Here is a 139550-nt window from a genome sequence, read left to right on the forward strand (position 1 = left end):
GAGAGAGAGAGAGAGAGGAGGATGGAGGGAAGGACAGAGAGAGAGGAGGATGGAGGGAAGGAGAGAGAGAGAGAGAGGAGGATGGAGGGAAGGAGAGAGAGAGAGAGGAGGATGGAGGGTAGGAGAGAGAGAGAGAGGAGGATTGGAGAGAGAGAGAGGAGGATGGAGGGTAGGAGAGAGAGAGAGAGGAGGATGGAGGGAGGGAAGGAGAGAGAGAGAGGAGGATGAGGGAAGGAGAGAGAGAGAAGGATAGAGGGAAGGAGAGAGAGAAGGATGGAGGGAAGGAGAGAGAGAGAGAACGAGAAGAGGTCCGGGAAAGGCAATGAGCAAGTGAAAGAAAAATAAACAGAAAATAATCCCATGATATGGAGAGGAAGAGGATGATATGGGGATAGGGAGAGGAAGATATGGGGATAGGGAGATGAGGATAAAAAGAGAAAGGTAAACCCACCAGAGGGAGGAGAGAAATGGAGAGAGTGATGAAAGGATGCAGGAAGGGAGGAGAGAAATGGAGAGAGTGATGAAAGGATGCCGGAAGGGAGGAGAGAAATGGAGAGAGGGATGAAAGGATGCCGGAAGTGAGGAGAGAAATGGAGAGAGGGATGAAAGGATGCCGGAAGTGAGGAGAGAAATGGAGAGAGGGATGAAAGGATGCCGGAAGGGAGGAGAGAAATGGAGAGAGGGATGAAAGGATGCCGGAAGGGAGGAGAGAAATGGAGAGAGGGATGAAAGGATGCCGGAAGGGAGGAGAGAAATGGAGAGAGGGATGAAAGGATGCCGGAAGGGAGGAGAGAAATGGAGAGAGGGATGAAAGGATGCCGGAAGGGAGGAGAGAAATGGAGAGAGTGATGAAAGGATGCAGGAAGGGAGGAGAGAAATGGAGAGAGTGATGAAAGGATGCCGGAAGGGAGGAGAGAAATGGAGAGAGTGATGAAAGGATGCCGGAAGGGAGGAGAGAAATGGAGAGAGTGATGAAAGGATGCAGGAAGGGAGGAGAGAAATACATTCACATGGGTTATAGTGGGAAGCAGTAGAAGAGTTAGTGCAGAAACAAGCATTGAATTGTTGTGCATTTCTGTAGATCGCTGTTAGTGGTCACAGTAGGTTGATTGATTGAAAAGTTCAACCAGAAGCAGACCCAAGATTAGATTGAGAATGTGTGCGCCACAATCTAAAGTACGTAAGTACGCACATCACAACAGTATGGCCGTGTCTGAAATCTGTCTTGCCCACAAATTACTAAAAACGACATACTGTACACTACCAATACAACATACACTAAATGACCAAAAGTATGTGGACACCTGCTCGTCCAACTTCTCGATCCAAAATCATGGGCGTTAATATGGAGTTGGTCCCCCCCTTCGCTGCTATAACAGCCTCCACTCTTCTGGGAAGGCTTTCCACTAGATGTTGGAACATTGCTGCTATAACAGCCTCCACTCTTCTGGGAAGGCTTTCCACTAGATGTTGGAACATTGCTGCTATAACAGCCTCCACTCTTCTGGGAAGGCTTTCCACTAGATGTTGGAACATTGCTGCTATAACAGCCTCCACTCTTCTGGGAAGGCTTTCCACTAGATGTTGGAACATTGCTGCTATAACAGCCTCCACTCTTCTGGGAAGGCTTTCCACTAGATGTTGGAACATTGCTGCTATAACAGCCTCCACTCTTCTGGGAAGGCTTTCCACTAGATGATGGAACATTGCTGCAGGGGTACTTGCTTCCATTCAGCCACAAGAGCATTAGTGAGGTCGGGCACTGATGCTGTTCACTGATGTTGGGCGATTAGGCCTGGCTCGCAGTCGGCGTTCCAATTCATCCCAAAGGTGTTCGATGGGGTTGAGGTCAGGGCTCTGTGCAGGCCAGTCAAGTTCTTCCACACCGATCTCTACAAACCATTTCTACAAGGACCTTGCTTTGTGCACGGGGGAAATTGTCATGCTGAAACAGGAAAGGGCCTTCCTCAAACTTACCACAAAGTTGGAAGCTCAGAATCATCTAGAATGTCATCGTTTGTTGTAGCGTTAAGATTTCCCTTCACTGGAACTAAGGGGCCCGAACCATGAAAAACAGCCCCAGACCATTATTTTTCCTCCACCCAACTTTATAGTTGGCACTATGCATTGGGGCAGGTGGCGCTCTCCTGGCATCGCCAAACCCAGATTTGTCCGTCGGACTGCTATGGTGGTGAAGCGTGATTCATCACTCCAGAGAACGCGTTTCAACTGCTTTTGATTCCAACGGCAGCGAGCTTTACTCCAGCCGACGCTTGGCATTGTGTATGGTGATCTTAGGCTTGTGTGCGGCTGCTCGGCCATGGAAACCCATTTCACGAAGCTCCCGACGAACAGTTCTTGTGCTGACGTTGCTTCCAGAGGCAGTTTGGAACTCGGGAGATTTCATCTGCATTGCTTGCTGTTGGGGGTTTTAGGCTGGGTTTCAGTACAGCACTTTGTGACATTGGCTGATGTAAGAAGGGCTTTATAAATACATTTGATTGATTGATTTTGCAAATGAGGACGGACGATTTTTTCACGCTTCAGCACTCGTCTGTCCCGTTCTGTTGGTGCTGATAGACGTTTCCACTTCACAATAAAAGCACTTACAATTGACCGGGGCAGCTCTAGCAGGGTGGCATCCTATGGACAGTGCCACAATGAAAGTCACTGAGCTCTTCAGTAAGGCCAGTCTACTGTCAGTGTTTGTCTATGGAGATTGCATGGCGGTGTGCTCAATTTTATACACCTGTCAGCAACAGGAGTGGCTGAAATTGCCAAATCCACTAATTTGAAAGTGTGTCCACATACTTTTGTATATACAGTGTACTCCTTAGAGAGTACTGTTTAGTAAAAACATATGCAGTAAGCAACAAATATCAACATACTACTCATTCATACGGAGAAGATGTCATATAATGCACAATCACGCTTGTTCCCCTCCATTCGTTCATTTTCGTAGAGCTTCTCCTATTCTGATTATCAGCTGCTGTCAAACACTTGTGGGTGTTTTCCTCAATAGTGTGCAGTAAATTCTACTACATGAAAATCCAAAGTGAGTATCGACCTGTCTAGACTTTTTCCAGGGTCAGTAGAAAGGCCTATTTAGTGTCCTGTGTTTTCATAACTGTGACCTTAATTGCCTACCGCCTGTAAGCTGTTAGTGTCTTAACGACTGTTCCACAGGTGCATGTTCATTAATTGTTCATGGTTCATTGAACAACCATGGGTAACCAGTGTTTAAACACTTTACAAATTAAGTTACTTGGATTTTTACAAATTATCTTTGAAAGACAGGGTCCTGTAAAAGGGACGTTTCTTTTTTGTTTGTTGCGAGTTTACATTTTAATGTGTCTACCGTGTCCACATTGTGTCCGGATTCCCCTTTTTCCTGCGCTATATTCAAATGCCAGTATGCGTTCTACAAACGGTGGAATTGGCTAAATATGATAATAACACAACAACTGATGGCAATAGCTAACTAGCCAGCTACCCTCTGTAGCTAACTAGCCAGCTACCCTCTGTAGCTAACTAGCCAGCTACCCTCTGTAGCTAACTAGCCAGCTACCCTCTGTAGCTAACTAGCCAGCTGCCCTCTGTAGCTAACTAGCCAGCTGCCCTCTGTAGCTAACTAGCCAGCTACCCTCTGTAGCTAACTAGCCAGCTAACCTCTGTAGCTAACTAGCCAGCTACCCTCTGTAGCTAACTAGCCAGCTACCCTCTGTAGCTAACTAGCCAGCTACCCTCTGTAGCTAACTAGCCAGCTAACCTCTGTAGCTAACTAGCCAGCTATCCTCTGTAGCTAACTAGCCAGCTAACCTCTGTAGCTAGCCAGCAAGCAAAGCTAAAGGGATTGCAAACAGGTTACCATAACTCTAACCAAACCCACATTTATTTTCTAAATATTAGATAGCTGGTTAGCATTTATGAGGCCAGCAAACATGTTCCTTACACGTTTGGAACATTCCTCTTAACGTTATAATGGAAAAAAGGTGCCTCTCGCTTCCAAAGTGCTAATGATGTTGCCCACTGTACGTGCTTTCGGTAGCCTGAATGGCGTCCAAGACTAAGGATTAATCCGCATTAATGCGACCAGATCTGTACACAATCAGACCACAATGCAACATTTGTGCTTCTAGACCAGTCTTTATAATGTGATCTTCGTATTCTGATAGCATTACCCAAAAATCTAACTATTTAGAACGCAATTATGGGTATTTGGGACACGGCCGTAGTCTGAAAGCGGCCGACCTCTTTGTCCTCTCTGACTGGCTGCAGGGAGTGCAGGTCTAAGTTCCCACCAGGGGCCAATGGCAAGGCCCAGCTGGCGCTCTTGTTGCGCGTGTGTCCTCCTCCATGGCGGGGGCTGGCCCCCTTGGACCTGGTGCCCGGGGAGAGGAGCTGAGGGTGGGCCTGGCGATTGGGGGAAGACGGGGTGGAGGTTAGGACCATGCTCTTCAGGGCAGACACCTCCGCCTGAAGGACATCAATCTGGGAAGAGACAAGAAGACGGGGTGTGGTTATAGACAGTAGTTATAGATTGTACCCAAACCGACACACACACACACACACACACACACGACAGCAGGGGAACACCACAGGGTCAGACGTAGCGCAGCGTCCCTGGAGCAGGTAAAAGTGCCTTGTTCAAGGGCACAAAAGCAGCAGATATTGATACCTGCAACTCTTTGGCTGCCGGGCTCATTCACGCCACATTTTTTCATCAACCCCAGATTGTTATAGGTTTTCCTGCATTAATCAGGTACAGGTAGGACTGTGTGGCTCTATTGGTTAGAGCTCGGCATGGTTGTGGGTTCAATTCCCGGAGGGATCACAGACTAACCTTGCCCTGAGCCTCCTTCAGCTGCTTCTCTGCTGCGGCTTGTTTCACGTTGGCTTCCCGCACCATCTTGTGAGCTTCCTGGAGGACAGGAAGACAACTGTGTGTTACAACAACCATGCAGGGGCCACACTTTCTCAATGTCAAGATGTACTGATACCATCACAAGAGCACACCCAGGACAGATCGGTGTGTTGCAGGCTGTAGGACTCATTCCTGCCTCCGTCAGACTAGCCTCGATTCCAGGCTCCAGGGAGTACTAACCTAGACTAGATCTAATCTAGACCAAGACTAACCTCAAATAGACTGGCAGTGAGCTCTTCCAGCTCCTGCTCCAGCTGATCTCTGACCTGCGACAGACGCTCACACTCCTTATCCTTCAGCTTCAGCTCCTGGGAGAGGTGGAGGAGAGGGGCGAGGTGGAGGAGAGGGGCGAGGTGGAGGAGAGGGGCGAGGTGGAGGAGAGGGGCGAGGTGGAGGAGAGGGGCGAGGTGGAGGAGAGGGGCGAGGTGGAGGAGAGGGGCGAGGAGGTGGAGGAGAGGGGCGAGGAGGTGGAGGAGAGGAGACGGGCGAGGTAGAGAAGAGGGGAGAGGTGGAGGAGAGGGGCGAGGTGGAGGAGAGGAGAAGAGAAGAGGGGAGAGGTGGAGGAGAGGGGCGAGGTAGAAGAGAGGGGTGGAGGAGAGGGGCGAGGTGGAGGAGAGGGGCGAGGTGGAGGGGAACTAGGTAAGTATGCAGTAGCATAGCATATGGCTGAACCTATTGGGATGACTGCATGGTCACACCCTTTTCCAGGTCACACATTGTTATGGAGTCAAGCAACTGTCATACAGTAGAGATGTGTGTGTGTGTGTGAGTGAGATCGGGGTGTGTGTGTGTGTGATCGGGGTGTGTGTGAGATCGGGGTGTGTGTGTGTGAGATCGGGGTGTGTGTGTGTGTGTGTGTGTGAGAGATCGGGGTGTGTGTGTGTGAGATCGGGGTGTGTGTGTGTGAGATCGGGGTGTGTGTGTGTGAGATCGGGGTGTGTGTGTGTGAGATCGGGGTGTGTGTGTGTGAGATCGGGGTGTGTGTGTGTGAGATCGGGGTGTGTGTGTGTGAGATCGGGGTGTGTGTGTGTGAGATCGGGGTGTGTGTGTGTGAGATCAGGGTGTGTGTGTGTGCCAGCCTGTATTACCGGTCCCTACCTTCTGTGCAGCATCCAGTTGTTCCCGTAGGATCTCTGATCCCTTCTCTCTGATCTCCAGGGAAGAGCTCCGGAGGCGGGACACGTTGTCCTCATGCTCCCCGCCCAGGGCAACCTCCAGCTGGGTAGCACCCTCCAGCCTGCTGCCCTCCCGGCTCTGGGCCTGGGCAACAGCTCCCTCCTGGGGCCTGGTGAAACCTGGGTCAGCCGGCCCACCGCCGTCAACCCGGGGGCTCGGACCGGGCTCCAGGTCTACCAACCTTTACAAAACATAAAAATACCTGATATTTAAATAACATAGTTACATTTGTTTATAGTTAGGCCTACTATATAGTTAGAAACCTAGACTGTAGAGCAGACTATTCAGCAGCCGAGCGAGTGAAACAGCACCTCTCTGTCTTTCTATGTGTTGACCATGTATCTGATGCTGTCTGGACAGTGAAACAGCACCTCTCTGTCTCAGTATGTGTAGACCATGTATCTGCTGCTGTCTGGCCAAATAGAGTATAGAATGTCAAACTCTTATTGGCCACACAGAATACATGGGGTTCGTATAGTAAGACAGCGGGTGCTGTTTCACTCGCTCCAATGCTTTGTCCGGTGGGATTGTTTCAGCCACTTGCATATTGAAGGAAAGTTGATGGGTGCACAAATCGACTCTAAGTTTCTCTCTGCCATCAAGAGGGGGCCAACCGAATATCGATTAGGGCCCCCAAAAGGCCCTGAATCAGTTGCCCAACCATGGCAGGATCTCCAGTTACCCACATCAGAAAAGGGAGATACCTCGTCAGTTGTCCAACTGAATGAAATGTCTTCTGCATTTAACCCAAACCAATCTGAATCAGAGAGGTGAGGGGAGCTGCCTTAATCGACATCCACGTCTTTGGCGCCCGGTGGAACAGTGGGTTAACTGCCTTGCTCAGGGCCCGGGGAACAGTGGGTTAACTGCCTTGCTCAGGGCCCGGGGAACAGTGGGTTAACTGCCTTGCTCAGGGCCCGGGGAACAGTGGGTTAACTGCCTTGCTCAGGGGGCAGAACGACAGATTTTTACTTTTGTCAGCTCGGGGATTCGATCCGGCAACCTTTCGGTTACTGTCCCAAAACTCTAACCACCAGGCTACTATGGGCCTCTCTACTTGCTCTCCTCCCCCATCTGATGATTACCATTACCTCCTGTGCTTGCAGTAAAAAATAAAATAAAAATTAACATTTACATGTATCTATGCCTCAAGGGCCCTCTACGGGCTTGGGCCCCAGGGCTTCAGCCCCTTGCATTTATCTGGCCCTGTCAAAAACAATAACATTACAAACATCAACACGTCATTAAGAATCATCACAGCATGTGAGGCTGAACTGGCCTACACAACTTTTTTCACAACTTTCGCTAATGCCATGATGGCAGTCTGACAGCACAACATTTCATCGGATTTCCCTTCCCAGCTCCCCGCACTTACCCTCTCACCACCCGGCTGGATGATTCACCACGTACCGCCGCCGTGACGGCATCTACTCCCTGTTCCCAAGAATTCCATCAATTCTTAGTGTCCAATGTTTACTTGCTGTCGATATCATTCAGAAAGACGAAATGCAATAGTTTCAAAACAATGTTAGTCTACTATTAAATAAATGTTCACGACAACGCTATGAACTACAATTAATGTTTCATCGAGTTATCAAACGATATAAAGTTAAGCGAATGTTATTTTTTTTTGTTACTGACGTTTTGACTCGCTTTCAACGATGTTTGCGATGCGCTGTAATCTATGTTCATTCCAATAGAGAAAATAACGAATTGTGTCGTCGTCCATAGGTCACATGATGACACATCTTCCCATCCCAACCCCCCCCCCCCCCCAAAAAAAAATCTAGTTTAAGGAAACAGAACAAATAAGCTACCTACTTCACACTACAGCCACGAGGTGTTGCAATTCAACAACGAAAAGCATACAGTATCTAGTGTCAATAGAATAGATATAGACTACACATGTCTAGTGTCAATAGAATAGATATAGACTACACATGTCTAGTGTCAATACAATACAGTTGATATAGACAAACATGTCTAGTGTAGAATCAATATTATAGAGTAGAAACAATATTATAGAGTAGAATCATAGAATAGATCAGAATCATAGAATATAGAGAATAGAATCAGAGTAGAATCCATTTTAAAAGAGTAGAATCATAGAATAGAGTAGAATCATAGAGTAGAATCATAGAGTAGAATATATAGTTGATATAGAATAGTGGATACAAATCATAATCTATATTATCTCTACTGTCCATTGATGATGATACTGCAAATGGACTGTGCGGTTTATTGGTGGGAGACACATCCTGCTATTGGCCTAGATATTTCTGGTTTGATTGTTGTTGTTGTTTAACTAAAGGGGCACAGGGCCTCAGTGGAAAAAGCCTGCATTAGTGGACTGACTATCACATGCTATGAAAAAGGACCAAAACACCTTATTACACATTATCAGACAGAATATTGATATTCACAGTATATCTGTGAATTAATGTCGTACAAATTAAGATTTGTTATGACCACCCTAAAAAATATCTTCATGCTTGGAACCAACTTCCACCTGTCAGTATCAAATCAATACGATTTATCGGTCTCTTACCTTCCAACCTCACACCTCTCCTCTTTAGTCTCCTCTCGGTAGGAGGGATATTTATCTCTCCCTCTCCGTTGTGTATGCTCCAGAACACTGGGTTTTCCATAGAACGTAGCGTTGGAGTACACCTGGACACCAGACCCAGCTGAGACTAGTACTTCATACCCAGGGTTGCAGGCAGAGGCAGGCGGAGACGAGGACAGCTGGACACTGTGGAGACCCTCAAAAGCATCCATGTTCCAGACAGAGCCACTAATCCAACTGCAGTTTACCGTAACTTCAGTTACTGTGAAGGTTCTGGCTTTCGTGAGATCATAATTAAGGCCCTTAATAAGGGGTGAGTTCTTCCACCTTTTTCAATCTTGTTTTTCTTTCCTTGTGTGTATGGTGATGTAGGAAGAACCTTCACTTCAGCAGGCATAAACACTTTCCAACTTGTTTACCTGAAGTCTACCTGGGAAAAATACATATTCTTTACTAGAATAGAATATGATAATGCAGGTTAGAATTTTTTTTTAAATACTTAGGTGGACTTTCAACCTGCCGTATTATAATGAGGCACTACTTTTAAAATAAACCGAGCCGTCTGCTCCACTCCCGCTGGAGACCTCCCCATAAGCTTTAGCAGGTACCCCTCTCCTTGGCCAGCACTAGCCGACTAAACTCATCTCCACGATTTGCTACTCGACTGGAGCTCCGATGTGTCGCATAAAATGACGTTTTTATTAACCAAACTACCGATTTTCAGCATCCACAAAGAATGGCACGCAATTACACAGAACAATGTCGCGTGTTATTATGGGCTATTGTTCGGGTGCTTTAATCGTGTTGTGACGTCAGAGCTCCAGTCCGCCCATGGACTTCGGTTAATCCAGCAGAAAAATGAAAGTGTTATTTTTTTTCTCCCTCATACAGATACACATGAACGGGTTCGACAAAAATAATAGCCTACTTGTTTTTACGTTTTGTACGCCTATTTGTTTAGATGTATTCATTGAGGACAAGTTTACACATTGATAGGCTGTACAGACGCTTTTGCAAAAGTTAAACGTTGCTGGCGTATGGGTGTAGCAACTCACCACGTGTGGATCAAACTTGATAGCTGATAGATCAATTTATGGTCTAATATTGAACACAATCATCTTAGTGACCCATATGTCATTGACCGAAAGTTGCAGAAGGCAGAAACAAAACAGCACAGTCCGAAGTTCAACCTCTAGTTCGTGTTGTTGTTCTCTTGATCCACCGCAAACGGGTTAATTACTAACACCTTCGCTCCCGGTGGCCTGCGATGCACATTACTACCGCCAGGTGGCCACCGACAGGTTTGACCCATAGAGAATGATAAAGGACTCTAGCGGTCAAAAAGTCATTTTAACAATGGGCGGCGCCATTTAGGGCTTCCACCGTACTTCTGCCATTTAAAGTAGTCAAAGTAGTCAGCTGGATGGGGATTCCTATGGGTTGTAGCCTCAATGGCGCGGCCCATGCTGTCACAGGCACTATAAGGGCACAGATATAAAAGACGAGTCCTCTATCTATCTCTATGGTTTGACCGGCTTTTTGAGTTTTCTGTGCTTATTAAGATGTATCCTATTGAAGAATTCCAGAGGAACCTGCTGAGGGGAAAGCGGCTCTTAATAATGTCTGGAACAGAGCGAATGGAATGGCATCAAACCAATGTGTTAGATGTATTTAATACTGTTCAACTTATTCCGTTCCAACCATTAGCACGAGTATGTCCTCCCCATGCCACCAACCTCCTGTGGTATGTGATATTATTGAGGTAATAAATTGGGCCGTGGGTTTTTGGTTGGGCGAGGGGTATGGTGCAGATCGGCTCCCACTCACATTTTGGCAGTAAAAAATTGTGTTGTAACTTTGAACTTTTATTTGTTTCAATGTGTGTTGTACACAGATTTGTTGAGATTAGCTCAGTACCAGGCCTTACAATGCAGCTTTGTTGCAGAAACAGCTTAACACATCAAGTGACCGGAGGTCTACAAGTCCTTCGTCCTCTCCTTCCCTCTCCCACATCCGTCTCTCCAACATTCAGACTGGCAACGTACTTTCCCTTATCGCACAGTGAGTATATCATATACAATCTATCTGATCAAGCCATCTAGTTATCTGATGGACACAATGGGATATAGATAAAGGATGTTACTGATATCGCTGTAATGTATGTGATGCCCAGTGAGTGTATTGTAAATATGATAATACAATCAATCTGATTCACTCTGTAGTTAACGTAAAGATTGAATAGAGTGAAGATTTAAATAAAGTAATATAAATATTCTGAATATGTTTCTCGACTGAGTTGGACAGCTTGATTTTTTTATTTTTTTAGTCTCAATTGATTAATTGTGGATATCTCTGTATCACAGTAGTTTGGTGAGGAGAACACCGTCGTTCTAATGAACTGGAGCAGAATCAGACATCAAACACGTGGTTTCCATGGTTTCCAGGTGGTTCATGCCATTCCATTTGCTCCGTTCCGGTTACTATTAAGAGCCGTTCAAAGTTTATAGATGACTATGTTAATTACCAACATCTTACTTCCTCTCTCTCTCTCTCCATCTTCTGCTGAACTTTACCCCCACTAGCACCATGTCTTCAGATAGTGGATCCATGAGCTAATATCTATAAGAATTGTCTCTCTGGATAGTTTGTTATCAAGTAGATATGTGATCGATATGTGTCACTATCAGTGTTTTGGAAAGTTGACTTGTAAAGCAAACAGAGAAAGTGACAGTAGTTGACCATTTTGATATGCCAAGGGCAGCTTTCTCTGTGCCAGCCAGCCAACCAGCCAGCCAACCAGCCAGCCAGCCAGCCAGCCAGCCAACCAGCCAGCCAGCCAGCCAACCAGCCAGCCAACCAGCCAGCCAGCCAACCAGCCAACCAGCCAGCCAACCAGCCAGCCAACCAGACAGTAGTTGACCATTTTGATACACCAAGGGCAGATTTCTCTGTTCCAGCCAGCCAGCCAGCCAACCAGCCAGCCAGTAGTTGACTTTTTTGATACACCAAGGGCAGATTTCTCTGTGCCAACCATTCAGCTAGTCATCCATCCATCCAGCTCTCCATCCATCCATCCATCCATCCATCCATCCATCCATCCATCCATCCAGCTCTCCATCCGTCCATCCATCCATCCATCCATCCAGCTCTCCATCCGTCCATCCATCCATCCAGCCAGCCACCTCTCCATCCATCCACCTATCCATCCATCCATCCACCTCTCCATCCAGCTCTCCATCCATCCAGCCAGCCTGGCCAGGGAAGGGTAGTGATGACGGTGACGTACTCGCGGAGGGTTGCTGACGCGGGGCTAGGGACCTTCTCCCATCTGCTCCTCCGATGGAAGGGGAGCATCTACAAGCTGCTGTGGAGAGAACTGATCATCTTCACCACACTGTACTACTCCTTCAGCATCATATACAGGTAACCTCACAACTTCACAGGTAACCCTGTAATTTACACAGGTAACCTCATTATATATAGGTAACCTCACAACTTCACAGGTAACCCTGTAATTTACACAGGGAACCTCATCATATACAGGTAACCCCGTAATTTACAGGTAACCTCATCATATACAGGTAACCTCGTTATATACAGGTAACCTCGTCATATACAGGTAACCTCGTCATATACAGGTAACCTCGTCATATACAGGTAACCTCATCATATACAGGTAACCTCATCATATACAGGTAACCTCGTCATATACAGGTAACCTCGTCATATACAGGTAACCTCGTCATATACAGGTAACCTCGTCATATACAGGTAACCTCGTCATATACAGGTAACCTCATCATATACAGGTAACCTCATCATATACAGGTAACCCCGTAATTTACAGGTAACCTCGTCATATACAGGTAACCTCATCATATACAGGTAACCTCGTCATATACAGGTAATCTCGTCATATACAGGTAATCTCGTCATATACAGGTAATCTCGTCATATACAGGTAATCTCATCATATACAGGTAACCTCGTCATATACAGGTAACCTCGTCATATACAGGTAACCTCGTCATATACAGGTAACCTCGTCATATACAGGTAACCTCGTCATATACAGGTAAACTCGTCATATACAGGTAACCTCGTCATATACAGGTAACCTCGTCATATACAGGTAACCTCATCATATACAGGTAACCTCATCATATACAGGTAACCTCATCATATACAGGTAACCTCATCATATACAGGTAACCTCATCATATACAGGTAACCCCGTCATTTACACAGGTAACCCCGTCATTTACACAGGTAACCCTGTCCCTTCAAATCAAAGATCACAGCAACTTTGTACAATCAAATGCCAGGGAATAGTTGTGGGAATATTAGGCCCCATTCTCTTTTTTTGCAATTGGTGTCACTCCCCCCCTATCATGTTCAATCATACAGGAGCTTAGTTAACTTTGTGACAGACCTGTTCTCTCTAGGTTTGTGTTGAATGAGGGTCAGAAGAGGCTGTTTGAGAAGCTGGCCATCTACTGTGACCGGTACGCAGAACTCATCCCTGTGTCCTTCGTATTGGGTGAGAATACTGTTCTGTTATGCTCTGTTATGCTGTGTTATGTTCTGCTCTGTTCTGTTATGCTCTGTTATGTTATGCTCTGCTCAGTTGTATTTTATGCTGTCTAACCGATTTGTGCACAGCAGGGTTTTGTGCACAGCAGGGTTGGGATCAACTCCATTTCTGAAATTCCAATTGTCCTCATTGCTTACAATTGGATTGGAATTTATTTTTACTACCTGAATTAAAGTGGATTTGACTCTTTCAAACACTGGTGCTCAGTAATCATTTAGCCACTCACTCTCAGGCCACAAGTCAATACTTCTCAAGCACAAACAACCCCCTTTTGACAGACGTCATCAACAATTCTGAACTTCCTCTCTACAAAAACTTTAGCAGGTTACAAATAAGCCAAGTGCGGTAGTCTAATAGGTTACAAATAAACAGAGTGCGGTAGTGTAATAAGGGGGAGAAATGGGAAGTATTGAACTACAGAAATTCAGCTGGTTACTACTGATGTGGGTGGTGCGGTGGAGATGATGAGTATGAAGTAGAAACATGGTGACATTTCCCTTTCAATGTCATTAATAACATATTTTTTTGTCGTCTCCATGTGTGTTTGTCTCCCGCAGGTTTTTATGTGACCCTGGTGGTGTCTCGGTGGTGGGGTCAGTTTGAGAGTGTTCCCTGGCCGGACCGGTTGGGTGCGCTGGTGGGCGCTCACGTCCGTGGTACCGATGAGATCGCCAGGCTGACCCGCCGCACCCTGATGCGGTACGCCAACCTGTCCGGCGTGCTCATCTACCGATCGGTCAGCACGGCAGTCTACAAGAGGTTCCCCACTATGAAGCACTTGGTGCAGGCAGGTACGACCTACGACCTCAAAGCCTATGACCCCTAACCCTTACCCTCGTTGACTTCTAGGGTACGACACCAAACCTAGCCATAACCCTTAACCTAGTTGACCCCTAGAGGTTCCCCACCATGAACCACCTGGTGCAGGTACAGCCAGGTACGCTGTGATGTCTGCACCCTAGAGTTAAAACTCACAGCTCAACAGACTCTACAGGGCAGAATAAAATAGCACATCTCACCTGCAGCCTGTATTCTCAGTGCCACCCCAAACAGATACTACAGCTAGTGCTAAACTAGCTTGCTTGTAATCTAGAACATTACATTTACACTTTAGTTTAACTCTTTTAAAAATATGTTATATAACCAGGTACATTGGCTGAGAACACGTTCTCATTTATGGCAACAACCTGGGGAATAGTTACAGGGAGATAAATGTAAGCTGGGGATGATTAGGCGACCATGATTGTATGAAGGACAGCTTGGGAATTTAGCCAGGACACCATGGTACAATAAGTGACATGGGATCTTTAGTGACCACAGAGAGCCCGGACACCATGGTACAATAAGTGACATGGGATCTTTAGTGACCACAGAGAGTCAGGACACCATGGTACAATAAGTGACATGGGATCTTTAGTGACCACAGAGAGTCAGGACACCATGGTACAATAAGTGACATGGGATCTTTAGTGACCACAGAGAGTCAGGACACCATGGTACAATAAGTGACATGGGATCTTTAGTGACCACAGAGAGTCAGGACACCATGGTACAATAAGTGACATGGGATCTTTAGTGACCACAGAGAGTCAGGACACCATGGTACAATAAGTGACATGAGATCTTTAGTGACCACAGAGAGTCAGGACACACATTTTAACGTCCCATCCCAAAGACAGCACCCTACACAGGGCAATGTCCCCAAAAACTTGCCCTGGGGTATTATTTTAGACCAGAGGAAAGAGTGCCTCCTACTGGCCCTCCAACACCACTTCCTGCAGCATCTGGTCTCCCATCCAGGGACAGACCAGGACCAACCCTGCTTATCTTCAGAGGCAAGCCAGCAATGGGATGCAGGGTGGTATGATGCTAGTGAGGAAATAACAATAAATAATAATAGTGTAAGAGGGGAGTTCCTTGATGCTGTAGCCAGCTGTTATTATAAGGCCATAATATTGGTTATCACAGTAAATGCCAGTATCCCCCACCCAGATCAAGCTTAGTCCTGGACAAAAACACTGTCAATTTAAGAATGACAACTAGAAGTAGGTTAAATCTGGGTCTTGGAAACCGGCTCTTACAGAAGGTTTGAAGCTCCTCCTAATTCCTACCCTTCGTGTGTGTGTGTGTCTCTCTCAGGCCTGATGACAGCAGAGGAACATAGGCAGTTGGAGGAGTTGCCCTCACCTCATAACAAGTTCTGGGTTCCTTGTATGTGGTTTGTTAACCTGGCACTGAGGGCCCGCACCGAGGGACGCATCAACAATGATGTGGCGCTGTCAGCCATTCTCAATGTGAGTTTCTCTCTCGGTGTGTCTGTGTGTGTCTATGTGTGTGTGTGTCTATGTGTGTGTGTCTATGTGTGTCTGTATATGTGTGTGTGTGTGTGTGCCTGTATGTGTGTGTGCCTGTATGTGTGTGTGCCTGTATGTGTGTGTGCCTGTATGTATGTGTGTGTGTGTCTGTGTGTCTGTGTGTGTCTGTGTCTGTGTGTGTGTGTGTCTGTGTGTGTCTGTGTGTGTCTGTGTCTGTGTGTGTGTGTGTGTGTGTGTGTGTGTCTGTGTGTCTGTGTGTCTGTGTATGTTTATCAGATTGTTCCATCTTATCTCCTCTGCAGGAATTAAACACATTGCGGACACAGTGTATGAAGCTATACAGTTATGATTGGATCAGCCTACCCCTTGTGTACACCCAGGTTCTGTTATCTACATGTAGTAATGGTAGTAGTGGTAGTGGTAGTAGTAGTGGTGGTAGGAGTAGTAGCAGTAGTAACAACTAATAGTTGTTGTAGTAGTAGAACTAACACTAAAATAGTAAACATCGATCTTGATCCCACAAATTCTGTGTTAATGAAATCATGTGTCTGTTATTGTCAGTCATGATGAGGAACTAACTACAGGAACCTGGATTGTAAGTACTTCCTCTCTGTTAGGTGGTGACAGTGGCGGTCTACAGTTTCTTCCTGGCGTGTCTGATTGGTCGACAGTTCTTAGACCCCGCCCAGGGCTACGCTGGTCATGACATCGACTTCTACCTGCCTGTCTTCACCCTGCTACAGTTCTTCTTCTACGTGGGCTGGCTCAAGGTGGGGAGGGAGGGAGGGAGGGAGAAGTGGGTTGATGGAGGGATGGTTCACTGATTGATAAACAATCACACATACACACAGTTCTTTTCACAATATAACATAATTACTTCATGATGTATAAAATGCACATTTTATGTTCTGCTTCATTGTGATGTGCCATTTTTGTGGACAGGTGGCAGAACAACTGATAAACCCGTTTGGGGAAGACGACGATGACTTTGAAACCAACTATCTGGTTGATCGTAATCTACAGGTTTGGCTGCCTACATTATAAAAATCAATTCTTCTGCTCTATCATTTCAGTTTCTCTCTCCGTTCATTACAATGCATTACAGTAGTCTGTATAACTATAGTAGTCTGTATAACTATAGTAGTCTGTATAATTACAGTAGTCTGTATAATTACAGTAGTCTGTATAATTACAGTAGTCTGTATGAAATGTGGGATGGATCTCTGTCTGTAAGAAGAGAGCTGTATTCTCTTTCATTTACAGTGGGGCAAAAAAGTATTTAGTCAGCCATCAATTGTGCAAGTTCTCCCACTTAAAAAGATGAGAGAGGCCTGTAATTTTCATCATAGGTACACTTCAACTATGACAGACAAAATGAGAAAAAAAAAACAGAAAATCACATTATAGGATTTTTTATGAATTTATTTTCAAATTATGGTGGAGAATAAGTATTTGGTCACCTACAAACAAGCAAGATTTCTGACTCTCACAGACCTGTAACTTCTTCTTTAAGAGGCTCCTCTGTCTTCCACTCGTTACCTGTATTAATGCCACCTGTTTGAACTTGTTATCAGTATAAAAGACACCTGTCCACAACCTCAAACAGTCACACTCCAAACTCCACTATGGCCAAGACCAAAGAGCTGTCAAAGGACACCAGAAACAAAATTGTAGACCTGCACCAGGCTGGGAAGACTGAATCATATGGTCAGATGAAACCAAAATATAACTTTTTGGTAAAAACTCAACTCGTCGTGTTTGGAGGACAAAGAATGCTGAGTTGCATCCAAAGAACACCATACCTACTGTGAAGCATGGGGGTGGAAACATCATGCTTTGGGGCTGTTTTTCTGCAAAGGGACCAGGACGACTGATCCGTGTAAAGGAAAGAATGAATGGGGCCATGTATCGGGAGATTTTGAGTGAAAACCTCCTTCCATCAGCAAGGGCATTGAAGATGAAATGTGGCTGGGTCTTTCAGCATGACAATGATCCCAAACACACCGCCCGGGCAACGAAGGAGTGGCTTCGTAAGAAGCATTTCAAGGTCCTGGAGTGGCCTTACCAGTCTCCAGATCTCAAACCCATAGAAAATCTTTGGAGGGAGTTGAAAGTCCATGTTGCCCAGCAACAGCCCCAAAACATCACTGCTCTAGAGGAGATCTGCATGGAGGAATGGGCCAAAATACCAGCAACAGTGTGTGAAAACCTTGTGAAGACTTACAGAAAACGTTTCACCTCTGTCATTGCCAACAAAGGGTATATAACAAAGTATTGAGATACACTTTTGTTATTGACCAAATACTTATTTTCCACCATAATTTGCAAATAAATTCATTAAAAATCCTACAATGTGATTTTCTGGATTTTTTTTCTTCTCATTTTGTCTGTCATAGTTGAAGTGTACCTATGATGAAAATTACAGGCCTCTCTCATCTCTTTAAGTGGGAGAACTTTCACAATTGGTGGCTGACTAAATACTTTTTTGCCCCACTGTATATAGAAAGCAATCTGACAGAAACTCCCTTCATATGTAACTTCAGTAAGTTAAGAATCACAAGTTACTAAACCCGTTCTCAGGGATACTAGAGATATCTTCAGTCTCCACAGATTTTGTTTTTTTGCCCCCTAATGAGTTCACTGCAGTTACATGTGCTGGTGTCACTCAAGCAGATCACATTATAGATTGAGGACCTCTATGTAGTTGAATGTGATTGCTTTTATTAATAATAACAATAATACAAAATTAGTTTTGTAAATGTTTTGCTTAGACCAGTCCAGGATTGAGACTTGGGTTGTGTTCATTAGGGCAGAACCGAAAACAACAGGAAAGAACCCAGTCCTAGTAGTCCCTCCCTGTTTCAGACTGTTTTCTTCCGTTTGATGCCAAATGAATCACAATCTTGTTCTATCCCTCTCAGGTGTCCCTGCTGTCTGTGGATGAGATGTACGACACTATCCCATTGGTAGAGAAGGATAAGTACTGGAACGAATCAGAGCCCCAGCCTCCATACACTGCAGCCAGCGCGGAGCATCGCAAACCATCCTTCATGGGCTCTGCTCTGGACATCAGGTACCTTTACACACAGATACACACAGATACAGACACACAGATACAGACACACACAGATACAGACAGACACACACACACACACACAGAGAGATACAGACAGACACAGATACAGACAGACACACACCTATTGGACCCGTTTCCCAGACCCCAATTAAGCCAATTCCTAAACTAAAAAAAGCAATTTTGTTTCAAAGGAAATTCTTGCAGGAATAGACCTAATCTTTGTCATAACAAGCTTAATAAGATATACGCATATAAAATGGCAAGTAACTTCGTTTTCTGTTTTTGTATTTTTTGTATATATTTATTTTTAAAAACAAATGTGTTATTAACCCCTCCTCCTCTTCGGAGGACAAATATAATACAATTATTTATTTTTTTATCCATAAAGAATGTTTTTTTAATGAATCAGTATATTTTAGTTTAACCACAACATTTGTTGTAATATTTGTTCTATATTTTCTGGAGGATAAAACTGAAATTGTAACGAGCTTTGTATGGCTTGTTAAGAAAGGCCGATATTATTATTATTTTTTACCCCCTTTCTCCCCAATTTCATGGTATCCAATTGTTAGTAGTTACTATCTTGTCTCATCGCTACAACTCCCGTACGGGCTCAGGAGAGACGAAGGTCGAAAGCCATGCGTTCTCCGAAATACAACCCAACCAAGCCGCACTGCCTCTTAACACAGCGCTCCTCCAACCCGGAAGCCAGCCGCACCAATGTGTCGGAGGAAACACCGTGCACCTGGTCACCTTGGTTAGCGTGCACTGCGCAACGGCCCGCCACAGGAGTCACTGGTGCGTGATGAGACAAGGATATCCCTACCGGCTAGACCCTCCCTAACGACGCTAGGCCAATTCTGCGTCGCCCTACGGACCGGCTGCGACAGAGCCTGTACAACACCTACCTCTGCAACATCTATCAGAGGTCAGAATATAGAAATTGTAGAGGAATATAAATATCTGGGTTTCCTTTTGGACAATAAGCTTCAGTGGAGTAAATGTACAGACCTGATCTACAGAAAGAGCCAACAGAGACTGTACTTTCTCAAAACGTTGGGATCTTTTAATATAGACTGTACTATACTGACTCTGTTTTACAAATCCTTTATTGAGAGTATTTTAACTTTTTGTATTGTTTGTTGGTTTGGCAATGCCACTGTCAGCCAGAGAAACATGCCGAGAAGGATTATTACCACAGCAAGAAAGGTAATTGGAGTCAAACAGACAGGCCTGGATGAGATCTTTAAGGTCAAGGCCCTCCGTAAGGCTCACAAAATAATTTTAGACCCAAGCCACCCCCTGTACTTGGACTTTGAATTACTCCCCTCTGGGCGCAGGAATAGGGCACCGCTCAGCAGGAAAAACAGAGCGAGACAATCATTTGTGCCAGGTGTGATATCCCTCCTAAACAGCTCGGGCGAATGTTCCCATTGACTCCGTAAGGCCAGCAGGCTAGACTTTTCTTATTTTTTCTTATTTCTTACTATTATTATTATTTTTATTGGTGTCATGTTATGATAGTTGTGTTGTCAATCTCGTTTTTGTATTTAAACGCCACTTTAAATGTGACACTGCAACAAAATTTCCCCAATGGGGACAATAAAATCAGTAAGTAAGTAAGTAAGTGGGCGAGAACCCAGAGTCTCTTGTGGCACAGCTAGCGCTGCGATGCAGTGCCCTAGACCACTGCGCCACCCGGGAGGCTAAAAGGCAATACTTTAAACAAAATTTCATTTTCAATTTAGTCGGAATTGAGAAGTTGTAATCTGTTTCAAAGCAAAAAGGCCATTTTGGAACAAAGAGACAAAGAGTCTTTCTTGACAAAAAAACTGGAGAACCATTTTGGGTTTCAGTATAACTAATGTATGAGTGAAGCTTTTAGGGAAAGGTTTAAAGCTTTAATATTTAATCATTTTAAACCCCCAAACTCATCTTCATTATATAAATAGGTTAATTTTGTGTGGCTTAGCATTCCAAATAAAATTAAGAATATGATTTAAAAAAAACAAGTAATCAGGAGTAGGCAGTGATAGGACCAAAGAGTTAATCAATGTAATTTTAATAGCTGCCATTGCAATGGCCATAATAAATAGATATGGAGACAACGGACAGCCTTGTTTTACTCCTCTTAAAAGCTCAATACATTCTGAGAAGTAACCATTGTTTACTATTTTACATCTGGGGTTGCTGTACATAACTTTAACCCATTGTATTAGAGATTCACCAAAATTAAAGTAATCCAGGCATTTATTTATTTATATATCAACTCTAGTCATACTTTATCAAACACCTTTTCAAAATCTGCTATGAAGACTAGGCCTGGTATCTTCGATGTTTTCATAATGTTAAAATGTTTCAAGTAAAACCTGTCTGATCAGGATTAAAAATATCTGGTTAAACCTTTTTTGTTCTATGTGCTATGCATTTTTCCAGAATTATCACATCACAACATTGAAGTGTTAGAGGCCTCCAGTTTTTTTTAATGGACTGGATCTTTATACTTACCACCTGGGTCCTGTTTTAGTAGCAATGAAATCAGACCTTCTTGTTGAGTACCTGAAAGTCTACTATTTGTATAAGAGTAATTAAAACATGCTAGTAATGGATCTTTGAGTAGATAAAAAAAGGTCTGATATCCCTCTACTGGTATACCATAAAAGCCCTGGTGTTTTTCCAGACTGAAAAGATTTGATTGCCTCAAATAGTTCCTCTTCTGTAAGCCTTCACACAGGTCTTTCTGTACATTTGTTAATTGTATTTTATTATTGTATTGTTATTATTAAGGAAGAAATCCTTACAGTTAACATCATTCAATGGAAATGGAGGAGACTGAAAAGAAAACATGCTTAAAATATTTTCCTTCCTTTTTCAAAAATATCATTTGGTGAACGAGTTTCTATAAAAAAAAATTGGTAGAATTTCTATGTTGAAGATTCAAGAAAATCTTGGTGCATTTTTCACAATTTTCCATCCAATTCGCTATATGTTTTGTAATACATTACACTTGATGGTTCTTGAATAAGTACCTCCATTTCTTTTTGGTTTTTCCTCTGACCTATTTGGTGCCTCCTATAATACAGTTTCCGTTACCATCTACCTGCTCTGTTACTTCCTCTATTTCCTTCATTAGTCTCATCTCTTTTGACCTAAACTGGTTTTGTTTTAATGATGAGTATTGTATTGTATTGTATTGAATGGCCTCTAAAAGTACATTTAAAAGTGTCCCATTCAATTAAGGGATCTGCTGTACCTATGTTGTGCAAAAAAAAAAGAGTCAATTATGAATTATTTTGTCTTAGAACAAATTGTCATCCAATAGGCTTTGATTACATTTCCAATATCCCCGCCCATGTGGAAATTCTGTAAGTTATATTGAGGTCATTTAGATGGTGGTCCGATCGCACTCGATCTCCTATTAATACTTTTTAAAACTTTTGATGCCAGTGTAGCCGATGTGAAATTGCTAGCTAGTTAGCGGTGGTGCGCGCCAGTGGCGTTTCAATCGGTGACATCACTCGCTCTGAGACCTTGAAGTAGTGGTTCCGGCTTTTGTGGAGCGATGGGTAACGATGCTTCGAGGGTGACTGTTGTCTGTGTGCAGAGCGTCCCTGGTTCTCGCCCAAGCCGGGGCGAGGGGACGGACGTAAAGTCTATACTGTTACACCAGCAAGAACGAGACTAGGAAGTAATCAAGACGGCTAGCTTGATTAAGCCTCCTCCATGTATATCTCACTAGGTCAGGATATTAAACCTCCTCCATGTATATCTCACTAGGTCAGGATATTAAACCTCCATGTATATCTCACTAGGTAAGGATATTAAACCTCCTCCATGTATATCTCACGAGGTCAGGATATTAAACCTCCTCCATGTATATCTCACTAGGTCAGGATATTAAACCTCCTCCATGTATATCTCACTAGGTCAGGATATTAAACCTCCTCCATGTATATCTCACGAGGTCAGGATATTAAACCTCCTCCATGTATATCTCACGAGGTCAGGATATTAAACCTCCTCCATGTATATCTCACTAGGTCAGGATATTAAACCTCCTCCATGTATATCTCACGAGGTCAGGATATTAAACCTCCTCCATGTATATCTCACGAGGTCAGGATATTAAACCTCCTCCATGTATATCTCACGAGGTCAGGATATTAAACCTCCTCCATGTATATCTCACTAGGTCAGGATATTAAACCTCCTCCATGTATATCTCACTAGGTCAGGATATTAAACCTCCATGTATATCTCACTAGGTCAGGATATTAAACCTCCTCCATGTATATCTCACTAGGTCAGGATATTAAACCTCCATGTATATCTCACTAGGTAAGGATATTAAACCTCCTCCATGTATATCTCACGAGGTCAGGATATTAAACCTCCTCCATGTATATCTCACTAGGTCAGGATATTAAACCTCCTCCATGTATATCTCACGAGGTCAGGATATTAAACCTCCTCCATGTATATCTCACGAGGTCAGGATATTAAACCTCCTCCATGTATATCTCACTAGGTCAGGATATTAAACCTCCTCCATGTATATCTCACTAGGTCAGGATATTAAACCTCCATGTATATCTCACTAGGTCAGGATATTAAACCTCCTCCATGTATATCTCACTAGGTCAGGGTATTAAACCTCCTCCATGTATATCTCACTAGGTCAGGATATTAAACCTCCTCCATGTATATCTCACTAGGTCAGGATATTAAACCTCCTCCATGTATATCTCACTAGGTCAGGATATTAAACCTCCTCCATGTATATCTCACTAGGTCAGGATATTAAACCTCCATGTATATCTCACTAGGTCAGGATATTAAACCTCCTCCATGTATATCTCGCTAGGTCAGGATATTAAACCTCCTCCATGTATATCTCGCTAGGTCAGGGTATTAAACCTCCATGTATATCTCGCTAGGTCAGGATATTAAACCTCCTCCATGTATATCTCGCTAGGTCAGGATATTAAACCTCCTCCATGTATATCTCACTAGGTCAGGATATTAAACCTCCATGTATATCTCACTAGGTCAGGATATTAAACCTCCTCCATATATATCTCACTAGGTCAGGATATTAAACCTCCATGTATATCTCACTAGGTCAGGATATTAAACCTCCTCCATGTATATCTCACGAGGTCAGGATATTAAACCTCCTCCATGTATATCTCACTAGGTCAGGATATTAAACCTCCTCCATGTATATCTCACTAGGTCAGGATATTAAACCTCCTCCATGTATATCTCACGAGGTCAGGATATTAAACCTCCTCCATGTATATCTCACTAGGTCAGGATATTAAACCTCCTCCATGTATATCTCACGAGGTCAGGATATTAAACCTCCTCCATGTATATCTCACGAGGTCAGGATATTAAACCTCCTCCATGTATATCTCACTAGGTCAGGATATTAAACCTCCTCCATGTATATCTCACGAGGTCAGGATATTAAACCTCCTCCATGTATATCTCACGAGGTCAGGATATTAAACCTCCTCCATGTATATCTCACTAGGTCAGGATATTAAACCTCCTCCATGTATATCTCACGAGGTCAGGATATTAAACCTCCTCCATGTATATCTCACGAGGTCAGGATATTAAACCTCCTCCATGTATATCTCACTAGGTCAGGATATTAAACCTCCTCCATGTATATCTCACTAGGTCAGGATATTAAACCTCCTCCATGTATATCTCACTAGGTCAGGATATTAAACCTCCTCCATGTATATCTCACTAGGTCAGGATATTAAACCTCCTCCATGTATATCTCACTAGGTCAGGATATTAAACCTCCTCCATGTATATCTCACTAGGTCAGGATATTAAACCTCCTCCATGTATATCTCACTAGGTCAGGATATTAAACCTCCTCCATGTATATCTCACTAGGTCAGGATATTAAACCTCCTCCATGTATATCTCACTAGGTCAGGATATTAAACCTCCTCCATGTATATCTCACTAGGTCAGGATATTAAACCTCCTCCATGTATATCTCACTAGGTCAGGATATTAAACCTCCTCCATGTATATCTCACTAGGTCAGGATATTAAACCTCCTCCATGTATATCTCACTAGGTCAGGATATTAAACCTCCTCCATGTATATCTCACGAGGTCAGGATATTAAACCTCCTCCATGTATATCTCACTAGGTCAGGATATTAAACCTCCTCCATATATATCTCACTAGGTCAGGATATTAAACCTCCATGTATATCTCACTAGGTAAGGATATTAAACCTCCTCCATGTATATCTCACGAGGTCAGGATATTAAACCTCCTCCATGTATATCTCACTAGGTCAGGATATTAAACCTCCTCCATGTATATCTCACTAGGTCAGGATATTAAACCTCCTCCATGTATATCTCACTAGGTCAGGATATTAAACCTCCTCCATGTATATCTCACTAGGTCAGGATATTAAACCTCCTCCATGTATATCTCACTAGGTCAGGATATTAAACCTCCTCCATGTATATCTCACGAGGTCAGGATATTAAACCTCCTCCATGTATATCTCACTAGGTCAGGATATTAAACCTCCTCCATGTATATCTCACTAGGTCAGGATATTAAACCTCCTCCATGTATATCTCACTAGGTCAGGATATTAAACCTCCTCCATGTATATCTCACTAGGTCAGGATACTAAACCTCCTCCATGTATATCTCACTAGGTCAGGATATTAAACCTCCTCCATGTATATCTCACGAGGTCAGGATATTAAACCTCCTCCATGTATATCTCACTAGGTCAGGATATTAAACCTCCTCCATGTATATCTCACGAGGTCAGGATATTAAACCTCCTCCATGTATATCTCACGAGGTCAGGATATTAAACCTCCTCCATGTATATCTCACTAGGTCAGGATATTAAACCTCCTCCATGTATATCTCACTAGGTCAGGATATTAAACCTCCATGTATATCTCACTAGGTAAGGATATTAAACCTCCTCCATGTATATCTCACGAGGTCAGGATATTAAACCTCCTCCATGTATATCTCACTAGGTCAGGATATTAAACCTCCTCCATGTATATCTCACTAGGTCAGGATATTAAACCTCCTCCATGTATATCTCACGAGGTCAGGATATTAAACCTCCTCCATGTATATCTCACGAGGTCAGGATATTAAACCTCCTCCATGTATATCTCACTAGGTCAGGATATTAAACCTCCTCCATGTATATCTCACGAGGTCAGGATATTAAACCTCCTCCATGTATATCTCACGAGGTCAGGATATTAAACCTCCTCCATGTATATCTCACGAGGTCAGGATATTAAACCTCCTCCATGTATATCTCACTAGGTCAGGATATTAAACCTCCTCCATGTATATCTCACTAGGTCAGGATATTAAACCTCCATGTATATCTCACTAGGTCAGGATATTAAACCTCCTCCATGTATATCTCACTAGGTCAGGATATTAAACCTCCATGTATATCTCACTAGGTAAGGATATTAAACCTCCTCCATGTATATCTCACGAGGTCAGGATATTAAACCTCCTCCATGTATATCTCACTAGGTCAGGATATTAAACCTCCTCCATGTATATCTCACGAGGTCAGGATATTAAACCTCCTCCATGTATATCTCACGAGGTCAGGATATTAAACCTCCTCCATGTATATCTCACTAGGTCAGGATATTAAACCTCCTCCATGTATATCTCACTAGGTCAGGATATTAAACCTCCATGTATATCTCACTAGGTCAGGATATTAAACCTCCTCCATGTATATCTCACTAGGTCAGGGTATTAAACCTCCTCCATGTATATCTCACTAGGTCAGGATATTAAACCTCCTCCATGTATATCTCACTAGGTCAGGATATTAAACCTCCTCCATGTATATCTCACTAGGTCAGGATATTAAACCTCCTCCATGTATATCTCACTAGGTCAGGATATTAAACCTCCATGTATATCTCACTAGGTCAGGATATTAAACCTCCTCCATGTATATCTCGCTAGGTCAGGATATTAAACCTCCTCCATGTATATCTCGCTAGGTCAGGGTATTAAACCTCCATGTATATCTCGCTAGGTCAGGATATTAAACCTCCTCCATGTATATCTCGCTAGGTCAGGATATTAAACCTCCTCCATGTATATCTCACTAGGTCAGGATATTAAACCTCCATGTATATCTCACTAGGTCAGGATATTAAACCTCCTCCATATATATCTCACTAGGTCAGGATATTAAACCTCCATGTATATCTCACTAGGTCAGGATATTAAACCTCCTCCATGTATATCTCACGAGGTCAGGATATTAAACCTCCTCCATGTATATCTCACTAGGTCAGGATATTAAACCTCCTCCATGTATATCTCACTAGGTCAGGATATTAAACCTCCTCCATGTATATCTCACGAGGTCAGGATATTAAACCTCCTCCATGTATATCTCACTAGGTCAGGATATTAAACCTCCTCCATGTATATCTCACGAGGTCAGGATATTAAACCTCCTCCATGTATATCTCACGAGGTCAGGATATTAAACCTCCTCCATGTATATCTCACTAGGTCAGGATATTAAACCTCCTCCATGTATATCTCACGAGGTCAGGATATTAAACCTCCTCCATGTATATCTCACGAGGTCAGGATATTAAACCTCCTCCATGTATATCTCACTAGGTCAGGATATTAAACCTCCTCCATGTATATCTCACTAGGTCAGGATATTAAACCTCCATGTATATCTCACGAGGTCAGGATATTAAACCTCCTCCATGTATATCTCACGAGGTCAGGATATTAAACCTCCTCCATGTATATCTCACTAGGTCAGGATATTAAACCTCCTCCATGTATATCTCACTAGGTCAGGATATTAAACCTCCTCCATGTATATCTCACTAGGTCAGGATATTAAACCTCCTCCATGTATATCTCACTAGGTCAGGATATTAAACCTCCTCCATGTATATCTCACTAGGTCAGGATATTAAACCTCCTCCATGTATATCTCACTAGGTCAGGATATTAAACCTCCTCCATGTATATCTCACTAGGTCAGGATATTAAACCTCCATGTATATCTCACTAGGTCAGGATATTAAACCTCCTCCATGTATATCTCACTAGGTCAGGGTATTAAACCTCCTCCATGTATATCTCACTAGGTCAGGATATTAAACCTCCATGTATATCTCACTAGGTCAGGATATTAAACCTCCTCCATGTATATCTCACTAGGTCAGGATATTAAACCTCCTCCATGTATATCTCACTAGGTCAGGATATTAAACCTCCATGTATATCTCACTAGGTCAGGATATTAAACCTCCTCCATGTATATCTCACTAGGTCAGGATATTAAACCTCCTCCATGTATATCTCGCTAGGTCAGGATATTAAACCTCCTCCATGTATATCTCGCTAGGTCAGGGTATTAAACCTCCATGTATATCTCGCTAGGTCAGGATATTAAACCTCCTCCATGTATATCTCGCTAGGTCAGGATATTAAACCTCCTCCATGTATATCTCACTAGGTCAGGATATTAAACCTCCATGTATATCTCGCTAGGTCAGGATATTAAACCTCCATGTATATCTCGCTAGGTCAGGATATTAAACCTCCTCCATGTATATCTCACTAGGTCAGGATATTAAACCTCCTCCATGTATATCTCGCTAGGTCAGGATATTAAACCTCCATGTATATCTCGCTAGGTCAGGATATTAAACCTCCTCCATGTATATCTCACTAGGTCAGGATATTAAACCTCCTCCATGTATATCTCGCTAGGTCAGGATATTAAACCTCCATGTATATCTCGCTAGGTCAGGATATTAAACCTCCATGTATATCTCGCTAGGTCAGGATATTAAACCTCCTCCATGTATATCTCACTAGGTCAGGATATTAAACCTCCTCCATGTATATCTCGCTAGGTCAGGATATTAAACCTCCATGTATATCTCGCTAGGTCAGGATATTAAACCTCCTCCATGTATATCTCACTAGGTCAGGATATTAAACCTCCTCCATGTATATCTCGCTAGGTCAGGATATTAAACCTCCATGTATATCTCGCTAGGTCAGGATATTAAACCTCCTCCATGTATATCTCACTAGGTCAGGATATTAAACCTCCTCCATGTATATCTCACTAGGTCAGGATATTAAACCTCCTCCATGTATATCTCACTAGGTCAGGATATTAAACCTCCTCCATGTATATCTCACTAGGTCAGGATATTAAACCTCCTCCATGTATATCTCACTAGGTCAGGATATTAAACCTCCTCCATGTATATCTCACTAGGTCAGGATATTAAACCTCCATGTATATCTCACTAGGTCAGGATATTAAACCTCCTCCATGTATATCTCACTAGGTCAGGGTATTAAACCTCCATGTATATCTCACTAGGTCAGGATATTAAACCTCCATGTATCTCACTAGGTCAGGATATTAAACCTCCTCCATGTATATCTCACTAGGTCAGGGTATTAAACCTCCTCCATGTATATCTCACTAGGTCAGGGTATTAAACCTCCATGTATATCTCACTAGGTCAGGATATTAAACCTCCTCCATGTATATCTCACGAGGTCAGGGTTTTTCAGACTAATGCATCCATGATCTTCATGATTTCCTTAAGTGCTTGAGGGTGATAGTTTGTAGTGTGATTTCCTTTACGATCCATTTGCTATACTTATTTCCCCACTTGGGTATAATTATACCCACGTTTCAACTATACTTCCCTGTTACGAATCCCTTTTGGCCCGACAGTCTAGGGGGGATGGTAGTGAGACCCGTAACATAACTCATGTAAATTATAATTGTGACAAAGTAAGTGTGAACGAAATAACCACGACAACAGAAATAATACCGTCAAACTCAGGGTTTATTTAGAAACACACGGTAATGGGGGGAGCAGGAAAAAGGGGCTGAGCTGGACCCAAGGAAAGAAACAATAAATATGCAAAAACACCCCTAAGCTAGACTAGCCTACTTTAACAACAGCTAACTAACTAACCAAAAATACAGTGGGTGGTCCGCCCAGTTCTAACTAGTGTGTTTAACAAAGTTCACCTACGGGTAGTGTATGCCCATGGGCGACTTGTCTTGGTTTCCCCCTTTTCCCACCAGCAACAAACAAACACCATAACCAAAACAATACTCACAGGAGATGAAAGTGATTTGGAGGTGCTCAAACAAAAGAGAGGTTATGACGCAGAGAGCGAGTGAAGAACCGAGATCTACAAACATGGCATTAACAAAGAGATTGAGCTACTGAAATCTATAAAGACCAGCGATCTACCCACATGGCATTACAAAGAGATTGAGCTACTGAAATCTATAAAGACCAGCGATCTACCCACATGGCATTACAAAGATTGAGCTCATGAGCAAACAAATGATGGGGTTTTTAAACCATGGGGAAGGAACTGTGATAGGGTAGGAAGGAGGAGGAGGTGTGTCTTCTGATTGATGGGTTGATTGTTGACTGATTGGGGAGTGATGATTTTCACCTGTGAGGGGAGAAGGAGAGAAAAGAAACACACACAGGATACACACAGACACAGGATACCTGTATCCGTAACATTCCCACAACCAATGTTTGTAAACTTACCATTAAAAAGCACCACGATGATTAAGTGTCCATATAGCTGTACCATAATGTACACTGTTAAGCATACTGTAGCTGCAACTTGGTAAACCTCCAATTGTCCTAATATTCCACCCACTGAAACCTCCCCCCATATCTAGGTCTGTTGTCATTAAGACTATCAGAACGTTCTTCCTGACTCATGACACACCTTTGCGTCCCAAGGCAAAGCCTTGGCTGCCAATTGGCGTTGGCCAGAGGGAAACGTGTGCAGTCCCATGATAACAGAAATATCTATGAGGGTGCTTAACTTCTTAGCCCCCTTTTTCAATTTTCGCCTAAATGACATACCCAAATCGGCCCTGAAGCAGGGATATGCATATTCTTGGTACCATTTGAAAGGAAACACTTTGAAGTTTGTGGAAATGTGAATTGAATGTAGGAGAATATAACACAATAGATCGGGTAGAAGAAAATACAAAGAAAAAACCAACCAGTCTTTTTTTCTACCACCATCTTTGAAATGGAAGAGGAAGGTCATAGTTATAGCGTTCACTCTGGTTGTACTTCTCCTAGTGTCCACAAGATGGCAGCAGTGTATGTGCAAAGTTTCCGATAGATAACTTGAAGTATGACTGAACTGCAAGACTTTTATTGTGAAGTACCCAGGTACATTTTGGGCAAATCGTGAAGGAGACATTTGCATTCATATTTCATTTTTCTGTAAGAATATCGTCAAATCTGTATACTTGGACTTTGATTTAGCTTTTCCAGTATTAGTAGCCATATTATAAGATCAGCATTTGCAAAACAACCAGTTTTCATAACTTCATAACTCTGAATATCCTTTTATTTTTGGGCAAAAATTATAAGGCATGCTGTCGTACAAGGTTAGTAGTTACATTTTACGTCATATTCATGATTTCCAGATACTCCCGTAAAGCCCAGCCCATTGGCTATCTAGCTAGCTTTGTTTGACCACGATTGGTGCTTATTTGACAGATACAGTCGTTCAAGTGATGGCCGCACGCGTCATCGGCGTGCCATGAAGGTTTCGCTCTCTGACCAAATATGGTGTCCTATAGGATATACTACACCCCTAATGAAATAATGAAGTCTTGTTACCTTCTAGGATCTCTGAGGAATAGATTTGAAAGTGATTTGACTCGTTGAAACAACGTTCAGGGTGAGATTTTCACAGATTCCTTTCTTTGCAAATTGAACGAGTGGAAATACAAATTCGATATAGACCTTTTTAAGGATATGAAAAATTATTTTATCTAACAAAATGACACTTCATGTTATCTCTGGGACCCTTTGGATGATAAATCAGAGCAAGATTTCAGATTGTTAGTTCACATTTCACCTTCAGAGGTGAATTTATCAAACCTATCGCATTGAAAAAAAAAGTGTTTTGCTGTTAGGAGCTCTCCTCAAACAATAGCATGGCATTTTTTCGCAGTAATAGCTACTGTAAATTGGACAAGAATTGAAGCTTTCAGCCGATATAAGACACTTATATGTACCAACATTTTTCTCTAAAATCTGGGATCGTAACACAAAACGCTGCAAGATTTACATCTGTCCTGTTAACAGAGAAATGACCGATAGACAGGTCGTGAGGTGATCTCCTTAAACAGAGATATGACCGATAGACAGGTCGTGAGATGATCTCCTTAAACAGAGATATGACCAATAGAAAGGTTGTGAGGTGATCTCCTTAAACAGAGATATGACCGATAGACAGGTCGTGAGGTGATCTCCTCCAACAGAATGCTCTGTTCACTGTCAAACCTGGCCTGCCCTGAGACTGTACATAGACCTGTGATATACCATACCTTAACCTTGCTTTGGTTTTAAAGAGAACTAACCAAATAACATGGAAAACAGTCAGAAAAAAATCATAGATCATAATTATAGAAATAATAACAGCACAATCTTATAAATGCTCGTATTTTGAAACTCGTTGTAACTTAGTTTGTATTAGTATTTATTATGGATCCCCATTAGTTCCTGTCAAAGCAGCAGCTACTCTTCCTGGGGTTTATTATGGATACCCATTAGTTCCTGTCAAGGCAGCAGCTACTCTTCCTGGGGTTTATTATGGATCCCCATTAGTTCCTGTCAAAGCAGCAGCTACTCTTCCTGGGGTTTATTATGGATACCCATTAGTTCCTGTCAAGGCAGCAGCTACTCTTCCTGGGTTTTATTATGGATCCCCATTAGTTCCTGCCAAAGCAGCAGCTACTCTTCCTGGGGTTTATTATGGATCCCCATTAGTTCCTGCCAAGGAAGCAGCTACTCTTCCTGGGGTTTATTATGGATCCCCATTAGTTCCTGCCAAGGAAGCAGCTACTCTTCCTGGGGTTTATTATGGATCATCATTAGTTCCTGCCAAAGCAGCAGCTACTCTTCCTGGGGTTTATTATGGATCCCCATTAGTTCCTGCCAAGGAAGCAGCTACTCTTCCTGGGGTTTATTATGGATCCCCATTAGTTCCTGCCGAGGAAGCAGCTACTCTTCCTGGGGTTTATTATGGATCCCCATTAGTTCCTGTCAAGGCAGCAGCTACTCTTCCTGGGGTTTATTATGGATCCCCATTAGTTCCTGCCAAGGCAGCAGCTACTCTTCCTGGGGTTTATTATGGATCCCCATTAGTTCCTGCCAAGGCAGCAGCTACTCTTCCTGGGGTTTATTATAGATCCCCATTAGTTCCTGCCAAGGCAGCAGCTACTCTTCCTGGGGTTTATTATGGATCCCCATTAGTTCCTGTCAAGGCAGCAGCTACTCTTCCTGGGGTTTATTATGGATCCCCATTAGTTCCTGTCAAAGCAGCAGCTACTCTTCCTGGGGTTTATTATGGATCCCCATTAGTTCCTGCCAAGGCAGCAGCTACTCTTCCTGGGGTTTATTATGGATCCCCATTAGTTCCTGCCAAAGCAGCAGTTACTCTTCCTGGGGTTTATTATGGATCCCCATTAGTTCCTGCCAAGGCAACAGCTACTCTTCCTGGGGTTTATTATGGATCCCCATTAGTTCCTGCCAAGGCAGCAGTTACTCTTCCTGGGGTTTATTAAGGATCCCCATTAGTTCCTGCCAAAGCAGCAGTTACTCTTCCTGGGGTTTATTATGGATCCCCATTAGTTCCTGCCAAAGCAGCAGCTACTCTTCCTGGGGTCCAGCTAAATCAAAGCAGTTTATACAATTTTTTACAGCACATTACAACACATTCACAGATTTCACAACACACCGTGTGCCCTAAGGCCCCTACTCCACCACTACCACATATCTACAGGACTAAATCCATGTGTGTATGTATAGTGCGTATGTTATCGTGTGTGTGTATGCATGTGTTTGTGCCAATGTTTGTGTTGTTTCACAGTCCCCGCTGTTCCATAAGGTGTTTTTATCTGTTTTTTAAATCAAATTTTACTGCTTGCATCAGTTACCTGATGTGGAATAGAGTTCCATGTAGTCATGGATCTATGTAGTACTGTGTGCCTCCCATAGTCTGTTCTGGACTTGGGGACTGTGAAGAGACCTCTTGTGGCATGTCTTGTGGGGTATGTATGGGTGTCACAGCTCGGTCCATTCAACAATACCTCTCAGAAATAAAAGTAGTGATGAAGCCAATCTCTCCTCCACTTTCAGCCAGGAGAGATTGACATGCATATTATTAATATTATCTCTCTGTGTACATCCAAGGGCCAGCCGTGCTGCCCTGTTCTGAGCCAATTACAATTTTGGACAGACTTGTCCCCATCTTAGCTACTACTGCATCAATATGTTTTGACCGTGACAGTTTACAATATAGTGTTACTCCAAGCAGTTTAGTAATCTCAACATGCTCAATTTCCACATTATTTATTACAAGATTTAGTTGAGGTTTAGGGTTTAGTGAGTGTTCTGTTCCAAATACAATGCCTTAACTTTAAGTATTTAGGGCTAACTTATTCCTTGCTACCTACTCTAAAACTAACTGCAGCTCTTTGTGAATTGTTGCAGTCATTTCAGTCTCTGTAGTAGCTGACGTGTTGAGTTATCCACATAAATAGACACTCTGGCTTTACTCAAAGTCAGTGGCATGTCGTTAGTAATAGTTTAAAAAGCAAGGGGCCTAAACAGCTGCCCTGGGGAATTCCTGATTCTAACTGGATTATGTTTGAGGCTTCCATTGAAGAACACCCTCTGTGTTCTGTTAGACAAGTAACTCTTTATCCACATTATATCATAGGGTGTAAAGCCATAAAACATACATTTTTCCAGCAGCAGACTATGATCGATAATGTCAAAAGCTGCTCTGAAGTCTAACAAGACAGCCCCCACAATCATTTTATCATCAATTTCTCTCAGCCAATCATCAGTCATTTGTGTAAGTGCTGTGCTTTTTGAGTGTCCTTCCCTATAAGCAATCTGAAATTATGTTGTCAATTTGTTTACTGTGAAATAAGTTTACTAAGGGTTGGTAACATGCTGATTGGTCGGCTATTTGAGACAGTAAAGGGGGCTTTACTATTCTTGGTTAGCGGAAACACTTTAGCTTCCCTCCAGGCCTGAGTGCACACACTCTCTAGTAGGTTTAAATTGAAGATGCGTAAAATAGGAGTGGCAATATCGTCTGCTATTATCTTCAGTAATTTTCCATCCAATTTATCAGACCCCGGTGGCTTGTCATTGTTGATAGACAACAAAACAATGTTCACCTCTTCCACGCTGACTTTACGGAATTCAAAGTACACTTCTTGTCTTTCATAATTTGTTCCGATATACTTGGATGTGTAGTGTCGGTGTTTGTTACTGGCATGTCATCCCTAAGTTTGTTTATCTTGCCAATGGAAAAGTCATTAAAGTAGTTTGCAATATCAGTGGGCTTTGTGATGAATGAGCCATCTGATTCAATGAATGAAGGAGCCGAGTTGGCTTTTTTCCCAAAAATGTCATTTAATGTGGTACCAGTGGTAGTTTTTTTACTACCATTTTTTATATTTTTTATCTTTGTTTCATTGTATAGTTTATTTTTATTTAGTTTAGTCACATGGTTTCTTAATTTGCAGTACGTTTGCCAATCAGTTGGGCTGCCAGACTTAATTGCTACCTTTTGCCTCATCCCTCTTAACCACATAATTTTTCAATTCCTCATCAATCCAAGGGGTTGATTGTGCGCAATAACACTTCCAGTACCTAACTAGCTTGATACTTTGAGATCTATTACATTGCTCAGGGAAGTTTCTTCCTTTTAATCACTGAACTGGCTAACACTTTCCTATCATCACTCCAGTGTTCCTAAAGAGCAGATGGAATTAAACTAGCTTAACACATTCCTATTATCACTCCAGTGTAAAGAGCAGATGGTAAAGTCTTCTTCTTCTTCTCTCTAGTGTTCCCAAAGAGGAGATGGAGTTCCAGTCCAACCTGGAGCAGATCAAGGAGCATGAGGAGGCCAACCACTCTACTCCTCTCCTGGGGGGTCTGAGTCGCCTCCTGGGGGTTCAGTCCCCCGTCTTCCCCCGCTCCTCCACCTCCTCCCGGGTTTCTCTCCTGCGCCGGCGCCCAGGGGCTCCATTCAGCCGCTTCCCCCCCTTCCTGCACTCCGAGGGGGACCCCTCAACACCGAGCCACGGCCCTGGTCCCCGCCACGACTCCAGCCACCCGGACTACGCCTTCTCCTCCATGCCGCTGTATGAGAGGTCCGGCTTCTATAGCTGTCCCCAGACCCCCATCCACTGTGTTCCCCCCGCTATGCCTCGTCCACGGCCCACCCGAGGAACTTACGCCTGGGATCGCAGTTCCAGCTCGCTGGCTCCTCCGATGGTTGGCTCTGGAGGTCTACTGCCCCCTGATACTCCAGGTCATATGCTCCCTCCACCCTCCTCTGCCTTCCCCTGGCTGAGTGAGGAGGGAGAGGGTCCTTGTGTTCCAGCCTTCTCCTTTCCTGACCCTGGCAACCTTCCGGAACTCTGCCCCATATCAAAGCTCCGGCCCGGGCAAGGCCTGCTGTCTCGACGGCCTCCGCCTCCACGCCTCTCACTGGATAACACATCGTTGGCCGAGGGCCTGCAGCCTGGACCCATCAGCCCACGGGGAGTGGGAGGTGGAGGGGAGCGGGAGTTCTCCTTTACCCCTCCCTCTCGCACCCCAGCTACCAATCCCAACAGCTCCTCCTCTAGTATCAATGCCACCAGCACTATCAACACCACCAACCCTAACACCACTACTCCAGCCAACGTCTTGAGTGGTACCAACCCCACTTCTACAACAAACTTCTGCAATGGTACCAACTCCAACACCACTACTACGTCTAACGTCTGCAATGGTACCAACCCCAACACCTTTTGTAACCATGCCAACTTCAACAGCACAAGAGCAGCAGGTATCAACAGTGGAACCAATGGTGGTCTAAGCAACAACGTCGTGAACACCATTTCCATTTCTGGATCCTCTCAGCAAGAAGCCAATCAGCATCAAAACTCGCCCAATGATTCAGGGATTTCATTGGCTGAGGGGGGCCCTCACTGGCTGGGAGCTCTGAACAAGGCCCCTGGGGGGCGGGAGCAGGACTGAAGAAGGAGGGAGATGATTGGACAAGGCCCCTGGGGGATGGGAGCGTGGTTCGACAGACTCTGGGTTCAGAAGTAGTGTAAACCTACGCCGTACGCACATCTTTCTTTCAAACTGGAGGGTTCCAGCACTTCTGACCAGTGGGAGTCTTTCTAGGCCATCCATCTGACCAGTGGTAGTCTTTCTAGGACATCCATCTGACCAGTGGTAGTCTTTCTAGGCCATCCATCTGACCAGTGGTAGTCTTTCTAGGCCATCCATCTGAGCAGTGGTAGTCTTTCTAGGCCATCCATCTGAGCAGTGGTAGTCTTTCTAGGCCATCCATCTGACCAGTGGTAGTCTTTTGCGAAGCCTGGATGTCCAAGGCTAGACCAGCGTAGAGGCTGCTTCTGAAATGTTTATTGGAATCCCACAGAGTGGAGAGGTTGCTAATATGACATTTCTTCTTCATGCTATTCCAGCTAGTAAACCAGTACGAAATCTACTGAAGAAAGACTCCTTTGTTTGCTGAATCTCAGAGGCCTACGGACTGGAGGCCTACGGACTGGAGGCCTACGGACTGGAGGCCTACGTACTATTCTCTCCTGATTCCAGGATTCTTCCAACCAGGATTTCTGGAAAATTGTATTTGTCACGTGCACCAAATACAACAGACTTTTCCGTGAAATGCTTACTGACGAGCCTTTAACCAACAATGCAGTTTTTTTAAAGTAAGTATGAACAATTTGCTCAGTAAACTAAAAGAAAAATAACATTAACGAGGCTACACACTAGGGGTACCGATGTGCCGGGGTAGTCGAGGTAATTGAGGAGGATACACTGCATTCGGAAAGTATTCAGATCCCTTGACTTTTTCCACATTTTGTTACGTTACAGCCTTATTCTAAATTTGATTAAATACATTTAAAAACTCAGCAATCTACACACAATACCCTATAATGACAAAGCGAAAACAGGTTTTTAGACATTTTTGCAAATGTATTAAAAATAAAAACAGAAATAGCTTATTTACATAAGTATGAATGTTTTGGATTGGCCCAGCCAGAGCCCGGACTTGAACCCAATCTAACATCTCTTGTAGCCTCATACCCAAGAAGACTCGAGGCTGTAACTGCTGCCAAAAAGGTGCTTCAACAAAGTACTGAGTAAAGTGTCTGAATACTTATGCAAATGTGATATTTCAGTTTTTTATTTATTTATAAATAAGTAAAGATTTCTAAAAACATGTTTTTGCTTTTTTCATTATTTGAATAAGAATAAAATAAGGGGGTCAATGCAAATAGTCCGTTTTGATCAACTTTTCAGCAGTCTTATGGGGTAGCAGCTGTTCAGGGGCCCTTTGTTCCCAAACGTTGTGCTCCGGTACCATGCGGTAGCAGAGAGAAGAGTCTAACTTGGGTGGCTGGAGTCTTTGACAATATTTTGGGCCTTCCTCTGACACCGCCTGGATTAGATGTTCTGGATGACAGGCAGCTTAGCCCCAGTGAGGAAGATGTTCAGTCCCAGGATCCTTAGCTTAGTGATGAGCTTGAAAGGAGCTATGGTGTTGAACGCTGAGCTGTAGTCAATGAACAGCATTCTCACATACTGTAGGTGTTCCTTTGGTCTTATTCACATCTGCTGCCGAGAGCGTGATCAAAGTCTTCCAGAACAGCTGGTGATCTCATGCATGTTTGTGTTATTTGCCTCAAAGCGAGCATAGAAGTAGTTGAGCTCGTCCTGTAGGCTCGTGTCACTGGGCAGCTCTCGGCTGTGCTTCCTTTCGTAGTAATGTCTGTAATGTTTTGCAAACTCTGCCACATCCGACGAGCGTCAGAGCTGGTATAGTATGATTCAATCTTAGTCCTGTATTGACGCTTTGCCTGTTTGATGGTTTGTCAGAGGGCATTGCGGGATTTCTTATAAGCTTCAGGGTTAGAGTCCTGCTTCTTGAAAGCGGCAGCTCTAGCCTTTAGCTCAGTGCGGATGTTGCATGTAACCCATGGCTTCTGGATGGGGTATGTACGGTCACTGTGGGGACGACTTCATCGATGCACTTATTGATGAAGCCAATGACAGATGTGGTGTGCTCCTCAATGCCATCGGAGGAATCCCGGAACATATTCCAGTCTGTGCTAGCAAAACAGTCCTGTAGCTTAGCATCTGCTTCATCTGACCACTTTTTTATTGATCTAGTCACTGGTGCTTCCTGCTTTAATTTTTGCTTGAAAGCAGGAATCAGGAGGATGGAATTATGGTCAGATTTGCCAAATGGAGGGTGAGGGAGAGCTTTGTATGCGTCTCTGTGTGTGGAGCAAAGGTGATCTCGAGTTTTTTCCTCTGGTTGCACATGTAACATGCTGATAGAAATTCTAGGAGCGCCACCTCTTGGTGAGCGTTTTCTTACAGCGGAATACATCTCATTCAATGCTGTGTTAGTGCCAGCCTCAGTCTGTGGTGGTATGTAAACAGCTACGAAGAATACAGATGAAAACTCTCTGGGTAGGTAGTGTGGTCTACAGTTTATCATGAGATACTCTACCTCAGACGAGTAATAGCTCGAGACTTCCTTAGATATCGTGCACCGGCTGTTATTTACAAAAAGACATAGTCCTCTTGCTGCTGTTCTATCCTTCCGGTGTATTGTATAACCAGCCAGCTGTATGTTGATATATGTTGATAGTGTCGTAGGCAGGTTATTCTGGCGTTCTTAGGCCCAGGGATGATCGTGGTCTGCTTGAAACATGTAGATATTCCAGACTGGGTCAGAGAGAGGTTGAAAAATGACAGTGGAAGACCCCAGTGACCTGAGAATTATGCAACCCTAGTTTCTGCTATATTGTAATCATCCGTTTCTTACGCACCCCAAGGCTGGTGTCTATTTGTCCAGCAGCTCTAGAAAAGGAAGGAATAGGGAACCCTCTTGGTCTCAACCACTGATTTGATCCCCCTCATATCTATTCTATACACTACAGATATGATCCCCCCTCATATCTATTCTATACACTACAGATCTGATTCCCCCTCATATCTATTCTATACACTACAGATCTGATCCCCCCTCATATCTATTCTATACAATACAAATCTGATCCCCCTCATATCTATTCTATACACTACAGATCTGATCCCCCTCATATCTATTCTATACACTACAGATCTGATCCCCCATCATATCTATTCTATACACTACTAGAATAATTTACTCAACGGGGATCAATTACATGACACGACACGTTACGAAATCCCAGTACAATATAAACGTTTTGAAACAGGTGTCGTTCTAGAAGTCTCTGTAATGAGTAGTTCGTAGGGTTGCAGGAAACTTTCCCCAAATTCCCAGGTTTTATAGAACTCTGGGAGGGATTAAGCAGGAAATAGAGAATCCCCCTAACCAGGATATCTAGAACACTCAGGAATCTGGGAACAGTTACCAGTATTTTGCAACCCTATGAGTGAGGGCGTAACACATTGCCCAAGTGGTCATATGAATAGGAAGTACTGTATTAAAAAAAAATATATGTACATATATTGTCTTGCCCTGAATGATACTGTGTATAGAGTAGTAGCCTTATTTTGGATGTTTTGCTCTGTAATAAATATGAACCTTCCAAAAAATATCCAATTTGTTTTGCTTATGTAATTTTTTTTTAACCTTTATTTAACTAGGCAAGTCAGTTAAGAACAAATTCTTATTTTCAATGACGGCCTAGGAACAGTGGCTGTTCAGGGGCAGAACGACAGATTTGTACCTTTTCAGCTCGGGGGTTTGAACTTGCAACCTTCCGGTTACTAGTCCAACACTCTAACCACTGGGCTATGAACATCTGACCCTCCTAATACTGAAACAGTCAACACACACACAGTGATTCAAATGTTTATCATCATACATCACCTTACAATAGATAAGAGACATAGACCAAATTCCAAAATATAGACATATAATTTCATTAAAATGGCCAATTAATGAACTGTGTAGACATAATAGAATGGAAAAGGTATTTTAAGTAACGTCTTTCCTACAATCACTCAATATTGGCTTCACAAATTAAATGTGAAACGCATTAGAGAGAAACAAAAGTTACGTGGTCCTACTCACCACAGTCTCACTTTTAAACTCCACTAAGCTACGAGATATCTCTAGGGAGCAGTTAAGTCTTTATTTTGGCAAAACATGTCAATTGTAACGGACACATAGTGTAGGTAAACATAGGAAAAATATAGCCTGGTCCCAGATCTGTTTGTGCTGTCTTTGTCAAGCCAAACTGAATGACAAGGAGTTGGTATGATAGCACAAACAGCCTGGAAGTCAGCTTCGGGAGATCATAGAAAAAGTAAATCACGATATAGAGCAGTCATGTAAATAGAGCAATGGCTTCTGGTCATTTTGGTCTTTAAAGCCAGCATATCTATGATACTAGAAGATTACCAGTCGTAAGGACAGACCAAACATGAAAAATTGACCAGCAGGCGGGGTTCATTCGTCACAAAACAGGCTGAAACTGTGAGGTACTACAATCTGAATTTATCCAATAAGAAATGGCCGTTTCCTGTTTCAACGTATTTTGCTACAGTGTGCCCTAATGAACACGACCCTAGTAAAAGACGGGATGTTCAGCTGCTACTCCTTCCCCAGGGTGTGTTTGTCGAAGAGGTACTCTGCCATGCCGTTCTGAGGGGCACCCATGCGACGCAGGTTGGTGACCCAGTCACTCAGCTCCTTGATAGACTTGACCTGCTCATCCAGATAGTGGGTCTCTATGAAGTCACACATCTGAGGGAGGAAAGGTTTTTGTTTCGGTCATTAGGAAAAAGATAAAATCTCCAAACAGACACTGGGTTTTTTCCCAGATTTTTCCCACACAGATTAAGCATCCAGGCTATAAACAGCAAGGTTGGAGTCCATTCCATTTAAATTCCAGCCAATTAAGGAAGAACACTGAAATTTCAATTCCAATTCTCTTCAATGAGGAAAATATATAATGGCGGTGGAGAGGATGGTGTTTTATTGGACTCCTAACCAACTGTGCTATTTAGTGTTTTTTGACATTGTTTTGTAACATATTTTGTACATAAAGTTGCTGCTACCGTCTCTTATGACCAAAAAGAACTGCTGGAAATCAGAACAGCAATCGCCTCACCTCGAACTGGACAAAGATTTTTTAATTTTTTTTTATGAGTCCGACGCAAAGGATATACTGCTTCCCGGAGACCAGGCCCAAATCCCCGTCATTCGCGTGAAGAAAAGACGGAGATACAGAGGGCAAAGGTCGAGGTGCCTTGTGAGGATTCGGAGGCGACTGAGTAAATACCCACTACCATCGGTTCTATTGGCCAACCACTGGAGAATAAACTAGATCTCCGGTTCGAGACTATCCTAACAATGGGACATTAACAACTTATGTTTCACCGAGTCGTGGCTGAACGACGACACAGATAATATAGAGCTGGCTGTGTTTTCCGTGCATCGGCAGGACAGAGCAGCTACGTCTGGTAAGGCGAGTGGTGGGAGTGTGTGTCTATTTCTCAATAACTGCTGGTGCGCAATGTCTAATATTAAAGAAGTCTCGAGGTATTACTCGCCTGAGGTAGAGTACCTTATGATAAGCTGTAGACCACACTATCTACCAAGAGAGTTCTCATCTATATTATTCGTAGCCGTCTATTTACCACCACAAACCAATGCTGGCACTAAGACCGCACTCAATAAGCTGTATAAGGCCATAAGCAAACAGGAAAACGCTCACCCAGAACTTAAATCCATTTAACCTCATTTCTACCAGCACGTCACATGCGCAACCAGATGGAAAAATAAACTCTAGGCTTTACTCCACACACTCTAGGCTCTACTCCACACACTCTAGGCTCTACTCCACACACTCTAGGCTCTACTCCACACACTCTAGGCTCTACTCCACACACTCTAGGCTCTAGGCTTTACTCCACACACTCTAGGCTTTACTCCACACACTCTAGGCTCTACTCCACACACAGACACGTACAAAGCTTTCCCTTGCCCTCCATTTGGCAAATCTGACCATAATTCCATCCTCCTGATTCCTCCTTACAAGCAAAAACTAAAGCAGGAAGTACCTGTGACTCACTCAATATGGAAGTGGTCAGATGACGAGGATGCTACGCTATAGGACTGTTTTGCAGCACTGACTGGAATATGTTCCTCGATTCATCCAATGGCAGTGAGGAGTATACCACCTCAGTCATTGGCTTCATCAAGTGCATCAAGGACTTCATCCTCACAGTGACTGTACGTACATATCCCAACCAGAAGCCATGGATTACAGGCAACATCCGCATCCAGCTAAAGGCTAGAGCTGCCACTTTCAAGGAGTGGGACACTAATCCAAACAGAAATCCTGCTATGCCCTCCAACAAACCATCAAACAGGCAAAGCGTCAATACAGGACTAAGATTGCCTCCTACTACACCGGCTCTGACGCTTGTCAGATGTGGCAGGTCTTGCAAACTATTACAGACTACAAAGGGAAACGCAGCCGTGAGCTGCCCAGTGACGCGAGCCTACAATACGAGGTAAATGCCTTTTATGCTTGCTTCGAGGCAAGCAACATTGAAGCATGCATGAGAGCACCAGCTGTTCCGTAGCCGATGTGGTCAACATTCACAAGTCCGCAGGGCCTGACGGATTACCAGGGCGTTGTACTCAGAGCATGCGCGGACCAAGTGGCAAATGTCTTCACTGACCTGATCAAGTCTGTAATATCTACATGTTTCAAGCAGACCATTATAGTCCCTGTACCAAAGAATGCAAAGGTAACCTGCCTAAACGACTACCGTCCTGTAACACTCAACGTCGGTAGCTATGAAGTGCTTTCAAAGGCTGGTCATGGTTCACATCAACACCATCATCCCGGAAACCCTAGACCCACTCCAATTCGCATACCACCCCAACAGATCCACAGATGATGCAATCTCAATCGCACTCCACACTGCTCTTTCCCACCTGGACAAAAGGAACACCTATGTGAGAATGCTGTTCATTGACCACAGCTCAGCGATCAACACCAGTGCCCACAAAGCTCATCAAGCTAAAGACTCTGATACTAAACACCTCCCTCTGCATCTGGATCCTGGACTTCCTGACGGGCCACCCCCAGGTGGTAAGGGTAGGCAACAACACATCTGCCACGCTGCTCCTCAACACCGGGGACCCTCAGGGGTGTGTGCTTAGTCCCCTCCTGTACTCCCAGTTCATCCATGACTTTGTGGCCTGGCACAAGTCGTACACCCTCATTAAGTTTGCTGACAACACCAGTGGTAGGCCTGATCAGCGACAGCGATGAGACAGCTTATAGGGAGGTCAGAGACCTGGCAGTGTGGTGCCAGGACAACAACTTCTCCATCAATGCGAGCAAGACAAAGGACCTGATCGTGGACTGTCGGAAAATGAGGGCAGAACAGGCCGGGTCGGAGCAGGTCAAGAGTTTTAAGTTCTTTGGTGTCCACATCACCAACGAACTATCATGGTCCAAACACACCAAGACAGTCGTGAACAGGGCAAGACAAAACCTTTTCAGGAGATTGAAAATATTTGGCATTGGCCCCAGGATCCTCAAGAAATTCTACAGCTGCACCATCAAAAGCATGGTTGCATCACCGCCTGGTATGGCAACTGCTCGTCACCCGACCGCATGGCACTACAGAGGGTAGTGTGTACGGCCCAATACATCACTGGGCCAAGCTCCTGCAATCCAGGACCTCTACATCAGGCGGTGTCAGAAGAAGGCCCAAAAATGTTTCAAAGACTCCAGTCATCCAAGTCATAGACTGTTCTCTCTGCTACCGCACGACAAGCGGTACCGGAGCACCAAGTCTAGGTCCAAAAGGCTCCTAAACAGCTTCTACCCCCAAGCCATAAGACTGCTGAACAATTAATCAAATGGCCAACCAGACTATTTACATTGACCCCCTTTCGTTTTTACACTGCTGCTACTCGTTGTTTATTTTCCCCTACCTACATGTACAAATTACCTCTACTAACCTGCACATATTGACTCGGTTACGGTACCCCCTGTATATAGCCTCGTTATTGTTATGTAATCTTACTTTAGTTTATTTAGTAAATATTTTCTTAACTCTATTTCTTGAACTGCATTGTTGTTTAAGGGCTTGTAAAGTAAGCATTTCACTGTTATATTCGGCGCATGTGACAAATATAATTTGATTTGAAATGTGGAATCGGAATTTGGTTTACTCTCTGAATGGACTCGAATTAAAATGGAATTGACCCCAACCCTGTTAAAAAGCATGCTCACAAGAGAACCTTACTTGAAAATTGAAAGTTCTTTTTAGTCTGTGACTAAGCTCAATTGGTGTCCTGGAAACTGTTCCCATGAACTGTGTTTGTAACTCACGTGCGGGTCATTGTGCTCTACGGCTACTTTGTGCAGGTCCAGTAGAGACTGGTTGACACTCTTCTCCAGCTGTAGGGCACACTCCAAGGCCTCCAACCCACTGCCCCACTCATCTCTGTCAGGTTTCTGAAACATACAGAGAAAAAGTTGATTCTAATGATGAATATCCAGGCAATATGTTGAACCTATCAATCAATAAATCTCTTTATTGTCCCAATTAGGAAATGTGTTGTGCAGTCAGTGTTCAACAGTAAAAACAGCATTAACAACAGGGACCATACAACAGATATACACATAAGATATATCAATAATGAGATCGGTTGCAGTCTTAGAATCAGTCATTGAATCATTAAAAAGGAAGTCGTTGAATCAGTCTTAGATCAGTCAAAAGGAACAGTCATTGCATCGGTCTTAGATCAGTCAAAAGGAACAGTCATTGCATCGGTCTTAGATCAGTCAAAAGGATCAGTCGTTGAATCAGTCTTAGATCAGTCAAAAGGATCAGTCATTGCATCGGTCTTAGATCAGTCAAAAGGAACAGTCATTGCATCAGTCTTAGATCAGTCAAAAGGAACAGTCATTGCATCGGTCTTAGATCAGTCAAAAGGATCAGTCGTTGAATCAGTCTTAGATCAGTCAAAAGGATCAGTCATTGCATCGGTCTTAGATCAGTCAAAAGGAACAGTCATTGCATCAGTCTTAGATCAGTCAAAAGGAACAGTCATTAAATCAGTCTTAGATCAGTCAAAAGGAACAGTCATTGCATCAGTCTTAGATCAGTCAAAAGGATCAGTCATTGCATCAGTCTTTGATCAGTCAAAAGGAACAGTCATTGCATCAGTCTTAGATCAGTCAAAAGGAACAGTCATTGCATCAGTCTTAGATCAGTCAAAAGGAACAGTCATTAAATCAGTCTTAGATTAGTCAAAAGGAACAGTCATTGCATCAGTCTTAGATCAGTCAAAAGGAACAGTCATTGCATCAGTCTTAGATTAGTCAAAAGGAACAGTCATTGCATCAGTCTTAGATCAGTCAAAAGGAACAGTCATTGCATCAGTCTTAGATCAGTCAAAAGGAACAGTCATTGCATCGGTCTTAGATCAGTCAAAAGGAACACTCATTGTGAAAAGATCTGTTGCTCTTGAGTTTGGGAAGTCTAAAACAACAAACCGAGGGGGAGGAGCTCAAAGATCAGCTAAGAGGGCTTAATCAGGACAGTCTAGGATACTGTTAGTGCTCCTCAACAAGATTACCAAACCAGAACACCATTAAACATCAACACTGATTCAATAAAGAGAGTTGTTGCTGTCCTCCATTTTACAGAGGGAGTCAGTGTTCTCCTCCAAAGGCCAACTTTTTGTCCAGCACAGTTCCCAGATACGTATAGGTACTGACCAGCTCAATGCCATTGCCCCTGACCAGAGTGGGTATGAGGTTCAGTGGCTGCCTTCTAAAAGTCAATGACCAAAAGACATTCAGTTGAAGGAAGCAATTCTCACTCACACCATGACACACAGTCATCTATCACAGACCTGTGTTCTCAGTCTCTATCCTGCAGTAGGTGATCACTGTCTGTTTTCATATTCAGTGCCACAGTCATTAGTGTATAGTATATGTACAGGAGAGGAGAGGACTGTGGGGGATCTGAAGGAGGAGCAGAGTTGGAGAGGATAGGGCTGTGGGGGATCTGAAGGAGGAGGAGAGTTGTACAGGAGAGGAGAGGGTTGTGGGGGATCTGAAGGAGGGGGAGAGTTGTACAGGAGAGGAGAGGGTTGTGGGGGATCTGAAGGAGGAGCAGAGTTGTACAGGAGAGGAGAGGGTTGTTGGGGATCTGAAGGAGGAGCAGAGTTGTACAGGAGAGGAGAGGGCTGTGGGGGATCTGAAGGAGGGGGAGAGTTGTACAGGAGAGGAGAGGGTTGTGGGGGATCTGAAGGAGGGGGAGAGTTGTACAGGAGAGGAGAGGGTTGTGGGGGATCTGAAGGAGGAGCAGAGTTGTACAGGAGAGGAGAGGGTTGTGGGGGATCTGAAGGAGGAGCAGAGTTGTACAGGAGAGGAGAGGGCTGTGGGGGATCTGAAGGAGGGGGAGAGTTGTACAGGAGAGGAGAGGGTTGTGGGGGATCTGAAGGAGGAGCAGAGTTGTACAGGAGAGGAGAGGGTTGTGGGGGATCTGAAGGAGGAGCAGAGTTGTACAGGAGAGGAGAGGGTTGTGGGGGATCTGAAGGAGGAGCAGAGTTGTACAGGAGAGGAGAGGGTTGTGGGGGATCTGAAGGAGGAGCAGAGTTTGAGAGGAGAAGATAGGGCTGTGGGGGATCTGAAGGAGGAGGAGAGTTGTACAGGAGAGGAGAGGGCTGAGGGGGATCTGAAGGAGGAGGAGAGTTGTACAGGAGAGGAGAGGGCTGAGGGGGATCTGAAGGAGGAGGAGAGTTGTACAGGAGAGGAGAGGGCTGAGGGGGATCTGAAGGAGGAGCAGAGTTGTACAGGAGAGGAGAGGGCTGCTTTGACAAGACTCCATTCACTTGTTGGGACCGGTCGGTAAGGAAGTCCACTATCCAGCTCACAACGCTCAGGTCCAGTTTAAAGCGGGAGAGGAGCTTCTCTGCTAGTATGTGAGGCTGGATAGTATTGAAGGCCAACGAGAAGTCAATAAACAGAAGGGCTGGAGTGGTGTCCTCCACCACCCCTCTTGACCCTGAGGGTTGTGGGGGATCTGAAGGAGGAGCAGAGTTGTACAGGAGAGGAGAGGGTTGTGGGGGATCTGAAGGAGGAGCAGAGTTTGAGAGGAGAAGATAGGGCTGTGGGGGATCTGAAGGAGGAGGAGAGTTGTACAGGAGAGGAGAGGGCTGAGGGGGATCTGAAGGAGGAGGAGAGTTGTACAGGAGAGGAGAGGGCTGAGGGGGATCTGAAGGAGGAGGAGAGTTGTACAGGAGAGGAGAGGGCTGAGGGGGATCTGAAGGAGGAGCAGAGTTGTACAGGAGAGGAGAGGGCTGCTTTGACAAGACTCCATTCACTTGTTGGGACCGGTCGGTAAGGAAGTCCACTATCCAGCTCACAACGCTCAGGTCCAGTTTAAAGCGGGAGAGGAGCTTCTCTGCTAGTATGTGAGGCTGGATAGTATTGAAGGCCAACGAGAAGTCAATAAACAGAAGGGCTGGAGTGGTGTCCTCCACCACCCCTCTTGACCCTGTAAAGCAAACTTCAAGGAATCCAGGGAGTTCTCCACCTGACAGTACATTCTGTAGGGGGTCCAGGGAGTTCTCCACCTGACAGTACATTCTGTAGGGGGTCCAGGGAGTTCTCCACCTGACAGTACATTCTGTAGGGGGTCCAGGGAGTTCTCCACCTGACAGTACATTCTGTAGGGGGTCCAGGGAGTTCTCCACCTGACAGTACATTCTGTAGGGGGTCCAGGGAGTTCACCTGACAGTACATTCTGTAGGGGGTCCAGGGAGTTCTCCACCTGACAGTACATTATGTAGGGGTCCAGGGAGTTCTCCACCTGACAGTACATTCTGTAGGGGGTCCAGGGAGTTCTCCACCTGACAGTACATTCTGTAGGGGGTCCAGGGAGTTCTCCACCTGACAGTACATTCTGTAGGGGGTCCAGGGAGTTCTCCACCTGACAATACATTATGTAGGGGTCCAGGGAGTTCTCCACCTGACAATACATTATGTAGGGGTCCAGGGAGTTCTCCACCTGACAGTACATTCTGTAGGGGGTCCAGGGAGTTCTCCACCTGACAGTACATTCTGTAGGGGGTCCAGGGAGTTCTCTACCTGACAGTACATTCTGTGGGGGTCCAGGGAGTTCTCCACCTGACAATACATTATGTAGGGGGTCCAGGGAGTTCTCCACCTGACAGTACATTCTGTAGGGGGTCCAGGGAGTTCTCCACCTGACAGTACATTCTGTAGGGGGTCCAGGGAGTTCACCTGACAGTACATTCTGTAGGGGGTCCAGGGAGTTCTCCACCTGACAGTACATTCTGTAGGGGGTCCAGGGAGTTCTCCACCTGACAGTACATTCTGTAGGGGGTCCAGGGAGTTCACCTGACAGTACATTCTGTAGGGGGTCCAGGGAGTTCTCCACCTGACAGTACATTCTGTAGGGGTCCAGGGAGTTCTCTACCTGACAGTACATTCTGTAGGGGTCCACAGAGTTCTAAACCTGACAATGCATTTCATTACCAGGGATGTCAGTACCACTGGCCTGAAGTAATTTAGCAGCTTGTGGGATTTGTTACTACAGTAGCATCCTTCCAGAGTTCAGGCACCTTCTGGCCACAGGAACTACAGTTGCATGCTTCCAGAGTTCAGGCACCTTATGGCCACAGGAACTACAGTAGCATGCTTCCAGAGTTCAGGCACCTTCTGGCCACAGGAACTACAGTAGCATGCTTCCAGAGTTCAGGCACCTTATGGCCACAGGAACTACAGTAGCATGCTTCCAGAGTTCAGGCACCTTCTGGCCACAGGAACTACAGTAGCATGCTTCCAGAGTTCAGGCACCTTATGGCCACAGGAACTACAGTAGCATGCTTCCAGAGTTCAGGCACCTTCTGGCCACAGGAACTACAGTAGCATGCTTCCAGAGTTCAGGCACCTTCTGGCCACAGGAACTACAGTAGCATGCTTCCAGAGTTCAGGCACCTTATGGCCACAGGAACTACAGTAGCATGCTTCCAGAGTTCAGGCACCTTCCGCAGCTCGAGTGACAAAAGGAAAATGTGATGGAAAATACCAGTGAGTTGCTCTGCAAATAACTTCAGTACCTGTCCACCAATGTTGCCTGGTCCTGTGCTCTGTGTATCAGACAACTCTAACCAGACTAGGTCCTGTGCTCTGTACCAAACCCGGCTGGTGGCGACACAACCTGCTAGTGGCGACGCACCCTGTTAGTGGCGACGCACCCTGTTAGTGGTGACGCACCCTGTTAGTGGTGACGCACCCTGTTAGTGGCGACGCACCCTGTTAGTGGCGACGCACCCTGCTAGTGGCGACGCACCCTGCTAGTGGCGACGCACCGCTAGTGGCGACGCAACGCTAGTGGCGACGCACTCTGTTAGTGGCGACGCACCCTGTTAGTGGCGACGCACCCTGCTAGTGGCGACGCACCCTGCTAGTGGCGACGCACCCTGCTAGTGGCGACGCACCCTGTTAGTGGCGACGCACCCTGTTAGTGGCGACGCACCCTGCTAGTGGCGACGCACCCTGCTAGTGGCGACGCACCCTGTTAGTGGCGACGCACCCTGTTAGTGGCGACGCACCCTGTTAGTGGCGACGCACCCTGTTAGTGGCGACGCACCCTGTTAGTGGCGACGCACCCTGTTAGTGGCGACGCACCCTGCTAGTGGCGACGCACCCTGCTAGTGGCGACGCACCCTGCTAGTGGCGACGCACCCTGCTAGTGGCGACGCACCCTGCTAGTGGCGACGCACCCTGCTAGTGGCGACGAACCCTGTTAGTGGCGACGCACTCTGTTAGTGGCGACGCACCCTGTTAGTGGCGACGCACCCTGTTAGTGGCGACGCACCCTGTTAGTGGCATATATTATGTGGACTTAAATGTTCAGACAAGAGAAGGCAAAATTGCCCCTAGTCTAATCAATATGAAGCCTTGTATAAGGTAACATAACCCCCGGTAGTGCTGTTGAGTTTATTTATACCCTGATGTCCTGGAGAAAGATGCGTCCTCCTCTCTGGTTCTGTTGACTCATCAGTTTCTCAGCATGCTCCTTCTCCTCCTTGGACTGAGTCAGGAAGAACTTGGAAAAATTGGGCAGGGATTTGTCGTCTCTGTCAAAGTAGTAGCCCTAGAAAAAAACACGTACAAGACAAAAGTGGAAGTGTCACTAACAGGTCAAATGGCCAACACCATCCTGCAGAACTTTGAGTTGTAGTTTGCCTGTATGAAATGTTCTATAGTTAAAATAGTTCATTATTAGATATAGTCTAAATTCCTTTAACTCATGTCTCCCTGTGCTAGAGATGTAAAGAGCAAACATGAGAATTGATCCAATTTCTCATTTGACTTGCAATCCAATCCCAAATTGAACCCATTCTCATTTGACATGCGATCCAATCCCAAATTGAACCCATTCTCATTTGACTTGCGATCCAATCCCAAATTGAACCCATTCTCATTTGACTTGCGATCCAATCCCAAATAGACAATTAAGGGTCTAGCAGGTGGATAACTCACCATAGAGAGGTAAGGGTCTAGCAGGTGGATAACTATTGGTCTCACCATAGACAGGTAAGGGCCTAGCAGGTGGATAACTCACCATTGACAGGTAAGGGTCCAGCAGGTGGATAACTCACCATAGACAGGTAAGGGCCTAGCAGGTGGATAACTCACCATAGACAGGTAAGGGTCCAGCAGGTGGATAACTATTGGTCTCACCATAGACAGGTAAGGGTCCAGCAGGTGGATAACTATTGGTCTCACCATAGACAGGTAAGGGTCCAGCAGGTGGATAACTATTGGTCTCACCATAGACAGGTAAGGGTCCAGCAGGTGGATAAATATTGGTCTCACCATAGACAGGTAAGGGTCCAGCAGGTGGATAACTCACCATAGACAGGTAAGGGTCTAGCAGGTGGATAACTCACCATAGACAGGTAAGGGCCCAGCAGGTGGATAACTCACCATAGACAGGTAAGGGCCTAGCAGGTGGATAACTCACCATAGACAGGTAAGGGTCCAGCAGGTGGATAACTATTGGTCTCACCATAGACAGGTAAGGGTCCAGCAGGTGGATAACTCACCATAGACAGGTAAGGGTCCAGCAGGTGGATAACTCACCATAGACAGGTAAGGGCCTAGCAGGTGGATAACTCACCATAGACAGGTAAGGGCCTAGCAGGTGGATAACTCACCATAGACAGGTAAGGGCCTAGCAGGTGGATAACTCACCATAGACAGGTAAGGGTCCAGCAGGTGGATAACTCACCATAGACAGGTAAGGGTCCAGCAGGTGGATAACTCACCATAGACAGGTAAGGGCCTAGCAGGTGGATAACTCACCATAGACAGGTAAGGGCCTAGAAGGTGGATAACTCACCATAGACAGGTAAGGGCCTGGCAGGTGGATAACTCACCATAGACAGGTAAGGGCCTAGCAGGTGGATAACTCACTATAGACAGGTAAGGGCCTAGCAGGTGGATAACTTACCATAGACAGGTAAGGGCCTAGCACGTGGATAACTCACCATAGACAGGTAAGGGCCTAGCAGGTGGATAACTCACCATAGACAGGTAAGGGCCTAGCAGGTGGATAACTCACCATAGACAGGTAAGGGCCTAGCAGGTGGATAACTTACCATAGACAGGTAAGGGCCTAGCAGGTGGATAACTCACTATAGACAGGTAAGGGCCTAGCAGGTGGATAACTTACCATAGACAGGTAAGGGCCTAGCAGGTGGATAACTCACCATAGACAATTAAGGGTCTAGCAGGTGGATAACTCACCATAGACAGGTAAGGGCCTAGCAGGTGGATAACTCACCATAGACAGGTAAGGGTCTAGCAGGTGGATAACTCACCATAGACAGGTAAGGGCCTAGCAGGTGGATAACTTACCGTAGACAGGTAAGGGCCTAGCAGGTGGATAACTCACCATAGACAGGTAAGGGCCTAGCAGGTGGATAACTCACCATAGACAGGTAAGGGCCTAGCAGGTGGATAACTCACCATAGACAGGTAAGGGTCTAGCAGGTGGATAACTCACCATAGACAGGTAAGGGCCTAGCAGGTGGATAACTTACCGTAGACAGGTAAGGGCCTAGCAGGTGGATAACTCACCATAGACAGGTAAGGGTCCAGCAGGTGGATAAACTCACCATAGACAGGTAAGGGCCTAGCAGGTGGATAACTATTGGTCTCACCATAGACAGGTAAGGGTCTAGCAGGTGGATAACTCACCATAGACAGGTAAGGGCCTAGCAGGTGGATAACTCACCATAGACAGGTAAGGGTCCAGCAGGTGGATAACTCACCATAGACAGGTAAGGGTCCAGCAGGTGGATAACTCACCATAGACAGGTAAGGGCCTAGCAGATGGATAACTCACCATAGACAGGTAAGGGCCTAGCAGGTGGATAACTCACCATAGACAGGTAAGGGTCTAGCAGGTGGATAACTCACCATAGACAGGTAAGGGTCCAGCAGGTGGATAACTATTGGTCTCACCATAGACAGGTAAAGGTCCAGCAGGTGGATAAATCACCATAGACAGGTAAGGGTCCAGCAGGTGGATAACTCACCATAGACAGGTAAGGGCCTAGCAGGTGGATAACTCACCATAGACAGGTAAGGGTCTAGCAGGTGGATAACTCACCATAGACAGGTAAGGGCCTAGCAGGTGGATAACTCACCATAGACAGGTAAGGGCCTAGCAGGTGGATAACTCACCATAGACAGGTAAGGGCCTAGCAGGTGGATAACTCACCATAGACAGGTAAGGGCCTAGCAGGTGGATAACTATTGGTCTCACCATAGACAGGTAAGGGTCTAGCAGGTGGATAACTCACCATAGACAGGTAAGGGCCTAGCAGGTGGATAACTCACCATAGACAGGTAAGGGCCTAGCAGGTGGATAACTCACCATAGACAGGTAAGGGCCTAGCAGGTGGATAACTCACCATAGACAGGTAAGGGCCTAGCAGGTGGATAACTCACCATAGACAGGTAAGGGTCCAGCAGGTGGATAACTCACCATAGACAGGTAAGGGTCCAGCAGGTGGATAACTCACCATAGACAGGTAAGGGCCTAGCAGATGGATAACTCACCATAGACAGGTAAGGGCCTAGCAGGTGGATAAATCACCATAGACAGGTAAGGGTCTAGCAGGTGGATAACTCACCATAGACAGGTAAGGGCCTAGCAGGTGGATAACTCACCATAGACAGGTAAGGGCCTAGCAGGTGGATAACTCACCATAGACAGGTAAGGGCCTAGCAGGTGGATAACTCACCATAGACAGGTATACATAAGAAGCATACAGTTCCAGGTTGATCTGCCTGTTGATGGCAGCCTCACATTCCTGGTGGAAGTTCTGTCGCACCTGGGATGTCATGGTTCTGGAAAGAGAGACAGAGGCAGGCAGACAGACAGACAGACAACAATTATCAGCAACCATCACTCCTGTGTTCCAATGGCATGTTGTGTTAGCTAATCCAAGTTTATCGTTTTAAAAAGGCTAATTGATCATTAGAAAACACTTTTGCAATTATGTTAGCACAGCTGAAAACTGTTGTTCTCATTAAAGAAGCAATAAAACTGGCCTTCTTTAGACTAGTTGAGTATCTGGAGCATCAGCATTTGTGGGTTTGATTACAGGCTCAAAATGGCACGAAACAAAGATCTTTCTTCTGAAACTCGTCAGTCTATTCTTGTTCTGGGAAATGGAGGCTTTTCCATGTGAGATCTCGTACAACGTTGTGTCCTGCTCCCTTCACAGAACAGCGCAAACTGTCTCTAACAAGAATAGAAAGAGGAGTGGGAGGCCCCAGTGCACAACTGAGCAAGAGGACAAGTACATTAGAGTTTCTAGTTTGAGAAACAGAGGACTCACAAGTCCTCAACTGGCAGCTTCATTAAATAGTAACCGCAAAACACAAGTCTCAACGTCAACAGTGAAGAGGCGAATCTGGGATGCTGGCCTTGTAGGCAGAGTTGCAAAGAAAAATACACATCTCAGACTGATCAATAAAAATAAAAGATTAAGATGGGCAAAAGAACACAGACACTGGACCGAGGAACATTGGGAAAAAAAGTGTTATGGACAGACGAATCTACGTTTGAGGTGTTCGGATCACAAAGAAGAACATTCGTGAGACGCTGTAAAAATGAAAAGATGCTGGAGGAGTGCTTGACGCAGTCTGTGAAGCATGGTGGAGGCAATGTGATGGTCGGGGGGTGCTTTGGTGGTGATAAAGTGGGAGATCTGTACAGGGTAAAAGGGATCTTGAAGAAGGAAGGCCATCACTCCATTTTGCAACGCCATGCCATACCCTGTGGACGACGCTGAATTGGAGGCAATTTCCTCCTACAACAGGAAAATGACCCAAAGCACAGCTCTAAACTATGCAAGAACTATGTAGGGAAGAAGCAGTCAGCTGGTATTCTGTCTATAATGGAGTGGCCAGCACAGTCACCAGATCTCAACCCTATAGAGAAGTGCCCATCAAGCCAATCCAATTTGTGGGGGGTGCCTCAGGAAACATGGGGTGAAATCTCTTCAGATTAGTGATGGGCATTCTGGCTATTTTCAGAGCGGAGCTTCCAGAAGCGTTGGCTCTTTTGGCTCCCAAACGGCTCTTTAAATTTATTTTTTTGTGTGTATTTTTTCCAAGTCAAACAGTTTGCGATAGTTTGACTACGATCGGTGTTAAAACAATTGTAATTAATTTATTAAATGAAATCATACTCTACCTTAACCACAATGTATTTAAAAATGCTTTGGTTTGTTATGAAAAAGAACACTGTTAAACATTTGCATTTAAAGTATAACTTTTTTATGTATATAAACAAAGTGTATATATATTATATTCCATTCGGTGTATCTTCCTGTCCATTGATGAGGGTGTCCATCAACTCTGTCACATGTCCTGTGGTTACGTTTGCTTCTCTCTGGCGGCCGGCTGTGATTGGCTGCAGACCCTGACACAGGAGTATCATTGTTGAGGCTGTCACATAGCTGAAAAGAGAGAACCGTAACTTATTAGTTCAGGTTCATGTTTTGTCTACTGATACTACATTCTCATCTACTGCTCATATACATATTTAATACTGGATTAAATAGTGCTGTAGTAATAACTGCTTACTGTACCTCACTCCACTGATCTCCACAGTGACCTGCTCAAAGGGTTCCAGGACACTGCACACATCCTCCCATTCCTCTTGGGTCAGAGCATCAACAGGTGCATGGACAATGGCCAGGGTAGAGATGATGTCATCCTTTGACTCAAGAAACCACTTCAACATATAAAATGTTGAATTCCACCTTGTAGTGGAGTCTTGTTTAGGCCTCAGCTCAGGCATCTCCCATCTAGCGTTGTGTCGACGTTTAGTTTTTCAGCATCTACTGTGCTCCTGTGGATGTATTCCACAGCTGATTTCACTTCGTCCACAGTGGACTTCATCTCCTTCAGAGCAGCTCTTACAATCAGGATGATTGTGTGGGAAAGACATGGATGATGGGTCCATTTAAACATTTTCATGGCTTTGGTTTCGTTAGCTGCATTGTCGCTAAGACGACAGACCACTTTTCCATCTACTTGCCGTTCTCTGGCCACTCTCAACAGTTCCTCTGCCAAGTTCTCTGAGGTGTGTCGGTCGCTGAACTCAAAGCAGTCCGGAAGACAGCTAGACATCGAAAAATCTTCAATGAAGTGACGTGTAAGAAGTGGTTACCCTTGATGTCCAGCAGTCAGTGGTAAGGCAAACTGCAGTAGCTTTTTGGACTCTTTCCCGCACTGAAGCCTGTGTGCTCTCATACAGTTGTGGAATAAGTGATTTTAAAAGGGTTTTCCTGTTTGGAATTGTGTACATTGGATTTAGACTATTGCTATAATTTCTAAAACCTCTGTCCTCCACGATGGAAAATGGCTGGAAATCGGTGGCAATCATTTTAGCCGATGCAATATCAATTTGGCCTTGTTTTGCTACAGACATAGACTTGGGCATAAACTGGTCCATAGAAGACTGCGTTGCTGTGGGTCGCGGAGTAGGCCTACTTGACTGAGTGGATACATCTCCACGTGTGGAGGTGCTGGTTCCACCACTATCACTAGTAGGCCTACTTGACTGAGTGGATACATCTCCACGTGTGGAGGTGCTGGCTCCACTACTATCACTAGCAGGCCTACTTGACCGAGTGGATACATCTCCACCACTATCACTAGTAGGCCTACTTGACTGAGTGGATACATATCCACGTGTGGAGGTTCTGGGTCCACTACTATCACTAGCAGGCCTACTTGACCGAGTGGATACATCTCCACCACTATCACTAGTAGGCCTACTTGACTGAGTGGATACATCTCCACGTGTGGAGGTTCTGGGTCCACCACTATCACTAGCAGGCCCGCTAGTTTCTGGAAGCTCCGCTACAGCTAGCTTCACAGTTGGGTGCACAGTTCACATATACCGGTGTAGGTTGTGCGTAGAACCGACTTTATGAGATTTTGTTTTGGCAAATACTACGCTGTGCTCTAACATAGTCTATATTATTAAAATGCATCCAAATGCTACTGTGCTTCCGACTCGTTTTAACAGCTGTCCTTCCTCTCTCTCTCCTCGGTTGCTAAGTGTGTGACGGTGAATGAGTTGGCTCCGCCCTCCCTCACACATCGTTGGTTCATTGGTTGACACTGCGTCTGATTGACAGGAACAACAGGGGAGGCTGTTAGTCTGAGCAGACAGTCAGATCAAATGTGTGTACAGTTGTGCATTTAGGCCTATACTGTTTTTGTTCTTTCAAATAGTAAATTCTATTTATTTAAATATTTTGATTATTCATATCTTATTTTTTTTTAAAGATTTTTATAAAAAGATTTGGCTTTTCTGACATGCGAGCCGGATCCCAACGTTCACTTACAAAAGCCGACTCGTTTGCGAACATCACTACTTCAGACTACCTCAATGTAACAGTATAACATTAGACCGTCCCCTCGCCCATACCCGGGCGCGAACCAGGGACCCTCTGCACACGTCAACAACAGTCACCCACGAAGCATCGTTACCCATCGCTCCACAAAAGCCGCGGCCCTTGCAGAGCAAAGGGGGAACCACTACTTCAAGGTCTCAGAGCAAGTGACGTCACCGATTGAAACGCTATGTAGCGCGCATCACCGCTAACTAAGCTAGCTATTTCACATCCGTTACATCAACAAATTGGAATGCCAAAGATCTGCAAGGCTGCAAATGGAGGATTATTTGACGAAAGCAAATTTCGAAGGACACTATTATTTCAATTAAAAAACATTATTTATAACCGTCTTGTCAACGTCTTGATTATACAGTTGAAGTCGGAAGTTTACATACACTTATGTTGGAGTCATTAAAACTATTTTTTCAACCACTCCACAAATGTCTTGTTAACAAACTATAGTTTTGGCAAATCTACTTTGTGCAGGACACAAGTAATTTTTCCAAAAATTGTTTACAGAGATTATTTCACTTATAATTCATGCTTGACATTATGGGAAAATCAAAAGAAATCAGCCAAGACTTCAGAAAAAAAATTGTAGACCTCCACAAGTCTGGTTCATCCTTGGGATAAATTTCAAAACGGGAGTGACAGTATCATGTTGTGGGGGTGCTTTGCTGCAGGAGGGACTGGTGCACTTCACAAAATGGATGGCATCATGAGGATGGAAAATTATGTGGATATATGGAAGCAACATCTAGACAGTCAGGAAGTTAAAGCTTGGTGGCAAATGGATCTTCCAAATGGACAATGACCCCAAGCATACTTCCAAAGTTGTGGCAAAATGGCTTAAGGAGAACAAAGTCAAGGTATTGGAGTGGCCATCAGAAAGCCCTGACCTCAATCCTATAGAAAATTTGTGGGCAGAACTGAAAAAGCGTATGTGCGAGCAAGGAGGCTTACAAACCTGACTCAGTTACACCAGCTCTGTCAGGAGGAATGGGCCAAAATTTACCCAACTTATTGTGGGAAGCTTGTGGAAGGCTACCCGAAACTTTTGACCCAAGTTAAACCATTTAAAGGCAATGATCCTAACTGACCTAAGACAGGGTATTTTTACTAGGATTAAATGTCAGGAATTGTGAAAAACTGAGTTTAAATTTGGCTACGGTGTATGTACACTTCCGACATCAACTGTATATATATACACACACACACATTTTGTGGGACGCGCTGTGTATTGTACAATTCGACTGCGCGACAGACCACACACTTACACACCATTTAATATCCAGCATACTAATTTATGTTAGTATTAAACGTATCAACTTTCTCAAACCATAAGATTAATGTGTAAAATAAAGAGACATTATTTAGTTCCAACACTGAAGAGGTTGATGAAGAACCTACATGAGGGCGCACCGGGCAACGCAATGTAAAGTAGGACAGACAAGTGATTTGTACTGGAAAGTCAACTAATATATTTACTATAGTCAACCTGCTAGTAATCCCTTAGGATCCCAGGCTGGTCTCTTTCTTTGAACAAAATTAAAAACAGATATTTTATAATTGAACAAAATAGTAAAGGTGGTCAATAACTGGGTTCCGTATGCCGATAATACGGGACACTTGTTTGTTGCTAACCTGCTTATGAAAAAGCTGATCCTAGTAAAGGTTAGTATTTCCACTGAAATGGCAAACATGCTAATTGCTAACCCGTTAGCCAAAATAAAATCACTAAACATTGATGGCTTGATCACAAGATAACACTGTTGAAGGTAATATATTTCTTAAAACCCTGTTGAATAATGCCGATAATACGGGTTTTACAACGTCGTCCGCTAAGAACAATAATGGTTTTGGAGAAACAGGTCGGATATTTGACGACGTTAAAACAACGTTAGTTGGCTACAGTTACTCATGACAAGGCGCTTATGAAACGGACTCTCAAGGTTATTGTCGCGAACAGGTAACGTCTAGTAGCAGAGCTGCAAGTGGCCCAACAAATAAATGCAACGCCTGGTAATAATATTATACAACTAGTCATCACAGTAACGCAGGTATAAAACACCGTCAACTACCTCGGGAGAGGTACGAACGCTTACCGGTCGACTCCCTCCAAATGGTATCCACTTGCCCAGTTAAATAAAGGTTAAAGAAATAAAAAGCTGTGTGGACTGGGTGACAGTGGTTTCTGACGGACTACAGCATCACGTACTAGTCAGCGTGCACTTTTCAAAATAAAAGTCCTCAACACTGCCAAAACATGTTCGTTGTTGATCCTGTGGTGTAGTCCCATCTCCATATTCAGAAATAAAACTGAATGTAGTGCTCGTTAACGCATATAAAACCACAATTCAATGAATGCATATCTAGAGCTCTCTAAATATTGGAGTCAGGGATGCAAAAACACAGTGATTATATCTGTATTCACATCTGTGAGCTACTTGTATGTATGAGATATGCCCGATTCCTTTTTCAATGTGCAGAAAATGTATTTTATTTGTAAATGAGATTATTACACTATATAGAATAACGTTGTGTGGTTAGTATTTCTGCACAGACGAGTAACTCATTTTACCCCCCCCCCCCCCCAGTCCCTTATAAAAATAATAATTGGTTAACCTTCAAGTTGTGATCCTTGCCTGTCAAATAGTTCATGGATTTCCCTTCATGCGAACAATTATTTTTTATTTTTAAATGACCATCTTCAAAAGTTGTGGAGATGTTATATCCATTTTATTCAGAAGAAATGTAAAAATTTATACAAGATTTATTTTTTTTAAAGAATTTTTAAAAAAAGAAGGAAAAAAAAGGTTCTACACTTCCCTTCAAGTGTCCGCCAGCTAGGGAATCTTCGTATAATACATGAAACAACAAACATTACCAAAATGAAAAATAAAACCATTTTATCCCCGTGCTTAAAGGGGTAGAGCTCCCATTCGAGGCGGCGAGTGCCAGACAGCAGAGCTGGTACGTTTAAAGTAGCGAGGTTTGCTCTTGCAGAAGATGCGATCCAGCTTTGGGGGTTCAATCGCCCCGTAGTGAGAGTCCACGTCCGCTGGGTGGAAATATTGCTTCATCATAGACTGCTTCAGCTGGTTGCCTAGAGGGGAGGGAAGAAGGGGTTCACACTTTAGCATCGTGACTAAGGTCTTGTAGTTATAAAAGCTAGCACTTTGCCATCATGCTTCCAGTCGTTGTGCTAATGGCTAGTTAGCAATGGCACCATAAACTCTTGACTTTCCTTCAAACTGCACAGCGACAAACAAATGGTATCCATGAGTTCATCTAACTCTGGGTATGTAGAACCCCCCCCCCCCCCCCCCCCCCCAGGTTAATTACCAAAATCTCAAACTATCCCTTTAAGATAGTTTGGTGCGGCAAGGTGGCCTAGTGGTTAGAGTGTTGGACTAGTAACCGAAAGGTTGCAAGTTCAAATCCCTGAGCTGAAAAGGTACAGGCAGTTAAGAACACATTGTTATTTAGTGGGTTAACTGACTTGCCTAGTTAAATAAAAGGTAAAAAAGAAGAGCACAGTGAAAGGCCTTGTGTGGAGGCGTTATGTGTGTTGCTACGAGGCCTAAAGTCAGTCAAACGTACCCTCGGCCCATGTGGGGATGGGTTTCCTTGGTGCCGATTCGTCATCAGTAGAGTCATCACTGTTCTGATCCATCCCATAGTCCTCAGGGTTGGCGTTGAGAACAACGGGCTTGTTCCCCCCTTTAGGAGTGATCTCATACGACTGGGGAGACTGCTGCAAGGGCAAGAAGACAGGGATTTCTTCTCTGAGAATTCAAATAGACAAGTTGGTGTGATTTCTACACCCAGCCAAGGTTGGACTGATAAAGTAGGTCCAGCAACATTAGAGTATATCATATTGAGAGTCTCCTACTTCCATTTATCAGATGCTTTTATCCAAAGCGACTAGTTTGCGTACATTTTACATATGGGTGGCCCCGGGGAATCGAACCCAACAACCCCTGGCGTTGCAAGAGTCATGCTCTACCGACTATGGCTCTAACGAGAGTGTGATCCATACCTCGATATCCACAGTGACGTTGAGGACTCCTCCCTTCCCCACAGGCGTCTTCAACACCTATAGGCGGGAACAGGAGAAGTGCACACGAACATCGGTCTGTAAATCTACCGCAGGATCAATATCCTCCAATGAGATACACAACACTTTGAAAAGATTAGGAAAATCATTACGGACAACCCCATAGGCATCCACTCCTTCCAGCCCCATATGGGATAAATAGGAAAAAAACTAATGTTTACATTCAAAACAATGGACGGCCATGTTACCACAAGCTCCTCCTCCTACAGTCAATAGTCACATGTTGGGGCCAATCCCACATCTCCCCCTACTGGCGGGCCAACAAACTGTCATTGTTGGACAAGACACCAGGAAATCAGTTCCCAGGTCTCCCCACGCGTAATAGAGAGATGTGATCGTATACACATATGTAAGCAAGGTTTTAAATGATTCTGTTTTAGTCAAATATCCGTTGGGGCTTCTTGGCTTCGAACTGGACTAAACACATGATTTGTAATCGTCTTCCAGCCCCACGACCACCTCCCCCAAGAAAACAAAATGGACCCGGGGGTTGATCTAGTTGATGCTCCCTGCCCTACTTTTTACCTGTCAAAGTAGAGAAGTTTTCTCACCTGAACTTCAGCAGTCAGGTGGCTCTTAGCGGCTTCTCGCTGTCGCTCAGCGAGCCCCTCAGCTTCTCGCTGTCGCTCAGCGAGTCTCTCAGCTTCTCGCTGTCTCTCAGCGAGTCTCTCAGCTTCTCGCTGTCTCTCAGCGAGTCTCTCAGCTTCTCGCTGTCTCTCAGCGAGTCTCTCAGCTTCTCGCTGTCTCTCCTCCTCAGCCTGCCTCTGTTGCTCCTCCTATTGACAAAATAAAAACATTTCATTAGTACTTCTGTCTTCTAACCGAAAGTGTACATGTACGAAGTCCCCAATATTAACACCTTTTAAATGTTATGTACAAACCTGAAAGTACCTTCAAACCAAGTCTACACAATGTTTAAGACAAGAACAGACATGTAAAATTAATGGTTAATCCAAACAAGACAAGACAGGTATGGTTGAAGACTTACTCTCTTCCTCTTCTCCAACTCTCTCCTCTCCTTCTCCCGGGCAGCTTTCTCCACGTCTCTCTGAAGAGCGATGGCCTTCTCTCTCTCTACCCGCTCCCTGAAACAGACACAATATTCAGCAACAGCCTTCTCCGGTCTCCACATTAAACCAAACAATTCACAGTCCAAAGCTTTGAACATCAACAATAACAATGCCAGTTTAATAGAAGATCAAACTAATTAATTATTAAAGCCCATTTTACGTCAGCAGTTGTCGGCCATTTTACAGTTGTCGTAATTCCATAAGAAAATAAACACTTCCATTCATCAAAAGTTGACAGGAAAACCACCTCTCAGCAGATGCTTGTCTCTCTCTCTCCAGTTCTCTCTCTAGTTCTTTCTTCAGTTCCAGTGCTCGTCGGGCCTCAGTCATCTTACGAGCCCTCTCCTGCTCTTCTTCGGCTCTCCTCTTCGCCTGCAGCTCCTGCTGACGCTTCTCCTCCTCCTCCTGGGTCAAGGGTCAAACATTTAACAACCCACATGCAGCACCTTCAAGAGGCATTCGAATTTGAAAAAAAATGGCTGTCCTTGGGGCTGGTCTAGCGGGCAATGCTGCAGTTTGGACATTAATGGGTCAAGAGTGGGTACGGATTCTACCCCCCCTATGGGCGGCATTCCGTCTAACCCCCTATGGGCGGCATTCCGTCTACCCCCCCTATGGGCGTCATTCCGTCTACCCCCCCTATGGGCGTCATTCCGTCTACCCCCCCTATGGGCGTCATTCCGTCTACCCCCCCTATGGGCGTCATTCCGTCTACCCCCCCTATGGGCGTCATTCCGTCTACCCCCCCTATGGGCGTCATTCCGTCTACCCCCCTATGGGCGGCATTCCGTCTACCCCCCCTATGGGCGGCATTCTGTCTACCCCCCCAATATCTGCCCACTAAAAAATAAATCATACTACTACTACTAATAAATAGAAAGTAGGAAACAGGAGTGTCTTACAGACTGTTGAATCTTCTTCCTCCTGACGTCCTCCTCCATCTTCCTCCTCAGTTCCAGCTCCTCCTGGCGTTTGGTGGCCACCTTCTTCTTGGCTTTCTCCTCTGCCATGCGCTCCACTCGCAGCTGCGGGAACAGGGGGAAGATAGTTTTACGAAAACAAGTTTCCGATTGGACAAGTTCAGATAGTATCTCCTCTTAACACTCCATTTCAAGGCGGTTTGTGCCCAAATGAACAGGACCCCCATTACTGTAGCTTCACCTCTGCATCAGATGTCAACCGTCCGTCATTCAGTAAAGTCGCGTCTCCCGTCGACACCTCACCCTGTCTCCCGTCGACACCTCACCCTGTCTCCCGTCGACACCTCACCCTGTCTCCCGTCGACACCTCACCCTGTCTCCCGTCGACACCTCACCCTGTCTCGTCAACATCTCGTCACCCCGTCTCGTTTCTCGTCAACATCTCACCCAGTCTCGTTTCTCGTCAACATCTCGTCACCCCGTCTCGTTTCTCGTCAACATCTCACCCCGTCTCGTTTCTCGTCAACATCTCACCCCGTCTCGTTTCTCGTCAACATCTCACCCCGTCTCGTTTCTCGTCAACATCTCACCCCGTCTCGTTTCTCGTCAACATCTCACCCCGTCTCGTTTCTCGTCAACATCTCACCCCGTCTCGTTTCTCGTCAACATCTCACCCCGTCTCGTTTCTCGTCAACATCTCACCCCGTCTCGTTTCTCGTCAACATCTCACCCCGTCTCGTTTCTCGTCAACATCTCACCCCGTCTCGTTTCTCGTCAACATCTCACCCCGTCTCGTTTCTCGTCAACATCTCACCCCGTCTCGTTTCTCGTCAACATCTCACCCCGTCTCGTTTCTCGTCAACATCTCACCCCGTCTCGTTTCTCGTCAACATCTCACCCCGTCTCGTTTCTCGTCAACATCTCACCCGTCTCGTTTCTCGTCAACATCTCACCCTGTCGCATCTCTCGTCAACATCTCACCTTGTCGTGTTTCTCGTCAATCTGGAGCATTTTCTGCTCAATCTTCTTCTTCTTCTCCTCCTCTTTCTGTTCTTCCTTCACCCGGGCCTCGACTACCCTCCGCAGCCGTTCATCCCTCTTCTTCTTCATCTCTTCCTGTTTTCTCCTCTTCTCTTCCTCCATCTTCTTCTTCCTCTCGTCTTCTTGCTCTTGCTTCTTCTTTAGTGCTTCCAGTTTCAGGCGTTCTCTTTCCTAGAAGAAAATTACACTTGGGAATCTGATATAGATACATGGCATAAAAAAAAATAAAAAAAATATATATATTTTTTTAAACATTCTAGTGGCATCTCATTTGGGACTGAGTGAAATCCGTGGTAGTATTATTTTAAATGGAAAGAGCCCATTAAAGGGAATAAGATTAATATGGACTAAAGGCACCACGGGTGAAAGAAAATGCATCTCAAGGACGTCTACACAGATTTAAGGCGAAAAAAAATTATAATTTAAATTTAGTTAAGTGAGGGGCAAACTTATGTTCTTGCAAAGAGCCGGTAACGCGCTTGACGTGTGTAGGTGCCCCGAAAACACGTTAGACATAAAAATCGGATGAAATCTAAAATCACAAGAGCCCCAGCCTTTGTGCCCCTTTAGAACCCAACGTTAACTCAGGTGGTGTTGGAGGGAACGACGACAAGTGGCATGTACCAGTTAGAGCACACAAACACCCCCCCCCCCCCCCACCACATACCACACCATAATACTATGATACATACCACTACACCACAGCCTGACTGTAGGGGGGACAGGGAAAGAGAGATCCAATTAACAAGGCTACACATGTTGTCTGGTAACATTGTGATTTGTTTTTTTACTTCCTAAACGTTTGGCTCAAAATGATCACAAAATGGTTATGATGTGATCATGACAACATAGAGGGGGGGGGGGGGGGGGAGATAATGTCACGAAGGCAGGAATTATTCAGGAAATATCACGTCGCTGAGTAGTGTGATCTGTAAACGAACCTTGAGGTCGGCTCTGCCCGGCGTGGTGTGTTTAATGAAGGACTTCATGACCGTGTTGCGACCCAGAGAACTGGGGGTCATCATCAGCATCTGGTTCTTCTGGACCGTGTGGAGGAACGACCTCATGTTGGGCCTCACCTACAGCAGACAACATTAGGGGTCTATTCATGGCAAATAAAAGTTTACAATATTTTGGGGAAAAATAACACTTGCTTCAGAACGTAAACCTATAAAAATGTGATTTCAAAAGTGAACTTGATACAGTGATACCACTTAATATATCTTACTTATCGTAAGAGTAGGGGTGTTAACCCAGGTGTCCTGGCTAAATTCCCAATCTGGCCCTCAAACCATCACAATCACCTAATAATCCCCAGTTTACAATTGTCTCATTCATCCCCCCCTTCCTCTCCCCTGTAACTATTCCCCAGGTCGTTGCTGTAAATGAGAACGTGTTCTCAGTCAACTTACCTGGTAAAATAACAGATAAATAAAATATCTTACACTCTGGCTCTTAACAGGGGGCGATGGCTTCTTCCTTGGGCTCTGGAATTCATCGGCAGCTGCTCTGCGCTTGGCACTGAGACGAGGACCCAGACTTGACGGTGGCTTCTTACCACTGTCATCTAGGAGAACACAAACCCGTTAACCACCAATACAGCCAACATCTTTGCCATTACGCGCGCACACACACACACACACACACATACATACGTTGGCTCCCTCTCTAAAGCATAGCTATAACCTATTGACGTTACAAGCATGATTCAGAAGATTGGGGGGGGGTATTTCTGCATATACGTGGTGCAGCTTCGGTACGTGTGCCAGTCTTTGCTTAGGAGTGTGTATGTGTGTGTGTGTGAGGAAATGACGGCCTGCACCTGATCCAGAGTCTGGTGTGGCGGTCTTGGCTTTGCTGATGATCGAGGCTGGTGGCGGCACGGTGGGAGTGGTCTGGGCCATGGAGCGAGTGAAACGCCGAACCTCCGTAACACTGAGAACCCCCGGGTGGTTCTGCACCGCGTTATCCTGCGCAAAATTAAAAATTAGTTTGGGGAATAATTTCACTATGATCCTCAATATAGTTACATAAGGAACAGACAGAAACAGTAGAGCTAGACATCAACGACTAAATCAGGGTTGGGGGTTCAATTCCATTTCAGGAAGTAAATGAGGAACATCTGAATTGACCCCCAACCCTGATATGAATGTATATTTTAGATAAACGTATCATCCAGGTAGAATGTGGATGTTTCCCACCTCAGGAGAAGTCTCAGGAGCTGGGCTGTCGGTCTTAGTCTTCGCAGGCTCCTCTGACAACACCCTGTCATACACAACAGCGTATCAGATGCATAATAACCCCGGGTGTATTCATTAGTCGGCACACCGTAACAAAAACGTTTCACAAGCAGGTGTGCGCTTGTAAACAGAAACACTGGGAACTACGGTAACAGGTGAAATGAAGAAGGCCATCTACTTTATCTTAACATATTGCACAAGTTGACTGCAGGTATTTCCTTAGAAAGTAGCGATCAATATTCACACACACACAGTGCCTTGCGAAAGTATTCGGCTCCCTTGAACTTTGCGACCTTTTGCCACATTTCAGGCTTCAAACATAAAGATATAAAACTGTATTTTTTTTGTGAAGAATCAACAACAAGTGGGACACAATCATGAAGTGGAACGACATTTATTGGATATTTCAAACTTCTTTAACAAATCAAAAACTGAAAATTTGGCCGTGCAAAATTATTCAGCCCCCTTAAGTTAATACTTTGTAGCACCACCTTTTGCTGCGATTACAGCTGTAAGTCGCTTGGGGTATGTCTCTATCAGTTTTGCACATCGAGAGACTGACATTTTTTCCCATTCCTACTCGCAAAACAGCTCGAGCTCAGTGAGGTTAGATGGAGAGCATTTGTGAACAGCAGTTTCTGTTCTCAGTTCTTTCCACAGATTCTCGATTGGATTCAGGTCTGGACTTTGACTTGGCCATTCTAACACCTGGATATGTTTATTTTTGAACCATTCCATTGTAGATTTTGCTTTATGTTTTGGATCATTGTCTTGTTGGAAGACAAATCTCCGTCCCAGTCTCAGGTCTTTTGCAGACTCCATCAGGTTTTCTTCCAGAATGGTCCTGTATTTGGCCTCATCCATCTTCCCATCAATTTTAACCATCTTCCCTGTCCCTGCTGAAGAAAAGCAGGCCCAAACCATGATGCTGCCACCACCATGTTTGACAGTGGGGATGGTGTGTTCAGGGTGATGAGCTGTCTTGCTTTTACGCCAAACATAACGTTTTGCATTGTTGCCAAAAAGTTCAATTTTGGTTTCATCTGACCAGAGCACCTTCTTCCACATGTTTGGTGTGTCTCCCAGGTGGCTTGTGGCAAACTTTAAACAACACTTTTTATGGATATCTTTAAGAAATGGCTTTCTTCTTGCCACTCTTCCATAAAGGCCAGATTTGTGCAATATACGACTGATTGTTGTCCTATGGACAGAGTCTCCCACCTCAGCTGTAGATCTCTGCAGTTCATCCAGAGTGATCATGGGCCTCTTGGCTGCATCTCTGATCAGTCTTCTCCTTGTATGAGCTGAAAGTTTAGAGGGACGGCCAGGTCTTGGTAGATTTGCAGTGGTCTGATACTCCTTCCATTTCAATATTATCGCTTGCACAGTGCTCCTTGGGATGTTTAAAGCTTGGGAAATCTTTTTGTATCCAAATCCGGCTTTAAACTTCTTCACAACAGTATCTCGGACCTGCCTGGTGTGTTCCTTGTTCTTCATGATGCTCTCTGCGCTTTTAACGGACCTCTGAGACTATCACAGTGCAGGTGCATTTATACGGAGACTTGATTACAAACAGGTGGATTGTATTTATCATCATTAGTCATTTAGGTCAACATTGGATCCTTCAGAGATCCTCACTGAACTTCTGGAGAGAGTTTGCTGCACTGAAAGTAAAGGGGCTGAATAATTTTGCACGCCCAATTTTTCAGTTTTTGATTTGTTAAAAAAGTTTATGAAATATACAATAAATGTCGTTCCACTTCATGATTGTGTCCCACTTGTTGTTGATTCTTCACAAAAAATACAGTTTTATATCTTTATGTTTGAAGCCTGAAATGTGGCAAAAGGTCGCAAAGTTCAAGGGGGCCGAATACTTTCGCAAGGCACTGTGTGTGTGTGTGTATGTGTATGTGTATGTGTATGTGTATGTGTGTGTGTGTGTATGTGTATGTGTATGTGTATGTGTATGTGTATGTGTATGTGTATATGTATATGTATATGTATATGTATATGTATATGTATATGTATATATATATATATATATATATATATAAAAAACATCTAATGGCTAAATATCCAGGTATAGTGCCTAAGCCTACATCCTTCACAACAGACGTGTTTAAAGACAAGACAATGGCTGATATAAAAACACACAATAGGGCTAATAAATATGATCACTCACCCGTCAGTCTGCACCTGAACCTCATGTCCATCAGTTTCCATCCACACATCTTCTACAGCGGACAGACAGACAACACAATGCTATCATTCATTAGCACAGTATATATCATTACATTGTCACGGTGTAATATGGAGAGATAAATACATTAAAAAGGCACGCTCAACTCAGACTGAGCTCTGAAGCAGTAAATTAGTAACCTGACTGGTATGAAAACAAACGCTGGCTGCACACCAAACCATATCGCTCACATCCAGTGGAGGACCGGCTCATGATAAATGGCTGGAATAGAGTCAATGGAACGGTGTCCAACATCAAAGGACGTGGTTGCCCCCACTCCATTGACTCCATTCCAGGAATTAGTACGAGCCGTCCTCCCCTCAGCAGCCTCCACTGCTCACATCACAAACTCCAGTCAAGGTATAAATGGCAGGTCATATCTCGTCCCTCACCATGCCCGCTGACGTTGCTGCTGCAGGTGGAGCTACCCATACGAGCCTTCTTCTTCAGGAAGGATCTCCTGGAGGCTCTGCGGACAGACTCCTGGGTCATGCTGTGTCTCAGCCCTGCCAGGGAGCGCCGCACGGTCAGGGAGTGTCTCACGGAGCTCCGCCTGGGACCCGGGGGCGTGGCGCCGGCAGCGATGGCTATCTTAGTGGCGGTGCGGCTTGGAGAGCGCTCTGGGTTGCGGTTCATCTGGAGATCTGCAGAACGCCGCTCTGAGGCCGAGATCTTGACTATGGCTTCAGCTATGTGACTCTGAGTCTGAGGGGGTGTTAGACAGTGGGGCTGGGAGGCGACAGAGCTGAACGACTCCCTCTTACTCTCAGCTTCCTCTGGCTGCATCCTCTCCTCCTGGATGTGTTTGCTAGGAGCCTCATACTCCATCTCCTCCGGCTGAGAGTTGGTGGTCGGAGCAGCTCCTTTGCGGGTGCTGCATACGGGTGGCGCCGCCTCAGGCTGGGTCGTCTGTTTGGCTCTGCGGGAACGAGGTGGCTTGACTATCTCTTCCAGCGTGACCGGAGATCCTCCGTCATCCTCTGCTATCAGGTTCAGGGAGGTGGACACAGAGGAGCGACGCAGGTTGCTGCGTTTGCCCTTTGAGAAGCTGCAGGGATGACAAAGACGGCATTATAGCAGACGTCAGACGGGAGGGAGCATTATAGCAGACGTCAGACCAGGCATTATAGCAGGCGTCAGGGAGGCATTATAGCAGACGTCAGACCAGGCATTATAGCAGACGGGAGAGAGGCATTATAGCAGACGTCAGACCAGACATTATAGCAGACGGGAGAGAGGCATTATAGCAGGGGGGGGGGGGCATTATATAGCAGACGTCAGACCAGGCATTATAGCAGACGTCAGACCAGGCATTATAGCAGACGGGGGGGAGGGAGGCATTATAGCAGACGGGAGAGAGGCATTATAGCAGCGTCAGACCAGGCATTATAGCAGACGTCAGACCAGGCATTATAGCAGACGGCAGGGAGGCAGGCGGGGGGAGCATTATAGCAGACGGGGGGGAGGCATTATAGCAGACGGGGGGGAGGCATTATAGCAGACGGGGGGGGGGGGGGGGCATTATAGCAGACGGGGGGGGGGGGGGGCATTATAGCAGACGGGGGGGGGAGGCATTATAGCAGACGGGGGGGGGGGGCATTATAGCAGACGTCAGGGGGCATTATAGCAGACGCCAGGGGGCATTATAGCAGACGCCAGGGGGCATTATAGCAGACGCCAGGGGGCATTATAGCAGACGCCAGGGGGCATTATAGCAGACGCCAGGGGGCATTATAGCAGACGCCAGGGGGCATTATAGCAGACGCCAGGGGGCATTATAGCAGACGCCAGGGGGCATTATAGCAGACGCCAGGGGGCATTATAGCAGGCGCCAGGGAGCATTATAGCAGACGCCAGGGGGCATTATAGCAGACGCCAGGGGGCATTATAGCAGACGCCAGGGGGCATTATAGCAGACGTCAGACCAGGCATTATAGCAGACGCCAGGGGGCATTATAGCAGACGCCAGGGGGCATTATAGCAGACGCCAGGGGGCATTATAGCTGACGCCAGGGGGCATTATAGCAGACGCCAGGGGGCATTATAGCAGACGCCAGGGGGCATTATAGCAGACGCCAGGGGGCATTATAGCAGACGCCAGGGGGCATTATAGCAGACGTCAGACCAGGCATTACAGCAGACGTCAGACCAGGCATTATAGCAGACGCCAGGGAGCATTATAGCAGACGCCAGGGGGCATTATAGCAGACGCCAGGGGGCATTATAGCAGACGCCAGGGGGCATTATAGCAGACGCCAGGGGGCATTATAGCAGACGCCAGGGGGCATTATAGCAGACGCCAGGGGGCATTATAGCAGATGCCAGGGGGCATTATAGCAGACGCCAGGGGGCATTATAGCAGACGCCAGGGGGCATTATAGCAGACGCCAGGGGCATTATAGCAGACGCCAGGGGGCATTATAGCAGACGCCAGGGGGCATTATAGCAGACGCCAGGGGGCATTATAGCAGACGCCAGGGGGCATTATAGCAGACGCCAGGGGGCATTATAGCAGACGCCAGGGGGCATTATAGCAGACGCCAGGGAGCATTATAGCAGACGCCAGGGGGCATTATAGCAGACGTCAGACCAGGCATTATAGCAGACGTCAGACCAGGCATTATAGCAGACGTCAGACCAGGCATTATAGCAGACGCCAGGGAGCATTATAGCAGACGCCAGGGAGCATTATAGCAGACGTCAGGGAGGCATTATAGCAGGGGGGTGGCATTATAGCAGACGACAGACGGGAGGGAGCATTATAGCAGACCGGGGGGCATTATAGCAGACGGGGGGGGGGCATTATAGCAGACGCCAGGGGGCATTATAGCAGACGCCAGGGGGGCATTATAGCAGACGACAGGCGGGAGGGAGCATTATAGCAGACCGGAGGCATTATAGCAGACGCCAGGGGGGCATTATAGCAGACGCCAGGGGGGCATTATAGCAGACGCCAGGGGGGCATTATAGCAGACGCCAGGGGGGCATTATAGCAGACGCCAGGGGGGCATTATAGCAGACGCCAGGGGGGCATTATAGCAGACGCCAGGGGGGCATTATAGCAGACGCCAGGGGGGCATTATAGCAGACGCCAGGGGGGCATTATAGCAGACGCCAGGGGGGCATTATAGCAGACGCCAGGGGGCATTATAGCAGACGCCAGGGGGCATTATAGCAGACGCCAGGGAGCATTATAGCAGACGTCAGGGGGCATTATAGCAGACGCCAGGGGGCATTATAGCAGACGCCAGGGAGCATTATAGCAGACGCCAGGGGGGCATTATAGCAGACGCCAGGGGGGCATTATAGCAGACGCCAGGGGGGCATTATAGCAGACGCCAGGGAGCATTATAGCAGACGCCAGGGGGGCATTATAGCAGACGCCAGGGGGGCATTATAGCAGACGCCAGGGGGGCATTATAGCAGACGCCAGGGAGCATTATAGCAGACGCCAGGGAGCATTATAGCAGACGCCAGGGAGCATTATAGCAGGCGCCAGGGAGCATTATAGCAGACGCCAGGGGGCATTATAGCAGACGCCAGGGGGCATTATAGCAGACGCCAGGGGGCATTATAGCAGACGCCAGGGGAGCATTATAGCAGACGCCAGGGAGCATTATAGCAGACGTCAGACCAGGCATTATAGCAGACATCATTGGTATTCAAAGATACAAACCCACGAAGGTGCTTAAAAGATGAACGAGGACAGATTAATTAAAAAGAGTTTGTTTTGAGTTGTCTCCCATTTTATTTGTGAGTTACATTCCCCTTTTTAGTTGTGGATTCATCGTCAGGATTAGAGAAACACAATAGTGTATGACTTCGGATCAACATTCTTTCAAAGAACCAGATGCATGTCAGTTAAAATAGCAACTTACTGTTCATCTTACAGGACAAAACTAAATACGTGTTTCAACCTGTCCTCAAATTAATATTGTGGGTTCACCGTTGGTTTTGGTATTTAAACCTGCGTGTCATTAAACGTGTCTGGTGCGGTAAAATTATAAAGTGCACGATGAAGAGCACACGTGGGATCGGTCTAGTCAGGGCGTTAACTCTGTTTATTGTGAAATTCCTGGCACAAGCTCTTGGTGAATGAAGGTGATTCTGATTCCTGTACTAAATGTACAGTGTCACATGATGAAACTCAATGAAAAGGCTGCTCTGTCTGAGACATAGGAACCTACTGTAACAGAATAACCTACCGTCTCTTGGTGTGGTTCTCATTCTGACCCACGGATAGACGCTTCCTACGGTTGCTCTTCTTCTGTGACGGAGTCTTTGGCATCAATTCTGGCTCCGCACTGAAGTCACTGAGACAGGAAAGAAGAAAAAATGTGAATGGCTCTGGAGAATAATTGTTTTGTTGTTGTGAATATAGAAAACATTAAGAACACCTGCTCTTTCCATGACAGACTGACCAGGTGAAAGCTAGGATCCCTTAGTGATGTTACTTGTTAAATCCACTTCAATCAGTGTAGATGAAGAAGGAGGGGACAGGTTAAAGAAGGATTTTAAGCCTCGAGACAATTGAGACATTAAATTGTGTGTGTGCCATTCAGAGGGTGAATGGAGCAAGACAAAATATTGTCATGGGGTATGTTAGTAGGTGCCAGGCGCACCGGTTTGTGATCAAGAACTGCAACGCTGCTGGGTTTTTCCACATGCAGTTTCATTATGAGCAAAATCATGCCAATAAAACTAAAAAGGTTTGGTCGGCCGCTAGTTTTTTACAGTGTATTTTTTCCATATAAACACATACTATGTATTTTAATCCAATCAACTATATGTACCGTGTTTGTATAATGCTTTAAGGGCACCGTTTGAAAAAATAATTACGACACAAATGACTAGGAGTCCGTTTTTTCCCTGTACACTTCAGTCCTCCTACCTTGAAAACATGCGGTTGGCTTCCTGCTGGATCTCCTCGAGCCACACCATGTGAACATTTTCTATTTCGTTGGCGAACTCCTGAATCTTCCCATTAAACATCTGCATCAGGGTATGCGTCGACGACAGTACAGAGGTCATGGTTGCGACCTGGTGAAAATAAAGGAGGAAAGAATCAATTGTTTTCAAACGTTTGACGGGATGGTGAAACCTCCCACAAAACTCTAACGCTCTAACTAAATTGGTAAGCAGTTACATTTTAACAAGGAAGGCCAAAAAAATTCAGAACAAAATATTGTACAAGTCGAGACATCTGACACAAAGACACATGCAGGGGGGTGCGAAGTGACACGACAACCATTCCAGACAATCCAATACAATAACTCAAACATTACCCACAAAAACGTTACATTTAACCAAATGTTCATTGACACCTTGCTTGCAGTAACAAAATGGCTTACTAGTTAGCGAACTGTAACGAGCTACCATTTTTGAATTTTCGAGCTAAACCCGCGCATTTCCGCAAACTCAAGTAACGCTGCACTGAGGCTTGCTACAGTAGCTAACTACTTATTAACGTAACCAGTCTCCCGGACAACTTTTGTTAGCAGCTAGCAACATATATGTCCTGTAATAATATGCAAAGTAAAATCAGATCATGTTGAAGAAACAAAGATAGTCAGTGTTGTCCTAGCAATCTATCGAGTTGTTGTTGTTGAGATTTTAAAAGTCAACGTGGAAAGATGGCTAATGAAGCTAGCTAACGATAGCCAAATCAAATAAAATTCCCATACCATAAAATTCCTCCAGTTTTCGAGAAAAAAATAAAAATCCGTTTCGCTTCAATAGCAGATGACTTCAACAATCTTTATCAACAAAATATATATATATATATTAAATGGTAAAATACGCCATGTATTTCTCTGCACAACCACAACAAAGTAACGTTAGTCCTACTTGACTTCAACACCCGCTGAAAACCGTTTAAAATGTTCCAAACTGTCCTAGCAAATCAGAGACGGGTTTGCAAATGACGTGTCCAAATCAGCTCCTCCCACTGACCAATCACATTTAAAGAGGAAGTGTCTAGGGGGCGGAATCACTGATTCTTTTCATGATTCAAACCATCCAATCGTAGGAGAGGGTTTTTATTTCTTCTTCCGGATAGTGCTATTTAGCGTTAAACCTCGGAAATAAAGTCTGAGGTTAACACAGGGGTAATAGGAGCTGCTTTGGACACTGTGTAATAGGAGCTGTTTGTTCTACGATGTAATAGCAGTCAATTGACATGCTCTTTATGAATTATGAAGCCTTTACGTGCTTTATATGTATTTTTTAAATTTATTACATAATTTCTTTAAAATTAACTAAACGTGACGTTAGCTGATTGAGATTATATCATAGAACAAAACGTATATCTCCTACACCTGTGTTTACCAAATTCCTTCAACGTTTATCCAAAAAACGCCATTCATTTTCTCCATAGGGATTTATTACGTGCGACAATTTTAGTACTCATCACTGCATTCTCATCCAGAAAGTTGCTTGGACCTCACCGATGTCATGTAGGTTGATACATTGCTATGTTTTAATTTATAAAAAGCCATTTTACAAAAAAAAATCCCACTGTACCTAACATTACTAAACATCAGACATAAGAGTTACCGCACCCTGTCTCAAGGATAGCTAACGTAACTCTGGAAATTCCTTTGGGCTCTACTGAGTTAAGTAAATCAGTTTTTCGTTTTTTTTTTTTGCACCTTATTTGTGGAAACAATCTTCTTAAGCGTGATGCCTTGGTGCCGCTAGGCCAATTCAGAAAGATGGTTGAGGACCTTATTACTGATGAATGTGTTTGTTCTGGTGCCGCTGGGCCAATTCAGAAAGATGGTTGAGGACCTTATTACTGATGAATGTGTTTGTTCTGGTGCCGCTAGGCCAATTCAGAAAGATGGTTGAGGACCTTATTACTGATGAATGTGTTTGTTCTGGTGCCGCTGGGCATATTCAGAAAGATGGTTGAGGACCTTATTACTGATGAATGTGTTTGTTCTGGTGCCGCTGGGCCAATTCAGAAAGATGGCTGAGGACCTTATTACTGATGAATGTGTTTGTTCTGGTGCCGCTGGGCCAATTCAGAAAGATGGTTGAGGACCTTATTACGGATGAATGTGTTTGTTCTGGTGCCGCTGGGCCAATTCAGAAAGATGGTTGAGGACCTTATTACTGATGAATGTGTTTGTTCTGGTGCCGCTGGGCCAATTCAGAAAGATGGCTGAGGACCTTATTACTGATGAATGTGTTTGTTCTGGTGCCGCTGGGCCAATTCAGAAAGATGGTTGAGGACCTTATTACTGATGAATGTGTTTGTTCTGGTGCCGCTGGGCCAATTCAGAAAGATGGTTGAGGACCTTATTACTGATGAATGTGTTTGTTCTGGTGCCGCTGGGCCAATTCAGAAAGATGGTTGAGGACCTTATTACTGATGAATGTGTATGTTCTGGTGCCGCTGGGCCAATTCAGAAAGATGGCTGAGGACCTTATTACTGATGAATGTGTTTGTTCTGGTGCCGCTAGGCCAATTCAGAAAGATGGTTGAGGACCTTATTACTGATGAATGTGTTTGTTCTGGTGCCGCTGGGCCAATTCAGAAAGATGGTTGAGGACCTTATTACTGATGAATGTGTTTGTTCTGGTGCCGCTGGGCCAATTCAGAAAGATGGTTGAGGACCTTATTACTGATGAATGTGTTTGTTCTGGTGCCGCTGGGCCAATTCAGAAAGATGGTTGAGGACCTTATTACTGATGAATGTGTTTGATCTGGTGCCGCTGGGCCAATTCAGAAAGATGGTTGAGGACCTTATTACTGATGAATGTGTTTGATCTGGTGCCGCTGGGCCAATTCAGAAAGATGGTTGAGGACCTTATTACTGATGAATGTGTTTGTTCTGGTGCCGCTGGGCCAATTCAGAAAGATGGTTGAGGACCTTATTACTGATGAATGTGTTTGTTCTGGTGCCGCTGGGCCAATTCAGAAAGATGGTTGAGGACCTTATTACGGATGAATGTGTTTGTTCTGGTGCCGCTGGGCCAATTCAGAAAGATGGTTGAGGACCTTATTACTGATGAATGTGTTTGTTCTGGTGCCGCTGGGCCAATTCAGAAAGATGGTTGAGGACCTTATTACTGATGAATGTGTTTGTTCTGGTGCCGCTGGGCATATTCAGAAAGATGGTTGAGGACCTTATTACTGATGAATGTGTTTGTATTTTATGACTGTGTTTTTCTTTCTGCTTGCATTTTGAATTTATATTTTGACGTGAGTATTTTCTGTAATTCAGGGCATCTGTAAAAAAGACCTTGGTCTCAATATGAATCCTTAATAAAAAATATAATACTGACGTTGTCCAACGAACCATGGAGGAGTCCCAACAAAAGGACGTCATTACTATTTTTTTATTTAAATCTAGAATTGGCTTCCTATTTCGCAACAAAGCATCCTTCACTCATGCTGCCAAACATACCCTCGTAAAACTGACCATCCTACCAATCCTCGACTTCGGCGATGTCATTTACAAAATAGCCTCCAATACCCTACTCAATAAATTGGATGCAGTCTATCACAATGCCATCCGTTTTGTCACCAAAGCCCCATATACTACCCACCATTGCGACATGTATGCTCTCGTTGGCTGGCCCTCGCTTCATACTCAAATCAAAATCAAATCAAATTTTATTTGTCACATACACATGGTTAGCAGATGTTAATGCGAGTGTAGCAAAATGCTTGTGCTTCTAGTTCCGTCAATGCAGTAATAACAAGTAATCTAACTAACAATTCCAAAACTACTGTCTTGTACACAGTGTAAGGGGATAAAGAATATGTACATAAGGATATATGAATGAGTGATGGTACAGAGCAGCATAGGCAAGATACAGTAGATGGTATCGGGTACAGTATGTACAAATGAGATGAGTATGTAAACAAAGTGGCATAGTATAGTATAAAGTGGCTAGTGATACATGTATTACATAAGGATACCGTCGATGATATAGAGTACAGTATATACGTATGCATATGAGATGAATAATGTAGGGTAAGTAACATTTATATAAGGTAGCATTGTTTAAAGTGGCTAGTGATATATTTACATCATTTCCCATCAATTCCCATTATTAAAGTGGCTGGAGTTGAGTCAGTGTCAGTGTGTTGGCAGCAGCCACTCAGTGTTAGTGGTGGCTGTTTAACAGTCTGATGGCCTTGAGATAGAAGCTGTTTTTCAGTCTCTCGGTCCCAGCTTTGATGCACCTGTACTGACCTCGCCTTCTGGATGATAGCGGGGTGAACAGGCAGTGGCTCGGGTGGTTGATGTCCTTGATGATCTTTATGGCCTTCCTGTGACATCGGGTGGTGTAGGTGTCCTGGAGGGCAGGTAGTTTGCCCCCGGTGATGCGTTGTGCAGACCTCACTACCCTCTGGAGAGCCTTACGGTTGAGGGCGGTGCAGTTGCCATACCAGGCGGTGATACAGCCCGCCAGGATGCTCTCGATTGTGCATCTGTAGAAGTTTGTGAGTGCTTTTGGTGACAAGCCGAATTTCTTCAGCCTCCTGAGGTTGAAGAGGCGCTGCGCCTTCTTCACGATGCTGTCTGTGTGAGTGGACCAATTCAGTTTGTCTGTGATGTGTATGCCGAGGAACTTAAAACTTGCTACCCTCTCCACTACTGTTCCATCGATGTGGATAGGGGGGTGTTCCCTCTGCTGTTTCCTGAAGTCCACAATCATCTCCTTAGTTTTGTTGACGTTGAGTGTGAGGTTATTTTCCTGACACCACACTCCGAGGGCCCTCACCTCCTCCCTGTAGGCCGTCTCATCGTTGTTGGTAATCAAGCCTACTCGTCGCCAAACCCACTGGCTCCAGGTCATCTACAAGACCCTGCTAGGTAAAGTCCCCCCTTATCTCAGCTCGCTGGTCACCATTGCATCTCCCACCTGTAGCACACGCTCCAGCAGGTATATCTCTCTGGTCACCCCCAAAACCAATTCTTTCTTTGGCCGCCTCTCCTTCCAGTTCTCTGCTGCCAATGACTGGAACGAACTACAAAAATCTCTGAAACTGGAAACACATATAAACAAGAGCCATTACTATTTCTCTAGCTTTAAGCACCAGCTGTCAGAGCAGCTCACAGATTACTGCACCTGTACATAGCCCACCTATAATTTAGCCCAAACAACTACCTCTTTCCCTACTGTATTTATTTATTTATTTTTGCTCCTTTGCACCCCATTATTTTATTTCTACTTTGCACATTCTTCCACTGCAAATCTACCATTCCAGTGTTTTACTTGCTATATTGTATTTACTTCGCCACCATGGTCTTTTTTGCCTTTACCTCCCTTATCTCACCTCATTTGCTCACATCGTATATAGACTTGTTTATACTGTATTATTGACTATGTTTGTTTTACTCCATGTGTAACTCTGTGTCGTTGTATGTGTCGAACTGCTTTATCTTGGCCAGGTCGCAATTGTAAATTGTAAATTTGTAAATTGTAAATGAGAACTTGTTCTCAACTTGCCTACCTGGTTAAATAAAGGTGAAATAAAAAATAAAAAAATGAATCCTTAATAAAAATATAATGAAGGTTAAATATATAGACGTCCCAACAAAAGGAGTCCCAACAAAAGGACGCCATTACTATTTCTCTCTATTGGCGTCTTTTTGTCTGCACTAACTCCGCCTTAAAGCACATAAAGGCTTCAGAAAGGTCATGTTAACGGACATATAGTATCTTATATAACTAAACGTATAAGATCTCATAAGCCTGTGTTAACCTCAGACCTTATTTTCGGCATTTATCCCCAAACCTGATTTTTTTGTGTGTGGAATTTTCATTGTTGGACATAAAAAAAACAAGTAAATCAGCTCTAAGTGATTTTACTTTAAGACATTCTCAAGTATTCCCACGCTAAATAGAGAGACACGATGTGGTCGTAGACAAACTTAAGCAAGGTTTCAAATGTATCTCTTTAGGCTTCTTGCGGTCAATTTGTAGTCAACAAATTATGTTCCGGGCCCTTGACCATCAACTCAATAAAAAAAATCCTTCCCCAGCTGAATCGAGTTGATGATCCCTGCACTATAAAGTGTAGGCTGTATCTAAAAAAATGTTTTGATGTTATTCATATAACAGCCAGTCTAATATTATTAAAGTCTAAGCATGTTTAGAGATTAAGGCTCAGGAAAATATCTTTATCACAGTTGAAGAAAACAAAATCTCATTTTACAAGCCATGCAACAAAAATGGAGGAAAATGCATCTTTGTTTTTTGTTTGAGGTCTGCTAAGATAAAGACGCAACACTTAGGTGGGTTGAAATATTAGGTATGTGTGGTCAAAATAATTGCAATACACAATATCCATGCATCCAGAGTCCATGCTGCAAGATGTTTTAATGAAAAATATCACTCACGAAAAAGTAAAATGTGCTCATACCAAATGTATATTTTATTGCAGCTTTAAGTATATCAGTATAAAAGGCATTTGATCCATCTCTACAAACATACAGTACATTTACTGAGATGTGAATGACAAATCAAGTCACACTAAATACATGGTTAAAGCACAATAGATGAAATCCTTCTTATACACAGAAAATAATTTCCAGTGCATGAATAAACCAGGAATAACAATGAGCCCCAAATGGCAGTCTATTGTGCGTTACTTTGGGCTATGGGCCTTGCGATAGGCTAGCGTCCTTTCCAGGGGGTGGAGTTGTACATCAAGCTGCCTCACGGGGGTGGAGTTGTACATCAAGCTGCCTCACGCTACAGAAACAGGAGACAGGCTCCTGCCCTATGGGACATTCTGGTTCAGACAAGGCTACTTTATAAAGGGAATAGGATGCCATTTGGGACTCGCATAAGGACATATAGGTTCAGGGCCTTCAGGAAGTATTCACACCCCTTGACCTTTCCCACATTTTGTTGTGTTACACCCTGGATTTAAAATGAAATAAATTGAGATTTTGTGTCACTGATCAACACACAATCCTCCGTAATGTCAAAGTGGAATTATGTTACCAGGGAGGTTTTCCAATGGTTCGCAAAGAAGGGCACCTATTGGCAGATGGGTAAAAAAAAGAAGAAGCAGACACTGAATATCCCTTTGAGCATGGTGAAGTTATTAATTACACTTTGGATGGTGTATCAATATGGCAGTAATATGGCCCAGTCACTACAGGCGTCCTTCCTAACTCAGTTGCCGGAGAGGAAGGAAACCGTTCAGGGATTTCACCATGAGGCCAATGGTGCCTTTTAACAGTTACAGAGTTTAATGACTGATGGGAGAAAACTGAGGATGGATCAACAACTTTGTAGTGACTCCACAATACTAATCTAAATGACATGGAAAAGAAGGAAACCTGTACAGAATAAACATTTTCCAAAACATGCATGCTGTTGGCAAACAAGGCAATAAAGCAGTACTGCAAAAAAAAAAATGTGGCACAGAAATTATGTTTGGGGCAAATCCAACACAACACTGAGTACCACTCTTCATATTTTCAAGCATGGTGGTGGCTGCATCATGTTATGGGTATGCTTGTCATCGGCAAGGACTAGGGAGTTTTTCAGGATAAAAAGAAACGTAATAGAGCTAAGCCCCCGGCAAAATCGTAGATAAACTTGGTTCAGTCTGCAAATATACACTGGAGTTGCTTACCAAGAGCACATTGAATGTTACTGAGTGGCCTCGTTACAGTTTTGACTTACTTCAACATCTATGGCAAGACTTGAAAATGGCAGTCTAGCAATGATTAACAACTAAATTGACAACGCATGAAGAATTTTTGGAAGAATAATGGAAAAATATTGTACAATCCAGACGTGCAAAGCTTTACCAATTTACCCAGAAAGACTCACTGCTTTAATTGCTGCCAAAGGTGATTGTAACGTGTTGACTCAGGATGTTGAATACTTATCTAGTCAAGATACATTAGTGTTTAATTTTCCATACATTTATTTGAGTATTTTGTATAGATCGTTTACAACAACAAAAAAGGCAATTCAATCCATTTTAATTCCACTTTGTAACACAACAAAATGTGGTAAAAGTCAAGGGGTGTGAATACTTTCTGAAGGTAATGTACTGTATAATTAGAAGGTACTGTATATAGAAGGTACTGTATATAGAAGGTACTGTACTGTATAATTAGAAGGTACTGTACTGTATAATTAGATCGCCTACTGTATAATTAGAAGGTACTGTACTGTAGATAGAAGGCACTGTGGATAGAAGGTACTGTACTGTAGATAGAAGGCACTGTGGATAGAAGGTACTGTAGATAGAAGGCACTGTAGATAGAAGGTACTGTACTGTAGATAGAAGGTAAGGTACTGTATATAGAAGGTAAGGTACTGTAGATAGAAGGTACAGTAGATAGAAGATACTGTAGATAGAAGGCACTGTAGATAGAAGGCACTGTACTGTAGATAGAAGGCACTGTAGATAGAAGGCACTGTAGATAGAAGGCACTGTAGATAGAAGGCACTGTAGATAGAAGGCACTGTAGATAGAAGGTACTGTAGATAGAAGGCGATGGGGTTTGACAGGGATGGTCCTCACATGGGCCAGCAGGATAAGGCACCATCCACTTTACAGATCATTCCAGACTCCCGTGGGAAAGTCACTGGTTTTCCTGAGGAAACAAACAAACATAATGACCTTTATTTATTATATCAAATATATTTATTTATATTAACCAGGTGTCATAACCAGCCATAAAATAACAAATATAAACTCAGCAAAAAAAGAAACGTCCTCTCATTGTCAACTGCGTTTATTTTCAGCAAACTTAACATGTGTAAATATTTGTATGAACATAACAAGATTCAATAACTGAGACAAACTGAACAAGTTCCACAGATTAACAGAAATTGAATAATGTGTCCCTGAACAAAGGGGGGGTCAAAATCAAAAGTAACAGTCAGTATCTTGTGTGGCCACCAGCTGCATTAAGTACTGCAGTGCATCTCCTCCTCATGGAATGCACCAAATTTGCCAGTTCTTGCTGTGAGATGTTATCCCACTCTTCCACTAAGGCACCTGCAAGTTCCCAGACATTTCTTGGGGGAATGGCCCTAGCCCTCATCCTCCGATCCAACAGGTCCCAGACGTGCTCAATGGGACTGAGATCCGGGCTCTTCGCTGGCCATGGCAGAACACTGACATTCCTGTCATGCAGGAAATCACACACAGAACGAGCAGTATGGCTGGTGGCATTGTCATGCTGGAGAGTCATGTCAAGATGAGCCTGCAGGAAGTGTGCCACATGAGGGAGGAGGATGTCTTCCTTGTAACGCACAGCGTTGAGATCGCCTGCAATGATAACAAGCTCAGTCCGATGATGCTGTGACACACAGCCCCAGACCATGACGGACCCTCCACCTCCAAATCGATCCCGCTCCAGAGTACAGGCCTCGGTGTAACACTCATTCCTTCGACGACAAACGCGAATCCGACCATCACCCCCGGTGAGACAAAACCACGACTCGTCAGTGAAGAGCACTTTTTGTCAGTCCTGTCTGGTCCAGCGACGGTAGGTTAGTGCCCATAGGCAGCGTTGTTGCTGGTGATGTCTGGTGAGGACCTGCCTAACAACAGGCCTACAAGCCCTCAGTCCAGCCTCTCTCATCCTATTACCGACAGTCTGAGCACTGATGGAGGGATTGTGCGTTCCTGGTATAACTCGGGCAGTTGTTATTGCCATCCTGTACCTGTCCTGCAGGTGTGATGTTCGGATGTACCGATCCTGTGCAGGTGTTGTTATATGTGGTCTGCCACTGCCAGGACTATCAGCTGTCTGTCCCGTCTCCCTGTAGCGCTGTCTGTCTCAGGCGTCTCACAGTACGGTCATTGCAATTTCTTGCCCTGGCCACATCTGCAGTCCTCATGCCTCCTTGCAGCATGCCTAAGGCACGTTCACGCAGATGAGCAGGGACCCTGGGCATCTTTCTTTTGGTGTTTTTCAGAGTCAGTAGAAAGGCCTCTTTAGTGTTTTCATAACTGTGACCTTAAATTCCTACGGTCTGTAAGCCGTTAGTGTCTTAACGACTGTTCCACAGGTGCATGTTCATTAATTGTTTATGGTTCATTGAACAAGCATGGGAAACAGTGTTTAAACACTTTACAATGAAGATCTGTGAAGTTATTTGGACTTTTACAAATTATCTTGGAAAGACATTGTCCTGAAAAAGGGACGTTTCTTTTTATGTTTATGTCACAACAGGTCTAAATATATGTGTTATGACATATCATGACATGGTTATGACCGTTACATAACGTGTTATAACATATGATGACCGTTACATAACGTGTTATGACATATCATGACATGGTTATGACCGTTACATAACGTGTTATGACATATCATGACATGGTTATGACCGTTACATAACGTGTTATGACATATGACATGGTTATGACCGTTACATAATGTATTATAACATATTATGACCGTTACATAACGTGTTATAACATTATGACATGGTTATGACCGTTACATAATGTATTATAACATATTATGACCGTTACATAACGTGTTATAACATATCATGACATGGTTATGACCGTTACATAACGTGTTATAACATATGACATGGTTATGACCGTTACATAACGTGTTATGACATATGACATGGTTATGACCGTTACATAACGTGTTATAACATATGACATGGTTATGACCGTTACATAATGTGTTATGACATGGTTATGACCGTTACATAACGTGTTATAACATGTGACATGGTTATGACCGTTACATAACGTGTTATAACATGTGACATGGTTATGACCGTTACATAACGTGTTATAACATATGACATGGTTATGACCGTTACATAACGTGTTATAACATATGACATGGTTATGACCGTTACATAATGTGTTATGACATGGTTATGACCGTTACATAACGTGTTATAACATATGACATGGTTATGACCGTTACATAATGTGTTATGACATGGTTATGACCGTTACATAACGTGTTATAACATATGACATGGTTATGACCGTTACATAACGTGTTATAACATATCATGACATGGTTATGACCTTTACATAACGTGTTATAACATTATGACATGGTTATGACCGTTACATAACGTGTTATAACTGGTTATGACCGTTACATAACGTGTTATAACTGGTTATGACCGTTACATAACGTGTTATAACTGGTTATGACCGTTACATAACGTGTTATAACTGGTTATGACCGTTACATAACGTGTTATAACTGGTTATGACCGTTACATAACGTGTTATAACTGGTTATGACCGTTACATAACGTGTTATAACTGGTTATGACCGTTACATAACGTGTTATAACTGGTTATGACCGTTACATAACGTGTTATAACTGGTTATGACCGTTACATAACGTGTTATAACTGGTTATGACCGTTACATAACGTGTTATAACTGGTTATGACCGTTACATAACGTGTTATAACTGGTTATGACCGTTACATAACGTGTTATAACTGGTTATGACCGTTACATAACGTGTTATAACTGGTTATGACCGTTACATAACGTGTTATAACTGGTTATGACCGTTACATAACGTGTTATAACTGGTTATGACCGTTACATAACGTGTTATAACTGGTTATGACCATTACATAACGTGTTATGACACTAGGTTCCAAGTAAAGTGTTACCGATTTTTCCTCACCCTAAAACAACGAGAAAATCTGAGTGTGTGTGCCTTCATAACAATTATAACTTTACTGTAATATCCATACAGTATTTAATTATAACTTTACTGTAATATCCATACAGTATTTATAACTTTACTGTAATATCCATACAGTATTTAATTATAACTTTACTATAATATCCAGACAGTATTTAATTATAACTTTACTGTAATATCCAGACAGTATTTAATTATAACTTTACTGTAATATCCAGACAGTATTTAATTATAACTTTACTATAATATCCAGACAGTATTTAATTTTAACTTTACTATAATATCCATACAGTATTTAATTATAACTTTACTATAATATCCAGACAGTATTTATAACTTTACTATAATATCCAGACAGTATTTAATTATAACTTTACTATAATATCCAGACAGTATTTATAACTTTACTATAATATCCAGACAGTATTTATAACTTTACTGTAATATCCAGACAGTATTTAATTATAACTTTACTATAATATCCAGACAGTATTTAATTATAACTTTACTATAATATCCAGACAGTATTTAATTATAACTTTACTATAATATCCATACAGTATTTAATTATAACTTTACTATAATATCCATACAGTATTTAATTATAACTTTACTGTAATATCCAGACAGTATTTAATTATAACTTTACTATAATATCCAGACAGTATTTAATTATAACTTTACTATAATATCCAGACAGTATTTAATTATAACTTTACTATAATATCCAGACAGTATTTGAATGCTCAGTTTCAGCATTTGTGAGTTGGTAGTAAAATAAAATGGAATAGAATAGAGTTTACCTGGTATAAGAGGGATCTTGGTCCCGGAGTTCTTGAGGACCACCTGCAGAGCGCAGGGTTTGGTATTCCCAGTATGCTTTGCTCCCTCTCTCAGTATGATGTAAACTTCCTGTCCCCTCACCAGCCAGTCCATCTTGTTGCCCAGGTAACTGACCCCCCGGATACACAGCTGAGTGATGTCATCAGGGATGGAAGGGGCGAAGGCCAGACAATCCTTCTGTACTCTGAGAAGGAAAATGAAAACGAGAAGGGTACATACTGCAGATCCCCTCACCGAGGAGCTCATTGTTGCCTTATGTCCCAGCAGTTAAAGACATTCTCTGGTATTGTGGACACTAAGAAAGTATAAAAAAAAAAAACTTTGATGGCTGATGTGTCAATGAGTAGATCATTCATTTATAATCTATGAGCATAATTTTTGTCTAACCTCAATTATTCACAAATTGCCCGGTTTGAAAGCGACTGTTTTCTTGAAGCTATGCTGCACGATTTCCCCTACACTTCTCCCCACGTGGGCCAGCCCCCTAGCAATTGGAGTTCTAGCCAATGAGCTTCAGCCCCTCGCATTTGTGTGACAGCTAGCAAGAGGCCTGCCCAGCCAATGAGGTTCTAGGGCGGGCCCAACGGCTCAGTCGACACAGCAGACAGAGAGAGACGACGTACATATATGACGTAGTATGTAATTGTCGTGGGGGGGGGGCTTTTGGCTCGCGAGCGCTACTTTCAGAACTACTGTCTAAAAAGTATACAAACGTACCGGAGAATGTCTTTAAGACAGGAAGTAGGTACATACACTTGTATTCTGCAATAATAGTGTAATGTACGTCTTATGATGCCGCTATATGACAGTTTGGTTTCAAGCCAAGTGATGTGTGGTGGTGGATATAACGGACCTGAATCCAGTGTAGCCAAACAGAACAGCCTGCAGGAATCCTCCCATACCAGTGAGAAAGTTCACCGCCCCAGAACCATCAGACGATTCACTCCATACCTGAGAGACATTAATGTGACACATACTGTGTGTGTGAGTATGCGAGAGAGAGAAATAGATATATAGAGAGAGAGAGCAGCACAATTAGACCCAACCAAATCATGAGAAAACAAAAAGATAATTACTTGACACATTGGAAAGAATTAACAAAAAAACAGAGCAAACTAGAATGCTATTTGGCCCTAAACAGAGAGTACACAGCGGCAGAATACCTGACCACTGTGACTGACCCAAACTTAAGGAAAGCTTTGACTATGTACAGACTCAGTGAGCATAGCCTTGCTATTGAGAAAGGCCGCCGTAGGCAGACATGGCTCTCAAAAGAAGACAGGCTATGTGCTCACTGACCACAAAATGAGGTGGAAACTGAGCTGCACTTCCTAACCTCCTGCCCAATGTATGACCATATTAGAGAGACATATTTCCCTCAGATTACACAGACCCACAAAGAATTCGAAAACAAATCCAATTTTGATATACTTCCATATCTACTGGGTGAAATACCAGTGTGCATCACAGCAGCAAGATGTGTGACCTGTTGCCACAAGAAAAGGGCAACCAGTGAAGAACACACACCATTGTAAATACAACCCATATTTATGCTTATTTATTTTATCTTGTGTCCTTTAACCATTTGTACATTGTTTTAACAATGTATATATATATATATATATATATATATATATATATATATATATATATATATATATATATAATATGACATTTGTAATGTCTTTATTGTTTTGAAACCTCTGTATGTGTAATGTTTACTGTTAATTTTTATTGTTTATTTCACTTTATATATTCACTTTATATATTATCTACCTCACTTGCTTTGGCAATGTTAACACATGTTTCCCATGCCAATAAAGCCCTTGAATTGAATTGAATTGAGAGACAGGGATATATAGAGAGAGAGACAGAGAGAAACAGAGAGAGAGAGACAGAGAGAGAGAGACAGAGAGAGAGACAGAGAGAGACAGACAGAAAGAGAGACAGACAGAAAGAGAGACAGACAGAAAGAGAGACAGACAGAAAGAGAGACAGAGAGAGACAGAGAGAGACAGAGAGAGAGACAGAGAGAGAGACAGAGAGAGAGACAGAGAGAGAGTGACAGAGAGAGAGACAGAGAGAGAGAAAGAGACAGACAGAGAGAGAGAGAGACAGACAGAGAGAGAGATAGAAAGAGAGACAGACAGAGAGAGAAAGAGACAGACACAGAGAGAGAGAGAGAGAGAGAGAGAGAGAGAGAGACAGACAGAGAGAGAGACAGAGAGATACAGAGAGAGAGAGAGAGACAGAGCATTTTCCCATTCTGACCTGGAATGGTCCCTGGATATTTTTGAAACACTTCTGGAGTAGATGTCCAGCCTTCTCCACCTCCCCCAGCTCCAGCCAGCCCACTGCAAACATACCCTGGCACCATACAGAGACAAACACACTTGACAAATGGGCTTCGATATCCCCAACTAGGTAAAACTCGTCTTTTGTAAAAAATGATTATATATTATATATGGGATCTAACCCCAGGCTGTAGTGACGCCTCAGACCTCTGCACCACTCAGGAGGCTGGTAAAACCCTTCTACACCCCCAACTGACTGACACCCTTCTACATCCCCAACTGACTGACACCCTTCTACACCCCCAACTGACTGACACCCTTCTACACCTCCAACTGACTGACACCCTTCTACACCTCCAACTGACTGACACCCTTCTACACCTCCAACTGACTGACACCCTTCTACACCCCCAACTGACTGACACCCTTCTACACCTCCAACTGACTGACACCCTTCTACACCCCCAACTGACTGACACCCTTCTACACCCCCAACTGACTGACACCCTTCTACACCTCCAACTGACTGACACCCTTCTACACCTCCAACTGACTGACACCCTTCTACACCCCCAACTGACTGACACCCTTCTACACCTCCAACTGACTGACACCCTTCTACACCTCCAACTGACTGACACCCTTCTACACCCCCAACTGACTGACACCCTTCTACACCTCCAACTGACTGACACCCTTCTACACCCCCAACTGACTGACACCCTTCTACACCCCCAACTGACTGACACCCTTCTACACCTCCAACTGACTGACACCCTTCTACACCTCCAACTGACTGACACCCTTCTACACCCCCAACTGACTGACACTCTTCTACACCTCCAACTGACTGACACCCTTCTACACCTCCAACTGACTGACACCCTTCTACACCCCCAACTGACTGACACTCTTCTACACCTCCAACTGACTGACACCCTTCTACACCTCCAACTGACTGACACCCTTCTATACCCCCAACTGACTGACACCCTTCTACACCCCCAACTGACTGACACCCTTCTACACCTCCAACTGACTGACACCCTTCTACACCTCCAACTGACTGACACCCTTCTACACCCCCAACTTACTGACACTCTTCTACACCCCCAACTGACTGACACTATTCTACACCCCCAACTGAGTAACAACACTATTCTACACCCCCAACTGAGTAACATTCTACCAGTAAGGATTTCAGAACACATTCATAACGCACACATACTGCATTCATTAGCAGTAGAAAAAAATGCTTATGTACTGCTTACGAATGGGTTATGAATGGGTTATGAATGGGTTATAAATAGGTTATAAATGGTTTATGAATGGTTTATGTATGGGTTATGTGTTATAAAGTCCCTTTTGTAGGTAGGTACCCCTTTCAACAGTACAGTTGATATATTGACCCGTTCTTGGCAGTGCATGGTAATACCAGTATGTGACCTACCCATGTCATAGCTGGACCACCAGGGTCTGTGACAGCCTCGTAGAACTCCAGGTCATTTCTCCTGACCTCGGGGGTCATAGGTAGACCCAGGGGATAGCCTAGCATCACTGTGTCAGCCTGCTTCACGAATTGTCCTGGGAGAAAAAGTCAAAGTCAAAATGAAAAAGCGGAGACTCAATGACACTGCGTGTGTTACATGTCCTTATTACTGAAATGACCAGCTCTATTTAACATCACACCTGTAAACAGACAGCTAGGTGAACGTGGGCAGTGGGGGGAAACACTCGCCTTTTTTGTAGCCGTCATATTCGGGATGATATTTCTGCTTCTGATCGAAAGGGATTTTGATCTTGTCTGCTACCTGCTGCCATTCCCGAGGAGCAGGGTACTTCAGCAGGGCAGCCAACTCCACCGCGAACTCCAGACTGGGTAAGAGATGAGAAAGAAAGTACTTGATGTTATCATTTACAATGTTTTCTATAGACTTAAAAACAAAACTTTAAAAAAAGGGAGCCTGGATGTGGAACGGCTTCCACATGAATAAGGTCTATGGAAAATAAGGTGAGATTGGGAAATAGCTGACGGGGGGGGGGGGGGGGTAGAGTGTTTGTGGAAATAGCCACGTAATTGGGACGGCAGGTAGTCTAGCGGTTAATAGCGTTGGGCCAGTAACTGAAAGGTCGCTGGTTCGATTCCGTGAGCCGACTAAGTGAAAAATATGTTGATGTGCCTTCGAGTAAGGCATTTAACCCTCTTGTAAGTCTCTGATCTGTTAAATGTAAACGTTACTTTGGTCAACTCTGAGTTCAACTCGGGATAATATTTTAGCCAGGTACATTTTTATGGTAATGAATCTTTCAGAACTAACCTGCTCCGATGCAGGCGAGCTAAAAGGCTAACTCCTGAATGAAGGGTCTGAGTCACGAGTTGAGGACCAATTAAATCAGAATCGATCGATGACATATTTTTTTGAATAACAAAAAAAGTGTAAAAAATAAAATACAGTGATGTTAAAATATCTATGACATTTAGTTATGACAGCATTTGCTTTCCAAACTGTACGTTTTACACGTGATTATATTTTAAAAATGTGTGAAAGGCCAATGACAGCCTCATCCAACCATAGAAATATAACCCATAGATGGCAGTTCCCTTTCAGGTCAAGACTGGCAGCCATAGAAATATAACCCATAGATGGCAGTTCCCTTTCAGGTCAAGACTGGCAGCCATAGAAATATAACCCATAGATGGCAGTTCCCATTCAAGTCAAGACTGGCAGCCATAGAAATATAACCCATAGATGGCAGTTCCCTTTCAGGTCAAGACTGGCAGCCATAGAAATATAACCCATAGATGGCAGTTCCCATTCAGGTCAAGACTGGCAGCCATAGAAATATAACCCATAGATGGCAGTTCCCTTTCAGGTCAAGACTGGCAGCCATAGAAATATAACCCATAGATGGCAGTTCCCTTTCAAGTCAAGACTGGCAGCCATAGAAATATAACCCATAGATGGCAGTTCCCTTTCAGGTCAAGACTGGCAGCCATAGAAATATAACCCATAGATGGCAGTTCCCTTTCAGGTCAAGACTGGCAGCCATAGAAATATAACCCATAGATGGCAGTTCCCTTTCAAGTCAGAACTGGCAGCCATAGAAATATAACCCATAGATGGCAGTTCCCTTTCAAGTCAGGACTGGCAGCCATAGAAATATAACCCATAGATGGCAGTTCCCTTTCAGGTCAAGACTGGCAGCCATAGAAATATAACCCATAGATGGCAGTTCCCTTTCAGGTCAAGACTGGCAGCCATAGAAATATAACCCATAGATGGCAGTTCCCTTTCAAGTCAAGACTGGCAGCCATAGAAATATAACCCATAGATGGCAGTTCCCTTTCAGGTCAAGACTGGCAGCCATAGAAATATAACCCATAGATGGCAGTTCCCATTCAGGTCAAGACTGGCAGCCATAGAAATATAACCCATAGATGGCAGTTCCCTTTCAGGTCAAGACTGGCAGCCATAGAAATATAACCCATAGATGGCAGTTCCCTTTCAAGTCAAGACTGGCAGCCATAGAAATATAACCCATAGATGGCAGTTCCCTTTCAGGTCAAGACTGGCAGCCATAGAAATATAACCCATAGATGGCAGTTCCCTTTCAGGTCAAGACTGGCAGCCATAGAAATATAACCCATAGATGGCAGTTCCCTTTCAAGTCAGAACTGGCAGCCATAGAAATATAACCCATAGATGGCAGTTCCCTTTCAAGTCAGGACTGGCAGCCATAGAAATATAACCCATAGATGGCAGTTCCCTTTCAGGTCAAGACTGGCAGCCATAGAAATATAACCCATAGATGGCAGTTCCCTTTCAAGTCAGGACTGGCAGCCATAGAAATATAACCCATAGATGGCAGTTCCCTTTCAGGTCAAGACTGGCAGCCATAGAAATATAACCCATAGATGGCAGTTCCCTTTCAGGTCAAGACTGGCAGCCATAGAAATATAACCCATAGATGGCAGTTCCCTTTCAGGTCAAGACTGGCAGCCATAGAAATATAACCCATAGATGGCAGTTCCCTTTCAGGTCAAGACTGGCAGCCATAGAAATATAACCCATAGATGGCAGTTCCCTTTCAGGTCAAGACTGGCAGCCATAGAAATATAACCCATAGATGGCAGTTCCCTTTCAGGTCAAGACTGGCAGCCATAGAAATATAACCCATAGATGGCAGTTCCCTTTCAGGTCAAGACTGGCAGCCATAGAAATATAACCCATAGATGGCAGTTCCCTTTCAGGTCAAGACTGGCAGCCATAGAAATATAACCCATAGATGGCAGTTCCCTTTCAGGTCAAGACTGGCAGCCATAGAAATATAACCCATAGATGGCAGTTCCCTTTCAGGTCAAGACTGGCAGCCATAGAAATATAACCCATAGATGGCAGTTCCCTTTCAAGTCAGGACTGGCAGCCATAGAAATATAACCCATAGATGGCAGTTCCCTTTCAGGTCAAGACTGGCAGCCATAGAAATATAACCCATAGATGGCAGTTCCCTTTCAGGTCAAGACTGGCAGCCATAGAAATATAACCCATAGATGGCAGTTCCCTTTCAGGTCAAGACTGGCAGCCATAGAAATATAACCCATAGATGGCAGTTCCCTTTCAAGTCAGGACTGGCAGCCATAGAAATATAACCCATAGATGGCAGTTCCCTTTCAAGTCAGGACTGGCAGCCATAGAAATATAACCCATAGATGGCAGTTCCCTTTCAGGTCAAGACTGGCAGCCATAGAAATATAACCCATAGATGGCAGTTCCCTTTCAGGTCAAGACTGGCAGCCATAGAAATATAACCCATAGATGGCAGTTCCCTTTCAGGTCAAGACTGGCAGCCATAGAAATATAACCCATAGATGGCAGTTCCCTTTCAGGTCAAGACTGGCAGCCATAGAAATATAACCCATAGATGGCAGTTCCCTTTCAGGTCAAGACTGGCAGCCATAGACATATTATCCATAGATGGCAGTTCCCTTTCAGGTCAAGACTGGCAGCCATAGAAATATAACCCATAGATGGCAGTTCCCTTTCAGGTCAAGACTGGCAGCCATAGACATATTATCCATAGATGGCAGTTCCCTTTCAAGTCAAGACTGGCAGCCATAGAAATATAACCCATAGATGGCAGTTCCCTTTCAAGTCAAGACTGGCAGCCATAGAAATATAACCCATAGATGGCAGTTCCCTTTCAGGTCAAGACTGGCAGCCATAGACATATTATCCATAGATGGCAGTTCCCTTTCAAGTCAGGACTGGCAGCCATTGTTAATGTTTAACAGTCTAATTCTCAGGTTCAGAGGTTCTCTTCTATGGATTGTATGTCTATGGCCACAACAAGCTGTTCCACAGATAGAAGGGGAGAAAGGAGGAGGGGTGGGGGGTGGGGGTGGGGGGGGGGTGCTTGGGCATTGATAAGCTTGGGGGATGCTTGGACATTGATAAGCTTGGGGGGTGCTTGGGCATTGATAAGCTTGGGGGGATGCTTGGGCATTGATAAGCTTGGGGGGTGCTTGGGCATTGATAAGCTTGGGGGGATGCTTGGGCATTGATAAGCTTGGGGGGGGTGCTTGGGCATTGATAAGCACATCAAAGACGGCATTAACAATCAGTAATCAAATAAAGACGGCACATCTAAAAGCCCATTTCACACCATCGCCTGGTGAACTTTTCACGTGTCACTGACTCGGCCCATGGATTGGATGTTTCAGCGTCGTCTCAATGAAGAGGTCGGTGTTCGACTAGCCATGTGTGAAACGCACACGCAGTTACACGCCTGCTAGAGTTAGCGGCAGGAGGGCGAGCAATATCCAGCGATGTTGTACAGATGAAACCTGAGCTGGAATGTGAAGCTAACTGAAGCAGGTTAGTCTTAAGAGAAGGCTGAGCTGGAATGTGAAGCTAACTGAAGCTGGTTAGTGTTAAGAGAAGCCTGAGCTGGAATGTGAAGCTAACTGAAGCTGGTTAGTGATAGAGAAGCCTGAGCTGGAATGTGAAGCTAACTGAAGCTGGTTAGTGTTAGAGAAGCCTGAGCTGGAATGTGAAGCTAACTGAAGCTGGTTAGTGATAGAGAAGCCTGAGCTGGAATGTGAAGCTAACTGAAGCTGGTTAGTGTTAAGAGAAGCCTGAGCTGGAATGTGAAGCTAACTGAAGCTGGTTAGTGTTAGAGAAGCCTGAGCTGGAATGTGAAGCTAACTGAAGCTGGTTAGTGATAGAGAAGCCTGAGCTGGAATGTGAAGCTAACTGAAGCTGGTTAGTGATAGAGAAGCCTGAGCTGGAAGGTGAAGCTAACTGAAGCAGGTTAGTGATAGAGAAGCCTGAGCTGGAATGTGAAGCTAACTGAAGCTGGTTAGTGATAGAGAAGCCTGAGCTGGAATGTGAAGCTAACTGAAGCTGGTTAGTGATAGAGAAGCCTGAGCTGGAATGTGAAGCTAACTGAAGCAGGTTAGTGATAGAGAAGCCTGAGCTGGAATGTGAAGCTAACTGAAGCTGGTTAGTGATAGAGAAGCCTGAGCTGGAATGTGAAGCTAACTGAAGCTGGTTAGAGATAGAGAAGCCTGAGCTGGAATGTGAAGCTAACTGAAGCTGGTTAGTGATAGAGAAGCCTGAGCTGGAATGTGAAGCTAACTGAAGCTGGTTAGTGATAGAGAAGCCTGAGCTGGAATGTGAAGCTAACTGAAGCTGGTTAGTGATAGAGAAGCCTGAGCTGGAATGTGAAGCTAACTGAAGCTGGTTAGTGATAGAGAAGCCTGAGCTGGAATGTGAAGCTAACTGAAGCTGGTTAGTGATAGAGAAGCCTGAGCTGGAATGTGAAGCTAACTGAAGCTGGTTAGTGATAGAGAAGCCTGAGCTGGAATGTGAAGCTAACTGAAGCAGGTTAGTGTTAGAGAAGCCTGAGCTGGAATGTGAAGCTAACTGAAGCTGGTTAGTGTTAAGAGAAGCCTGAGCTGGAATGTGAAGCTAACTGAAGCAGGTTAGTGTTAGAGAAGCCTGAGCTGGAATGTGAAGCTAACTGAAGCTGGTTAGTGTTAAGAGAAGCCTGAGCTGGAATGTGAAGCTCACTGAAGCTGGTTAGTGATAGAGAAGCCTGAGCTGGAATGTGAAGCTAACTGAAGCAGGTTAGTGTTAGAGAAGCCTGAGCTGGAATGTGAAGCTAACTGAAGCAGGTTAGTGTTAAGAGAAGCCTGAGCTGGAATGTGAAGCTAACTGAAGCAGGTTAGTGTTAGAGAAGCCTGAGCTGGAATGTGAAGCTAACTGAAGCAGGTTAGTGTTAGAGAAGCCTGAGTAGGAATGTGAAGCTAACTGAAGCAGGTTAGTGATAGAGAAGCCTGAGCTGGAATGTGAAGCTAACTGAAGCAGGTTAGTGATAGAGAAGCCTGAGCTGGAATGTGAAGCTAACTGAAGCTGGTTAGTGTTAGAGAAGCCTGAGCTGGAATGTGAAGCTAACTGAAGCAGGTTAGTGTTAGAGAAGCCTGAGCTGGAATGTGAAGCTAACTGAAGCAGGTTAGTGTTAGAGAAGCCTGAGTAGGAATGTGAAGCTAACTGAAGCTGGTTAGTGTTAGAGAAGCCTGAGCTGGAATGTGAAGCTAACTGAAGCTGGTTAGTGTTAGAGAAGCCTGAGCTGGAATGTGAAGCTAACTGAAGCAGTTTAGTGATAGAGAAGCCTGAGCTGGAATGTGAAGCTAACTGAAGCAGGTTAGTGTTAAGAGAAGCCTGAGCTGGAATGTGAAGCTAACTGAAGCAGGTTAGTGATAGAGAAGCCTGAGCTGGAATGTGAAGCTAACTGAAGCAGGTTAGTGTTAAGAGAAGCCTGAGCTGGAATGTGAAGCTAACTGAAGCAGGTTAGTGATAGAGAAGCCTGAGCTGGAATGTGAAGGTAACTGAAGCAGGTTAGTGATAGAGAAGCCTGAGCTGGAATGTGAAGCTAACTGAAGCAGGTTAGTGTTAAGAGAAGCCTGAGCTGGAATGTGAAGCTAACTGAAGCAGGTTAGTGATAGAGAAGCCTGAGCTGGAATGTGAAGCTAACTGAAGCTGGTTCGTGATAGAGAAGCCTGAGTAGGAATGTGAAGCTAACTGAAGCTGGTTAGAGATAGAGAAGCCTGAGCTGGAATGTGAAGCTAACTGAAGCAGGTTAGTGATAGAGAAGCCTGAGCTGGAATGTGAAGCTAACTGAAGCTGGTTAGAGATAGAGAAGCCTGAGCTGGAATGTGAAGCTAACTGAAGCAGGTTAGTGATAGAGAAGCCTGAGTAGGAATGTGAAGCTAACTGAAGCAGGTTAGTGTTAAGAGAAGCCTGAGCTGGAATGTGAAGCTAACTGAAGCAGGTTAGTGATAGAGAAGCCTGAGCTGGAATGTGAAGCTAACTGAAGCAGGTTAGTGATAGAGAAGCCTGAGTAGGAATGTGAAGCTAACTGAAGCAGGTTAGTGTTAGAGAAGCCTGAGCTGGAATGTGAAGCTAACTGAAGCTGGTTAGTGTTAGAGAAGCCTGAGTAGATCTACAGTGCATTGGGAAAGTATTCAGACCTCTTGATTTTTCCCCACATTTTATTTTCATTACAGCTTTATTCTAAAATTGATAAAAACAATATTTCCCTCATCAATCTACACATAATAGCCCATAATGACATCACAATAGCCCACAATGGCATCACAATAGCCCATAATGACATCACAATACCCCATAATGCAAAAACAATGTTATACAAATACATTAAAAAAATAAGTATTACATAAGTATTCAGACCCTTTACTCAGTACTTTGTTGAAGCACCCTAGGCAGTGATTACAGCCTCGAGTCTTCTTGGGTATGACGCTACAAGCTTGGCACACCTGTATTTGGAGAGTTCCTCCCATTCTTCTCTGCAGATCCTCTCAAGCTCTGTCAGGTTGGATGGGGAGCGTCGCTGCACAGATATTTTCTCTCCAGAGATGTTTGATCAGGTTCAATTCCAGGCTCTGGCTGGGCCTCTCAGACATTCAGAGACTTGTCCCAAACCCACTCCTGCGTTGTCTTGGCTGTGTGTTTAGGGTCGTTGTCCTGTTGGAAGGTGAACCTTCGCCCCAGTCTGAGGTCCTGAGCACTCTGCAGCATGTTTCCATCAAGGATCTCTTAGTACTTTGCTCAAGTCTTGGTGGTTCCAAACTTCTTCCATTTAAGAATGATGGAGGCCACTATGTTCTTGGGGACCTTCAATGCTGCAGACATTGTTTGGTACCCTTCCCCTGATCTGTGCCTCGACACAATCCTGTCTCTGAGCTCTACGGACAATTCCTTCAATCTCATGGTTTTTGCTTTAAGATGCGCTATCAACTGTGGGACCTTATATAGACATGTGTTCCTTTCCAAATCATGTCCAAATCAACTGAATTTACCACAGGTGGACTCCAATCAAGTTGTAGAAACATCTCAAGGATGATCAATAGAAACCGGATGCACCTGAGCTCAATTTCAAGTGACATAGCAAAGGGTCTGAATACCTATGTAAATAAACTATTACTATTTGCAAAAATGTCTAAAAACCTGTTTTCGCTTTGTCATTATGGGGTATTGTGTTTAGATTGATGAGGAACTTGTTTTAATTCATCTATTTTAGAATAAGGCTGTAACGTAATAAATGGGGGAATAGGTCAGGTGGTCTGAATACTTTCTGAATGTAGCTTCGTATGACACCCCTCTTGTACCTGAACTTGGCCACAGTGTTTGTGTACACCGAGTTGTTGACGTTGTAATAATACTCATCGGGGGGCATGACACCTGGCAGAAAACAGACAGAGATACTTTGGTAAATGTCTTGCATACTCGTGTTTACTCAAGCTACAGGGTTGCTACGACCAATAAGCTAAATAGCTTACCTAGTGTGCTTGACAACGAAATCAGTTGCAATACATTTGTCATTTAACAGACGCTCTCATCCAGAGTGATTTACAGTTAGTGGATTCATTTTAAGATGGCCTCCGGGTGAGATAACTACAGGTGAGACAACTGAATATCACAGTCATAGTGAGTACATTTTAACCTCAAACTAGCTATCATTAAAGTTAGTACTAGCAATAAGCTGACATCAGCTGGCATGACGATTTCTAAACAACATGTTTACTGAGTGTCCCTTTACCTAAGATGTGGTAGTTCTGTTCTTCAGCGCTCCAGGTTACTCTGGAAACCCAGTAATCAGCCACGCCCCAAATCACTTCGCTGCCACGCCCCTCTGTGAACATAGACATGTCCTAGAAGAGAGACAGGTTGCAGGTCTTTTAAAGTGTAGGTAATATGGTGGAAGCAGCTAATACCTTTCGGATCAGAAAATAACTAGTCCCAAATGAGAAGCCCTAGGGAGCCGGCTGTGAATGTAGATGACTGGCCTAGATGTGACCATACCCGTGTGAGGTAGTGTTGGGGTCAGGTGTTACCTGTGTGAGGTAGTGTTGGGGTCAGGTGTTACTGGTGTGGGGCAGTGTTGGGGTCAGGTGTTACCTGTGTGAGGTAGAGGTAGTGTTGGGGTCCGGTGTTACCTGTGTGAGGTAGAGGTAGTGTTGGGGTCAGGTGTTACCTGTGTGAGGTAGAGGTAGTGTTGGGGTCAGGTGTTACCTGTGTGAGGTAGTGTTGGGGTCAGGTGTTACTGGTGTGGGGTAGTGTTGGGGTCAGGTGTTACCAGTGTGGGGTAGTGTTGGGGTCAGGTGTTACCTGTGTGGGGTAGTGTTGGGGTCAGGTGTTACCTGTGTGGGGTAGTGTTGGGGTCAGGTGTTACCTGTGTGAGGTAGTGTTGGGGTCAGGTGTTACCTGTGTGAGGTAGTGTTGGGGTCAGGTGTTACCTGTGTGAGGTAGTGTTGGGGTCAGGTGTTACCTGTGTGAGGTAGTGTTGGGGTCAGGTGTTACCTGTGTGAGGTAGTGTTGGGGTCAGGTGTTACCGGTGTGGGGTAGTGTTGGGGTCAGGTGTTACCGGTGTGAGGTAGTGTTGGGGTCAGGTGTTACCTGTGTGAGGTAGTGTTGGGGTCAGGTGTTACCTGTGTGAGGTAGTGTTGGGGTCAGGTGTTACCTGTGTGAGGTAGTGTTGGGGTCAGGTGTTACCTGTGTGAGGTAGTGTTGGGGTCAGGTGTTACCTGTGTGAGGTAGTGTTGGGGTCAGGTGTTACCTGTGTGAGGTAGTGTTGGGGTCAGGTGTTTACCTGTGTGAGGTAGTGTTGGGGTCAGGTGTTACCTGTGTGAGGTAGAGGTAGTGTTGGGGTCAGGTGTTACCTGTGTGAGGTAGAGGTAGTGTTGGGGTCAGGTGTTACCTGTGTGAGGTAGTGTTGGGGTCAGGTGTTACCTGTGTGAGGTAGTGTTGGGGTCAGGTGTTACCTGTGTGAGGTAGTGTTGGGGTCAGGTGTTACCTGTGTGAGGTAGTGTTGGGGTCAGGTGTTACCTGTGTGAGGTAGAGGTAGTGTTGGGGTCAGGTGTTACCTGTGTGAGGTAGAGGTAGTGTTGGGGTCAGGTGTTACCTGTGTGAGGTAGAGGTAGTGTTGGGGTCAGGTGTTACCTGTGTGAGGTAGAGGTAGTGTTGGGGTCCGGTGTTACCTGTGTGAGGTAGAGGTAGTGTTGGGGTCCGGTGTTACCTGTGTGAGGTAGAGGTAGTGTTGGGGTCAGGTGTTACCTGTGTGAGGTAAAGGTAGTGTTGGGGTCAGGTGTTACCTGTGTGAGGTAGAGGTGTTACCTGTGTGAGGTAGAGGTAGTGTTGGGGTCAGGTGTTACCTGTGTGAGGTAGAGGTAGTGTTGGGGTCAGGTGTTACCTGTGTGAGGTAGAGGTAGTGTTGGGGTCCGGTGTTACCTGTGTGAGGTAGAGGTAGTGCTGGAAGGCCAGAGTAACGTCTCCGTTGATGTGGATCTCTTGTTGTCCGTATATATCTTCAGGACACACCTCCCTCCCTGACACAGCACTTTCCCACGGGAACTTTAGTCCCTGTTAGGAGGACAACATAATATCTCTTTCATCAGAACAGAACACACTGACCCACATACGCTATAATACACTACACTACAAACACAACACTATACACAACACACACACTATACACTATAACACAGCACTACACACCACCACACACTATAAACACACACTACACACCCCCACACACTACAAACACATCACACCTATAAGTACAGCGAGGGAATACATTTTTAGTGTGTGATGCCTGATCCTGTGGGACCACTAACAGTGTCTTCAGAAACTATTCACACCCCTGACTTTTTCCACAATGTTGTTGTTGTTGTTGTTGTTGTTGTTTACAGCTTGAATTGAAAATGGATTAAATGTAGATGTTGTGTCACTGGTCTACACACAATACCCAATAATATTTACAAATTAATAAAAATGTCTTGAGTAAATAAGTATTCAACCCCTTTGTTATGGCAAATCCTAAATATGTTCAGGAGTAAACATTTGCTTAACAAGTCACATAATAAGTGGCATGGACTCACTCTGTGTTCAATAATAGGGTTTAACATGATTTTTAAATGGCTACCTCATCTCTGTACCCCAAACATACAATTATCTGTAATGTCCCTCAGTCCAGCAGTGAGTTTCAAACACAGACTCAACCACAAATACCAGGGAGGTTTTCCTATGCCTCTCAAAGAAGGGCACCGATTGGTAGATGGGTAATACTAAAAAAAAAATCAGACATTGAATATCTCTTTAAGCATGGTGACGTTATTAATTACACTTTGGATGGTGTATCAATACTGTGTGTAGATAGGGTGAAAAAGAAACATCTATTTCATCCATTTTGAATTCAGGATGTAACAACAACCAAAATGTGGAGTAGGTGGAGGTGTGTGAATACTTCCTTTAAGGAACTGTAAGGTATGCGCTCACACGACACTCAACAACACACAGTATGACCAAGACACAGGTTTCTACTTGAAGCTGAAATCCTATAGGTCACTATACTGTACCTAAAAATATATAAAAAAATCACACACAAATATAAAACTTGCAGCCAGAAGATCACCGCGAGGCCTGACTGTGAATAGGGAGTGTGGGAACACATGGCTTCAGAGAGAGAAGCCTGTACCTTGTAGCCTTGCTTCTCAGCATTGTCCTTAGCGCCATCTACTGTCCTCACCCGGTACTCAAGCACGGCCCGTGCTAACTGAGGGTAGAAGAGACCAATACTGGGGTACATCCAAGTGTCCTATACAGGGAGACAGAGGGCGAGGGACATTTCAGTCACACTAAAAAGACGTGGTTCAGTAACACAATGAACACCTGATGGGTCAACTAACCACCTTTCCCTTCATTAGATACATCATGAAATAAACAGAACATTGTCCTCACCTGGTCCCAGAACACGTGTCCCCAGTAGTCTTGCCCTGAGCCCCCGTTAGACAGTCCTCCAGGACTGACGCCGCCGAAATGACCGGGCGCCTCGTGCAATGAAGGGAAGGCACTGAGCAGGTAGAACATGCAGCCAATCAGAGCCCTGCTCAGGTCGTCTGGACCAGTCAACTCCAGGGTGCTGCCCGCCCACAGCTCCTCCCACGCCCGCAGGTGCGAGGGACGAAGGTTCCCATTGGCCATCAGTTCCAGAGCTGTTAACATGTTTACGCTCGTTGCCATGACAAGTTTTTTTTTTTTTTTTTTTAATTGGTAAAAAACAAACAATAATATGTCCAATATACTGTATCCCCACTTAGAAGTATTAATTAAAACACTTGTGTCCAAAGTGGTCCTGGATGATAAAACCAAATAAAACATCTAATGATATACCCACTGTGCTAACACCTAAATCACTACTACACCTATATCACTACTACACCTATATCACTACTACACCTATATCACCACTACACCTATATCACTACTACACCTATATCACTACTACACCTATATCACCACTACACCTATATCACCACTACACCTATATCACTACTACACCTATATCACTACTACACCTATATCACTACTACACCTATATCACCACTACACCTATATCACCACTACACCTATATCACTACTACACCTATATCACTACTACACCTATATCACCACTACACCTATATCACCACTACACCTATATCACTACTACACCTATATCACTACTACACCTATATCACTACTACACCTATATCATCACTACTACACCTATATCACCACTACACCTATATCACTACTACACTACTACACCTATATCACTACTACACTACTACACCTATATCACTACTACACCTATATCACCACTACACCTATATCACTACTACACCTATATCACTACTACACTACTACACCTATATCACTACTACACCTATATCACCACTACACCTATATCACTACTACACCTATATCACCACTACACCTATATCACTACTACACCTATATCACTACTACACCTATATCACTACTACACCTATATCACCACTACACCTATATCACTACTACACCTATATCACCACTACACCTATATCACTACTACACCTATATCACCACTACACCTATATCACTACTACACCTATATCACTACTACACCTATATCACCACTACACCTATATCACTACTACACTACTACACCTATATCACTACTACACTACTACACCTATATCACTACTACACCTATATCACCACTACACCTATATCACTACTACACCTATATCACCACTACACCTATATCACTACTACACCTATATCACTACTACACCTATATCACTACTACACCTATATCACTACTACACTACTACACCTATATCACTACTACACCTATATCACCACTACACCTATATCACTACTACACCTATATCACCACTACACCTATATCACTACTACACCTATATCACTACTACACCTATATCACCACTACAACTATATCACTACTACACCTATATCACCACTACACCTATATCACTACTACACCTATATCACCACTACACCTATATCACCACTACACCTATATCACTACTACACCTATATCACTACTACACCTATATCACCACTACACCTATATCACTACTACACTACTACACCTATATCACTACTACACTACTACACCTATATCACTACTACACCTATATCACCACTACACCTATATCACTACTACACCTATATCACCACTACACCTATATCACTACTACACCTATATCACTACTACACCTATATCACCACTACACCTATATCACTACTACACCTATATCACTACTACACCTATATCACTACTACACCTATATCACTACTACACCTATATCACCACTACACCTATATCACTACTACACTACTACACCTATATCACTACTACACCTATATCACCACTACACCTATATCACTACTACACCTATATCACTACTACACCTATATCACTACTACACCTATATCACTACTACACCTATATCACTACTACACTACTACACCTATATCACTACTACACCTATATCACCACTACACCTATATCACCACTACACCTATATCACCACTACACCTATATCACCACTACACCTATATCACCACTACACCTATATCACTACTACACCTATATCACCACTACACCTATATCACTACTACACCTATATCACCACTACACCTATATCACCACTACACCTATATCACCACTACACCTATATCACTACTACTACACCTATATCACTACTACTACACCTATATCACTACTACACTACTACACCTATATCACTACTACACCTATATCACTACTACACCTATATCACCACTACACCTATATCACCACTACACCTATATCACTACTACACTACTACACCTATATCACCACTACACCTATATCACTACTACACCTATATCACTACTACACCTATATCACTACTACACCTATATCACCACTACATCTATATCACTACTACACCTATATCACCACTACACCTATATCACTACTACACCTATATCACTACTACACCTATATCACTACTACTACACCTATATCACTACTACTACACCTATATCACTACTACACTACTACACCTATATCACTACTACACCTATATCACTACTACACCTATATCAACACTACACCTATATCACTACTACACCTATATCACCACTACACCTATATCACTACTACACCTATATCACTACTACACCTATATCACTACTACACCTATATCACTACTACACCTATATCACTACTACACCTATATCACCACTACACCTATATCACCACTACACCTATATCACTACTACACCTATATCACTACTACACTACTACACCTATATCACTACTACACCTATATCACTACTACACTACTACACCTATATCACCACTACACCTATATCACCACTACACCTATATCACTACTATAATGGCCGAGTTAAACTGACGTTAAAAACGTGAGACGCGGCTGGTCGTGTCCTCTTATTACAGAGTAAAGCCACACCTCTTGTCATAACGAGCCTCAGTCCGACATGTCCCACTAGATGTACCGCAGTGGAGACCTGAGCTGCAACTTCATCAAGTTAGTTTTCATCATTATGTGACGCAGGAGGATAGTTGAGCTCACTCCCTTTCTTTACCTGTGTCGTAGTGAGCCTGTACGCTGTCCTGACTGCCCGCCACCACCACCACGAACCCCCAGCGGGACTGGGCCTGGTCGGGCAGCAGGGTAAGGGAAGGGGTGATGGGGGTCCAGATGATGTGGACGCTGGGACAGACGCCACCAGAGACCTCAGCCGTGGTGGTCTGGCCCTGGATGTAACTAGGGAAGGAAAAGGGTGATTGTGAGCTGAGCTGAATGCTGGGGACTTTTGTATTAGAAAGGTCCAATGCAGCAATTTTTATCTCAATATGAAATCATTTCTGGGTAACAATTAAGTACCTTACTGTGATTGTTTTAACTTAAAATTATTAAAAAAAGAAACAACAATATCTTGTTAGCAAAGAGCAATTTCTCAAGACAAAATGTTGCTTAAGACTGTCTGGGAGTGGTCTGAGTGGGGAGGGGGAAAACTCAAAACTAGCTGTTATTGGCTGAGAGGTTTGGAACTCTTTCTTATTGGTCTATTAACAAACGTACTGCCTGGGGATGTCACAGCTTTCAAACAGCTTGTACACTAAAAGGGCATTATCATCATCATTATCATCATCATTACATCATCATTATCATCAATATCATCTATATCATTATCACCATCATCTATATCATTTTTATCATCATTATCATCAATATCATTATCACCATCATCGTTATCACCATTATCTAGATCATCATTATCATCTAGATCATCATTATCATCTATATCATCATTATCACACTTTCACAGTAGAATTCCAACCTCATAGTGTGGAAATCTACACCGAACTAAAATATAAACACAACAGGTAAAGTGTTGGTCCCATGTTTCATGAGCTGAAATAAAAGATCCCAGAAATGTTCCATTCGCACAAAAAAAAGCTTATTTCTCTCAAATGTTGTGCAGACATTTATTTACATCATAAATTAAATCATAAACATCCCTGTTAGTGAGAATTTATCATTTGCCAAGAGAATCCATCCACCTGACAGGTGTGGCAGATCAAGAAGCCGATTAAACAGCATGACAATTACACAGATGCACCTTGTGCTGGGGACAATTAAAGGCCACTCTAAAATGTGCAGTTTTGTCACAAAACACAATGTTAATTTCTCTACAATAACCCGCCTCCAATAGTGTGTCATTGTCGCAAAGTATTTATAAACAACAAACAAAAAATCAGATCTCTTAAAAGTTTCCTTTATATTTGATCTGTGCAATAGGCCATGATTAATTTTGGCCCAATAGACCTGGCATATTCCATCTTTCAAGGAGCTTTCCATTTTGAATGGGTTATTTTGCCTAAAAAAAAACAACCTTTAGGCCTACCTATAGAAGAAAAAATATATATAACTCTGCATCTGGCAAGAGAGGCCTAAAGGGTATTGAGCATCCCCAGTGGCTCTGCAAGTCTGGAGAGGATATTCTCCACTGCTGTCCGGCTCTCCAGGAACCATCGTATGAGCCTGAAGCCCCAGACTGGCCAAACTGCTGTTAATAAAAATGAACTCAAAAAGAACTGTAGACTGAGCCGAAGGCATTTTTTACTTAATTTGTATTTATTATAAGTAAGTCACAGTCTATATGCGCCATTTATAGACTATAATGATTTAATACAATGACATGTTGTTTAAATGATGAATGCTTTATTTCCCTACCAAGTAGTGTTGTGACAAGGTAGGTGTGGTATACAGAAGACAGCCCTATTTGGTAAAAGACCAAGTACATATTATGTCAAGAACAGCTCAAATAAGCAAAGAGAAATGACAGTCCATCATGACTTTAAGACGGTCAGTCAATACAAAACATTTCAAGAACGCTGAAAGTTTCTTCAAGTGCAGTCACAGAAACCATCAAGCGCTACGATGAAACTGGCTCTCATGAGGACTACCACAGGAAAGGAAGACCCAGAGTTACCTCTGCTGCAGAGGATAAGTTCATTAGAGTTACCAGCCTCAGAAATTGCAGCCCAAATAAATGTTTCAGTCAGTTCAAGTAACAGACACATCTCAACATCAACTGTACAGAGGAGACTGTGTGAATCAGGCCTTCATGGTCAAATTGCTGCAAAGAAACCACTACTAAAGGACACCAATAATAAGAAGAGACTTGTTTGGGCCAAGAAACACGAGCAATGGACATGTGGACACAAGCAATGGACTGGTGGAAATGTGTCCTTTGTTCTGGAGTCCAAATGGGATATTTTTGGTTTCAATCGCCGTGTCCCAGAGTGGGTGAAGGGATGATCTCCGCATAGGTAGTTCCCACCGTGAAGCATGGAGGAGGAGGTGTGATGGTGCTTTGCTGGTGACACTGTCAGTGATGTATTTAGAATTCAAGGCACACTTAACCAGCATGGCTACCACAGCATTCTGCAGCGATACGCCATCCCATCTGGTTTGGGCTTAGTCCCACTATCATTTGTTTTTCAACAGGACAATGACCCAACACACCTCCAGGCTGTGTAAGGGCTATTTGACCAAGAAGGAGAGTGATGGAGTGCTTTATCAGATGACCTGGCCTCCACAATCACCCCAACTTCAACCAAATCGGACCTCCACATCTGGCTTCTTCACCTGCGGGATTGTCAGCCCCCAGGACAACTGATGAAACTGTGGGTTTGGACAACCAAATAATTTCTGCACAAATGGTCAGAAACCATCTCGGGGAAGCTCATCTGTGTGCGCTTTGTCCTCACCAGGGTCTTGACTTGACTGTAGTTCAGCATCGTAACTGACTTCAGTGGGCAAATGCTCACCTTCGATGGCCACTGGCACGCTGGAGAAGTGAGCTCTTCACGGATGAATCCCGGTTTCAACTGTACCGGGCAGATGGCAGACAGCATGTATGGCGTCGTGTGGGCGAGCAGTTTACTGATGTCAACGTTGTGAACAGAGTGCTGCACGGTGGAGGTGGGGTTATGGTATGGGCAGGCATAAGCTACGGACAAGGAACACAAATGCATTTCATCGATGGCAATTTGAATGCACAGAGACACCGTGAAGAGATCCTGAGGCCCATTATCGTGCCAATCATGCACCGCCATTACCTCATGTTATGATAATCATGTTTCATGATAATGCACAACCCCATGTCATAAGGATCTGTACACAATTCCTGGATGCTGAAAAGGTCCCAGTTCTTCCATGGCCTGCATACTCCCCAGACATGTCACCCATTGAGCATGTTTGGGGTGCTCTGGATCAACAGCGAGTTCCAGTTCCCACCAATATCCAGCAACTTCACACAGCCATTGAAGAGGAGTGGGGACAACATTCCACAGGCCATAATCAACAGCCTGATCAACTCTATGTGAAGGAGATGTGTTGCGCTGCATGAGGCAAAAGGTGGTCACACCAGATACTGACTGGTGTTCTGATCCACACCAGATACTGACTGGTGTTCTGATCCACGCCCCTACTGTTTTATTAAGGTATCTGAACAACAGATGCATATCTGTATTCCCAGTCATGTGAAATCCATAGATTAGGGCCTAATGAATGTATTCGACTGATTGCCTTATATGAACTGAAATTGTTGCATTTAAAAAAAAAAAGAATTAGTTCAGTGTACATAAAACACAGGATGATCAAGTGTAAGAGTAGGAGTGCTGATCTAGGATCAGTTTGGCTTGTTAGATTATAATGAGTAGATATGAATAAAGGACCTGGTGTTTCAGTCTTTTGATCTACAGAAACAGTACAACTGACACAACTATCATATTACCAAGTGAAAAACAACGCGGAGAAAGGCTGTATAAACGCAATGGGAAAGCAACTACAGCACACTGCCGCTACAAACAAGAAGGATGTTTCTGTTTCTGTCCATCTAGCTTCCTTCCTAGTTCTCCCTTCCTTCCTAGTTCTCCCTTCCTTCCTAGTTCTCCATTCCTTCCTAGTTCTCCATTCCTTCCTAGTTCTCCATTCCTTCCTAGTTCTCCATTCCTTCCTAGTTCTCCATTCCTTCCTAGTTCTCCATTCCTTCCTAGTTCTCCATTCCTTCCTAGTTCTCCCTTCCTTCCTAGTTCTCCCTTCCTTCCTAGTTCTCCCTTCCTTCCTAGTTCTCCATTCCTTCCTAGTTCTCCCTTCCTTCCTAGTTCTCCCTTCCTTCCTAGTTCTCCCTTCCTTCCTAGTTCTCCCTTCCTTCCTAGTTCTCCCTTCCTTCCTAGTTCTCCATTCCTTCCTAGTTCTCCATTCCTTCCTAGTTCTCCCTTCCTTCCTAGTTCTCCCTTCCTTCCTAGTTCTCCCTTCCTTCCTAGTTCTCCCTTCCTTCCTAGTTCTCCCTTCCTTCCTAGTTCTCCCTTCCTTCCTAGTTCTCCCTTCCTTCCTAGTTCTCCCTTCCTTCCTAGTTCTCCCTTCCTTCCTAGTTCTCCCTTCCTTCCTAGTTCTCCATTCCTTCCTAGTTCTCCATTCCTTCCTAGTTCTCCCTTCCTTCCTAGTTCTCCCTTCCTTCCTAGTTCTCCCTTCCTTCCTAGTTCTCCATTCCTTCCTAGTTCTCCCTTCCTTCCTAGTTCTCCCTTCCTTCCTAGTTCTCCCTTCCTTCCTAGTTCTCCCTTCCTTCCTAGTTCTCCCTTCCTTCCTAGTTCTCCCTTCCTTCCTAGTTCTCCCTTCCTTCCTAGTTCTCCATTCCTTCCTAGTTCTCCATTCCTTCCTAGTTCTCCATTCCTTCCTAGTTCTCCATTCCTTCCTAGTTCTCCATTCCTTCCTAGTTCTCCCTTCCTTCCTAGTTCTCCCTTCCTTCCTAGTTCTCCCTTCCTTCCTAGTTCTCCCTTCCTTCCTAGTTCTCCCTTCCTTCCTAGTTCTCCATTCCTTCCTAGTTCTCCATTCCTTCCTAGTTCTCCCTTCCTTCCTTCCTAGTTCTCCCTTCCTTCCTTCCTAGTTCTCCCTTCCTTCCTTCCTAGTTCTCCCTTCCTTCCTTCCTAGTTCTCCCTTCCTTCCTTCCTAGTTCTCCCTTCCTTCCTTCCTAGTTCTCCCTTCCTTCCTTCCTAGTTCTCCCTTCCTTCCTTCCTAGTTCTCCCTTCCTTCCTTCCTAGTTCTCCCTTCCTTCCTTCCTAGTTCTCCCTTCCTTCCTTCCTAGTTCTCCCTTCCTTCCTTCCTAGTTCTCCCTTCCTTCCTAGTTCTCCCTTCCTTCCTAGTTCTCCCTTCCTTCCTAGTTCTCCCTTCCTTCCTAGTTCTCCCTTCCTTCCTAGTTCTCCATTCCTTCCTAGTTCTCCCTTCCTTCCTAGTTCTCCCTTCCTTCCTAGTTCTCCCTTCCTTCTCACCTGGCTCCTTTGTAGTCCGGTTCGGAATGGAACACTATGTCATCGCTTTGAGGCGTGAACCTACTGTCCAGCTTGATTGTGATTGGCTCCCGGGAGGTGCCCTGACGAATCAGCAGGACCTCCATGACCAAGAGGTTGGGATGGTGTCGATGGGTGTAGAGAGACTGGGAGGCAATAACACTAACTGTCCTCAGAGAGTGGGTGAATATACCTAGAGAGGAGGAAGAGGAAGAGACAGACCAGACCAGACCAGACAGACAGACAGACAGACAAATGCAGTGATACAACTGTAAAGCTTGGAAACAATTTAATTCAAACGATGCTACCTCAAATCAAGTGTTATTGGTCACATATACATGGTTAGCAGATGTTATTGGTCACATACACATGGTTAGCAGATGTTATTGGTCACATACACATGGTTAGCAGATGGTATTGGTCACATACACATGGTTAGCAGATGTTAATGTGAGTGTAGCGAAATGCTTGTGCTTCTAGTTCCGACAATGCAGTAATAACCAACGAGTAATCCAGCTAACAATTCCAAAACTACTACCTTATACACACAAGTGTAAAGGAATGAATAAGAATATGTACATATAAATCTGTTGTTCTGCCCCTGAACAGGCAGTTAACCCAATGTTCCTAGGATCGTCATTGTAAATAAGAATTAGTTCTTAACTGACTTGCCTAGTTAAATAAAGGTTAAAAATAAAGTGATGATGAATGTGTCAGCACATGGTATTCAGCCCTTTACATGTAGAATACACAGACCTCATCATCTGTTCTTGATCTGCAGTGAACCACATGTACCAACGTACCCGTGTGTGTGTATCTAGACTGTACCAACGTACCCGTGTGTGTGTATCTAGACTGTACCAACGTACCCGTGTGTGTGTATCTAGACTGTACCAACGTACCTGTGTGTGTGTGTATCTAGACTGTACCAACGTACCCGTGTGTATCTAGACTGTACCAACGTACCCGTGTGTGTGTGTATCTAGACTGTACCAACGTACCCGTGTGTGTGTGTGTATCTAGACTGTACCAACGTACCCGTGTGTATCTAGACTGTACCAACGTACCTGTGTGTGTGTGTGTATCTAGACTGTACCAACGTACCCGTGTGTATCTAGACTGTACCAACGTACCCGTGTGTGTGTGTATCTAGACTGTACCAACGTACCCGTGTGTGTGTGTATCTAGACTGTACCAACGTACCCGTGTGTGTGTGTATCTAGACTGTACCAACGTACCCGTGTGTGTGTGTATCTAGACTGTACCAACGTACCCGTGTGTGTATCTAGACTATACCAACGTACCTGTGTGTGTATCTAGACTGTACCAACGTACCTGTGTGTGTGTGTGTATCTAGACTGTACCAACGTACCCGTGTGTGTCTAGACTGTACCAACGTACCTGTGTGTGTCTAGACTGTACCAACGTACCTGTGTGTGTATCTAGACTGTACCAACGTACCTGTGTGTGTATCTAGACTGTACCAACGTACCTGTGTGTGTCTAGACTGTACCAACGTACCCGTGTGTGTGTGTGTATCTAGACTGTACCAACGTACCTGTGTGTGTGTGTATCTAGACTGTACCAACGTACCCGTGTGTATCTAGACTGTACCAACGTACCCATGTGTGTATCTAGACTGTACCAACATACCTGTGTGTGTGTGTGTGTGTGTGTGTGTATCTAGACTGTACCAACGTACCCGTGTGTGTATCTAGACTGTACCAACGTACCTGTGTGTGTATCTAGACTGTACCAACGTACCTGTGTGTGTATCTAGACTGTACCAACGTACCTGTGTGTGTATCTAGACTGTACCAACGTACCTGTGTGTGTCTAGACTGTACCAACGTACCCGTGTGTGTGTGTGTATCTAGACTGTACCAACGTACCTGTGTGTGTGTGTATCTAGACTGTACCAACGTACCCGTGTGTATCTAGACTGTACCAACGTACCCATGTGTGTATCTAGACTGTACCAACATACCTGTGTGTGTGTGTGTGTGTGTGTGTATCTAGACTGTACCAACATACCTGTGTGTGTGTCTAGACTGTGCCAACGTACCCGTGTGTGTGTGTGTCTAGACTGTACCAACGTACCCGTGTGTGTGTCTAGACTGTACCAACGTACCCGTGTGTGTGTCTAGACTGTACCAACGTACCCGTGTGTGTGTCTAGACTGTACCAACGTACCCGTGTGTGTGTCTAGACTGTACCAACGTACCCGTGTGTGTGTCTAGACTGTACCAACGTACCCGTGTGTGTGTCTAGACTGTACCAACGTACCTGTGTGTATGTCTAGACTGTACCAACGTACCCGTGTGTGTGTCTAGACTGTACCAACTTTCCTGTGTGTGTGTGTGTGTGTGTGTGTGTGTGTGTGTGTGTGTGTGTGTGTGTGTGTGTGTGTGTGTGTGTGTGTGTGTGTATCTAGACTGTACCAACGTACCTGTGTGTGTGTCTAGACTGTAGGAGTGTTGCAGATGCCCTGCCTTTTCCACCTCATCTAGATCCATCCTCACAGCCAGAGGACAGGGGAGATTGGCACGGTGACAGTCCCCGCCCTCGCCGTTATAGACTCCGCCCATGTGCATGATGTCACCGTACACCCTCCAACCCAGCAGCCCATTGGCCAGCGGAGGAAGGAAGCGAGGGTCAAGGGGCAGGAGGTCAGTGGTGAAGATGTAGGGGTCAACTGGGGTCTCATTGGTCATCGTGGGGAGAGCGTGTCCTCTTCCACTTAGGATGATAAAAGGTTAAATCAATGGTACCTACAACAGAACAGTACAACACACACAGAATGTCTATGTCACACACAGAATGCCTGTCACACACACACACACACAGAATGCCTATGTCAGACACAGAATGCCTATGTCACACACACACACACACACACACACACACAGAATGCCTGTCACACACAGAATGCCTATGTCACACACACGCAGAATGCCTATGTCAGTGGCAGATCCACAAGATCCAGCCACAAACTTCTACTTTAACCCCAGATCCTCCTACAACAGCCCAATGCTCTGCTGTCCTACCCAGACTGACAGGTAGCACAACAGCCCAATGCTCTGCTGTCCTACCCAGACTGACAGGTAGTACAACAGCCCAATGCTCTGCTGTCCTACCCAGACTGACAGGTAGCACAACAGCCCAATGCTCTGCTGTCCTACCCAGACTGACAGGTAGTACAACAGCCCAATGCTCTGCTGTCCTACCCAGACTGACAGGTAGCACAACAGCCCAATGCTCTGCTGTCCTACCCAGACTGACAGGTAGCACAACAGCCCAATGCTCTGCTGTCCTACCCAGACTGACAGGTAGCACAACAGCCCAATGCTCTGCTGTCCTACCCAGACTGACAGGTAGTACAACAGCCCAATGCTCTGCTGTCCTACCCAGACTGACAGGTAGCACAACAGCCCAATGCTCTGCTGTCCTACCCAGACTGACAGGTAGCACAACAGCCCGATGCTCTGCTGTCCTACCCAGACTGACAGGTAGTACAACAGCCCAATGCTCTGCTGTCCTACCCAGACTGACAGGTAGCACAACAGCCCAATGCTCTGCTGTCCTACCCAGACTGACAGGTAGCACAACAGCCCAATGCTCTGCTGTCCTACCCAGACTGACAGGTAGCACAACAGCCCAATGCTCTGCTGTCCTACCCAGACTGACAGGTAGCACAACAGCCCAATGCTCTGCTGTCCTACCCAGACTGAAGGGTATTATACAGCCCAATGCTCTGCTGTCCTACCCAGACTGACAGGTAGTACAACAGCCCAATGCTATGCTGTCCTACCCAGACTGACAGGTAGCACAACAGCCCAATGCTCTGCTGTCCTACCCAGACTGACAGGTCGCACAACAGCCCAATGCTATGCTGTCCTACCCAGACTGACAGGTAGCACAACAGCCCAATGCTCTGCTGTCCTACCCAGACTGAAGGGTATTATACAGCCCAATGCTCTGCTGTCCTACCCAGACTGACAGGTAGTACAACAGCCCAATGCTATGCTGTCCTACCCAGACTGACAGGTAGCACAACAGCCCAATGCTCTGCTGTCCTACCCAGACTGACAGGTAGTACAACAGCCCAATGCTATGCTGTCCTACCCAGACTGACAGGTCGCACAACAGCCCAATGCTCTGCTGTCCTACCCAGACTGACAGGTAGTACAACAGCCCAATGCTATGCTGTCCTACCCAGACTGACAGGTCGCACAACAGCCCAATGCTCTGCTGTCCTACCCAGACTGACAGGTAGTACAACAGTCCAATGCTCTGCTGTCCTACCCAGACTGACAGATAGCCCAATGCTCTGCTGTCCTACCCAGACTGACAGGTAGCCCAATGCTCTGCTGTCCTACCCAGACTGACAGGTAGTACAACAGCCCAATGCTCTGCTGTCCTACCCAGACTGACAGATAGCCCAATGCTCTGCTGTCCTACCCAGACTGACAGGTAGCCCAATGCTCTGCTGTCCTACCCAGACTGACAGGTAGCACAAACAGCAGTAGGCCTACCTTCTATTTTGCATTTTAACCCGGTTGTTTAGTTTCTCATTTATTTGCGTGCGAGCTTCTGTATGCTACAATTCTGCTTTCAGCTGTAAAAATGTGTTTCCTACTATTAAGATAAAAAGGTTCAAATATATATATTTTATATATTCGTTTGATATATCATATATTAATTTATATTCCATAGATACTTACCACACAAGGGACAATTTGGGTATGAGTAAATGAGAATAGTAGAGCCTATGGTTTAACCAAGAGAAACAACTACAGCAAGAAAACACAAGAGAAACATGCATTAGTCTCATACTGTAACTGTATAGTGTAATAGTAATGTCCTGAAAGCGCCTTACTGAAAACCACTGCCGTTCTAACGAGTGAAAACCAACGCGACATCTGGTTTTTTGTCACAAGCACTCCTCATGACATGTGATGTGAGATAAAAAAAAACACGGACAGTAAAAAGTGGATCGCCTCACCAAAACACAAAGAGCAGCATGACACATTGAATGAATCTCATGATCTCGAGAAAGTAAACCGTAATGAATGATGAGAAGATGATAACGGCAAAGTGTTCATGGCGACCCGTTAAATGCCGAAGAGCAACAAGTCTTAAACGCAACTCTGTCAGCGTCAGTCTCTTGTCAGGTGAAAACTGTTGCCGTCTACAGACCGCAGTAATTCTCAACAACTCCTTGATATTTCTGACCGGGGAACCGTCGCACTCACGTGAGAAGAAGGGGGGCATCCGCCGTTACCGGGGATGAAAGGAATGCAGAAAATAAATGAGGAATAGAAACAAAGGTCAAATAAACAGGTAACGTGTCTCACATGAGTAGAACAAATATCTGGAACTAAACGAAGTGTTGATGTTCCCGAGCCCCAAACGTGTATTTAGTTGAAAAGAAACTCCTACAGGTACTGCCAGTTCTTCTTCCAGACTCTATAGAGGAAAACAAAATGTAGGTTTCTCTCCGGTATGGAACTATGTAGGGGAGGAGGCATAGCGAGGGGTCCACTAGTTACCACAGACACAAAGTCGAAATGGCCAATATAGTACAAACTCATGAAAACGTTGTTTTTTGTTGTCTTAATTTAAAGTTAAAGTTAGGCATAAGGTTAGCAGTGTGTTTAAGGTTAAGGTTAGGTTTTAAATCACATTTTGAAATTGAAGAAATGGGCGGGGCGTATGGCTTTGCGGCTGTGGTAACTAGTGAAGACCATATCAAGGCTGGTCAACGGACAAACCTGGACAGGATTCCTAGAATACGGATTGGATTTAGATTAGTTCTTGCGTTTCTAAAAGATTGAAATGGAACCATGATTGTTTGTAAAGATTTAGATGGTAAACCACCTCTCAGCCGCACCGAGTCCTCGCAGCGAGTTTGGCCTAATCTAGGACAACTTCATAAAGACATCATGGATGCTAGAGGAAAAACTGCAATACATAGGTTATTGTACTGTGCACATGCTAGGAATTGGTACATCGTTGTCAAATCGTCATTTAAATGCATTCTGATAGGATCCTAATACGCTAGTAGTCTATGTCGGGGACAATAGCACCCCCCTCATCCTAAAGTGAAAAAAATGTACTGTGTAACTTAACAAAGTCAGGTCCGTCAGTTGTGGCCGTATTTTTTTGTTGTTGGTCCAAATGTAACCAAATTTAACCGAAGATCAGCCTTACCTCGAGCTTGTTGTACTCATTAAAAACATGAGATCCAGGGGCCTCCCGGGTGGCGCAGTGGTCTAAGGCACTGCATCGCAGTGTTAGCTGTGCCACCAGCGGGGCCGGGCGCAGTGCACGCTAACCAGGTCGCCAGGTGCACGGTGTTTCCTCCGACACATTGGTGCGGCTGGCTTCCGGGTTGGAATGCGCGCTGTGTTAAGAAGCAGTGCGGCTTGGTTGGGTTGTGTTTCGGAGGACGCATGGCTTTCGACCTTCGTCTCCCCCGAGAGTTGTAGCGATGACTAACAATTGGATACTAGGAAAAAGGGGGTACATTTTTTTTTTTAAAAGACATGTGGAACGACTGAAGTGCTGAAGCGTGTAAAAATCCTTGGTTGCAAAATCAATCAAATGTATTTATTTATTAAGCCCTTTTTACATCAGCTGATGTCACAAAGTGCTGTACAAGCAATGCAGCTGAAAACTCAGTACCGAGTTCCAAACTGCCTCTGGAAGCAACGTCAGCACAAGAACTGTTCGTTTGGAGCTTCATGAAACACACTGATCTTTTTTTGTTTCCACGGCGGAGCAGCCGCACACAAGCCTAAGATCACCATATGAAATGCCAAGCGTTGGCTGGAGTGGTGTAAAGCTCGCCGCCATTGGACTCTGGTGCCATGGAAACGTGTTCTCTGGAGTGATAAATCACGATTCACCATCTGGCAGTCTGACGGAAGAATCTGGATTTGGCGGATGCCAGGAGAACGCTACCTGTCCCAATGCATAGTCCCAACTGTAAAGTTTGGTGGAGGAGGAATAATGGTCTTGGGCTGTTTTTCATGTTTCAGGCCCCTTAGTTCCAGTGAAGGGAAATTTTAACGCTACAGAATACAATTGCATTCTAGACGATTCTGAGCTTCCAACTTTGTGGCAACAGTTTCAAATCAAATTGTATTGATATTTAGCAAATGTTATTGCGGGTGTTGTGAAATGCTTGTGTTCCTAGCTCCAACAGTGCAGTAATATCTAACTAAATGCTTGTGTTCCTAGATCCAACAGTGCAGTAGTATCTAACTAAATGCTTGTGTTCCTAGCTCCAACAGTGCAGTGGTATCTAACTAAATGCTTGTGTTCCTAGCTCCAACAGTGCAGTGGTATCTAACTAAATGCTTGTGTTCCTAGCTCCAACAGTGCAGTGGTATCTAACTAAATGCTTGTGTTCCTAGCTCCAACAGTGCAGTAGTATCTAACTAAATGCTTGTGTTCCTAGCTCCAACAGTGCAGTGGTATCTAACTATTCACAACAATACACACAAATCTAAAAGAAAAATAATGGAATAAATAAATATATAAATATTAGGACGAGCCCTTTGGGGAAGGTCCTTTGCTGTTTCAGCATGACAATGCGTTGTTCACAAAGCGAGGTCCTTGTAGAAATGGTTTGTAGAGATCGGTGTGGAAGAACTTGACTGGTTTGCACAGAGCCCTGACCTCAACTCCATCGAACACCTTTGGGATTAATTGGAACACAGACTGTGAGCCGGGCCTAATTGCCCAATATTAGTGTCCGACCTCACTAATGTTCTTGTGGCTGAATGGAAACAAGTCCCTGCAGCAATGTTCCAACATCAAGTGGAAAGCCTTCCCAGAAGAGTGGAGGCTGTTATAGCAGCGAAGGGGGGGGGGGGGCAACTCCATATTAATGCCCATGATTTTGGAACGAGATGTTTGACGAGCAGGTGGATGGCCATTCATAACATTCCATTGCGGCCTGACACTGTAGGTTACACCCAGTAAGCACGGACCGACGCTTCCTACTTTTGGACGTATTTATTTGGTTGTTTTTTGCCTCAGGCCGCAGAACGGCCAGGACTGGGCCTGACACTGCTGCTGTAAACCCTTCATCTGAGCTTCTAGAAAAACACTCTGCTTTTTGAATGAATTGAATAAGGATTTTCAGACGCACAGACGTCATGTCCCGGCGGCGTATATTTTTAGAACACTTTCCTCATGATGGCGACTATGAGGGGTGAGTGATGGCACGGCGAAACTCCATTTGATGGCACGGAGAAACTTCATTTGATGGCACGGAGAAACTTAATTTGATGGCACGGAGAAACTTCATATGATGGCACGGAGAAACTTCATTTGATGGCACGGAGAAACTTCATTTGATGCCACGGAGAAACTCCATTTGATGGCACGGAGAAACTCCATTTGATGGCACGGAGAAACTTCATTTGATGGCACGGAGAAACTCCATTTGATGGCACGGAGAAACTCCATTTGATGGCACGGAGAAACTCCATTTGATGGCACGGAGAAACTCCATTTGATGGCACGGAGAAACTTAATTTGATGGCACGGAGAAACTTCATATGATGGCACGGAGAAACTTCATTTGATGGCACGGAGAAACTCCATTTGATGGCACGGAGAAACTTCATTTGATGGCACGGAGAAACTTCATTTGATGGCACGGAGAAACTCCATTTGATGGCACGGAGAAACTTCATTTGATGGCACGGAGAAACTCCATTTGATGGCACGGAGAAACTCCATTTGATGGCACGGAGAAACTTCATTTGATGGCACGGAGAAACTTCATTTGATGGCACGGAGAAACTCCGTTTGATGGCACGGAGAAACTTCATTTGATGGCACGGAGAAACTTCATTTGATGGCACGGAGAAACTCCATTTGATGGCACGGAGAAACTCAATTTGATGGCACGGAGAAACTTCATTTGATGGCACGGAGAAACTCCATTTGATGGCACGGAGAAACTTCATTTGATGGCACGGAGAAACTTCGTTTGATGGCACGGTGAAACTCTGTTTGATGGCACGGAGAAACTTCATTTGATGGCACGGAGAAACTAGCTAAGCGAGCTATCGTCTCCCTGTGCGTGTACTCTGCGTGTGGATAAACCGGTGTACTTTACATAAGGGTTGAATAATTTTCAACCCGAGAATAAATCCCTTTTCTCCCAGGTAACCCGGTATTTCCTGCCAAAACAGGAAGGGTCATTCAAAATCATTATAAAGCATATTAATATGTCTGGATTTGATTACAGCTTCATCCAATACATACTCTATATAGGAGGCATACTGTATGTAGTAGGCTCTTTCTCTGTCTATTGTTGCTTCATTCCTTCCTCGCTTTCAACAGTTAAATGAAATACGTTTCGTTGTCCTCGTCATTCTAATGACATCCTTGAATAATATAGGACAATACATTAGATGTATAAACCTTTCACTTGTGTTCGGGAAGACTGAATGGTTACGGGTCTGAATATATAGCTGTTGTAGTCTACCGCCATCAGCGTTCGTTCTTCTTTCAAACTACCCGTGAGTTCTATTGGCTGCTGTATTTAACATTCAGCCAGCAACAGCTTCCGTACCTCTTTGAATAGTCTATTCTATTGGTATAAGAAATGATACAACAAAAAAAATACTGTCCAGCAATCTATTCTAGTCTAGCTTTTTCTGCATGGGACTTCCAAGAGCTCAGGAGTGAAACACGCTGTTTCCACGTGTTTGGTACCATTCCATTCCAGTCTTTACAATGAGCCCATGCTCCTACCTCTTTTTCCCTCCACAGCACAGACATCCCACCACCCTCACGGACGGCGAGTTTCCACCATGAAGATAAAGACTATGGGTTTCTGTACAGCACTTTGTGACATCGGCTGATGTAGAAAAGGCTTTATAAATACATTTGATTTGATTTGATGACCGACACATACACATCATATGACCAATTCATATTTCTTATTCTCAGATGAAACTGAAGAAATGCATAATTTACATTATTAATAATTGCAAAACGTTCATTTAAAATCCATAAAATCTAATAGTTGACATAAGTAGAATACTGAACACTTGAAACATTACAGGACATTTTTCATGATGGATATGAAAATATTCAAATGTGATTAAAACATTATTTGTTTTTTTGGGGGGGGGACCATTTAAGAGCAAGAGTTATTATACAGTCTGATAGCAGGTAGAGTGGTGTTATACAGTCTGTTATACAGTCTGATAGCAGGTAGAGTGGTGTTATACAGTCTGTTATACAGTCTGATAGCAGGTAGAGTGGTGTTATACAGTCTGTTATACAGTCTGATAGCAGGTAGAGTGGTGTTATACAGTCTCATAGCAGGTAGAGTGGTGTTATACTGGACAGTTATACAGTCTGATAGCAGGTAGAGTGGTGTTATACAGTCTGATAGCAGGTAAAGTGGTGTTATACAGTCTCATAGCAGGTAGAGTGGTGTTATACAGGACAGTTATACAGTCTGATAGCAGGTAGAGTGGTGTTATACAGTCTCATAGCAGGTAGAGTGGTGTTATACAGGACAGTTATAAAGTCTGATAGCAGGTAGAGTGGTGTTATACAGTCTGATAGCAGGTAGAGTGGTGTTATACAGTCTCATAGCAGGTAGAGTGGTGTTATACAGGACAGTTACAGTCTGATAGCAGGTAGAGTGGTGTTATACAGTCTCATAGCAGGTAGAGTGGTGTTATACAGTCTCATAGCAGGTAGAGTGGTGTTATACAGGACAGTTATACAGTCTGATAGCAGGTAGAGTGGTGTTATACAGGACAGTTATACAGTCTGATAGCAGGTAAAGTGGTATTATACAGTCTCATAGCAGGTAGAGTGGTGTTATACAGGACAGTTATACAGTCTGATAGCAGGTAGAGTGGTGTTATACAGTCTCATAACAGGTAGAGTGGTGTTATACAGGACAGTTATACAGTCTGATAGCAGGTAGAGTGGTGTTATACAGTCTGATAGCAGGTAGAGTGGTGTTATACAGTCTCATAGCAGGTAGAGTGGTGTTATACAGTCTCATAACAGGTAGAGTGGTGTTATACAGGACAGTTATACAGTCTGATAGCAGGTAGAGTGGTGTTATACAGTCTGATAGCAGGTAGAGTGGTGTTATACAGTCTCATAGCAGGTAGAGTGGTGTTATACAGGACAGTTAAACAGTCTGATAGCAGGTAGAGTGGTGTTATACAGTCTCATAGCAGGTATTGTGGTGTTATACAGGACAGTTATACAGTCTGATAGCAGGTAGAGTGGTGTTATACAGGACAGTTATACAGTCTGATAGCAGGTCGAGTGGTGTTATACAGTCTGATAGCAGATAGAGTGGTGTTACACAGTCTGATAGCAGGTAGAGTGGTGTTATACAGTCTCATAGCAGGTAGAGTGGTGTTATACAGTCTCATAGCAGGTAGAGTGGTGTTATACAGGACAGTTATACAGTCTGATAGCAGGTAGAGTGGTGTTATACAGTCTCATAACAGGTAGAGTGGTGTTATACAGGACAGTTATACAGTCTGATAGCAGGTAGAGTGGTGTTATACAGTCTGATAGCAGGCAGAGTGGTGTTATACAGTCTGATAGCAGGTAGAGTGGTGTTATACAGTCTGATAGCAGGTAGAGTGGTGTTATACAGGACCGTTATACAGTCTGATAGCAGGTAGAGTGGTGTTATACATTCTGATAGCAGGCAGAGTGGTGTTATACAGGACAGTTGTCGGAACCTGGTGGTGCAGTTAGCTCTTTTTGGAGGGAGCCTGGTGGTGCAGTTACCTCTTTTTGGAGGGAGCCTGGTAGTGGAGGGATCCTGGTGGTGCAGTTACCTCTTTTTGGAGGGAGCCTGGTGGTGGAGGGATCCTGGTGTTGGAGGGATCCTGGTGGTGGAGGGAGCCTGGTGGTGGAGGGAGCCTGGTGGTGGAGGGAGCCTGGTGGTGGAGGGAGCAGGTCATTCAGTGACTGGTCAAGAGTGTGCATGTCCTTCCACCAGGTGCACTGCGGCCTGCTGTCTCCTGCTCTGCAGTGAGGGGAGCTGTGATTGGACTGCTCCACCTCCTCTGCAGCCTGTCTAGTTGGGCCTGCTGCTTTTTCCTGCATCCAACTAACAGAACTCCACCGTATTCCAGACAAGGCCTGACCAGGGTAGTATAGACTGGGACCAGATCTTCAGTGGGTTGGACATTTCTGACAAGAATAGTCATAAAATGCAGGTGTTTTAAGGCCTTTCTAACTGACTGCTCCACATGCGTGTCGCCACTGAGGTTAGAGTCTAGATGAAAACCAAGACACTTAGTTGCTGTTTCCACTGGTACTTCCTGTCCTCCTAGGATTAGTGGTGCAGGTTGATGTGGTGTGAATGATGAGGTTAGAGTCTAGATGAAAACCAAGACACTTAGTTGCTGTTTCCACTGGTACTTCCTGTCCTCCTAGGATTAGTGGTGCAGGTTGTGGATGGTTTCTAGGGAAAACATATCCCAATTTCCACAGACTTTTTCCCATTCAGGAGCATGATGCCGGATGTGGCCCACTCTTCCAGCTGCTTTGCCTCCAAGCCCATGGAAGTGTCCTCTTGGATGCTGGTTAATGGTACGGCTTGGGACAGCCCTACCTCGTCTGCATACCCAGTGTCCAGAGTGTCACCGAAGACAACTTTTCAGGTGGACATGTGAAGGAGAAACAGATGGCAAGACCACGCCCCCTTGTGGCACACCGGTGGTATATCTGTGTAGCCAGGCTGGTAACCATCACCCTCTGTCTTCTTCTGGTGGTATATCTGTGTAGCTAGATTAGTAACCATCACCCTCTGTCTTCTTCTGGTGGTATATCTGTGTAGCTAGGCTAGTAACCATCACAATCTGTCTTCTTCTGGTGGTATATCTGTGTAGCTAGATTAGTAACCATCACAATCTGTCTTCTTCTGGTGGTATATCTGTGTAGCTAGGTTAGTAACCATCACTCTCTGTCTTCCTCTTCTGGTGGTATATCTGTGTAGCTAGGCTAGTAACCATCACAATCTGTCTTCTTCTTCTGGTGGTATATCTGTGTAGCTAGGTTAGTAACCATCACTCTCTGTCTTCCTCTTCTGGTGGTATATCTGTGTAGCTAGGTTAGTAACCATCACAATCTGTCTTCTTCTGGTGGTATATCTGTGTAGCTAGATTAGTAACCATCACAATCTGTCTTCTTCTTCTGGTGGTATATCTGTGTAGCTAGGTTAGTAACCATCACAATCTGTCTTCTTCTGGTGGTATATCTGTGTAGCTAGGTTAGTAACCATCACAATCTGTCTTCTTCTGGTGGTATATCTGTGTAGCTAGGTTAGTAACCATCACAATCTGTCTTCTTCTTCTGGTGGTATATCTGTGTAGCTAGGTTAGTAACCATCACAATCTGTCTTCTTCTGGTGGTATATCTGTGTAGCTAGGCTAGTAACCATCACAATCTGTCTTCTTCTGGTGGTATATCTGTGTAGCTAGGTTAGTAACCATCACAATCTGTCTTCTTCTTCTGGTGGTATATCTGTGTAGCTAGGTTAGTAACCATCACAATCTGTCTTCTTCTGGTGGTATATCTGTGTAGCTAGGTTAGTAACCATCACAATCTGTCTTCTTCTGGTGGTATATCTGTGTAGCTAGGCTAGTAACCATCACAATCTGTCTTCTTCTGGTGGTATATCTGTGTAGCTAGGCTAGTAACCATCACAATCTGTCTTCTTCTGGTGGTATATCTGTGTAGCTAGGCTAGTAACCATCACAATCTGTCTTCTTCTGGTGGTATATCTGTGTAGCTAGGTTAGTAACCATCACCCTCTGATAGCAGTTGCATTTTTTTTGGGGGGGGGGGGGGGGGGTCAAATCAAAAATTCTTAGGGCTTACAAATTTGACCAATCACTTCATTATTACTGCATAAAACGGACCATTGCAATATTACCGATCACCGCACTACAAAAAAGAGGGCTCACAATTTTAACCAATCACCAAACACTTTTACCGCATAAAATGGTTGGGTCAAGCAAAACGTAAAACAAACTTTCTCCCCTCGGCAATTTTATGACAAATTAGACAAAATCATTGCAGATTTTCCATGCCAAATGTCATTGTTACCTCAGCAACATCAAACAACTATCACAAACAAAACGTCTGGAGGCACTGCTTACTGCCGGTCAAAAAGCCTAATAAAAATGTATTTTCCTTCAGAGTGGATATTGGCATCAGGCTCTTAGAGAACATGTGGAGAAAACACAAAGGGACTGATATGAAAACCACAGTAGCAACATGAAAACAGATGTCTGTTTACAGATTTATTTAACCACATGGTTACTAACCAGGCACTCTGACCACTACTCTATCAGACACAGTATTTAACCACATGGTTACTAACCAGGCACTCTGACCACTACTCTATCAGACACAGTATTTAACCACATGGTTACTAACCAGGCACTCTGACCACTACACTATCAGACACAGTATTCAACCACATGGTTACTAACCAGGCACTCTGACCACTACACTATCAGACACAGTTAACCACATGGTTACTAACCAGGCACTCTGACCACTACTCTATCAGACACAGTATTTAACCACATGGTTACTAACCAAGCACTCTGACCACTACTCTATCAGACACAGTTAACCACATGGTTACTAACCAGGCACTCTGACCACTACTCTATCAGACACAGTATTTAACCACATGGTTACTAACCAGGCACTCTGACCACTACTCTATCAGACACAGTTAACCACATGGTTACTAACCAGGCACTCTGACCACTACACTATCAGACACAGTATTTAACCACATGGTTACTAACCAGGCACTCTGACCACTACTCTATCAGACACAGTATTTAACCACATGGTTACTAACCAGGCACTCTGACCACTACTCTATCAGACACAGTTAACCACATGGTTACTAACCAGGCACTCTGACCACTACTCTATCAGACACAGTTAACCACATGGTTACTAACCAGGCACTCTGACCACTACTCTATCAGACACAGTTAACCACATGGTTACTAACCAGGCACTCTGACCACTACTCTATCAGACACAGTTAACCACATGGTTACTAACCAGGCACTCTGACCACTACACTATCAGACACAGTATTCAACCACATGGTTACTAACCAGGCACTCTGACCTCTACTCTATCAGACACAGTATTTAACCACATGGTTACTAACCAGGCACTCTGACCACTACACTATCAGACACAGTTAACCACATGGTTACTAACCAGGCACTCTGACCACTACTCTATCAGACACAGTATTTAACCACATGGTTACTAACCAGGCACTCTGACCACTACTCTATCAGACACAGTATTTAACCACATGGTTACTAACCAGGCACTCTGACCACTACTCTATCAGACACAGTATTTAACCACATGGTTACTAACCAGGCACTCTGACCACTACTCTATCAGACACAGTATTTAACCACATGGTTACTAACCAGGCACTCTGACCACTACACTATCAGACACAGTATTTAACCACATGGTTACTAACCAGGCACTCTGACCACTACACTATCAGACACAGTATTTAACCACATGGTTACTAACCAGGCACTCTGACCACTACTCTATCAGACACAGTATTTAACCACATGGTTACTAACCAGGCACTCTGACCACTACTCTATCAGACACAGTATTTAACCACATGGTTACTAACCAGGCACTCTGACCACTACACTATCAGACACAGTATTTAACCACATGTTACTAACCAGGCACTCTGACCACTACTCTATCAGACACAGTATTTAACCACATGGTTACTAACCAGGCACTCTGACCACTACTCTATCAGACACAGTATTTAACCACATGGTTACTAACCAGGCACTCTGACCACTACACTATCAGACACAGTATTTAACCACATGGTTACTAACCAGGCACTCTGACCACTACTCTATCAGACACAGTATTCAACCACATGGTTACTAACCAGGCACTCTGACCACTACTCTATCAGACACAGTATTTAACCACATGGTTACTAACCAGGCACTCTGACCACTACTCTATCAGACACAGTATTTAACCACATGGTTACTAACCAGGCACTCTGACCACTACACTATCAGACACAGTATTTAACCACATGGTTACTAACCAGGCACTCTGACCACTACTCTATCAGACACAGTATTTAACCACATGGTTACTAACCAGGCACTCTGACCACTACTCTATCAGACACAGTATTTAACCACATGGTTACTAACCAGGCACTCTGACCACTACTCTATCAGACACAGTATTTAACCACATGGTTACTAACCAGGCACTCTGACCACTACACTATCAGACACAGTATTTAACCACATGGTTACTAACCAGGCACTCTGACCACTACACTATCAGACACAGTATTTAACCACATGGTTACTAACCAGGCACTCTGACCACTACTCTATCAGACACAGTATTTAACCACATGGTTACTAACCAGGCACTCTGACCACTACACTATCAGACACAGTATTTAACCACATGGTTACTAACCAGGCACTCTGACCACTACACTATCAGACACAGTTAACCTCATAAAGGGCAACGCTAGTCAAAGAAGACCGTAGAATGCAAATAGCCCAATTAACACATCTAGAACTTTACTGTCTGGACTACACTATAGATGGTAGGAACGCAGAAGGATGGTTTTAATAGCTAAAAGAAGAAACTAGCCACTTTAACTGGACTAGAGATTTGTTTAGGAACACAGGAGAAATGTAAAAATGGTCACACCATCACCACACCATCACCTCACCATCACCTCACCATCACCTCACCATCATCACATCATCACCTCACCATCACCACACCATCACCTCACCATCACCATCACCACACCATCACCATCACCACACCATCACCATCACCTCACCATCACCACACCATCACCTCACCACACCATCACCACACCATCACCACACCATCACCACACCATCACCTCACCATCACCACACCATCACCATCACCACACCATCATCACCTCACCATCACCATCACCACACCATCACCACACCATCATCACACCATCACCTCACCATCACCACACCATCACCTCACCATCACCACACCATCATCACTTCACCATCACCACACCATCACCACACCATCATCACACCATCACCACACCATCACCACACCATCATCACATCATCACCTCACCATCACCTCACCATCACCACACCATCACCTCACCATCACCACACCATCATCACATCATCACCATCACCACACCATCACCACACAGTAACCTCACCATCACCATCACCACACCATCACCACACCATTACCTCACCATCACCACACCATCACCTCACCATCACCACACCATCACCTCACCATCACCACACAGTAACCTCCCCATCACCACACCATCACCTCACCATCACCATCACCACACCATCATCACATCATCACCTCACCATCACCACACCATCACCTCACCATCACCTCACCATCACCACACCATCACCTCACCATCACCACACCATCATCACATCATCACCTCACCATCACCTCACCATCACCACACCATCACCTCACCATCACCACACCATCATCACATCATCACCTCACCATCACCATCACCACACCATCATCACATCATCACCACACCATCACCTCACCATCACCTCACCATCACCACACCATCACCACACCATCATCACATCATCACCTCACCATCACCATCACCACACCATCACCTCACCATCACCTCACCATCACCACACCATCACCTCACCATCACCACACCATCATCACACCATCACCTCACCATCACCTCACCATCACCACACCATCACCTCACCATCACCACACCATCATCACATCATCACCTCACCATCACCTCACCATCACCACACCATCACCTCACCATCACCACACCATCATCACATCATCACATCACCATCACCACACCATCATCACATCATCACCACACCATCACCTCACCATCACCTCACCATCACCACACCATCACCACACCATCATCACATCATCACCTCACCATCACCATCACCACACCATCACCTCACCATCACCTCACCATCACCACACCATCACCTCACCATCACCACACCATCATCACACCATCACCTCACCATCACCTCACCATCACCACACCATCACCTCACCATCACCACATCATCACCTCACCATCACCATCACCACACCATCATCACATCATCACCTCACCATCACCACACCATCACCTCACCATCACCTCACCATCACCACACCATCACCTCACCATCACCACACCATCATCACATCACCATCACCTCACCATCACCATCACCACACCATCATCACATCATCACCACACCATCACCTCACCATCACCTCACCATCACCACACCATCACCACACCATCATCACATCATCACCTCACCATCACCATCACCTCACCATCACCACACCATCATCACATCATCACCTCACCATCACCATCACCACACCATCATCACATCATCACCACACCATCACCTCACCATCACCTCACCATCACCACACCATCATCACATCATCACCTCACCATCACCATCACCTCACCATCACACCATCATCACACCATCACCACACCATCACCATCACATCATCACACCATCGCCTCACCTCACCATCACATCACCTCACCATCACACCATCATCAAACCATCACCATCACATCACACCATCACCACACCATCACCATCACCACACCATCACATCATCACACCATCATCACACCATCATACCATACCATCACATCATCACACCATCGCCACACCATCACCATCATCACACCATCACCACACCATCGCCACACCATCACCACACTATCGCCACACCATCATCACACCATCGCCACACCATCGCCACACCATCACACCATCACCACACCATCATATCATCACACCATCGCCACACCATAACCACACCATCAAACCATCACCATCACATCATCACCACACCATCACCACACCATCATCACACCATCACCACACCATCACCTCACCCCACCATCACCACACCATCAAACCATCACCATCATCACACCATCACCATATCACCATCACACCATCATCACCACACCATCACACCACATCATTGTTTGTCAAAAAAAATCTACACAAAATCCTCAGTCAAGTGGAATTAAGATTGTAACATTGTAGCATAAGTATTCAGCTCCCGGAGTCAATATGTTAGAATGACCTTTGGCATCGATTAGAGAAGTGAGTCTTTCTGGGTAAGTCTCTAGGAGCTTTCCACACATTGATTGTGCAATATTTTCCCATTATTATTTTTTAAACATTTTTAAGCTCTGTCATAGTTGTTGTTGATCATTGCTAAGACAGCCATTTTCAGGTCCTTAAACAAATTTTTAGTCAAAACTGTAACTCGGCCACTCAGGACAGTCACTGTCTTCTTGGTAAGAAAATCCAGTGTTGATTTGACCTGTGCTTAGCTCCATTCCATTTCTTTTTTATCCTGAAAAACTCCCCAGTCCTTAATGATTACAAGCATACCCATAACATGATGCAGCCACTACTATGTTTGAAAATATGGAGCGCGGTGCTCAGTGTTGTATTGGATTTGCCCCAAACATAACACTTTGTATTCAGGACAAAAAGTGAATTGCTTTGCCACATTCTTTGCAGTATTACTTTAGTACCTTGTTGCAAACAGGATGCATGTTTTGGAATATTTTTATTCTGTACAGGCTTCCTTCTTTTCACTGTCATTTAGGTTAGTATTGTGGAGTAACTACAGTGTTGTTGTTATAGTGTTGTTGATCCATCCTTAGTTTTCTCCCATCACAGCCATTAAACTCTGTTATTGTTTTAAAGACACCATTGGCCTCATGGTGAAATCTCTGAGCAGTTTCCTTCCTCTTCGGCAACTGAGTTAGGAAGGACGCCTGTATCTTTGTAGTGACTGGGTGTATTGATACACCATCCAAAGAGTAATTAATAACTTCACCATGCTTAAAGGGATATTCAATGTCTGCTTTTTAATTTTTACCCATATACCAAGTGCCCTTATTTGCGAGGTATTGAAAAATCACCCAGGTCTTTGTGGTTGAACCTGTGTTTAAAATTCACTGCTCAACTGAGGGATGTTACAGATAATAGTATGTGTGGGGTACAGAGATGAGGTGAGGTAGTTATTCAAAAATCACGTTAATCACTATTATTGCACACAGAGTGACTACATTAAACTTATGTGACTTGTTAAGTACATTTTCACTCCGGGAACTTATTTAGGTTTGTCATAACAAAGAGGGTTGAATACTTATTGACTCGAGACATTTCAGCTTTTCATTTTTTATTAATTTGTAATCCATTTTCCTTTTGTGGCAGGTGCCAGTCTTGTGGAGGTCGCTGGTCTTTTGTGGCAGGTGCCAGTCTTGTCGCCAGTCTTGTGGAGGTCGCCGGTCTTTTGTGGCAGGTGCCAGTCTTGTCGCCAGTCTTGTGGAGGTCGCTGGTCTTTTGTGGCAGGTTCCAGTCTTGTGGAGGTCGCTGGTCTTTTGTGGCAGGTGCCAGTCTTGTGGAGGTCGCTGGTCTTTTGTGGCAGGTGCCAGTCTTGTGGAGGTCGCCGGTCTTTTGTGGCAGGTGCCAGTCTTGTGGAGGTCGCTGGTCTTTTGTGGCAGGTGCCAGTCTTGTGGAGGTCGCTGGTCTTTTGTGGCAGGTGCCAGTCTTGTGGAGGTCGCCGGTCTTTTGTGGCAGGTGCCAGTCTTGTGGAGGTCGCTGGTCTTTTGTGGCAGGTTCCAGTCTTGTGGAGGTCGCTGGTCTTTTGTGGCAGGTGCCAGTCTTGTGGAGGTCGCCGGTCTTTTGTGGCAGGTGCCAGTCTTGTGGAGGTCGCTGGTCTTTTGTGGCAGGTTCCAGTCTTGTGGAGGTCGCTGGTCTTTTGTGGTAGGTGCCAGTCTTGTGGAGGTCGTCGGTCTTTTGTGGCAGGTGCCAGTCTTGTCGCCAGTCTTGTGGAGGTCGCCAGTCTTTTGTGGCAGGTTCCAGTCTTGTGGAGGTCGCTGGTCTTTTGTGGCAGGTGCCAGTCTTGTGGAGGTCGCTGGTCTTTTGTGGCAGGTTCCAGTCTTGTGGAGGTCGCTGGTCTTTTGTGGCAGGTTCCAGTCTTGTGGAGGTCGCTGGTCTTTTGTGGCAGGTTCCAGTCTTGTGGAGGTCGCTGGTCTTTTGTGGCAGGTGCCAGTCTTGTGGAGGTCGCTGGTCTTTTGTGGCAGGTTCCAGTCTTGTGGAGGTCGCTGGTCTTTTGTGGCAGGTGCCAGTCTTGTAGAGGTCGCCGGTCTTTTGTGGCAGGTGCCAGTCTTGTGGAGGTCGCTGGTCTTTTGTGGCAGGTGCCAGTCTTGTGGAGGTCGCCGGTCTTTTGTGGCAGGTGCCAGTCTTGTGGAGGTCGGCGGTCTTTTGTGGCAGGTGCCAGTCTTGTGGAGGTCGCTGGTCTTTTGTGGCAGGTGCCAGTCTTGTGGAGGTCGCTGGTCTTTTGTGGCAGGTGCCAGTCTTGTGGAGGTCGCTGGTCTTTTGTGGCAGGTGCCAGTCTTGTGGAGGTCGCTGGTCTTTTGTGGCAGGTGCCAGTCTTGTGGAGGTCGCTGGTCTTTTGTGGCAGGTGCCAGTCTTGTGGAGGTCGCTGGTCTTTTGTGGCAGGTGCCAGTCTTGTGGAGGTCGCTGGTCTTTTGTGGCAGGTGCCAGTCTTGTGGAGGTCGCCGGTCTTTTGTGGCAGGTGCCAGTCTTGTGGAGGTCGTCGGTCTTTTGTGGCAGGTGCCAGTCTTGTGGAGGTCGCCGGTCTTTTGTGACAGGTGCCAGTCTTGTCGCCAGTCTTGTGGAGGTCGCCGGTCTTTTGTGGCAGGTGCCAGTCTTGTGGAGGTCGCCGGTCTTTTGTGGCAGGTGCCAGTCTTGTCGCCAGTCTTGTGGAGGTCGCCGGTCTTTTGTGGCAGGTGCCAGTCTTGTCGCCAGTCTTGTGGAGGTCGCCGGTCTTTTTCTGGCGGACGCCGGTCAGTTTGCCGGTCTTTTGTTGTGGGTTTTTAGAGGTCCTGTCTGACTAAATAGTTTGCCACAATCATGACAACGATAAGGATTCTCCCGTGTGAATCATAATGTGTTTTTTTAAGAACTTCATTCTTGATTTCTCCCCCATGTGTGGATAATGACATGATTTCTCCCCCATGTGTGGATAATGACATGATTTCTCCCCCAATGTGTGGATAGTGACATGATTTCTCCCCCATGTGTGGATAGTGACATGATTTCTCCCCCATGTGTGGATAATGACATGATTTCTCCCCCATGTGTGGATAATGACATGATTTCTCCCCCACATGTGGATAGTGACATGATTTATCCCCCACGTGTGGATAGTGACATGATTTCTCCCCCATGTGTGGATAATGACATGATTTCTCCCCCACGTGTGGATAGTGACATGATTTCTCCCCCATGTGTGGATAGTGACATGATTTCTCCCCCATGTGTGGATAGTGACATGATTTCTCCCCCAATGTGTGGATAGTGACATGATTTCTCCCCCATGTGTGGATAGTGACATGATTTCTCCCCCTTGTGTGGATAGTGACATGATTTCTCCCCCTTGTGTGGATAGTGACATGATTTCTCCCCCTTGTGTGGATAGTGACATGATTTCTCCCCCTTGTGTGGATAGTGACATGATTTCTCCCCCTTGTGTGGATAGTGACATGATTTCTCCCCCTTGTGTGGATAGTGACATGATTTCTCCCCCATGTGTGGATAGTGACATGATTTCTCCCCCTTGTGTGGATAGTGACATGATTTCTCCCCCATGTGTGGATAGTGACATGATTTCTCCCCTGTGTGACTCTTCATGTGCTCTATCAGCCTACTGTTGAAGGTGAACCTTTTACCACAAACCTGTCTGCAACGTTGAGTCTGGAGGTGATATTTCATACTTTCTGTGGACTGAACATGGATTCCACACCACAAAACTGTTCTTTATACTTTGTATGGGATTGCACATGTTTAATCAATGAACCTCTGTAGTATAAATCCACGCCACACACCTTACAACAACTGTGAATAGCATGACTTTTACTGGGTCATTTCAGAATGGACAGCGGTGTTAATTTTCTACCCTTGGTATTGATTTTGGGAGATTTGTCCTTTTGCCTTATTTGTTCTCGTTGATTTGACTGGCTTAAAACCTGACAGAGGTCCTTCCAGTCTTCATACCACTGACACTTCCACTGTTTTCACTGTGAGCTGCAGAACAGTCTGGATGTGCTGCAGAGAGGGGCTGGGAGACACTGATTTGGTTGTGATTCTCTGTAGTCTTCTCCGTCAGGCTCGGTTTGGATCTGTTCAGGTGTAGTACCGGGTCGAGTCTGTAGTGGAAATTTCCTGTATTTACCAAATCATGAGAGCAAACCACACACAAGTCAGAGTTATCATAAAGTACATCTTTAATTATATGAGCTCCATCACAACCCTGTGACTCTCAGATCAATTCAGTGTCTATAAATTAATTCTCTGAGAGACCTTACACATTGCAACTGAGATCCTTTATAGCAAAGACACACATAGCCAGACAGCATTGGCTATAAATTATCATTCAGCTTTGTCTCCTAAACTATGTTCTTATCTCGCTCTCAGGTTTTGTTTTATGGTCCTATCTCAACAGGCATATATCAAATACACCCCTCCTGGACAAGATCACAGAGACACAGTGACTGGCACACAGACATTGTGGAGCCAAGAGATAATTGGTTTAAAAGATATGTTTATATATGAAGACAAGCTTGACCTCTCCCCTCTCTGTAGCCCAAGTAACTGACCCCATGACAGAGAACAGATAACTGCAACCAGCCACCACTATAGTACAACAAAATACATTCTGATGAGAAGTAACTCACAAGCATATAATGAAAATAAAACATCCTATCAATGTTACCCAACTAATTCTGATTATTCCCCCACAAGTCTCTCTCTCTCCACTTCCTTCCTTCTGCGCTTGTTAGAGATGTGAGGGCTGAGTTGGGTCCTCATCAAAGTCCCTTTTCACATAGGGAGGACAGATTAAAGGGATATTCAATGTAAAAAAAAAATGTATTACCCGTCTCCCAATTAGGTGCCCTTCCTTTGCGAGGCAGTGGAAAACCTCCCTTGTCTTTGTGGTTAAATCTGTGGTTGAAATTCACAGGTCCCCCAGTCAAGCAGTGAATTTCAACCACAGACTCAACCACAAAAGAACAGGGTAGTGCATTTCACATTACTTTTGGATGATAATTGGATTTTAAGGCCCGTATGAACGTCCTGCTTAATATAATGTTTGTGTCACCATCGCAAATCAACCGTGTTATACTTAATCAGGTCAACCTCTTCCTGGTTCTCTGCTATCGTTTTTTCAACGACCTCGAATATCTCCTCTACAGCGGTTGTTAATCTCTCGTTGATAAAAAAAAAAACTAGATCTCACCCTCTCTATTTCCCTCTGATACTGGAGCTCAGCCTCTCTCTTTCCCTCTGATACTAGATCTCAGCCTCTCTTTCCCTCTGATACTAGATTTCAGCCTCTCTCTTTCCCTCTGATACTAGATCTCATCCTCTCTCTTTCCCTCTGATAATGGAGCACAGCCTCTCTCTTTCCCTCTGATAATGGAGCACAGCCTCTCTTTCCCTCTGATACTAGATCTCAACCTCTCTCTTTCCCTCTGATACTAGATCTCAGCCTCTCTCTGTCCCTCTGATACTAGATCTCAGCCTCTCTCTTTCCCTCTGATACTAGATCTCATCCTCTCTCCAGATTGTCTAGCCCGGCTGATTTGTAGTGGTCCAGATTGTCTAGCCCGGCTGATTTATAGGGGTCCAGATTGTCTAACCCGGCTGATTTGTAGGGGTCCAGATTGTCTAGCCCGGCTGATTTATAGGGGTCCAGATTGTCTAGCCCGGCTGATTTGTAGGGGTCCAGATTGTCTAGTCCGGCTGATTTATAGGGGTCCAGATTGTCTAGCCCGGCTGATTTGTAAGGGTCCAGATTGTCTAGTCCGGCTGAATATAGGGGTCCAGATTGTCTAGACCGGCTGATTTGTAGGGGTCCAGGTTTTGCAGCTCTTTCACAACATCAGCTATCTGGATTTGGGTGAAGGCGAAATGGGGAAGGTTTGGGCGAGTTTCTGTGGGGGGTGCAGTGCTGTTGACCGGGGTAGGGGTAGCCAGGTGGAAAGCATGGCCAGCTGTAGAAAAATGCTTATTGAAATTCTCAATTATAGTGTATTTATCAGTGGTGACAGTGTTACCTAGCCTCAGTGCAGTTGGCAGCTGGGAGGAGGTGCTCTTATTCTCCATGGACTTTACAGTGTCCCAGAACCTTTTTGGAGTTAGAGCTACAGGATGCAAATTTCTGTTTGAAAAAGCTGGCCTTTGCTTTCCTAACTGCCTGTGTGTATTTGTTCCTAACTTCCCTGAAAAGTTGCCTATCGCGGGGGCTATGCGATGCTAATGCAGAACGCCACAGGATGTTTTTGTGCTGGTCGAGGGCAGTCAGGTCTGGAGAGAACCAAGGGCTATATCTGTTCCTGGTTCTACATTTTTTGAATGGGGGATGCTTATTTAAGATGATGAGGAAGGCACTTTTAAAGAATAACCAGGCATCTTCTACTGATGGAATGAGGTCAATATCCTTCCAGGATACCCGGGCCAGGTCGATTAGAAAGGCCTGCTCGCTGAAGTGTTTTAGGGAGCGTTTGACAGTGATGAGGGGTGGTCGTTTGACCGGGGTGTTAAGCATGTCCCAGTTTAGGTCACCTAACAGCACGAGCTCTGAAGATAGACACCAACAGAACACAACTGTGAAGTTGGCAACAATTTGGCAACAATTTCAAATATTTTACTGAGTTACAGTTTATATAATGAAATCAGTCAATTGAAATACATTCATTAGACCCTAATCTATGGATTTCACATGACTGGACAGGGGCACAGCCATGGGTGGGCCTGGGAGGGCATAGGCCAACCCACTGGGGAGCCAGGCCCCACCCACCCCAGAGCCAGGCCCAGAGAATCAGAATGAGTTTTCCCCACCAAATGTCTTTATTACAGACAGAAATACTCCTCAGTCCACCCGCCACCCTCAGACAATCCCGGAGGTGAAGAAGCCGGATGGGGAAGGCCTGGGCTGGCGTGGTTACACGTGGTCTACGGTTGTGAGACCGGTTGGACATACTGCCAAATTCTCTAAAACGATGTTAGAGGTGGCTTATGGTAGAGAAATTAACATTAAACATTCTCTGGCAACAGCTCTGGAGCACATTCCTGCAGTCAGCATGCCAATTGCCCACTGCCTTGAAACTTGATACCTCTGTGTTGTGTGACAAAACTGCACATTTTAGAGTGGCCTTTTATTGCCCCACAAGGTGCACCTATGTAATGATACTTCTGTTTAATCATCTTATTGATATGCCACACTTGTCAGGCGGATGGATTATCTTGACAAAGGACAAAATGCTCACTAACAGGTATTTTTGTTCAGTGTAGAACATAAAAGGGCGTCTTCGGCTGTCCCCATAGGAGAACCCTTTGAAGAACCCTTTTGGGTTCTACAGGACCCTTTCCGCAGAGGGTCCTACCTGGAAACCAAAAGGGTTCTATGTGGAATCAAAAAGGGTTCTCCCTTGAACCAAAAAGGGTTCTTCTATGGGGACAGCTGAAGAACCCTTTTGGGTAGTCAGGTTACCAGGTCAGGGCGAGGTCTTAACTATGACCAGTAGGCTACATAATACAGTGGTCACAATTATGACCAACTGGTCAGATAGAGGTTATGACCAACTGGTCAGATAGAGGTTATGACCAACTGGTCAGATAGAGGTTATGACCAACTGGTCAGATAGAGGTTATGACCAACTGGTCAGATAGAGGTTATGACCAGTTAGATAGAGGTTATGACCAACTGGTCAGATAGAGGTTATGACCAACTGGTCAGATAGAGGTTATGACCAACTGGTCAGATAGAGGTTATGACCAACTGGTCGTGTGGCTGTCAGAAAAATACGTAATATTCTGGCCAGTAAAAAGACAACTTTCAAACCAGTTTGCGACCAGAATAAAATGCCATAAAAATAGATGATCTTGACGGCTTTTCAACCAGGTTATGCTCACTAGGTACCGGGACAAGATCCCCTGACCGCGGATTGGATTTAGGTTTGTGTTTGAAGAGATGGATTTGAAACCAACCAAATACAGTTCATCTGAAATCCAACACTGTTGCAGGTCTACCACTAGATGTCGCCAGGGGGCTGTTTGTCCTCTGTTGGCTGGCTGGCTGCTTGCCGTGGGTGAACTCCACAAACCCTGGGAAAAGCAGGGCTTTGCCCATAAAAGGCTGCAATCCATCCGCTTCTCTCTCTTCCCCCCTTGCTCCTTTCCTCTCTCTCACTCCGTCTTTGTCAGACTGGAGGGATATTTAGAAAGAGTGGAGGCTAGGCCAGTCAGGCCTACCTTATGTGGAGCTGAGTCAGCCAGGTCTACTTTATGAGGAGCTGAGTCAGCCAGGTCTACTTCATGAGGAGCTGAGTCAGCCAGGCCTACTTTATGAGGAGCTGAGCTTGTTGTCAGCAACAATATTCCTAAAGGAGGACAGAGGTCAGATGTGACTGTCTGCTTCTCTCTCTCTCTACTCTCGCTGCTCACAGCACAGCACACATAGTTGGAAATAACATTCTCTCATTATCTCTGTCTATCTCTGTCTGGGACTGGGCTTAATACTGAAGGACAGGTGCCCACGGATGGACGGAACCATCGTGTCACGGATGGAACCATCGTGTCACGGATGGACGGAACCGTCGTGTCACGGACGGACACGACGGACGGAACCGTCGTGTGACGGGCGGAACCGTCGTGTGACGGACGGAACCGTCGTGTGACGGACGGAACCGTCGTGTGACGGACGGGCGGACGGAACCGTCGTGTGACGGACGGATGGAACCATCGTGTCACGGATGGACGGAACCGTCGTGTCACGGACGGACACGACGGACGGAACCGTCGTGTGACGGGCGGAACCGTCGTGTGACGGACGGAACCGTCGTGTGACGGACGGAACCGTCGTGTGACGGACGGGCGGACGGAACCGTCGTGTGACGGACGGACGGACGGAACCGTCGTGTGACGGACGGACGGAACCGTCGTGTGACGGATGGACAGAACATAGGCCAATTAAAAAATGGTATAGGCCAATAAAAAAATTTTCTTTATTGTAAACAAAACTATTAACTTTAAACTAAGAAATAGGAATGAGGTGTGGAAGTAACATAATGTAAGGTGTATGTAAAGTGCATGGATTTGTGAATCTGTGTGTGTGAATGGCTGAGTGAAAACTATGCAAAACTACAAAAGAACAAACAAAACAGGTTTATACCTGGAGGAGCGGAGAGAGAGAGAGGTGATTAGTGACAGTTTAAAT

At 44.6% G+C, this 139550-nt stretch overlaps 5 protein-coding genes across 22 annotated transcripts in view; 1 reads left to right on the forward strand and 4 right to left on the reverse strand.

Moving 5' to 3' along the window:
* LOC110501267 (guanine nucleotide exchange factor for Rab-3A) overlaps positions 1-9967 on the reverse strand; it is a 24419-nt gene extending 14452 nt beyond the window's left edge. For 2 of the 6 annotated variants that reach the window (XM_036961091.1, XM_036961085.1), the window contains exons 1-6: positions 9722-9965; positions 8649-9096; positions 6023-6281; positions 5137-5232; positions 4844-4921; positions 4252-4491 (exon numbers count right to left, since the gene is read on the reverse strand). In XM_036961091.1, the coding sequence (XP_036816986.1) occupies positions 4252-4491; positions 4844-4921; positions 5137-5232; positions 6023-6281; positions 8649-8878 (903 nt within the window). In that variant the 5' untranslated portion in view covers positions 8879-9096; positions 9722-9965. Of the gene's footprint in view, positions 1-4251; positions 4492-4843; positions 4922-5136; positions 5233-6022; positions 6282-8648; positions 9097-9721 lie in introns of all 6 variants that reach the window. The other 4 variants (XM_036961110.1, XM_036961088.1, XM_036961097.1 and 1 more) reach the window with 4 other exon arrangements.
* Positions 9968-11837: 1870 nt separating this feature from the next.
* On the forward strand, positions 11838-37727 carry best1 (bestrophin 1). Its single transcript, XM_036961196.1, has 9 exons — positions 11838-12089; positions 13112-13206; positions 13818-14051; positions 15400-15554; positions 15878-15955; positions 16193-16345; positions 16518-16598; positions 18497-18648; positions 35661-37727. Exons 1-9 carry the CDS (start codon positions 11938-11940, stop codon positions 36841-36843), a joined length of 2283 nt encoding a protein of 760 aa, XP_036817091.1. The 5' UTR covers positions 11838-11937; the 3' UTR covers positions 36844-37727.
* Positions 37728-41043: 3316 nt separating this feature from the next.
* fth1b (ferritin, heavy polypeptide 1b) lies at positions 41044-60118 on the reverse strand. 3 transcript variants are annotated; one of them, XM_036961181.1, is made up of 5 exons: positions 59965-60118; positions 54182-54287; positions 50872-51018; positions 45210-45335; positions 41044-41593 (listed from the first exon to the last, which is right to left on the reverse strand). In XM_036961181.1, exons 2-5 carry the CDS (start codon positions 54281-54283, stop codon positions 41441-41443), a joined length of 528 nt encoding a protein of 175 aa, XP_036817076.1. In that variant the 5' UTR covers positions 54284-54287; positions 59965-60118; the 3' UTR covers positions 41044-41440. The 3 variants fall into 3 exon arrangements, with proteins under 3 accessions (XP_036817076.1, XP_036817082.1, XP_036817085.1); XM_036961187.1 differs by having other exon boundaries at positions 59941-60071; XM_036961190.1 differs by lacking the exons at positions 54182-54287; positions 59965-60118 and adding an exon at positions 51408-51470.
* Positions 60119-60576: 458 nt separating this feature from the next.
* On the reverse strand, positions 60577-75390 carry incenp (inner centromere protein). Of its 6 annotated transcripts, none has more exons than XM_036961042.1 (18): positions 75174-75390; positions 74381-74529; positions 73695-73802; positions 69882-70537; positions 69433-69484; positions 67212-67275; positions 66833-66980; positions 66456-66577; positions 65952-66089; positions 65703-65720; positions 64951-65181; positions 63952-64074; positions 63297-63454; positions 62968-63064; positions 62531-62755; positions 61902-61958; positions 61463-61616; positions 60577-60965 (listed from the first exon to the last, which is right to left on the reverse strand). In XM_036961042.1, the coding sequence occupies exons 1-18, from the start codon at positions 75174-75176 to the stop codon at positions 60781-60783; spliced, it is 2688 nt and encodes an 895-aa protein (XP_036816937.1). In that variant the 5' UTR covers positions 75177-75390; the 3' UTR covers positions 60577-60780. The 6 variants fall into 6 exon arrangements, with proteins under 6 accessions (XP_036816937.1, XP_036816939.1, XP_036816936.1 ...); XM_036961044.1 differs by lacking the exon at positions 75174-75390 and adding an exon at positions 74841-74863; XM_036961041.1 differs by lacking the exon at positions 75174-75390 and having other exon boundaries at positions 66833-66965; positions 69433-69481.
* A 5474-nt stretch (positions 75391-80864) lies between these two features.
* Positions 80865-116717, reverse strand: pgghg (protein-glucosylgalactosylhydroxylysine glucosidase). 6 transcript variants are annotated; one of them, XM_021578707.2, is made up of 16 exons: positions 116071-116717; positions 115790-115858; positions 113515-113804; positions 111048-111258; positions 105791-105972; positions 102602-102855; positions 102339-102458; positions 101093-101224; positions 99405-99516; positions 98974-99046; positions 91021-91157; positions 90733-90866; positions 89260-89355; positions 87842-87939; positions 86949-87172; positions 80865-83078 (listed from the first exon to the last, which is right to left on the reverse strand). In XM_021578707.2, the coding sequence occupies exons 1-16, from the start codon at positions 116337-116339 to the stop codon at positions 83002-83004; spliced, it is 2478 nt and encodes an 825-aa protein (XP_021434382.2). In that variant the 5' UTR covers positions 116340-116717; the 3' UTR covers positions 80865-83001. The 6 variants fall into 6 exon arrangements, with proteins under 6 accessions (XP_021434382.2, XP_021434403.2, XP_021434392.2 ...); XM_021578728.2 differs by lacking the exon at positions 115790-115858 and having other exon boundaries at positions 116321-116715; XM_021578717.2 differs by lacking the exon at positions 115790-115858 and having other exon boundaries at positions 116071-116715.
* Positions 116718-139550: the final 22833 nt, after the last annotated feature.

This window comes from Oncorhynchus mykiss, chromosome 2 (genome assembly GCF_013265735.2).
Source record: "Oncorhynchus mykiss isolate Arlee chromosome 2, USDA_OmykA_1.1, whole genome shotgun sequence".
NCBI classification, from domain to species: domain Eukaryota; kingdom Metazoa; phylum Chordata; class Actinopteri; order Salmoniformes; family Salmonidae; genus Oncorhynchus; species Oncorhynchus mykiss.

Bases quoted from the DNA above. Each gene is read 5' to 3' on its own strand.
- best1 (XM_036961196.1), top strand. From the start codon at position 11,938: ATGACGGTGACGTACTCGCGGAGGGTTGCTGACGCGGGGCTAGGGACC. The intron at 12,090-13,111 runs GTAACCTCACAA...TGTTCTCTCTAG, and splicing joins TCCTTCAGCATCATATACAG to GTTTGTGTTGAATGAGGGTC. The intron at 13,207-13,817 runs GTGAGAATACTG...TGTCTCCCGCAG, and splicing joins CCCTGTGTCCTTCGTATTGG to GTTTTTATGTGACCCTGGTG.
- fth1b (XM_036961181.1), bottom strand. From the start codon at position 54,283: ATGACATCCCAGGTGCGACAGAACTTCCACCAGGAATGTGAGGCTGCC. The intron at 51,019-54,181 runs GTGAGTTATCCA...GTTTTTTTCTAG, and splicing joins CTTATGTATACCTGTCTATG to GGCTACTACTTTGACAGAGA. The intron at 45,336-50,871 runs GTATAAATAAAC...TGTATGTTTCAG, and splicing joins TCTTTCTCCAGGACATCAGG to AAACCTGACAGAGATGAGTG.
- incenp (XM_036961042.1), bottom strand. The intron at 70,538-73,694 runs GTAGGTTATTCT...TCATCCCTGCAG, and splicing joins GAGAACCACACCAAGAGACG to CTTCTCAAAGGGCAAACGCA. The intron at 66,578-66,832 runs GTGCAGGCCGTC...GTGTTCTCCTAG, and splicing joins CACACCAGACTCTGGATCAG to ATGACAGTGGTAAGAAGCCA.
- pgghg (XM_021578707.2), bottom strand. From the start codon at position 116,339: ATGCCCCCCTTCTTCTCACGTGAGTGCGACGGTTCCCCGGTCAGAAAT. The intron at 115,859-116,070 runs GTGAGGCGATCC...TTCTTGCTGTAG, and splicing joins ATGCTGCTCTTTGTGTTTTG to TTGTTTCTCTTGGTTAAACC. The intron at 87,940-89,259 runs GTCAGAATGGGA...AATGTCTCTCAG, and splicing joins ATATCCAGGGACCATTCCAG to GTATGGAGTGAATCGTCTGA.